General features: G+C 33.9%; 9 protein-coding genes and 3 pseudogenes across 14 annotated transcripts in view; 4 read left to right on the plus strand and 8 right to left on the minus strand.

Moving 5' to 3' along the window:
- The first annotated feature begins 2676 nt into the window (after window positions 1-2676).
- On the plus strand, window positions 2677-23468 carry LOC115994714 (annotated as a pseudogene).
- Window positions 23469-31886: 8418 nt separating this feature from the next.
- On the plus strand, window positions 31887-40346 carry LOC115994502 (glucose-1-phosphate adenylyltransferase large subunit 3, chloroplastic/amyloplastic). The gene is made up of 15 exons (XM_031118673.1): window positions 31887-32249; window positions 33258-33371; window positions 33625-33798; window positions 34114-34206; window positions 36363-36446; window positions 36553-36608; window positions 36891-36984; window positions 37092-37204; window positions 37367-37439; window positions 37627-37707; window positions 38376-38462; window positions 38765-38869; window positions 39141-39247; window positions 39361-39421; window positions 39992-40346. Exons 1-15 carry the CDS (start codon window positions 32022-32024, stop codon window positions 40091-40093), a joined length of 1572 nt encoding a protein of 523 aa, XP_030974533.1. The 5' UTR covers window positions 31887-32021; the 3' UTR covers window positions 40094-40346.
- On the minus strand, window positions 34215-36352 carry LOC115994503 (annotated as a pseudogene). Its single transcript, XR_004093228.1, has one exon. The product of XR_004093228.1 is annotated as an aldose 1-epimerase pseudogene (transcript).
- Window positions 40347-44410: 4064 nt separating the features above from the next.
- LOC115950998 (DEAD-box ATP-dependent RNA helicase 58, chloroplastic) lies at window positions 44411-50398 on the minus strand. 2 transcript variants are annotated; one of them, XM_031068297.1, is made up of 10 exons: window positions 50083-50398; window positions 49900-49993; window positions 49051-49164; window positions 48660-48782; window positions 48116-48220; window positions 47672-47830; window positions 47503-47571; window positions 47336-47425; window positions 46526-46666; window positions 44411-44960 (listed from the first exon to the last, which is right to left on the minus strand). In XM_031068297.1, the coding sequence occupies exons 1-10, from the start codon at window positions 50322-50324 to the stop codon at window positions 44697-44699; spliced, it is 1401 nt and encodes a 466-aa protein (XP_030924157.1). In that variant the 5' UTR covers window positions 50325-50398; the 3' UTR covers window positions 44411-44696. The 2 variants fall into 2 exon arrangements, with proteins under 2 accessions (XP_030924157.1, XP_030924158.1); XM_031068298.1 differs by having other exon boundaries at window positions 49051-49160; window positions 50083-50370.
- Window positions 50399-55572: 5174 nt separating this feature from the next.
- On the plus strand, window positions 55573-59914 carry LOC115949601 (E3 ubiquitin-protein ligase RHF1A). Of its 2 annotated transcripts, none has more exons than XM_031066882.1 (8): window positions 55573-55948; window positions 57292-57338; window positions 57442-57504; window positions 57595-57706; window positions 57866-58137; window positions 58491-58598; window positions 58687-59044; window positions 59615-59914. In XM_031066882.1, the coding sequence occupies exons 1-8, from the start codon at window positions 55808-55810 to the stop codon at window positions 59618-59620; spliced, it is 1107 nt and encodes a 368-aa protein (XP_030922742.1). In that variant the 5' UTR covers window positions 55573-55807; the 3' UTR covers window positions 59621-59914. The 2 variants fall into 2 exon arrangements, with proteins under 2 accessions (XP_030922742.1, XP_030922741.1); XM_031066881.1 differs by having other exon boundaries at window positions 55574-55948; window positions 57818-58137.
- Window positions 59915-62009: 2095 nt separating this feature from the next.
- LOC115949602 lies at window positions 62010-63170 on the plus strand (annotated as a pseudogene).
- A 2380-nt stretch (window positions 63171-65550) lies between these two features.
- On the minus strand, window positions 65551-68423 carry LOC115993653 (peroxiredoxin-2F, mitochondrial). Its single transcript, XM_031117599.1, has 5 exons — window positions 68085-68423; window positions 67949-67978; window positions 66878-67036; window positions 66166-66260; window positions 65551-65884 (listed from the first exon to the last, which is right to left on the minus strand). The coding sequence occupies exons 1-5, from the start codon at window positions 68295-68297 to the stop codon at window positions 65779-65781; spliced, it is 603 nt and encodes a 200-aa protein (XP_030973459.1). The 5' UTR covers window positions 68298-68423; the 3' UTR covers window positions 65551-65778.
- Window positions 68424-71193: 2770 nt separating this feature from the next.
- Window positions 71194-77207, minus strand: LOC115950553 (3-dehydrosphinganine reductase TSC10A-like). 2 transcript variants are annotated; one of them, XM_031067743.1, is made up of 4 exons: window positions 76469-77207; window positions 76219-76366; window positions 74149-74439; window positions 71194-71685 (listed from the first exon to the last, which is right to left on the minus strand). In XM_031067743.1, exons 1-4 carry the CDS (start codon window positions 77009-77011, stop codon window positions 71675-71677), a joined length of 993 nt encoding a protein of 330 aa, XP_030923603.1. In that variant the 5' UTR covers window positions 77012-77207; the 3' UTR covers window positions 71194-71674. The 2 variants fall into 2 exon arrangements, with proteins under 2 accessions (XP_030923603.1, XP_030923604.1); XM_031067744.1 differs by having other exon boundaries at window positions 71194-71731; window positions 76469-77206.
- Window positions 77208-108384: 31177 nt separating this feature from the next.
- On the minus strand, window positions 108385-109488 carry LOC115994035. The gene is made up of 2 exons (XM_031118046.1): window positions 109071-109488; window positions 108385-108939 (listed from the first exon to the last, which is right to left on the minus strand). Exons 1-2 carry the CDS (start codon window positions 109194-109196, stop codon window positions 108700-108702), a joined length of 366 nt encoding a protein of 121 aa, XP_030973906.1. The 5' UTR covers window positions 109197-109488; the 3' UTR covers window positions 108385-108699.
- Window positions 109489-112727: 3239 nt separating this feature from the next.
- Window positions 112728-118655, minus strand: LOC115995194 (NEDD8-activating enzyme E1 catalytic subunit). 2 transcript variants are annotated; one of them, XM_031119654.1, is made up of 9 exons: window positions 118423-118655; window positions 118125-118288; window positions 117197-117399; window positions 116458-116690; window positions 116301-116363; window positions 116126-116182; window positions 115698-115819; window positions 114846-114963; window positions 112728-113111 (listed from the first exon to the last, which is right to left on the minus strand). In XM_031119654.1, the coding sequence occupies exons 1-9, from the start codon at window positions 118522-118524 to the stop codon at window positions 112824-112826; spliced, it is 1350 nt and encodes a 449-aa protein (XP_030975514.1). In that variant the 5' UTR covers window positions 118525-118655; the 3' UTR covers window positions 112728-112823. The 2 variants fall into 2 exon arrangements, with proteins under 2 accessions (XP_030975514.1, XP_030975516.1); XM_031119656.1 differs by lacking the exon at window positions 118423-118655 and adding an exon at window positions 117927-117995 and having other exon boundaries at window positions 118125-118198.
- Window positions 118656-120904: 2249 nt separating this feature from the next.
- Window positions 120905-127369, minus strand: LOC115950960 (protein trichome birefringence-like 10). Its single transcript, XM_031068248.1, has 4 exons — window positions 126423-127369; window positions 124668-125057; window positions 122111-122269; window positions 120905-121627 (listed from the first exon to the last, which is right to left on the minus strand). The coding sequence occupies exons 1-4, from the start codon at window positions 126857-126859 to the stop codon at window positions 121264-121266; spliced, it is 1350 nt and encodes a 449-aa protein (XP_030924108.1). The 5' UTR covers window positions 126860-127369; the 3' UTR covers window positions 120905-121263.
- Window positions 127370-143821: 16452 nt separating this feature from the next.
- LOC115994717 (cytochrome P450 94A2-like) overlaps window positions 143822-144179 on the minus strand; it is a 1664-nt gene continuing 1306 nt past the window's right edge. Inside the window, exon 1 of the mRNA XM_031118947.1 lies at window positions 143822-144179. This exon is cut by the window's right edge and continues 1306 nt beyond it. Within this exon, the coding sequence (XP_030974807.1) occupies window positions 143822-144179 (358 nt within the window).

Raw genomic sequence — 144179 nt, forward strand, 5'->3', positions numbered from 1 at the left:
GGTTTCTTTTGGTAAAGCTTTGAAATTTATGGCTGTGTTTGTTTTGGGTGAAAATCATTTTCGAAAATGTTTTTTCGTAAATATGGATGTTTGGTTGTGCATGAAAAATAAATTTTTTGGAAATAGTTTTCAGTTGACCGTGTGTTGGGGTGTAAAATGATTTCCGTTTTTATTTTACCTTCAAATACCATTTTTCGGAAAAGAGAGAGAGAGCTGAGTGAGAGTGAGATAGAGGAAGAAGAGAGAGGGAGAGAGCACACCCCTCTGGCCAGCCAAGCTCCGACCAAAGAGATCGCACTCAGAGAGAGATCGAACCCAGAGCCCAGAGCCCTTCGACTTTGACTTTGAATCACACCTTTCTATTTCGCCGTTCGACTTCGACTTCAACTTCGAATCGCACCTAGATCGCAACCTTCGACTTCGCCGGCGAACCCAAAGCCCTTCAACTTCGCACCCTTCGACTTCGACTTCGAATCGCACCCAGATCGCACCCTTCGACTTCGCCGGCGAACCCAGAGCCCAGATCACGCATTCGACTTCGCCGAGATCGCACCCCAGGATCGCACCGAGACGGCACCGATCGCACTGAGATCGCAATTGAGAAATGGTTGGGTTTTGATGAATTTGACCGGATTTGATGAATTTTTTTTTGGTTGGGTTTTGTTTCTGTGTTTATCTATTGAGAAATGGGATTATATATTTGTTTGGAAGCTGAGAAAATGTGAAAAAATATGAGGAAGAAGAAGAAAATGTGTTTTCTATATTATTTTCAGCAACACAACCAACACTAGAAAATATTTTCCAAAGCATTTTTCCAGAATGCAACCAAACACTTGAAAATATTTTCCTTTCCTGAAAATAGCATTTTCGAAAAATACTTATTTTCCGGAAAATATTTTACATAAACCAAACACAGCCTATATTTCTTTTGGTCCATGTGTATTTGTATTTGTAATGCAAATAATGAGATTACTAATAATTATTATTATTATCATACTTTACTTGTTTAACACTTCAACCTTTAACCTACGTTCAAGGGTATAAGATAGTGTAAGCTATAAGGACAAGTTTAGGTCTAATGTTTTAATACAGTTAATCGGATATGTTTCATTATCTTGATCGGTCCAATGCACCCAAGCAAAGTCCTCTACGATATATATAGGACAAGAATTTACCAATTTTGGCTTAAATTTTTTTTTTTAGGGATTAAACTTATATGATTTTTCTTATAAGTGAATATTGCTTAACTAAAACTAAATTATCCAAAAATTTGGCGCGAAATTGATACCAAAAAAAAAAAATTTGCATTAAATAGTCAGCACCGGTGTTCCATATAAGTTCACAATGCCTAAACTACCCTCTAATAAGTTTTTGCTTTACCAAATTACTAGCCTTTGAGCACGCACTTACGCGCATACTTAGAGGCTCTTTTATTTTTTTTGATAAAGGTTAATAATTTGAATCTACTATAATTTGAGATTATTACATTTTTCAATCACAAAATATCTAGGGGTATGATGAGTGTTATGCATTTGTGGATGAAATATTTTTATCATCACACCCCTAGATATTTTGTGATTGAAAAATATAGTAATCTCAAATTATAATGGATTCAAATTATTAATTTTTACCAAAAAAAATAAAAGACGCATATGCTCAAAGGCTAGTATTTTTTATTATTAAAATTTTAGAGCAAAATACGGTGCTTGAGTTTAGGAGAAGTTTGTTGCGGTTAGTAACCACTGTTACTGGGTTGTTAGTTATATTTAGTAGGAAGTTATTGCAATTGATTGTGTAAGTAGGGAGGATGGTTTTGGTTTTGCACAAGGAGTGAGAGTTTTCCTTAGAGCATTAGCATTCGCATTGGAGAATGCTAATGCTACTCTATTTTACCATTTTAAAACACCACTTTATCATTATACCATACCATTTTACCATTTCTCCTACATCCCAAAACTCTATTTTTATTAAAATATTATTTTTTTAATCATTCTTTATTATTTATTTCCAACCGCTACATTTTTTCAGACTTGCTGGAATTTCATCCTTTTTTTTTCACTTTCTCTCTCATGCTCTCTGTCACTTTCTCTCTGCCCCTCCATTTCCCTTTCTCTATGCCTGACTGCCTCTCGAGTTTGTGGGTCTCTCTGGTGCTAGGTGTGGCTAGGCGGTGGATCGTGGGTCGTGAGTCTCTGCAGTGGATCATGGATCGTTTTTCGGTGAGTTTTAATTTTGTTGGGTTTTGATTGATTTTGGTGGGATTTGATTTTTGTGGTTGGGTTTGTGGGTTGATCGGAGCGACTTTAGGTGCTGGTTGTGGATGGGTATGGGTTATGGTGTTGGTGGCGAATTGATTTTGGGTTGGGGTTTTATTTTTGTGGTTGGGTTCGTGGGTTGATTGGAGTGGCTTTGGGTGCTGGTTGTGGATGGGTATGGGTTACGGTGTTGGTGGTGGATTGATTTTGGGTTGGGGTTCACGGTGATGGAAGGTAGGTGGGTGAGTGGGTTTTGGTTGATGGTGGGTATGGTTTGTGGTGGTGGTGGCTAGTGGTGGGTTGATTTTGGGTTGGGGTTTACGGTGGTGGCAGGTGGGTGGGTGAATGGGTTTTGGTTTATGTTGGTTGATGGTGGTTGGGGTTGAGGTTGTGGGAGGTGGTGGTGGTGGTTGTGGCGGCTATGGCTTTGGTCGTGGCTGTGGCTATGGTGACAGTGGGTGTGGGTAGTGATGCTTCAGCGATGGAGATGGGTGAGAGGCTTGGTGAAGCTTCAGCGATGGAGGATGGTGTGTGATGTTGATGTTGATGTTGGGAGGAGGATGGTGTTTGGGTCTGAAGAGAGGAGAGAGCAAACAGAGAAACAAAGAAGGAAGAGAGAGAAGATTTCGTGGGAAAAAACATAATAAAATATTATTATTTTTTTACAATACTGTGAACAGTGCAATTCTATGTTTAGAATTGTACTGTAGCAGTATTGCAAAAAAATTTGCAATACTTCCGTTTACAATTCCCTGATGCAAGAGTTTTTGAGGCTTAAAATGCCAAATTTCCCTTAGATTTGGCATTAGCATTCCCCAATGCTAATGCTCTGGATTTTTTTTTTTTTTTTTGGAAAAGGAAAAAAAAAAGTAAGGGTTTTCTTTTTAAAACCAACTTAACGTGAAGGAGAGGGGAAAAAAAAAGAAAAAAAAATTAATGGTAGGAAATAACTGGATAAGGATAATAATTAAAAATAAATAAAAAAAAAAGAGGGATAAGAATAAGGGTTTTTTCCCCATAATTAATTAAAAAAAAAAAAAAAAAAAAAAAAAAAGTTAAGGGTTTTTAAAAAAACCCAACTTAATGTGAAGAAGAGGGGGGGAAAAGTAGATCTTGTAAAAAAGTTTTTTTTTTTTTTTTTAAGAAGAAGAAGATGAGAGTTGGTTGCTATATTTTAATAGGAGTGATTGTAGAAAATTTGAATTAGTAGTGGTTTAGTGGATGTGAAGTTATTCTGTAGTGGGTTGTTTAAAAGTTAGAAGTATAATTTTACTTGATTGTCCTCCAATTTTGTTAAGGTGTAGGGGTATTTTGGAACAAAAAAAAAATGCAGTCCAAACACGGAAAACCCCTTAAATAGTAGTACAGATAAATTGTAACATAATTCAAGTAGTAAAAATATAGTCACTCAAGAGTTAGTTCTGCTTTGAGGGTTTTTTTTTTTGGTCTCTCTCATAACCCTAGCAACAATTTTGATAGCATAAAAAAGAAAATCATTTTATTTATATTTATTTATTACCAAAACACTACTCAAAGATAGTGGAGAAAAAAACATTAGGGCATGCATGACTATCTTTAGATAATGAGATATGAATTGGAGAATAAATGGATTAAAGATTGTTGTCTGGATAAAGTTAGTTTATCTTTATTCAATTTATTTTGTTTATTGTATAAAAGTGCAGTTATAAAGGTGAAGTTTTATAAAGTTGTACACCTCATTTTAAAATGCAAAAAAAATTAAGCCTAATACAAATGAGATTGTTTAATAATGTGGTTACAACTCACACAGTTGCACTGCATATACAACTTGAGTGCCTAAGAAAATATCATGGACCAGGGACAGGAACCATTCTAGGACTTCCCCCGATATTTTAATTATTTTTAATAGTATAACGGGTTGAAAGTTTGGGTCCAAAAAATTTATACTTGCTCTCTCACCTCCTCCCTCTCCTCACCCAACAAATTGAAAACCAACCTTCCAAATTGAAAAATGGCATAAAGAACCCAAAAAAAAATAAAATGATCACCTAACTCATGTTTGTGTTTGAGACCCAAAGTAAATAAATAAGTAATAAAAAATGGTTCCTTAGAATTTAGGTATTGCTAGGGTTTTTGGCTCCACCAAAACAATAAATTGGCTATATATATAATTTGTGTGTTCAGAGTTTTTTTAATTATTGCCTTGGCAACACTAACAGATTTCTTTTTTTAGTTAGAAGAATATTAGACGCGTAATGAGATAATAAATATGACTTTCAACTTTTGTGTTTTACCTTATTTCCTTCTAAACCCTCGTGCTACATATGAATCTTTTTAGAATTGATGATATTTTTTGTTGGTAAATAAATTTTATAATTTCAGATCATGAAAACTAATGTTTTATAACTTCAGATCATGGAAACTAATGTTGAAAATTAATGGTTCATAATGTAGTTTGACATTTGGGTTTTAAAAATTGTCAAATATATATGAATTTTCCTTCTAAACCCTCGAGCTACATATGAGTCTTTTTAGAATTGATGATATTTTTTTGTTGGTAAATAAATTTTATAATTTCAGATCATGAAAACTAATGTTTTATAACTTCAGATCATGGAAACTAAAGTTGAAAATTAATGGTTCATAATGTAGTTTGACATTTGGGTTTTAAAAATTGTCAAATATATATGAATTGTTCTAATGGATGGAAATGGTTATATTGTTTCCCTCACATGTCAAATTTTGTGTCAATCAGATATTATTTATTATATGATCTGTAAACTTGTATTTCATGCTGTAAGGACGCGATTCGTGGCGGACCTTAACGATGTCGGGTTCGCACGTAAAAATGCCCAAACAATATCATTTGTAGAGCGTGGGTTTGGAAGGCTAGGCCTTGATCGACAGGCGGTGGGTTTTTCGCGGTGTTCATACAAGGTTAAGTTTTCCTTCACCCCTGGAGTCTTTCTCCTGGAGGTGGGCTGGGAGGCTCTGGTTTTTGGCCATTTTTCCCCGCCCCTTCTTTAGGTTACTTATTTTTCCTTTTATATTTGCCTGCGTTCATTGTCCTTCGTCCACGTATAGGGTCAACCTTTCCAAGATTGATACTTGTCCCATCAGCCCATATTCAAAGTCGTTGGGGGTGGTTGTAAAAGCCAAAGAATGCGGCTCTGTCAGGTTCAGAGCATTGAATGGCAGTAAGGGCAGCTTTCCCTGGATATTTTAGATCTTTCTTCCAAGTTTCAGTCCTATACCGTTTTTACCCCTCTTTCAGGGGGGACTTTGGGTCTGCCGAGGACTGAGCTGTCCTCGGCGGTATCCATAGGCTATTTTGTCGAGTTTGGGCCATAGCCTTCCTCGGCTTGGGCCTTTGGATTCTCCCCGGGTAGATGCGCCTGGCCCATAAATCATTTGGGCCCCACAATAGCCCCTCAAAACACGGCTGTCCAACCTCTTGGTTGGAAAGGGGGGTTTTGGTGATGCCGAACTTTTATGATGGCTCCTTTAATTCAGCCTTTCATTAATGCTAACGGTTTTCCATCTGTCCAAGAAATATACTAATCTACGAGGCGTTTTTTGATTTTACTCCTGACGCGTTCTCGTCGTTTGATTATTCAAAACACGCTTTTAATGACTTCCCTTCACGAGACTCATTTACATTCGACGGTTCGTCTGACGAGGCGGAGAAATGGAACGGACACATCTTCGTTTTCAGATTCTTTTGGAAATTTGGACGAATTTAATGCCTTCCGTTTTGCCCTTCCTATAAGAAGACAAGTAGGAGGCTATCACTTTCGTGCGGAGACCCTTTTATCTTTCTGAAATTTGAAAACCTTTGCCTCCCTTAGCGTTTACTTAACCCAGTAGTTATACACTAAATCACAGTACATTCACCATAACAAATGATGAAGAAACCATACCCCTCCTCAAAGCGTCATGTTCTAATAAAGCTCGAAATGGCTCGGTCAGGGCAAGGATGGCGGAGGCTTAAGGTTCGTCTTATCTTCCTTTCAGCCAAAATCCGAAGCAGGGACTCGTTACGTCAAACTTTCGGCGTGACTGAGTCGAGAACACCCATCATCAATACCAACCGCGCTCTCATGAGCATACCTAATATGGCCCCAGTGTGTTGGGAGTCAGGATCAAGGTAGGGACTAAGTGCCCCTGCTTCTTCCTTTCTTCGTTCACTGGCGCCTCCTTTTGCCTCCCTTTCTTAGTCTTCCCAGCACCAGTTCCATCCTGGTGTTTTCATTTCTCCCTCTTTTGCTCCTTTTTCTTTCTTTTCATCTCTTCTCTCTTCTTCTCCTCCTTCTTTACTCATGTCCTCCATCTTCTTCATTGATTTCTTCCTTACTATTTCCTTCTCCTTCAACTTTTTCCAAAGAGGGTTCTTCTCTTAGTATGAGCAACATTGAGGCAGAGATTGGAGAGACTTTTGAAGACGAGTTTAATAGGCGCCTGACCGTTTACTTATTTGTACTGCGGATGTTAGTGTTGCTTCGGCAGCTCACCTTTTGTATAGGCTTGTTTAAGCCTCTTTTTTGTACGTTGTAATAACTTTTCATATTAATAAAAATTGTTGTTATTTTATTTCGCATGTTCTGTCTCTATGCTCTTTTTTTTTTTTAAATTTGCAAACGCTACTCGGCACAATAATATAGCATTTGAATCGATGACAAATAAGGCCAAAATACTTGCTGATAAAAAGATGTCACCATAACTTTAACAGAGTTGCTTGACATAGCAATGCGTACCTGTGAATAACGATACTTGCCCGAAACAATGCTGGGATTAGAGCTGGATGCTCTATGCGGTGTAGGAAGTAATCATTCAAAGACATATCATCCGCCAAAATGAACAGCCCCCTTAGGCTACCGAATAGCGGAGTGTCCCACCATCATCCTAACACTTTTATCGGCCTTAACATTTTACAGTATTTGAGCCAGGGACTTTCCCATCCGAGCAGTTGGTTACCCCATAGGCTTGAGTCCGAGGACCATGCAAGACCTTAGTTCTGTCCAAAACTTGTGATTTTTTCTTTTTTGTACTTGGTTTCCCCATAGGCTTGAGTCCGAGGACCATGCAAGGCCTTGGTTTTGTCCAAAACTTGTGATTTTTTCTTTTTTGTACTTGGTTTCCCCATAGGCTTGAGTCCGAGGACCATGCAAGGCCTTGGTTCTGTCCAAAACTTGTGATTTTTTCTTTTTTGTACTTGGTTCCCCATAGGCTTGAGTCCGAGGACCATGCAAGGCCTTGGTTCTGTCCAAAACTTGTGATTTTTTCTTTTTTGTACTTGGTTTCCCCATAGGCTTGAGTCCGAGGACCATGCAAGGCCTTGGTTTTGTCCAAAACTTGTGATTTTTTCTTTTTTGTACTTGGATTCCCCATAGGCTTGAGTCCGAGGACCATGCAAGGCCTTGGTTCTATCCCTGGGCCCATATGCTGAACGGGCCTGGGCCGCGAATTTACTGGGTCCACAAATTAAGAGGTATTTCCGTAGTCTTTGATCACGCGGTACTTTTTGGTGTCCCAGTGTTCGAGGTGCGCCTTCTCGAGACTCCTTTAACCTCAGGGTTGCAGACGACGTTGGAAATCGAGCCAGAGACATTTTGTCTGTAGCGTTCCTTGGGACGCTGTGTGAATTAAATGCCACCGGTTTACTTCTGGGTATAAATGGGATAGGGGATCACTTCACTTGCACATGAACTCTCCTGTTCCCTTCAGAACCATATTTCTTCCATATCCACGATCTCTCTTTCTAGTGCCACTGCCTCAAAGCAAGATATTTGAGGCGCGGATGGGGATGAAAGGTCTCCGCACGCTTCAGAGGCACCGAATCCTCAAGGTGATATGGTATGGACAAAGATGGCACAGATTCAAGCCAGTCCTCCGTCTTGACAGGAGGAAGATGGTATTCCTCATTCTTTTAGTCAAAATTTGAAGTAGGTTCTGGTCATGCCAGATTTTTGGTATGTCAGAAGAAGGAATTTCCGCCATCAGCGCCGTCTACCTTGTAGCAGGCAAATTTTTGCGAGGGCTCCCCAACTTCCGGCTCCCTGCACCTTTTCTGTAGATGGTGTTAGCCTGAGGTCAGGTTCCCTGCACCTTTTCTTCACTGGTGCAGGCCCCAAGTTGGGTTCTTTGGCTACCTGAGTTATGGGCATGTAGAAGCGTCGAGGAATAGTTTCCTTAGACGACATCTTGGAACAGTAGCCAATCTCTCATCTGCGCCTTTTTTCTTCGGCTTTTCTTCATTCTCTTGTATTTTTCTTTACTTGCGTAGTTAGCTTTAATGTAAGCTTGTTTCAGTTTTTCGTTGTACACTGTACTGTTCCTTTGTCTTAATAAAATATGTGTTTATTTCTTTTTACATACTTTCCTTCTCTGCAACAACTACTTGGTGCATGAATATTAAATGTAAGCTCGCCTTTAATGATACTCCAGGCAGAAAAATGCCTTAACACAGAGTCCTACTGGTTTAAACTCACAAATATTATCAAGTATAACAAGGTTAATCCTCAATAAATTAAACTCTTGGAACTAACCGGGATAATCGCTGAGTGCTGCGCGATGCATGCTAGACCAATGTCCGAGAACGATAAACTCTAAATAATTCGTCCGAGAGGGTAGCCGAGTAGCGAGGGACTTTGATTGTGCTTTTGGGTAATATATTACACCGTACCGCACCAACTCCTTTGGTACTGGGGATCCGAGGGTAGACCGGGGAATCCGTGCAATCGAGGGATTAACCCATCTGTTAACGAAGAGTTTTCTTCCCATGGATTTTGAGGTTTATGTGCCATAGTTTTTTTTTTTTTTAAATAGTTGGTTCCTCATCCAAGTAGTTGGTTTCCCCATAGGCTTGAGTCCGAGGACCATGCAATGCCCTGATTCTATCCAAAACTTAGCTTTCCTCATCCAGGTAGTTGGTTTCCCCATAGGCTTGAGTCCGTGGACCATGCAATGCCTTGGTTCTGTCCAAAACCTAGTTTTCCTCATCCAGGTAGTTGGTTTCCCCATAGGCTTGAGTCCGAGGACTATGCAATGCCTTGGTTCTGTCCAAAACCTAGTTTTCCTCATCCAGGTAGTTGGTTTCCCCATGGGCTTGAGTCCGTGGACCATGCAATGCCTTGGTTCTGTCCAAAACCTAGTTTTCCTCATCCAGGTAGTTGGTTTCCCCATGGGCTTGAGTCCGTGGACCATGCAATGCCTTGGTTCTGTCCAAAACCTAGTTTTCCTCATCCAGGTAGTTGGTTTCCCCATAGGCTTGAGTCCGAGGACTATGCAATGCCTTGGTTCTGTCCAAAACCTAGTTTTCCTCATCCAGGTAGTTGGTTTCCCCATAGGCTTGAGTCCGTGGACCATGCAATGCCTTGGTTCTGTCCAAAACCTAGTTTTCTCTTTGTGTGGAATCTTGGCTTTAGGGGAGTTAGCTCCTCAGCCAAGCCCCTAGAGTTTATCCATATGATTAACGCTATCAAGTGCCTAGTTTGCTCTTTACGGGGGACCTTGGGTTTAAGGGAGTTAGCTCCTCAGCCAAGCCCCTAGTCAAGAAACGTAGCCCCTAGCAGAACTTTATACTAGAACTCTATAACCAACGATTAGAAATAACGAAGAAACTTTATCGACCCACATCCTATACCAACACACAAGCCTTTCCCACAGACGGCGCCAATTGTAAGGACGCGATTCGTGGCGGACCTTAACGATGTCGGGTTCGCACGTAAAAATGCCCAAACAATATCATTTGTAGAGCGTGGGTTTGGAAGGCTAGGCCTTGATCGACAGGCGGTGGGTTTTTCGCGGTGTTCATACAAGGTTAAGTTTTCCTTCACCCCTGGAGTCTTTCTCCTGGAGGTGGGCTGGGAGGCTCTGGTTTTTGCCCATTTTTCCCCGCCCCTTCTTTAGGTTACTTATTTTTCCTTTTATATTTGCCTGCGTTCATTGTCCTTCGTCCACGTATAAGTTCAACCTTTCCAAGATTGATACTTGTCCCATCAGCCCATATTCAAAGTCGTTGGGGGTGGTTGTAAAAGCCAAAGAATGCGGCTCTGTCAGGTTCAGAGCATTGAATGGCAGTAAGGGCAGCTTTCCCTGGATATTTTAGATCTTTCTTCCAAGTTTCAGTCCTATACCGTTTTTACCCCTCTTTCAGGAGGGACTTTGGGTCTGCCGAGGACTGAGCTGTCCTCGGCGGTATCCATAAGCTATTTTGTCGAGTTTGGGCCATAGCCTTCCTCAGCTTGGGCCTTTGGATTCTCCCCGGGTAGAAGCGCCTGACCCATAAATCATTTGGGCCCCACACATGCATAATTTTAAACTACAAAAAATTGCAATTTAAACAAGTTATTGATGATATATCTATTGATCTTTAATTTTCTAGAAATTTTGCAAGTATGAAGAATATATGAAGAAGACGTCATTCAATGGTGGATTTATCAAAATTCACTTTCAATAAAAAGATATTGAGTAAGGTTGTAGTCCAAACTTACAACCAATTTTGTAACTAAATTTTGTCCTTATTTTGAAGTCATAATGAAAATTACTTTATGGTTGGCACTCAGAATTAAAGACAAAAAAAAAAAAAAAGCCACAGTAAAAGCTATGGTAGCTAGTGCTTTCCCTCATGGTGAGCAAAAAACACGTTTTAAAGAAAGAAAGAAATTGAGGTCTCTGCTTATATATACAAATATATATATATATATATATATATATATAAACAGAGACCTCATGCAGGAGTGCATGAAATCCTACCAAGTAGCGCTCTAATTTTACATTTAGCATTTTTTACCTCTTTCATTAAGTTTTTTTTACTATTACCCAAATATTTACATTAACTTATTTCACTGTTATCTCATTAATATCTCATTAATTGCCTAAGTTTACACCACACATTTATCTATTCTTCATATCTTTTAGTATACCCACTGTTTTAGTATTTTAGATCTCGTGCGAGAGTGTATGAGGTCCTATTAAGTGGCGCTCTAATTTTGCATTTAGCATTTTTTTACCTCTTTCATTAAGTTTTTTTTTTTTTTTTTACTGTTGCCAAAAAGTTTTCGTTAACTTATTTTATTGTTATCTCATTAATTACTTAAACTTACACCACACTTTTCTCTATTCTTCATGTTTTTTAGTATACCCACTGTTTTAGTATTTAAAAATAAATAAATAAAAAGTAAAGACTAATAGTAATAACTAATCACATAAATAAAAGACCTGAGACTAACAAAACATTTGAAAGAGAGAGAAAGAGGAATCTGAGGGGTCATTATCTTCGTTATACTAGCCTTCTACCACCATCAAGACACCGAAACTCATATGGGTAATTTTTTTTTTCTTTTTTCTTTTTAAATTAAGGGCTTAAATATGATTTAGTTTTAGGTAATTTGGTTAGATAGCTTTTGTTCAAGGTATATAAGTAGAGAGAATATTTCATTAATTGACTAAGCTTACACCACATATTTCTCTTCTATTCTTCATATCTTTTAGCATACCCACCGTTTTAGTATTAAAAATAATAATAATAATAATTAAGGACTAATAGTAATAACTAACTAGATAAGGCTCTGAAGAGAGATAGAGAGACGCAAAAATATTGTGGATTGTTAAATAAAACACATTGTTTCACTATATATTACCAAAATAAAAGACCTGAGACTGACAAATCATTTGAAAGAGAGAGAAAAAGGAATCTAAGGGGTCACTACCTCTGTTATACAAGCCTCCCACTACTATTAAGACACCAAAACCCCTACGGGTAATTTTTTTTTTAATAAAAAAATTAGGGTCTTAAATATGATTTAGGTGGGGATAATTTGGTTGGATAGTTTTTGTTTTGGGTATATAAGAGCATTCGCAGCCAGCCTTGTATATCCTATCTATTGATATATTTTACCATCAAACCCTTAAAATGATGCTCCAGTCGGACTGCCAAATTGTGCCAATTGTAAAAAATTTTACAATGTTGCTACAGTACCATCCTAGATTATTATTTTATTATCTGATTGATTCTTCTATCTCTTCCTTTCTCATTATTTCATTTCCCTCTCTTGTCGTCTTCTCTCTTGTTTGTTGTCTCCTTTTCAGACCCAAAACCATGGTGGACATGAATGCCATCACCAAGCCACCATGGCTAGACCCACTGTCACAGGGTCCACCACAAGCCACCGTCATAGGCCATCGCAAGCCACCTGACCAAGCCTAGTTGTTCTTCTCATCTTCTTTGTGGATCATGGCTCCATCACGATTCATGGGTCATGGCTCTCTCAAGTCCGGTGTGGGTTGTGGGTCTCTCAAGTTTGGGGTGGGTTTGATGAGTTTGTGGGTCTCTCAAGTCCATCGTGGCTCTCTCAAGTCCTGTGGCGTTGGTTGGGTTTTGAATCTTGGGCCCCCACCTGAATCTGTCCCTGAATGCACGCATATCTTGAGACCATCCTATAGTCATTATAAAATATTGGTTGGAATTCTCTATCAAAACCTTGAGTTTCTCCGTAAAAAAAATAAAAAACCTTGATTTTCAATCGGAGAAAAGACCATCATACCTTCAAATTTCATGATGAACTATTATGTTATGAATTTTAGTCATATGTTAACTATGGAATTTTCCTACCTTCTTTAGTAATAATAATAAATAAAAAATTTTAAACAAAAAACTATGGAATTTTCTAAATATGTAAAATGACAATTTTGTTCATAAATGGGAAATTTCATGGTTGTGAAATGGAGTGTCTACAAGCCTATAACACCCCAACTTGTATTAAAAAAAATTCATTTATAGTGAAGTGACTAGATTTATGTAAGCTATCAATAGGCTGTTGTAATTAACCTGTGAACTAACCTCTTTTGTGATTAAAAAATAAGTAAATAAATAAAAAACCACAAACCAAGCCAAACCCACTTCCCCGAAAGAAATCATTCCTCAAGAAATGAGTTGTCGCCTAACAGACTTTTGAAGCACCTGAATTTGACTTCCACTTTCTTTCTAACAAATTAACAATTCTAATTTGATTTCGATTCCAATCCAACTTAGTTGGTGTACCGTGTACTTGGGTCTTGAAGTTATAGGAAATATCCCAGCTTTGATACCACACTTTTCTTTTCTCTAAATTGTAAATGTTCTCTTTTTTTTTTCTTTTTTTTCCCTCTCTCTCTCAAAATAAATAAATAAATAATGTTCTTAATTTAGCCCTCGGGTACAATTTTGTTCAAGAATGAGATTTTAATTTCATGGTCATGAAATCATAATTAAATGGAGTGTCTACATTGCCCCAACTTGTATTTCTAAATAATTCTTTTATAATAATGTGACTAAATTTTATGTCATCCATTAATTTATAGCATTCCTTCTTCTTCTTCTTCTTCTTCTTTTTTGGACTTGAGACCAACAGTTTACGGATTGAAATCAAGTAAGTATTGCAGTTGATGCAATTGCTATGGATGACTAAGATTTACAAATACAAAAAGTAATTTTAAATCTCAACCATTAAATTAAAAAAAAAAAAGTAAGAATCGTAAAAAAAACTGTTATGAGAGGTGGGGTTAATTGCACTAAATCTCAATCCAAAGTATGCCAACCTTCACCTTAATGCAATAGGTCGCTAATTTGCTGTAAATAAATCTGTGAATTAATCTCTTTTATAATTTTCAAAAATAAATAAATAAATAAATTTCCTTATGAGAATTATTCATCAAGAAATGGGTTGTCGCCTACTGCACTTACAGCATCTAGAAATTTTACTTCAACTAATTAATTACTTTCTATCAATTCTAATTTGACTTTAAATTCCGTACCAACTCAGTTGGTGGAGACAACCTTACGGGAACTATAGTGCTTTGATACTATCCTCTTTCTTCTTTATAAATTGTAAGGTTGTTTAACTGATCTCCTCAACAATTCACAAGGAAGCTCTCCTAGTCATACTTACCAAACATGGCCATCGTCACTGTTGGGACTTGTAACTTCTTCAACTAGTGTATGCCAGGACTGTCTATACGGTACGTATGATCCTCTCCTTTTGCTTTATAATATATATTTACTTGAAAATGTTTGTTGCCAGTATTAAAAAATTTCACCCTTAATAGAGCTACACTCTAAAATATTACTGAACCATTTCATTTGATACTAGCTATCTTCCGATTTAATTGCTCAATGTTTCACAGCCTCTAGACTCCCCTAGAGTTACCAATCCTTTGGGTCTTTATTATCAAACTTTATTTTGGAGGATCCACTCTCACATAGTATTCGAACTTAAGGGTTCGAATATAGATACCCAGAGAGATATTGACCAACTTGCCAATTTATTTTATGTATTTATCAGCAATGATTTTCCCATTAATATAGCATAATATTCCTCACAAAACCCTAGAAATCCAAAACAAGATGTTTGAGCAGAAATCAATTTTATTAAGTTTGGCCTCTTTAAATGTTGAGTGCAAGTAAATTGAAGTGATGACAAGAGATGAAATTAAAACCATGCTATTAACACAATAAGTCGATGGAATTAACATCTTTCTCTATGGAAGGAATTCCTCAAGAAATGGATATCTGCTGCAATTAATTACACATCTAAATTTGATTTCTAATTCCTTTGAGGGCAACGTTCCAACAATCCTAATTTGACTTTCAATTCCATCCAACTCAGTTGGTGCACCTGAGTCTTGAACTAGTCAACCTTACAGAACTAGCTATCCCAGCTTTCGTACTATACTTTTTCCTCTTTATAAATCGTAGCGTTCTTTAGCTTCTCCTAGAAAATTCACAAAGGAAGCTCTCCTAGTCCTAGTTAGCAAGCATGGCCATCACCAGTCTTGGGATTTCTAACTTCTTCAACTAGTCTATGGCAATATTGTCTGTCCGATATGTATGATCCCTCCATTCATTTATGTTGGAGCATTTTAATATTATTTAATTAAATGCGTTTGCACCAACAATTTTAATAAATCTTCCTTAAAAGTTTCAGAGGACCTGTCCCTCGACTGTTCTTCTTGATTTTCTTTCCTAACTTAATAGAGCTGATCTCTTAAATATTAATGTATTTCTAGAGCATTCAATAATATTTATCTTCCAATTTAAAAGGCAATATCTAAAATATAAACGCTATGATAATTGGTTTTTATGAGAAATGCTAACGAGTGCCCTTAGGATATTGGTTAAAAATCCAGTTAAAAAAAGTTTTTATGGGAAAATGAAAAAAAAAAAATTTAATGTTTTAACAGTTTTTTTCATTTCCCATAAAAATGATGTCAAAAATTTTCTAAAATGGATTCTTAACCAATGTCCTAAGGGCACTCGTTAGCACTTCACAGTCTTTATATATTTATTTAAAGGAAATGCTAACGAATGTATAGTTAACAATCCATTTAAAGAAAGTTTTTATGGAAAAAAAAAATAATGTTTTGACAGTTTTTTTCATTTTCTATAAAAGTTGTGTCAAAATTTTTTTAAAATGAATTATTAACCATTACTCTAAAGGCACTTATTAGCATAATCCTTTAATGTTTTTCTATTCAAAGAAGGAGACGGTGAATTAAACCCGATTATTAATTGCTGGAGTCTAAGGGGAAAAAAATTAGAAAATAACTTCTATGAGAGTCAAAAGTAGGACTACGGCGTCTAGATTCTACTTTCATTTCCTTTTAACAGGTATTTTCCAACTTATCTAATAAGTCACAGTACTGGGTTTTTTCATTTTCAAAATGGTTTGTGAGCACTTACATCAATCTATATATAATATAGTAGAAGGGGTAAATTTTGCATGTTCAACTTCAAAAATCACTCACATCAATCCATGTAAACTTGTATAAATTTGGATTGTTGAGAGAGAGAGAGAGATCATTTGAGAGAGTAATAAAAAATTGATAAAAAAATAATATTTTAATAAAATGTAGTGTAAAGTAAATAATCTAATATAGGTGTTTGTAGTGGTTATGTATAATAGAAAAAGTAGATTTATATATTAAAATGGACAAACATTTCTTTAATTTTTGTTTTTGTTTTTGTTTTTTTGTTTTTTTTTTTTGTTTTTTTAGAATTCAAATGAGACAGTTTTTACACTGATGCCGTGTGATTATTTAAACACATATATCAACTATATAAGAATATTTTTTTCAATTTAAGCCATACCTCACATGACAGCTGATAGTGGGCCCAATTGGGTTTGGGTAAAAATTACCTAGATTTAAATCATGTCTCTAATGTTTAAAAACAATGTACCGTACGATACTCAATATCCGCAAATATTCACTAACCGAGTTGGTACGCATAGAGAGTTTTCTGGCTACCATTAATAAATAAGTCTGGCGTTAGTGTTCTTTTATTCTATCCATTGACCAATAAATATGTAACATCTCTTCCATTTTCTGGGTTGCCAGAGCTGATGGGTTTGGCCATAAATTAGTGAAACTTACCATTGTAACATCCAATTGAACTAAACAAGTGCGGTTAAATCCAGATGAAATCTTAACAACAATTTGGGTATGACCATAATAGTGAATTTGTCCCCAGTAATAGCTTTCTTTTTTTAAATCAAAACTTTCATTCAATCATAGGAAAAACAGCAACAGTTAATACAAGCTCTACATTGGAAAATTATCTGATCCAAAATATTTGATTTGAAGACACAGTCATTTGCATGTGAGACTCCAGCATTTAGCGAGAAATCCTTAGATATTGTTGCCTATTTCTTGAACCCGAAGTCCTCACAATTCTTATTGAACTAGGAAAGCATTTTGATCAATGACATGTTGATTTAGGAGTCTTTCTCAAGTTCACGTGGTTTACAAATACCACAACCTTCCAAACTTATCTATTGGTGCCAAGTTCTTGGATCATTTTCTTTCCATTGTCGTCTTTCTTGATTTGCTTTCCCACAGCTAATGTCTAAAATATTATTGTATACTAGTATTATTCTCGCTTAATGAAAAATTCGATGTGAATAAAAAATTATACTAATAATTAGCAAAAATATATTAATTAATGTTACAAACAAATACACAATCCAATGCACACTTTACATGAATAAGTAGAAATAAAACTGCTAATATTTAAAAATTAAAAATAAAACATTTTTAATTTTTTTAAAGGGAAAAAGGGAACAACATGAATAAATCCTACTAAAAATAAATTCATTTAGATGCATAATTTGTGTTGAAAAACGGTTTTTTATAAACTTATATAATATATAGTTTATTTGAGAAACAATAATTAGGCTTATAATTATTAAATCAACCAAGATTTAACTTGGTGTATTTAAACGATCCAAAAAAATAATAAAGCATATTATTTTGAGCCTAATCACATTTAGCAAAATAATAATAATAATTATTGGAGAGTGTCAAACACGGTGGAAAATTATCTGATCCAAAATATTTGATTTAAACCAATACTAGTTTTATACACGATGAATCAAACAAAATTGTTAACTGCTTAAGTTAAAGGGGAAAAAAAATTCTACTGTCAATTCGTTCCACAGAAATTTTCAATTGACTTATCAAAGTGACAAAGTCACATTACAGGACTTGTTTTTGCAATTAGCAAAATTAATAGTCAGTTCATTGTGAAAATGGTCATTCTTATTTACGCTCATGTGATGTGATGTTCACTCTTGTTTTGCATTTCCACAAAAACCTGTGTCCTACTAACATATATTCTATTAACTCTAATTGAATTTTTTGTATCCCACAAAAAGCAAACTTTGGCATCAGATTTTATCCTTCCCTTCAAACTTGCTACTCCAACACAACAGAATGAGTTTCGAGTGGGACTTGTAACTTCTTCAACTTGTCTAAGCCAATATTGTCTGTCTGGTAAGTGTGATCCCTCCTTTTTCTTTATAATACATATCTACTTGAAAATGTTTGTTGGCAGTACTAAAAATTTCACACTTAATAGAGCTATACTCTAAAATATTACTGATCCATTTCATTCGATTTTCGATACTATCTATCTTCCGATTTAATTTCTCGATGTTTCATGACCCCTAGACTCCCATAGAGTTACCAATCCTTTTGGTCTTGATTATCAAACTTGATTTTGGAGGATCGACACTATCTCATACTATTTGAACTTGATAGTTCGAATATAGATACCCATAGAGATATTTATAGATAACAATGAAAAGCAAAAAATAAAAATAAAAATGACTCTATCTGCTAAGAAATTAAATGCAAAGTTCTGAATCTAAGTTATCTCCATTGTCAATGATTCTGAAATTTCAAAACATACTAATAGTGTACATGGGTATCGTGTGGCACATTGATTAGTTTTAATCAAAAGCAATATCAAATTCAAATTCATAATTCATAATTAAATCTCATTAAATTTTTAATGGAAATTCCTTTTTTTTTAATAACTTAGCTGATACTTTATTTGAGTGGAAAACTTTGCAATTTCTATGGAAAAAGTACTCTTAATAGGTTATTAAATGCAAGTTGTTTTCTTAATTGGTACAGTTATTCATTGTTGGGCAAAAATTCATGATATGATATTTTGTGTTTTGTTTGCAAAACATTTTTATATATCTATATTTTGATTTGGTAGATATTTACAAACTTGTCAAGATAAACAATTTATTTAGTAAGAAATATCATTGTCATACTCATACTTTTGTATACTTCATAAGATATAGAATTATAATGTAGTAGTTTGGAATTAAAGATAACATTAAAATAGGAGTAAAGCTTGGATCCAGTATCCAGTTGCACTGACCCCATGGTCTACTTTTGGTAACATTTCATAAACTCAATGGGTCCAGTGTATTGAATCCACTAGACCTAACACAAGTCCTTAAAATAGAGGGTTACAAGTTGAAATTTTTCAATAGAAATTGAGATTTTTATTCAAAGAAGAGAAAGAATTAGGATAAAAACATCAAAGAGGTTCTATTGCTATATATATAAATATATATATATACACAAAGAGAAATGTTGTGTCCACAACACTTTCACTAGAAATCATAAGTGTCAGGTTGTTATCGATGGGGCAAAAAAGTAATTTTAGTAGATGGTTAAAATTAAAACCAATAACAAATAACCACTTATAATTTGTTGTGAAAGTATTGTGAAAATGTTAAGGACGTAACACTTCTTATATTCAAAATATAACAAGTATAGAGAGGCAAAGAAACTATAACTAACAAACTAATGTCACTAATCTAACCATTGCACGGTAATAACAGAATTACAAGTTGGTTACAACTAACTTCAACTGGCACTAATCACTAATTAACTTGTTTTTTGAGCTTTAAAAAAAAAAAAAACTATCCTAGTTGGCCGCTGGAACAGTGAGTCCGAATCTTTGATTAAAACTACTTCGTATTGATGGACATGTCTCTCGCGTGTTTTGCTTAATGACTCATAATTGAAATGACACCATTTCAAGCCTTCCTTCTCATTTGCTTGATTAAACGGCACCGTTGGAGGGTATTTACTTGTTTTTCTCTCTTAACAAGCTATACCTATGTCTCTTATCCCCCACCAAAAAAAAAAAAAGAAGTTATAGTTGTGTCCTACTAATATATTATTTTATTAACTTTAATTGAAATTTTTGTATTCCACAGAACGCTATTATCAGATAGACAAACTTGCAACCCCAACAGAATGATGCACTCTAGTCTGAGTCACGAGTGGGTTTTGTTAATATTCTTTCATGGGATTCTTCTAATGTGCATGAGCTCATGTCTGAAATCTGCAACAGTTCCAGCTATTGCAAATGAGACTGATCGCCTGGCATTACTTGACTTCAAGAATCGGATAACTCAAGACCCACTTCAGATCATGAGCTCATGGAATGACTCCATACATTTTTGCAACTGGTTAGGTGTTACATGTGGCCCCTCCAGTAAACGAGTCATGGTTTTGAATTTGACAACTAAGAAATTGTCTGGCTCCATACCACCCTCTATAGGAAATCTTACTTACCTCACAAGAATCGACCTACGAAACAATAGCTTCTACGGTGAAATTCCTCAAGAAGTGGGACGTCTACTACGCCTGCAGTATCTCAATTTGTGGTCGAATTCCTTTGGTGGTAAAGTTCCAGCTAATCTAAGTTATTGTACACAACTTAGAGTGCTTGCTGTTACTTACAACAATCTTATTGGGCAAATTCCAAACCACCTTAGCACATTGTCAAAGTTGGAGTTTCTAGGACTTGATGTGAACAACCTGATAGGACATATCCCAGCTTGGATTGGAAACTTTTCCTCTTTGTATGCTCTTGGTCTTTCCAGGAACAATTTTCAAGGAAGCATACCTAGTGAACTTGGCCGTCTAACAGGCTTGAAATATTTTCAGCTTTATGGGAATTATCTGTCTGGTACCATCCCTCCTCCGATTTACAATATATCTTCCATATACTATTTCTCTGTTGCTCAAAACCGACTACATGGAAGCCTTCCACCAGATATTGGTCTTACTCTTCCTAACCTTCAAATATTTTACTGCGGTCTTAACAATTTCACGGGACCTATTCCTGCGTCATTGTCAAATGCTTCTCAACTTCAGGATCTTTCCATTAGCGGAAATGGTCTAATTGGGACAATCCCTCATAATCTAGCAAGATTGCAAGGCTTGGTTACACTTTATTCTGGTGGCAATAGACTTGGATATGGGAAAGATGGTGACCTGAATTTTCTCAGTTTCTTGGCTAATTGTACTAGTTTGAAGACCTTGGATCTCAGTTATAATTATTTTGGAGGAGTTTTGCCCAACTCCATAGCCAACCTTTCCACCCAGCTACAATATCTTTATTTTGCTGTGAATATGATCCGAGGTGACATTCCTATTGGAATCGGGAACCTTGTTAACTTAGAATTACTAGGACTAAGTGATAACTATTTGGGAGGTACTCTTCCTGATGTTCTTGGGAAGCTTCAAAAGCTAAAGGAATTATATTTGAATGATAATAAATTTTCTGGGCCAATCCCTTCCTCTTTTGGTAACTTTACTGCAATGATAATGCTCTCTATGGCGAAGAACAGATTTGAGGGAAATATACCCCTAAGCCTAGGAAACTGCCAAAATTTGCTTTACCTAAACATTTCTAGTAACAATTTCACTGGCACCATTCCAAAACAAGTTATTGGTCTTTCTTCCCTTTCAATTTCTTTAGACATGTCTCACAATTTCTTGATAGGTGCACTGCCGTTTGAAGTAGGCAACTTAATACATCTTTCCTGGTTAGATCTCTCAAATAATAGATTATCAGGCGAAATTCCCACCACCCTTGAGACTTGTCTTAGTTTGGAGCACTTGTATTTGGAGGGTAATTCATTTCAAGGTGCAATACCTCAATCTTTGAAGATGTTAAGAGGTTTAGAACAAATAGATCTTTCACAGAATAATTTCTCTGGGAATATTCCTAAATTTCTCGGTAAGCTTGTATCACTCAGGCATCTCAATATTTCATATAATGATTTGGAGGGCGAAGTGCCAAGTGAAGGGATTTTTGCAAATACAAGCGAGATTTCAATCTTTGGAAATAATAAACTTTGTGGTGGTGTCCAAGAATTACATTTACCTACATGCACCAGGAAAAATCCTCATTCATCTAAGAAGTTTCTTGCTTGCACTCAAAATAGTAATTCCTATCACTAGCATGGTCATATTTGTACTTATTCTATTGTATTTTTTCCCTACATGTTTTACTATGAAAAAATCAAGAGAGAGAGCATTAACTACATCTTCCATTGAAGATAGGAAATTACTTGTCTCTTATGCAGAACTCCTAAAATCAACAAATGGGTTTTCTGAGAACCATTTGATTGGTTCGGGTAGCTTTGGCTCAGTATACAAAGGAGTTCTTTCCAAAAATGGAGCAATTGTTGCAGTTAAAGTATTAAACCTTCAACAAAAAGGAGCTTCTAAGAGTTTCATTAACGAATGCAATGCTTTGAGAAGTATACGTCATCGCAATCTCCTCAAGGTTATCTCTGCTTGCTCAAGCATTGATCGTGAAGGAAATGACTTTAAAAGTCTTATTTTTGAGTTCATGTGCAATGGTAGTCTGGACCAATGGTTGCATCCTAAAAATGATGTGCAACATCAGAGCAAGAGATTGAGATTTATTCAGAGACTAAACATAGCCGTAGATGTTGCTTATGCATTAGAATATCTTCATCACCATTGCGAAACACCAATTGTTCATTGTGATCTAAAGCCAAGCAATATACTCCTTGATGAAGATATGGTAGCCCATGTTGGTGATTTTGGATTGGCAAATTTCCTCTTTGAAGCATCAAACAATCCCTCCAAATCTCAAACCTTGTCAATTGGGCTTAAAGGTTCCATTGGATACATTCCTCCAGGTAATTTTTGACTAGATACAATCCATATCTAGTATAAGAATTTGCATTGATATTAAACTAAAGTGGGGATTCTTTCAAAAAGTAACTATATGCTTTTGTCACCACTTTTTAAGCGGGCAAAAATGCTTGACACCATTGGCCACTTGAAAAAAAGCAAAAAACTTTTTCTTTTTCCTAAAAAGCCACATATTCACAAAATTGTATGAAGGGCTATATGTGCTAAGAATGCATAATACATTAGTGATTAAATTTTAAGCTCATAAGAGTACTATTTGTTACTGAATATGATTGATGAATTCTAGAGTACGGGATGGGTGGCCAAGTTTCAACATTAGGAGACATTTATAGCTATGGGATACTCTTGCTGGAAATGTTCATTGGAAAAAGACCAATTGATGAAATGTTCAAAGATGGTCTAAGCATTCACAAGTTCACTACAATGACTTTGCCAGAACATGTCATGAATATAGTTGACCCATCAATGTTCTTTGTGGAGGATGAAGAAGATATCTATGATGACATAGAAGAAATAACAATAATTGAAGAAGATCCCCGTGTCAATGTTAGTAGTAGAATAAAAGAATGCTTGATATCTGTATTCCAAATTGGATTGTCATGTTCTAAAGCATCACCAGACGAGCGGATGCCTACAAATGTTGTAGTCAATGAAATGAATGCAATTAGAGACACATTTCTTAAATCTAAGAAGAAAAATGAACCAGGTATGTTAGGTCATTTTATTTGATTCATAGATTGCAATTGTTGTTTGTTCATGTTAGTCATACGCTTGTTGCGTTAATTAATTAATGTGATTGTCTGTTTTGTAGAATGACTGAATTGGATGGAAGTAATGAGTCAAATGGACCTTCTCTGTTGTTGTACTATTCCTGAGGCTATTGTTATTTGTCAATGACATTTTTCTTGAACCATGTTCCTATGTTCTTTTGATTATCGCATGTATGATCCCTCCTTTGATTTATAAAATAATATATATTCCATACACTATTCCTGTGCCATTTTCTTTTCTTGATTTGATTTTGTATTTAATGTAGCTAACCAATCACTAAAATATTACCATTTTAATAGAGGAATCCAATAGAGGTGTGCACAAAACAGAGAAATTGAAAAAACCAGCCGAAACTAGCCGAACTGTTGCCAACATTTTGGTTTAGTTTTAGTGCTGTTCGATTTCAATTTTCATTTCATAAAAACCGAAAATTTGGGTTTCGGTGGCAAATTTGTATGCACCGAACTAGCCGAAACCAAACCGAATTATATTATAATATATTATATATTACATATATAATATAAAACACGTTGGGGCTTGCAAACATTGGGCCTCTAGCTTGCAAACATCTAGCCTTTTTTGTTTTTTTAAAACCCACACGTTTGAGCCTCTTGCTATTTAAAAGCCATTGACCCATTAGATTAAGTGATTAACTAACTAAATTGAACTAATTAAGTATCTAATTAAACTTAAAGTAATTAAGTTAAACTAATTAAACTAAAAAGTAAAAACAAAAGACAAATTCTAGAAACCTTACCCTACATACCCCATGGCTCACACTTTTCACTCTCATTCTCACTCTTAGACAGCCTCCACCTCCACACTCCACTCCACAGCCCTCCACAGTCCGATTCTACCTCTGCCACTGGCCTCCACCCACCAATTTCTCCCTTTTCTTTCACTCTCACTCTCTTTTGATCATTGGCTTGAGGCTTCTCTTGATCATCGATAAGATCTTCTCTTTTTCTTCCCTTTTCTTTCTTGATTTGCTTCATTAAACACTTCAACAGCTTTGTCTCTCTCTCTCTCTCTCCCTCTCTGTGACTATCTCTATTGCTTTTGTTTTAAGTGATTAAAGTTAGGGTTTTGAAAATCTTGATATCCCTCTCTTTTTTTGTATTTTGGGTTTTGTTTAATACTGAATTGATGCTATTTTTATGAGATTAAAGCTAATAGCCTAGTAGTAACAACGTAAAGTTAGGGTTTTGTTTCTTTTTTCAATTGTTCAAAATAAAAATTGAAAACTGACCAAAATAAACCGATTGATTTTCAATTATTTTGATCGGTTTCGGTGGAGAAATTTACAAACTGAAAATTTTGGTTAGGATGGCCAAACACTAAGAAAATTGGCCAAACCTAACTGATTACACCCCTACAATCCAATAATAAATTGATTTTGTTCTGCTTTTATGGCGTTGATGTGGTCAGCTGAGGAAATTTGGGTCGTTCAATTACACTAGGCCGAAAACAACTCCTTTTTATTTTTATGTTATGAAATGGTTGGGCTATACTTAGGCTAGGCTGGGTTCACTTACAAATGAATTCAATAATGAGATAAGTAATGAGCTCCTACATAATTATGTGATAAACATGTAAGGAGTAGACTCGTAAATAGTCCATTGTCTCTTCTTTCCACATTCCTTTTCTTCATTAAATACTTTAAATCCTTCCATTAGGAATTCTCAGAATCACAATGTACCGGTTTAAATGGGAAATAATTAGATCTCTCTCTCATTGGTTGGGACTAAAGTCAATAAAATTAGTAGTTAAGTGGCCTAATCAATAGAAGTATGTGTCAATAGTCAAACTAGTCCAAACAATGCCAAGAGTCTTGTAGTTCAATTGGTTGACATCTCCTAATGTTTCTGACAAAGACATCTAAGGTTCAAATTCTCTCACCCCAAGCTATCAAATTATCACCCAAAAAAAAAAAAAAAAAAACCTAGTCCAGACAAGTTGGAGTAATAAATTCTAGACTTACCAAAATATAAGAGTAGTGAATTGTTTGAGATACTAGTTCACCATGGAGAATTTTTATTGTGGATGTAAGTTCACCCACAAATATAATGGATGTAAGTTATGTATTTTATGAGTTCAATTGATAACAATTCTAAAAAAGTTTGAGTTTACACCATGAAGAAAGCTGAAGTGGAAAGCAACTTTGGAAGATCATGCCTTAAATCTGAGAATGTCATTGAATTCAAGGATGGTGAGTTTTTGAAGTTTTATGAAAAGCATGGTACCAACTACCAAGAGGTACTTTACAGCACGAAGAACACCTCTATAGAGTAGGATGGATGAGAGAATTAATAGAACAATTAGTGAGATAGCTAAATGTATAAGACTAAATGTTGGACTTTCTAAAGTCTTCTAGAGTAAAGCAATATGTAATGCTTGTTACATTCTTAATTGATTGCCAAAAGCTGCACTTGACAGGAAAGTCGCCGAAAAAGTTCTTTTTTATTTTCTTTTAACTCTTTGACGAGGATATTCAGATACCTTGCTTATGTTCTGTAGATGCCCCATTTTACAACTTACATTTAACCAACATTCAAGCCAAAATAGTAATTTTGCACCAAGGGCATGATCGTAATTTCAACAGTTAGATCTTTAGATTTGTGATACGAAACAAATGTTGATGCTCTAACGGTTACAATGATATGTCATGGGCCTTGATCGTACCACTTGATTAAAAGTTATCATACAAACAATTTTCAATGATCGTGGCTCACCTAAACAATGGGCCCGATCACGTCTTATTTTAAACACTTAATTTTGATTGGTTCCAACAAGAACTAATTTAAAATTAATTAAGTGTGAATTTTAATTAGATTTTATTTTATTTTATTATTTTCTTAAGAAATAATAAAAAAGGTTTTCCTTTATGGCATCTTATCAGCAACTTAATAGTATTATTTTATTATTTATAGGCAACTCAATAGTATTTAATTTGAGAATTTTCTCTCAGTATTTATTGAGAGTTAATTATTAATTTAATTTGATCCTTCATTTAATAAGAACTTTCCATATAGGCCTTTTCTTTTGACGTTGTCATATGGCTTTCTTCATTAAATGTTGTCACATGGCTTGATTTCATTCCCTGATCGTCCACATCATTAATTAGAGATTAATTTAATCATAAATATTTTATCATGAACAATCACATGGTTGTGAATACATCGTAAAATTTTGATGTCTAGAAATTTCCCCATTTCAAGATTCAGCTTTGCATCTTTCTAATGCAAGGAAGATGAGGCTTGAAGTATTCTTTCATTTTTTTTTTTTTTTTTTTAATCTTTAATAATGGACTTGGTCTTACGGGTACACAAGGCTTTCATCCAAGTGCAATTTGGGCTTCTTTCATCCCAATGCTATATATTACAGCTTTGTCATCCAAGATGTCTTTTCGTTGTTTTAACCATATGGAGCACGCACCCTTCTTTTTTTTTTTTTTTGAACATTGGGGTTTCACTTTCATGGGCCTGGTCACACACAAAAGACATCCCCTCTGGAGTGCAAGCCCACCTTAGTTTTGTTAGGCAAGTTAGTGCCACAATTGTCTTGCTTGGCAAGCATTTTTTCTTTAGCCGCACTCTTTCAAATCACGAGGGTTTCTTGTGAGTGCCACCTCTATAAAAGGACTTGATGTTTTTGGGTTAGAGCAAATTGAGCGCTGTTTTTTTTTTTTTTTTTTTCTTCAGCCGTAGCAGGCATTCTCCCTCTTTTTCATTCTTTCTTGTGCTTGTCTTTGTATTTTCTTCATTATTATTTTTTTGTTGAACCACTTGATTTACTCTGTGCAAGTCATAGAAGTTGGCACTGCGTGAGCCAAGCATCAATTTCAAGCGAGTTGTAGCATCATGTCCTTATCTCAGCGTCCAATGGATTCGAGCAACAACGGTCCTCGTGGTTACAACCGCTACTAAAAATCAAGTTTTTTGTAGTGTTCACACTTTAAATAATAATTGTTATCTTAAAAATTTATAATCCACTTAATAATTTAAAAAAGAAAAAAAAAAGTGAAAAAAAAAATTTACCCAGTACTTGATTTTTTGAAAGTAAAGAATCATACAAAAAGAACAAAAGATAAAGATAAATCACTCCAAAGTCCTCACTCTAAATACTACTTACTATCTTAAATATTTATAATTCACTTAATCATATAAAATTTACAAAAGAAAAAAAAAATTACCCAGTACTTGATTTCTTGAAAGTAAAGTACCATACAAAAAGAAAAAGAAAAGAAAAAGATAAATCACTTCATAGTCCAAATTCTAAATACTAATAACTACCTTAAATATTTATTATCCACTTAATAATATAAAATTTACAAAAGAAAAAAAAAGTAAAAAAAAAAAAAATTTACCCAGTACTTGATTTTTTGAAAGTAAAGCACCATACAAAAAGAAAAAGAAAAAATAAAGATAAATCACTTCAGTATCCACACTCTAAAAACTAATTATTATCTTAAATATTTATAATCCACTTAATAATATAAAATTTTCAAAAGAAAAAAAAAAGTGAAAAAAAAAATTACCCAATACTTGATTTCTTGAAAGTAAAGTACCATACAAAAAGAAAAAGATATAAATCACTCCACAGTCCAAACTCTAAATATTAATAACTATTTTAAATATTTATTATCCATTTAATAATATAAAATTTACAAAAGAAAAAAAAAAGTGAAAAAAAATTTACCCAGTACTTGATTTCTTGAAAGAAAGTACCATACAAAAAGAAAAAAAAAGATAAAAATAAATCACTTCACAGTCCACACTCTAAATACTAATTACTATCTTAAATATTTATAATTCACTTAATAATATAAAATTTACAAAAATAAAATAAAAAAAAGATAAAGATAAATCACTCTACAGTCCACACTTTAAATACTAATTATCATCTTAAATATTTATAATCCACTTAATAATATAAAATTTACAAAAGAAAAAAAAGTGAAAAAAAAATTACCCAATACTTGATTTCTTGAAAGTAAAGTACCATACAAAAAAAAAAAAAAAAAAAAAAGATAAAGATAAATCATCCACAATCCATACTTTTTTTTTTTTTGAGAGATAATTACAATATGCTCCTATCTTAAATATTTATAGTCCACTTAATAATATAAAATTTACAAAAGAAAAAAAAAGTGAAAAAAAATTACCCAGTACTTGATTTCTTGAAAGTAAAGCACCGTACAAAAAAAAAAAAGATAAATATAAATCATTCCACAATCCATACTCTAAGTACTAAAAACTATCTTAAATATTTATAATCCACTTAATAATATAAAATTAAAAAAAAAATCCCAATACTTTGTTTCTTGAAAGTAAAGTACCACACAAAAAGGAAAAAAAGAATAAAGAAATATTACTCCACAGTCCACACTCTAAATACTAATTACTATTTTAAATATTTATAATCCACTTAATAATATAAAATTTACAAAAGAAAAAAAAAAATTTACCCAGTACTTGATTTCTTGAGAGTAAAGTACCATATAAAAAGAAAAAAAAGAAAAGATAAAGATAAATCACTCTACAGTGCACATTCTAATTCTAAATACTAATTACTATCTTAAATATTTTTAATCCACTTAATAATATAAAATTTACAAACAAAAAAAATGGAAAAAAAATTTACCTAGTACTTGATTTCTTTAAAGTAAAGTACCATACAAAAAGAAAAAGAAAAAAAAAAAGAAAAAGATAAATCACTCCATAGTCTTGAAAGTAAAGTATCATACAAAAAGAAAAAGAAAAAGAAAATAAAGATAAATCACAAAAGACCATACAAAAAGGAAAAAAAAAAAGTAGAGATAAATCACTCCATAGTCAATTGAAAAGTTTATATTTCATCCCTAAATTATTGATGTAAGGGCACGATTCCTTTGCGGCCCATTAACATTTTTGGGCTCACACACGAAAGATCCCTTACAATATGATTTGTAGAGAGTGGACTTGAAAAGCTTGGGTTTGGTCGCGGGGCGATATTCCGATCCTGATTTTGGAGGGATTCCTATAGGAAAAGGAGTTGGGCTTGAACATTTAAACCCTAAGGCGTCGCACCCTATGGGATGGGACTCCTTGGAGTTGATCCGAGGACCATTGAGGCCTTATCCCGGTTACCCAACGACGGACTTTCTTCAGTGAGGTCCGGTGTTGTTGAGAGGTTCTCCCCCATGTAGTCTTTCTTTTTCGGAGGTGGGATGGGGCTCCCTTTAGATTTACTTTCCTTCTTCTTTTATACTCGTCTGCGTTAATTGTCCTTCGTCCACGTGTAGGGTCAATCTTTACAAGACTGATATTTGTCCCATCAGTCTAATCCCGGAATTGTTGGGAATGGTTGATAAGGTTGCAGAGTACGGCTCTGTCATGTGTTGGGTCTTATCTGGAAGGGTAGTAAGGATAACTTCCCCAAGATATTTTGGATCTCCTTACAAATTCGTCCCTATACCAGTTTTACCCCTTTATTCCGGTGGGATTCAGGATCTGCAGAGGACTGAACTGTCCTCGGCTGCCTCCCAAAATTGTTTTGTGCTCTGTATTGTAGAGCTTGGGCCACAGTTCTCCTCGACCCGGGCCTTTGGACTCTCTAAGGGCAAATGGGCCTGGTCCATGAATTATTGGGCCCCACAATTGAAAATGTTTTATTTATGTTCTTAAATTTTACTAAAAGTTTGTTTTTCATCCCTAAACTATTGAAAAAGTTCTTTTTCATCATTATTTTTGTCTCTATACTATTTTAAAAACTCTTTACAAAGTTTAGGGATAAAAAAGAACTTTTTAAAGCTTAGGGACGAAAAACAAACTTTTAGTAAAGTTTAGAGACCAAAATAGTATTTTATCTTTTATTTTTTTAATTTCAATTGAATAATTATAACGGATATGTGTGTGCAATCTATAATTGTTGTTTTTTATGATGAACATATTACTAATAAAGTTCTATAACAATTATGCTATAATGCATATATAAGATATAACATTCTCAAAAACTATCTTACATAAAATATTACAATATTATTCGTGCATCGCTCAGGTAACTTACTAGTTGAGATAAATGTGATTGTGTTATTTAGTTCTGGAACACTCATAATTCAGAAAGTGCATGCCAAAATGGTAACTGCAATGCGTTGTCATTTAAATCAATGGGGGCATTTGTTACTTTATTATTTAAACCCCCAAAAAAAAGTCACTTTATTCGTACAGTGACTGATGGGTCATGCAATGGACAAGATTCACAAGTTATGACTTCTATGTGAATGTTGTTACATACAAAAATTTTATGATTCATCTACTTCTGTAGTTTTCATTCAAAAATAAGCAATAGCTTTCTATATAAGTTGAGTAGCCAAAAAAATTTCTATATAGTAAGTGAATAGTATAGCTCTCAATGATGTGTTATGATCTTTCTAGTGATGACTCTGATTCTCAATATATATATATATATATATATTTGTATTTACAAATTATTTCCGTGTATTTATTATTTTGTCGAGTTGTGTTTGCATTTGAGATAAGAGGTTCGGAAGGTGAAGTTGTAGCAGTAGTTTTCACAATTTTGCTCGAGGGAGTTGCCCTGTTAAACGAGTTTCTAGCGAAATTGAATTTTTTTTTTTTTTTTCCTAAAATCAGTTGGATAGAGAGTTTTGCCAGAAACTTGCCTAAGTTTCATTTGAGTAAGTTTCAAAACTCGAGAGTTTTCAGTTGCTTTTGTTCTTTATTGTTTCTATGCAATTATCCCTCTTTTATATCTCAAAAAACCATCAATTTTACATCCAAATTCCAAAGAGAAGAGTGAGAGAGCTACCCAAGTGCAAACTCGCTGGATTGAAAGTCCAAGCGAGTTTCAAAAGAAACTTTCTACCATAACTGATTTTTACAAGTTGTCATTTCACTCAAAATCCGCAGGATACTTTTGCTCTAGCGAAATTCTAGCTTCTGCAGCTCCAACTCTAGCTTCCAAATTCTCTCCTCCAACACAAGGAAAAATTTGCAACTTAACCCAAAAAAAAAAATAAAAATAAAAATAAAAAATTGACCCATAATAAGCCGACACTAGAAATCCTAGCACATACTATCACACTTAGAGCATTCTCATCAAAACTTCTAAAAAATTTAGCACTTACTATCTCAAAATCATACTTTATCTATTCTAACATACCACTTTACAATATACCCAATATCAAAAGTTTTATATTTTTTTACCACTTCATTAAAATATTATTTCTTTATTATTTTTCAATTCTTTTTTATTCTCAATCTATCTCTTCCTTTCTCTTCCTCTGTCCTCCGTGGCTTTTTTGCGTGTTGATGGTAAAATTTAGCATATACCACTTTTTGCGTGTTGATGGTAAAATTTAGCATATACCACTTTTAGCATCCTTAATGGGAATGCTCTCAGGACCAAAAATCTGGAGGCAGCACTTATAGAATATTCCTTGATCCGTAATTTCACACAAAGTGTGAGGACAAATATGTATCTACACAACTTGCTCTAAGGGGCCACAAGAATACAAACGAAAATTGGTGGATGCAGTTGATTTTGGATAGCGTGGCCCAATCCTCCAATAGCATGCATTCCATGTAAGCAAATCTAACTCCAACAGTAGCTTTGCCCCTCCCTTATAGCCCTTCACATGAGACCTCACCATTTAACAAAATTCCAATTCTCTCCTTGAGTCTTGGAGAAAAAATGGCAGTGGCTGCCGATGGCCGGATTTCCCTCTCAGTCGCCAGACAGTTACGTGGCGCGACAAGGCTGGCAGGGAGGAACTGGGGGCTTGTGAAGTTTTGTGATGGAGAAATGATGGGGAAGAAGCTGAAGCTGACACAACAAGTTCAGCAAGGAAGTGGTGGCAATAAGAATGTTAGGAGACATGTTTCTATGTCTCTTACTGCTGATATAGTTGGGGAGTCCAAGGTGAGCAATCTGAATACTCAGCAAAGTGTGTGCTTTAGCTCATGGTACATACAAAGTTACAAATATGCAAAGTATAACATTTTTGAGTAGCTAATTTGTTGCAATAGTAGAAATGGTATATCACACAACTTTGGTACATTTTTGTAAGTGTTTTACTTTAAATTCAACCATGTAATTACATTAACAATGGATGTTGTGGTTGAATTTATTTTTCATTGGAGAAGATACCAGTGTTTGTGCCATATTGATCAATACAATCATGTAATTGAATTGAATTGAATTGAGAAATCTAAGAAGTTTGTCAAATGTACATATAGTTCCTTTTGTATTCAATAGAGCCTGTGTAGTCCTTTTCAAAAAAAAATAATAGAGCCTGTGTAGTTTTTCAAAATTTTGAACGTTTGCATTATCTGTGAGTATATTCAACTAGTGGCTCTCAGAGTTTGAATTATGGGGGTGTTATGTGGTGATGCACCAGGCCAATGTTCATGACATATCAGCCCCAACTCTGTTCAGCTGCAGGCCTGCGCTGAAAAAGAGTTTGGGCTTGATATTTGCTTGAGTTTGACTAAACCCAAGCCCATGATCCACTATGATCCAGTTAGAATCCACAACCTGCGAACTGTTTATTTCTGAAGGAAAACGAAAAAAGAAAGAACTTTGGGCCCAGGATTGAATTTGTAATCAATAATTGCAGTTCTTTGCTATCTATAGAATCATTTTTGGAATAGATTTTCTATATGATTGTATAGCTCAGCCCAGCATTGCTGTCCAGACATTTATTTAAGGCTATGGCCCAAGACACAGAAAATACTTTATTCCATAAATGGGCCATCTTAATATGTCCAACAATGTTGTTTGGTAAGCCTTGAAAGTGTTACTGTATACTAATAAACCCAAGAGATAAATCTACATTATTAATTAACTATTGGGTCACAGTGTCACATATGATATGGTCCACTATATGATCTAAAATAACAGTCGACAATGTGGGGTCCAATATTGCAGTTGAGGGACCTAGAGATGGAAAAGCGGGACCCACGGACGGTTGTGGCAATCATACTCGGTGGAGGTGCCGGTACTCGTCTTTTCCCACTCACTAAACGCCGTGCCAAACCTGCTGTAAGTCTTTATTTTTGCACATTTTTCATGCATGTATTTCCCATCAAGGCCTTATTATTATGAAGCTACAGTAAGTGCTTGACTTGTGTTACAAGTCACTTTCATGTCAAGTCTAGTGCACTGAAATATTGTACGCAAGTGAATATATATTATACACACACTTGGTTTATGTTTCTTAAATTTCATGAGGCCTTTAAGTTCATACTTGTGGGGCACATTGGTTAGTCATTTAATTTGTTATATCCTATTGTAGGTTCCAATTGGAGGATCTTACAGGCTCATTGATGTGCCAATGAGCAACTGCATCAATAGTGGGATCAACAAAGTGTACATTCTCACTCAGTTCAACTCAGCATCACTTAACAGGCATCTTGCACGAGCTTACAATTTTGGCAGTGGAGTCACCTTTGGAGATGGTTTTGTCGAGGTATATTTGAGACTAGATAATCATGCTTACCTCTACATGTGCATACATAGTCTTAGAATAATGGTTAAATGGTTAAATTAACAATTTTGTAACACTTCAAGCTTTTGGGATAAACAATAATTTATCATGGTATTAGAACAAATGGTGCTATGTTCAAACTCAATCTCAACTTTAGAATACTAGTTAAATGGTTTCTAAAGATGGTAAATGTAAGGACACACACTAGCTCGGTGGTGTTTAGAATGAACAAGGTTACATTTGAAAAGTACTATGGTATGGAAGAAAACTCTAATAGGTTGTTTTGTTCAATTGCAGGTTCTTGCCGCAACTCAAACTCCAGGAGAGTTAGGTAAAAAGTGGTTTCAGGGCACAGCAGATGCTGTACGACAGTTCCATTGGCTTTTTGAGGTAATTGATATTAACATTTAATTAGGATGACAAGATTTTTGAAATGCTCGTCCATGTAAGATATATATTTTAAGCTATTTGGACAACTTTACTACTGCAAAATTTGCTATTGTATACTGGGTTGTCTATAGGGACGAATCAATTTTGAAGATAGACTCATTTGACATATGAGATAGTCCTCCTTATTTTGGTTCAATTTGCAGATTCAAGAAGCTCACTTCATAACTTTCTCTCTTAGCTAGAATCAATATTCGGTACATAAATATCCACAACCCAGGGACTCACTGATAACCTCTCTTCATAATGGGCATTGTTAGTCTCAGCTTTCTATTAGTATTTGGAATATAGTAAATATAATTTCTTATTCATCAAAAAGAATGTTCTGATGTCAAAGGATACACTGAAACAATTGGAAGACAGATGAAAGCTAAAAACAAATTATGTAGAAGGTTTTAGTCATCTACAATTAAGCAGATGGACTTGTAGTTGAAAACTTAATCAGCATAGAATGCGAGTAAGGCTTTCCTTTCCTCACAATCTGTGAAGGGAAATTGGGGTGATTCACTGCATCAGGGAAACCTTGAGTCTCCAAACATAGTCCTGCATGGGGTTTATAGATGTATCCACCTTTTCCCTTAAAATCCTTATTCCAGTTGCTTGTGAAGAATTGCATGCCTGGAGCAGTTGTTGACAGCTCCAATACCCTTCCTGACTTCTTATGGTGCACCACTGCTACGCGCCTCAGTTTATTGCCCTTGCCACCATTAAGCACATAGTTAATATCATAACCATTAGACAGCTTCTTGATCCTGCTTCCAATGGTGTGGGGCTTGCGGAAATCATATGGTGTTCCAGTTACTGGCATAATTTTTCTAGTGGGAATAAGCTGGCGATCAACAGGCTTGATGTGAGAGCCAAATATCTGGATTTTATGAGACAGGATATTGCCGCTGTTGTGGCCACCTAGGTTCCAGTAAGTTTGTTGTGATAGATTCACTGGTGTAGGCTTGTTTAGAGCATTGGCTTTCAATGTTACTATCATTGTATCATGTCCAATGAGCATGTAGTTCACATCACATTGACAACAAGATCACCTGGATATCCTTGCTTGCCATCAAAACTTCGATAGGAGAACTGAATGTAGGAATGACTTCCTTCTTTTTGATGCCTGACCACTCTCCAAACAACACGACTGAATCCTCTAGAGCCACCGTGAATTGTGTTGTGTCCTTCATTAGCAACTAGTTTATGCAAGTTCCCATTTAAAGTAAACTGAGCACCTTTGATTCTATTAGCAACCCGTCCAACAATTGCACCAAAAGGCGAGGAGCTATTGATGTATTCCTTAATTGAATCATATCCAAGAACAACATCAGCCATTTGTCCATTTTTGTGGGGAACAATAAGGGAGACAAGGGATGCACCCCAATTAGTGAACTTTGCAGAGATATTTCCATTCTTGAGCTCATGTACCCCAATTTTTCCTGCGCTCTATGACAATCAACAAACCCTAAAGCAAATAGGATAATGAAACAAAATAGAGCAGAGATCTTGGCCATCTTTTAATCAAGATAAGACCAAAGATATGTTCTTTTTTTCTTTTATTTTTTGTTATAAGAGACCAAAGATCTATTTTGATGAATGTCCAAGTGGAAAATGGTTCATATATAATAGTCCAGGAGATTAATAAGTGAAGATTGAAACTGACAATGAATTAAATAGGTTTTGGAGGTTATAAAAAGAGAGAGAGAGAGAGAGAAGCGTTTTGGTTAATTAAATAACTTTTGAGTTTCTTTACGTTTGTATTGTGATGGAAATTTATGTTGCATTAATACTTTTGCATTGATGCCTGGAGATTACCATTTTTTTTTTAGAATGATGCCTGGAGATCACCTGTGTGGTTGATATTGGTTGAAACCTTTTAAGTCCCATTTTATATATATATACACACACACACACATATATAGATATATAAACTAAATATAAGGCTGCATTTAAACGACCAATAGAAATTGGATGGAAACATTGGTGTCTACATTGCACTTTGAATTAAAAAATTCATTCCCCAACTTCACTGACCATACATGAAAAAAAAAACATGGATGCTGGACCGTCTAAAGGGTATGGAAATATTTAATATGGATTTTATGCAATAGGATGCAAGAAGTAAGGCGATTGAGGATGTGCTGATTCTCTCAGGGGATCACTTATATCGGATGGATTATATGGACTTCATTCAAGTAAGGCACTGAATGAAGTTAACTTGAAAAGTGTTTTTTTTTTTTTTTTTTTCACTCTTTCAGTTGATATATTCTTATACATTATGAATTATCTCTTCATTTTCAGAATCATCGGCAGAGTGGTGCAGATATCACCATCTCTTCTATACCAATGGATGACAGGTATATTATTGTTTATCAAAGTTTCCCAAGTTGGGTGACTTAGACATGTATAGCTGACCACATAACCCCATAAAACTGGTTGGTCCTTTCTGATTAATGACACTCAGCTAGTATAGATGCATAGGCAGAGGTATTGAGCTATTCAGGTTTTGCATATTTTCTCACATAAACTTTTATTGTTGCTGCCATTAATCCCAGAACTTGGCATTTTAATGTCTCTCCCAGTTCACAATAACTATGTCTTGCCTTTAATTATGATAATTTTTTCTGCTTTGTTGATAGTCGTGCCTCAGACTTTGGTCTAATGAAGATAGACAACAAAGGAAGAATCCTTTCATTCAGTGAAAAACCTAAGGGAAAGGATCTGAAGGCAATGGTAATCCCTCTTTCTGAATCATGGTAATAATTGAAATTATGATATCATGTCAACTTTAAATGGCATTAGGAACTTGAGTATTATGCTGACTCCATTATATGCTTCAGGCAGTGGATACAACAGTTTTGGGACTTTCAAAGGATGAGGCTCAAAAGAAACCATACATTGCTTCCATGGGAGTCTATGTCTTCAAGAAGGAGATTCTTCTGAATCTTTTGAGGTATTGAGCTCTATTGAATTATTAATTTATGAATTCTATATGATAGAAGTGACTCCTTAAGCTAGTTTCACCTCAATGTCCCCTCTCTCCCTCACATGCACAAAAGATTTCATGTCAAACACAAATTTAGGAACACTTATTGCCATATTATTCTGGAGTCAGGTGGAGATTTCCGACTGCAAATGACTTTGGTTCAGAGATAATTCCTGCCTCAGCCAGAGAATTCTTCATAAAGGTCTTTATATAATCTTTTTTTGAGTGCTCAAAACCTGTCTTTCCATGAACTAGCTGGCCCATGGAGTGTATCATACATACACACATACATGCAGAGAACAATTATTATCTACTAAATATTCTGAACCTCATGCAGAATGTCTACTTGATATTCCTTTTTATAATATTTAGCATTTTTTTTTTCACAGGCTTATCTTTTCAATGATTATTGGGAAGACATAGGGACCATCAGATCCTTCTTTGAAGCAAACCTTGCCCTCACTCAGCACGTAAGTACTATATCTCACTCCTATCCTAGCCTTTTAGGGCTCATCATGTAGGATGCTTAAGAAATCAAAGAGACATGCAGTCTACATGAACAAAAGTCAAATTATTTCAAATTGCTACTTCAAGCTATAATAGATATTAATTGCTCAACTCAGTAAAATATGCAACAATAACCATGTTTAATTGGGGGGGGGGGGGGATTATGTAATTCTTGTTATGTCGCTCATTTCTTTCATATTGATTGTCAAATGAGGTAAAGAACTAGGGTAAAACTTAGGTACAGTTCCTTAGATATTCTACATTAGGTTCCCTATTTAGATTCAAACACAGTTGCATTGACTAAAAAAGTACAAACAATGTTATCTTTTTCAAGGACAATTAAATTCAATGCAACTTTGCATTTGAATTTAATTGGGGAACCTTATATACTACACCTAAGGAATTCTACTAAGTTTTACCCAATGAAATATATTTGTCTAAGTAAAATTCAACACTAATTTTCAAATTGGTTGTACTATCATGACCCTCCCTAACCTATAATGACTTATTCTCTAAGAGAACTACTCTTCTGATTGTTTTCATGTTAATTGCAATTAGCCATGATTGATGGTCTCATATTTAAACAAAAATGCTTCAAGTGTCACATAGCATCTTTTTTTGTACTTTTCAGCCACCAAGGTTTAGTTTTTATGATGCAGCAAAGCCAATGTATACATCAAGAAGAAACTTACCACCAACAAAAATTGATAGTAGCAAGGTAAGTAAATTGTTGCCTTTAATTTGCTCTTAAAGCTTTCAAATTGAGAAAATTATAACTTTGAGCATTGCTCACAATGTTTTTGCTATTTTATGAGCTAAGTTTTTAAAGCTGCATTAAGACACAAATGACATTGGTAAAAAAACCAATATGTTCTTCAAAGTGAGGAATCTACAAATAATGGGCACTGTTTTGAGGCAATCAAGCATATATAACTTTTTTCTTTCAGTTTCTGTTTCTAGCTTTATCTTTCACCTGCTTCTAGTTCTTGAAGTATAACACAACTGCTAATTCTTATTCAGATAGTTGACTCAATCATATCACATGGAAGTTTCTTAACTAATTGCTTCATAGAGCATAGCGTTGTTGGTATCAGATCCCGAATAAGATCTAATGTTCACTTAAAGGTATGACAGTAGTTTCCATCATTACTTGATAGCATGTTATCAGAGAATTGTAGAATAGAATATTACACAACAAATTTTACAACTAGTGGGAAGCTATCTTTGAAATGTTCTAAAGCACTCTGAATTAATTTATTTATAAGAAGTTCTAGATTCTGTAAATTTAAAATGATTTACTGTAGCAAAAAGAATATCATTTCTATATTTTGGTAATCTCTGTCTCTGTTCCTTATGCTTCTGAGAGACATTTTTTACTATGGCCCAATGCATGCAGGATACAGTGATGCTTGGAGCTGACTTCTATGAAACTGATGCTGAAGCAGCATCACTTTTAGCTGAGGGAACTGTTCCAGTTGGAATAGGAGAAAATACAAAAATCAAGTATAAATAGCTTGAACCCCTTTACTCACACATGCACACGTGCGCACTCACATATAGTCTAATTCTTTTTCCATTTCTCTTCTTTCTAATGTCTCTTCTTATAATTTGTGCAGAGAATGCATTATCGACAAAAATGCCAGAATTGGGAAGAATGTTGTGATTGCAAACTCGGAGGTAGGATTCTTCATACCTTTAGAATAGAGTATGATGACTTCACAATGCACTAAATCTTTGATAAACTTACCTAATTTGTAGTTACTATCCAAACTGATGAATTAGAAAATAAAAAGATGGCAATGATCATAATAGAAAATAAAGTAATTGAAAATCTACAATACTGTATAATTGCTCAGAAGTTAAAAATAAGGCTAGAATTTACTTTGAAGTAAAGTTCCTCCAACTTAAAAGCCTGCATACGTGTACAGTGTACTTTAAGTCACATGACATACTAAAAATCTATGTAACTTGTTTAAATGATTTAATAATTTTGTGATTTAACATACATGGATAGTCTTCTGAACTACCACGTATATGGTTGGAGATTCTTCCAACTTGGCGCTGAAGAAAACTTTGTCCGGTGAATAATAAGGATTTTCTATAAACTATGAAACAATCATTTCAATTTTTCATCCTCTTAGCCTCATTAATAAGCACATAGATATTTTCCAGTTAAGCCTTTTACCAATGATAACTAATTTGTAGTTGTCCAACCTACACTTAGTTTACTTTTATGTGGAATTGCAGGGTATACAAGAGGCTGATAGATCTTCTGAAGGGTTTTACATCCGCTCAGGTGTTACAGTAATATTAAAAAACACAGTAATCCAAGATGGTTTTGTGATATAATAAATAAGTCTATCGTCTAAGTCAATTTTGGATTGATCAGGGTGGAAAACAAGAAAAAAAGAAAAAAGAAAATGAGACATTATGTTTACTACCATCAATGTAATGAAGGCGAATGAGATTAAAGCATGTTTATCATGTGAATGTGCTCAATCCTTAACTGTTTTAGGAGAGAGCAATTTTTATATCAATTAGAGTAAATTCTAATTTCTTGAATGTATGTTGAAGCTTAAATACTTTGAAGTTTTCCGAAACTGATGACTTGGAAATGAAACTTTTGCTAGTTAACTGGAAATTATTAAACAAAGACCTCGTGTAGGAGTGCATAAGGTCCTGCCACGTGACGCTCTAATTTTGCATTTAGCCTTTTTTTTTTTTTTTACTTCTTTTCATTAAGTTTTTTTTTTTACTGTTACCCAAAAGTTTACATTAACTTATTTTTACTATTATCTCATTAATCTATCATTAATTGTCTAAGCTTTCACCACACATTTCTCTTTTCTTCGTGTCTTTTAACATACCCACAATTTTAGTATTAAAAACAAAAGCAATATATATATATATATATTAAAGACTAATTGTAATAACTAATCAAATAAGGCCCAGGGGAGAAATAGAGAAACACAAAAATGTTGTGAATTGTTAAATGAAACACATTGTTTCACTATTATCAAAATAAAAGACCTGAGGTTGACAAAATGTTTATAAATTTGAGGGGCTGTCACCTCTGTTATATTGGCCTCCCACCACCATCAAATCACCGAAACCCCTACAAGTAATTTTTTTAAACTTTTTCTTTTTAAATTAGGGGCTTAAACATTGGTTGGATAATTATTATTTTGGGTATATAAATAGAGCGAATAATTAGTGCATAATGTAAAGTTATATTCTATCATGGTTTTAAATCATCTATAAGACACATGCATACATATAAATATTTGCCTACACCATGTCTTATTGTCACACTATCGATGAGTGGAAGACAATGAGAGAGTTGGGCACACTTTCATTTCATGGTATGTAATCTGCGAACATAACACAAATTAGTTGATTTTCATGGTTCTGTTACTCTTTTACATTTATTTTTGGTTTCATGACTTTTTTAAAAATAATCTTACCTTGAAAAGGTTACAAATGTGCAATGAAGCTATTAAACTAATTTTTAATATCTCAAAATGTATATGTTTTTTTACTCTAATTTAGTTTATGTTTTCTTTATAATATATGTGCAACATTCTCCAAAATTGTATCATATAAAATATCACAAAATTATTCGTGCATTGCATGGGCAACTTACTAATTACTAATAAAATAAGATCATCTGGGTTTCAGTTTTATATGGCATAGCATTGAGAATCAATTTATTTAAAGATCTCAACATTACTAACTTTAAGCCCACGCAAATGCATGGGAAGAATATTTTTAGAAGATTTCTTTTTGGTTATAAATTATGATTTATATATACTTGTGCGAAGAATACTATAATAAATCCATTAAAAATGTTAGAGAAAATTTCATAATTTACTAAAGGATTCCAATTGTAAAAATATTTTTTGAAATGTACATATTTTCCCTTATTATGAATTCTAAATTATCCATACCATAAATTGAAAGAGAAAAAATTATGATTTTTAGGGTGAAATATTCATTATACAAACAGGATTAGCCGATTAGGTTCATTACTATTAGTACAAGAAGCACATGATTTACATAAAAACAGATAGCTAAAGGCAAGGACTAAAAACAAACAAAAGGATAGTCAGTGTTTCTTCCTAACCAAGTTAAGAACAGCACAAGCAGGAACAAAACAAGAAATTTTTGCTTTGAGAGAACCAAAAAAAATACGGTTTAAACCGTTTTTTTTTTTTTTTTTAATGTAAGAATGAAAAAGTAAATTCAAGGCTAACTAGATGATCAAAAAGAAAATTAGTGTTCATTCCATATTAATGAAATATAAACAAAAGAAAAGATATAAAATAATTGTTTCACAATACAATTTAAATAAATCATTTATTAAAATGAATTCTATATCCTTTTAAACCTTGAAAATAGTTCATTGTTTTTATACTAATTTACAGTAATTTCCTTTTCAATGTGCAAAATTAGATAGTCCTTTAGAAAATTTTCTTCCTTTTGTTCAAAGCCTAGTTTTTAATAATATTCATGTTGTAGTTGTAGTAAAAACAAAAAGAGTTAGAACAAGTACAACCACTTTACAAACAAGTTGGTAGGTGCCTTATTGGTCTTATAATCCTTACCAACCATTTGACACAATTAAGAACGAAATGATGATGAATAATACCACCAAAAAAAAAAAAAAAGTGTTCTTCAAATCTGCTACTGTCCCAACAAAATTTTGAGAAAAAAGAAGTAATATGAAATATTTTGATAAAAAAAAAAATATGTGCACACATACACACACATAGGAGTAATAAATTATCTTAGAATAAAAATAAAATAGTGATGGGTCGTAGCCTCTTACATTTTGGTTTGCTTTTGATTTTCTAATGATTAAGAAAAACAGTTTTTTTTGGTTAAAGGATTTTAGCTTTACAAAATACCAAAAAATAATCCTTTTTTTTTTAAATGTGATTTATTTATATTTTTAGAGAAGTGTCACAAGTTATAGGTTAGTTGATCATTTGAATTTTTTTGGATGTATTAAATTTTAGGTAAACAAATCTTAAATATTTACTATAAAAATGAAATAAAGAAAACAATTTGGGGATAAAAGGGGGGAGGGGGGTTTCGTTGGTCCATCTTTGAGCACAAGCCTCTTTCCACTCAGAAGTTCACTCCTGAACTTACCATTTCTTTCCTTCCTAAATATAGTAGAGAACAGCAACCATCAGTACTAATCTACATACCAACTTAATTACAAAAGCTTTTCTACATATACTTCTTATTCATCCATTAGTGTGTTCACTAAGTTAGATTAATTATAAGCATAGATAATCTCTATAAACGGGTTTATTGGGTTTAATAACTCTCAACCAAATTTTAATAATTTGTAACTCTTAATCTTAAGGTTTTACAACAGAAATTTTTTCGTATAAATACATTTGTAACTTTCATAAGAGGCACTAATAACTTTAGGTTAAATGGGTTTAATAACTCTCAACCAAAGTTTAAAATTTTGTAGCTCTTAAGGTTTTACGACACAAAATATTTTGTATAAATACATTTATAACTTTTATAAGACGCATTTATAACTTTGGGTTAAATGGTTTCCATAACTCAATCAAAGTTTAAAAATTTGTACTAAAGATTTTACAACACAAAATATTTCGTAGAAATTAATTTGTAACTTTCATAAGAGGCATTAATAATTTTTTATCCAATGCTCATATTCAATAAATAAAAAATAAATTATAAGTCATGTTTATCATCTAAAACCCCAATATATAACACTCTCCATTGTTACCTCACCTAAACTATAACCTCCTCCTCTTTCAAGTGTTTTGTCTTAAAAACAAAGCTAATCTAAAAGTCACGCCTCTTCTTGCTCATCCATGTTTGCCCCAAGAATTTTTTTTATTACATTAATTTCCTCAAGAATTAAATTTAAGTGATGTGAAATTAAAGAAATTAGTCTGTGTTCTCATAAAATCGCTTCATGTTATGCTTAATGGTCCACCCAACTAATAAAAACTCATCATCTAATATTAATTTACATGTCAACATAATTTAAAGAAGAGTTTGTCTTCCCTCTAGTGGTTTTTGAGCACTAAAGGGACACGATATTGATACGCATCTAAAATGAACACATAACAATTTCATATCCCGTTCTATACTCCTATCCACAGGAGAAAGTCACAAAGAGAGTTTATTTACACTAAACATTGTTTAATGTTCCCATGGAAAAGTCTCAAGACACTTTTTGACTAAAAAGTTTATAAACATTCTCTCTCTCTCTCTCTTCTCTTCTTTTTTTTCTTTTCCTTAATAAAAAAATTACTTTCCAAACATACTTAGACAAGTCATACATATGATATATTATTCTTTACCATCAAAAAATTCATATATATATATATATATATATATATGGTATTCACTTAAATGAAGATTATTCGTTTCCAAATTTAATCCTTTTTTTTTAAGTGAAAAATTCAATTATAGTCTCTTATAGAAAATGATTCGGTTAACGACCGTCGAAGTACATTGCTTCTAGTCGAGTTTGTTATTGCAATCAATCAACTGTTTTTAGGGGAGTCAAGTAACTTTCAAGTTTCAATCAAAGAGGTACTTATGTGTGTGTGTCTATATATATATTATGTAAAATAGTTTTTACTACTTCCCAATGTTGTGAAGCTCGCTTGATTCCTCTTGAACGAGTGCGAGCAATTCCTCGGCACACGTTTAACAAAAGCCTTAAAAGAAATACTTGTCATTTACAAACCTTCACATCTACTATAAGACGAGAGTCTATTAAGACTGACTGTTGGTGTACTGGACATTTGAAGTATCAGTTGGGGTTTCACTTGCTGATGATACCGTGTCTCATAAAATGGACTGGAACAACGTAAAAAAAAAAAAAAAAAGGATTTCTCTGGGGGTTGGTGGGTAGGGGATGCTCTATTTGTATAAACTGAAATAGACATCAACTCTATAGAATAAGTTCTTCACAGTTAAACAACAATTCATTTTCATATCTTTGCAAAACAAACCGTTCCTCAGACATTAAAATGTTGGTAACAGTACATTTGTTGTCTGAAAAAGGTTTTCTACCTGTTCTTCCTGCTCGATGAAGATAATCTACTGCAGTTCTTGGCAGATCAAAGTTGTATATATGAGTTGTTTCTGGCAGGTCGACCCCTCTAGCCGCTATATCTGTTGCTACCAGAAGATAGCTACCTCCTTGTCTTACTTCCTGTATTTAACCAAAAAAAAAAATCTATCAGATCATTGATTTTGTGTCCTAATGGTTCTAAACAAAGTCAAAAGATAATTCAGATTCACAGTAATAATAACGATGGTAATAACTTGTTTTCTCTCTTCATATAAAAGCAAGGGCCAATGGGCATGTAACCCAATGGCCCCTACCTTCTCTCCTGTCTCCTATGTTGTAAGTTTAACCAAGCTCCCAACCATCCCTCCCCAAGAATTCAAAAAAATAATAATAATAATAAAAATAAAATAAAATAAAGCAACCAGGAATTAATGGGTATTATCCTCTTTATATTCCAAAATTGGAATGGCGGGAGATTGTAGAATCGGGTAAAAGACTGAAAGATTGAAGCCTGAAGTAGTTCTCTGCAAATTAGCTTTGAGGGCAACCATTTACCATATTTTGCTTCAGAGGAATGCAAGAATCTGTGGAGGTCACATCAAGCCAGAGGAGAGCCTTGTACAAAATGTTAACACTATGTTTGAAAGTTTGGAGAGAGGGAAGAGGAGAGAGGAGAGGATAGCAGGGGCAGGAAGAGTAGTGGAGGGTGCAGTGAGAACCTCTCCTCCTTGTTTAAAGGTTTTAAAGATTAAAGAGGAGAGGGAAGTAGATACCCCCCCCCCCCTTTTGTTTGGTAGTAGGGTGAAAAAGAGAGTAAAGAAAATTGTACAAAGAAAAGGACAAATATTCCTCTATTGAATTCTATATTTAAAAATTAAGGCAAAATAGAAAGTAAATAAAAAATCATTAAACTAGAAACCCTCCCCCCGAAATTCCTCCAATTTGGGGGAATTTAAATAACGGGTTTGGAGGGATAAGATACCCCTTCAAATCCCTTAAATTCTTTCCCCCTTCCTACAAAATAAATATCCAAACAAGGGGGAGTGGAAACCCGAACACCCTTTCACTCTCATCTCCCCAAATCCAAACATTATGTTAATGACTTAATGGGATGTAAGGACTCAAGTGGAAGCAAGCAGAGAGTTCTGTAACTCTATTCTTAACAAGTGTTGTGATGTAAATGGGGTATCCACTCTCTGTGCTAAGGACTGGCAAAAAGTCCTCTTCTAGTTTCAGTCTCGTGTGTCGGGTTTTGTTAGCTCAGGTGTTTGTGACCTGTGGGCTGTGACGTGAGTGAGAATCTGTAAGCAGACCTTGTGTTGGCAGCTTGTGAGTTCCATGCTTTGCTTTGCAAGTCTTTTTCTTCTCAAGTAACAGTATTAAATTATCCAAAAAAATATTAACTGAGATTAACCATTATGCCCCTTGGCCCTTCCTGTTTGAAGTTTGCAGCATCTGACACTCAGTACCCATGTCAGTCGTGCCACTTGTTCCCTTGGCATGCACTCAGAGATGGGTATTGCTTATCTGACAACCTAGATTAAATTGACCATTATTTCCATTGTCTTAAGACAAATAGACAATGTATCATCACATGACCATATTCCCAAAACATTACTCCAACTCATGCAACCTCCAAAATTAAACTTCTAATGTAAAATGAACCATCTCTCACATTTATCCACAGCGGAATGTATAACACTTACTGAGAGAGATGCTGCTCGTGAATTGAAATTCATGTCTTCTTCTAGAAGATGGATGTCCAAACAACCCACATATGAAGTCCTCAAGAAATCAACTAACGAAGTTGTTGGTGGAGCATTTCCAGCTTTCTTTGACTTCTCAGACTGCAGAAGCAGATAAGATATAGATATTAAATAACCAAAGAAACCCTCTCATTTATTTCAAAGAATAAAAGTACATATTGATTACATCCTATACATATTAACACAACCATGCCACAGATTCCTAGATTTAACAATCTGAACCGCACATGATCTTTTTCACACTTAAAGCACACAGATTAAGTAAACCTGCTCTAGGGGAAAATGGCTAAAAAAGATTCACAGCCCAGTCAAGGGATACAAGGCTTTGTTGTGTTGAGATGAGATGGTTTAATCCATAAGATAATAGAATTTTTTTTGGGGGGCCGCGCGGGGGTGGGGGTGTTGTTCAAAAAATGATATTTATAGCCACAGCATACTAATTATTCATGCTACAACTGCGTTAATAACACATCTATGCCAGTATATTACTTCGTGGTTGGGACATGGATCATTACCGGACTGAGGAAATGCCAAAAAAATACTATGAGATGGTCTCATTAAACGGCCAAAGAATAACCACACCAAGTACATATCCTTCATCAAATAATATTTTCAGCACACGCATTGACAATGACATAATTACATAAAACACTTGGTTAAAAAAAATTCTAACCATACTCCAAGGATAAAATTAATGATTTATATGAATTCCAAGAAATTTATACATAGAGAAGGATCTGTGATGCAGACCTGCTCACCAACAAATATAATGCCAGACTCTGGTGCATCAGACTGTAATAAGGATAGCAAGGTTTGATGCCTTTTGTTCTTGCCACATATCTGTTAGCAACACAGAATTAGCACATTTTAAATGAGAAGCACAACAGTATAAGTTCTATATTCTAAAGATCTCTTACCACAAATCTATGATGTAGGCATGACGGCATGGGTTGAATTGGATTGACATGGACATGAACCACGTCACTCTGTAATTGAAATGAAATCATAATGAAACACAGGAAACCAGTGACAGAATCATGTCAAATCCCAAAAGATAACATTGAAACAAGAATTATATCAGCAAACCTTGGTCCACTTTTGCTGTATACAGTCATGTACAAACCGATTGTGCTGGGGGATGGATGCACTGGCAAAAATGGTCTGACGGTTGTGGAGTGATGAATATGATGTCAAAATTTTTCGAAGAGAACTGACTTCTTTTGAGGAATTGAACATGAAATCAACCTAATAAATAATGAGCATAAAATGTCACTTTGTGTAAAAGAATATTACAGAAGGGCCCTTAAGAAATGACCAAATATAAGTGCAAATGAATACTGTACACACATACAATAGCCAAGTTTGTACTTTTATTACTCTACAAATACACCATTAATGTCGCATACATGCTAGGAAGACTCATCTGATGATTCGGAAGCATGATCAATTGTTTACAAATTTTTCAACTAACGAATTGCACATTCTTAATAGAGTAGACATGAAGTAAATAAATAAATGGTATTTAATTACCTCATCAACTATCAGCACTTTCATCGATTCAAGCTTTAAGATTTTCTTCTCAAGCATTTGGCACAAACTCTTTATTGTTGCCACCACGATTGTAGGGGGCTCTGCCTGAAAACTTATGTAATGAATATATCACTCCACAAATATCCACAATCTTCTTTTGGATATACTGTACTATCAGTAACTGGTCAATAAGCATATAGAAAACTAAGAATGTCTATATTGATCAAAGCAATGCTATGAAAATTCAAAACAAACCAAAATGCAACTGGTTCAGGCTTAGAAGAAATACAAAGGAAGATGCTATGAGTGCAAAATAAACTCTACACAAAGGAGGAGAAGAGGAAAACTTTATAAATTCTATGTAATTTTTTCATATTTTCCCAAACCACAAGGATTAAAATGGCGTTAAATTTCCTTCAAAAGGTTCTACACAGAACACAAAATTTACAGAACTACCCATCAGCACCATTTCAATTGCTAGCCTCTATTTGGTTAACATTAAAGTGACAAAACCTGTAAAAAAAATAACAAGAACATGCAGCACCTTTAGCCAACTCTTGTGTCTTTTCAACATTCCTCCATCTAAAAGAGCCATGACAGTGCAAGATTTCTGCTCCAATTCAAGTTCCATAGGCCTTGCAGCCAACATCCGAGCAACTCTTGTAACCTAGTTCAAGAAGAAACTACAGTATTACCTTATATAAAAAAAAATTATCAATAATAAATATACATATACTATTATAAGTATAGTATGCATAGAAAGTATAATACAAATTATCTTTGTTATTTTTCGTTCATGGAAAAATTCTAATGAACCAAACACCACCATTGGATCAGTTATAATTGAGGAAAAAATTTGCATTTTTTTTTTTCAATATTAAAATAAATCTCCACAAAAGATTAAGTAATCGAAAAATCATCATTGACATTCTTACTTGCATGCCTAGTTCCCGGGTAGGCACTACTATTACTGCTTGAACAGTAGATCTTTGAGTGTTTATGACAGAAAAGATCAAGAGCAGGTATGCCAGTGTCTTCCCAGAACCTGTCTAGAGGACCAAAACAAGGACAAACAGTACATTAGCCTAGTCATTAAGACAGTCATTCATTCATTTGTTTAGACCCATTATATTGGGAAATCACATCTTACCCACCTATGATTTTAATCGAATGATAAACTATAGATGTATTCAATACCATTATGTGGCAACATTAGAAGAAATCAACAAAAATTCAAACTCTTTCATTCTATTCTGTTTTTTTTTTTCCCTCCGGCCGCATGATGTATACACGAGATTATGTGAATTTTAATGATTCAAAACTCACCAAAAAAAATATTATAGTATGATCTAAAAAGAGTCAAAAGACTAAAATGTAGCTGCCTGTTTGGGGAGCAATGTCATGGACATTGGACACAACTTTTTAAAGGATTTTGCTAATGTGTGTCCTAAAGGCATACAATAATTAACCATTTTTGGAAAAAAATTTATCGGAAATTGAAAAAATATTAACAGTTTTTTCATTTCTCGAGAAAATTTTCTAAAAATAATATACTATTGTATACATTAGTAAAATCCAAGTTTGAAATGGTGAAATTGCGTTTTCCATTCACAATTATAACTGGCGTACACACTCCTGCTGCGTGTCCCGTACACACATTTTGTAACTATTACCACTTTTTATTGTGAAATTTAAATAAATAAAATAAAAAAAAAAAAGCATGAAAATTTGTGTATCAAATGCAAAATGAGCTTCAATGCTAAGGATTGAGATTGAGATTTGACCTGAGCATGAAGAATGCAATCTCGGCCCGAAAAGAGAAGAGGCAGTGCTTGCTTTTGTACATCAGTTGGTCTAACATATCCAACCTCCTCCACCCTGAAACAACAACAGTAGCAACAATAAGAAAAGCATTTCCAATATGTAATTGAATTGTACAGAGTTCATAGAAAGCATGGATTCATTGCCTGCGTAATACGTGTTCGGGAACGTGAGCTTGGCAGATTTCTCTGAGAGTGGAGGCGTTGAGTTCGCTGGATACAGAAGAAGAAGAAGAAGAAGAAGCGTTGGGTTTGGAGTTTGTGAAGGTGACGGAGGTGGACAGGGTTTTGGGGTTTTGTGAACGAAAGAGAAAGCGAGAAGAAATGGGTTTTCTGGGGGTTGAGATTGGTGAAAGTGGGAGAATGTGTGTGGATGAAAGAGTCGCCATTGATGAGTTTTTCTTTACTGTTGTGTCTGTCTGTTTTTTCAGAGCAGTGAGAAAATTGAGATGGGTGATGATGAAAGGAGGATATTACTGTCTGTATGTGAGGCAGTATGATGGAAACGCAACAGTGAAAGGATCTCTACCGTTGAATCCTCCAATCATGTCAAATGTATGCTCTTCACATTTATTTGATTTTTAAATACCACTTTTCTTACGTTTAAGGCTGTGTTTGGTTCCCATAAAATATTTTCCGAAAAATAAATATTTTTCGAAAATGCTATTTTTTGGAAAGAAAAATATTTTCAAGTATTTGGTTGCATTATGAAAATCATTGTAGAAAATATTTTCATGTGTTTGGTTCTATTCTGAAAATGCTATTTTTCTCCAAATTTTTCACACGGCAATTCAACCCACGGCAACAAACTCCGGCAATCAAAAGCCACAACCACCAAAACACCACCACCACACCACCACAACAACAACAAAAATCAAAATCACACAGAGAGAGAGATCAGTGGGTCGAAGATCGGTGGGTCGAAGGCGAGATCGTGCGAAGGCGAGATCAAAGGCAAGATTGAGCGGCGAGACTGGTGCGATCGGCGAGACCAATGCGATCTGGTGTGTGTGATCGTCGGACTGGAGCTCGGGGTTCGCTGACGATCGCCGGACTGGACTGGAGCTCGAGGTTCGCCGACGATTGTCGGATTGGACTGGAGCTTGGGGTTTGCCCTCTTCTCTCTCTCTCTCTCTCTCTCTCTCTCTCTCTCTCTCTCTCTCTCTCTCTCTCTCTCTCTCCGGAAACCATTTGAAGTGAAAATAGGAACGAAAATGAATTTCCGTGGTCAAAGTGTATTTTTTTGGGTCAACTGAAATTGATTAATTTTCCGGACCAACCAAACACTCGCATTTACGGAAAAGCATTTCCGGAAGTGATTTTCACCCAAAACAAACACAGCCTAAATAACTTGCTCATTTTCCTGTTAACTGAAATCTTGTTTTCGAAACACATGAAATCACAATTTTACAATTATAACTAATATACGAAAGTGTATAATAAATAATGTGTAACAAGATTTAGCCTATATGTATAAATGTGATATAAAATCCTTGTTAATAATAGAGGAATTACGTTAGCCAGGAGAAAATTAATCTTATGAGATGATTTCATGAGAATCCTCTCTCACATATGTGGGTCCCATTAAAGAGTGTTTTATGAAACCACCAATCACAGTTAGTGGGATCCATAAATGTGGAATCCACACATGTGAGAAAAAATTTTCATTATCTTTCCTAAACTGGGACTAAGCTTTATTTTTATAATTGTTGTTGTTGTAACTTTACAACATGTTTCAAAATCCAAGATAATGGAACCATGATCAGACCTTAAAATAGGTTAGTTCCGAAGAGCATAATGTGGATACGAATTTATCCATTCTATAGAGGCAAAAGCTCTATCCAATATTTCTATAAAAAAAGTTTCATCCTCTCTTCAATTCATCCATTTGTATTTTTGACATTTGGCCTTAAGTTTACAGAGTTCCAACTCAGACAAAGTTTGTTGAAACAATTCAGCTCCCAAAATTTTCCTATTGTTAAAAGAGAATTTATCCTCATGTGAGAAATAATGTAAAGAAACAATTCACTGATTGGAACAAGAAGGTTTCTAGAAAGGTGGAAAAGGAAATCAAGGAAAAACAACAAAAGCTCCAAGATCTCTAGTATTCCATTCAAACTATTGCTGATGTCAATTGTTGAGGACAAATTTTTCACACCACATAACTTCATTTCATTGGTGATCCGCACCACATCAACACTATCATAAATTTTGGGAAAATATCTTATAAAGCCCAAAAGAGCCCATATTTACATAAAAAGGTGTCAAAGCCCATGGTTCAAGCTCATAGTACGTCATCTTATTTTTCACACCACATGACTTCATTTCATTGGTGACCCGCACCACGTCAACACTATTATGGATTTTGGGAAAATATCTTCTAAAGCCCAAAAGAGCCCATATTTGCTTAAAAAGGTGTCAAAGCCCATAGTTTAAGCTCATAACACATCATCTTATTTTTTGGCTCATGATCCAAGCTCACGAGTCTCATCGAGAGAATTTTGGGAGTCGTGGTTTGGAAAATCAAGAAGTATGTTCGGTAAAACTCTAGTGGTTCAAAGTTGATAAAGGGGAGCATGTTGCTTGACATGTCTTCCCCAATTCCTTGAACTCTCACGGGTTAGTGTGCAATAGGTAACATTTGGTAAGCCTCTCATATCACATAACACTTAAAATGATAAAACTCCCAATGCTCTTTATATAAAAATTAATGTTCATCATATAATATAAGTTTAAAAATGCGTTAGCGAATTCCTTTTCGTTCAAAATTTATTGTCAAAACGGTGAACTAATGTTAATTTTTTACCTAAATCAATTTTTTATAATAGACTTTTAATTTGAATAAAATTTTTAAATGATAAAATTTTACCTAAATTAAACAATTGTTAAATATTATTCCTTAATTTAAGGAAATATATCCTAACATATAATATAAAATTAATTTACTAGCCATTTAGCGTAGCCATGACTTCGAAGTCTAACTTTTATTATATAGTATAAAATATTCTTTCTTTGATGTCTTGTCATAGTCCAAATCCAATATCGCTTGAATTTGTTGAGCAACAATAGTTGTTAAGCAAACTTTATTATAGACTAATAATGATAATGATAAGTTTGAATGTAAGTTGGATTTGTTAAAAAGATAGAGTTTCACTCATTGTTAAGTTTGAACTAAATAACAAAAATAATTTTGTTTAAAAAAAATGATAATGATAAGTTTGAGTTTAAGTTGGATTTGTTAGAGAGATAGAGTTTCACTCCTTATTAAGTTTGGATTAAAACAAAAATAATTTATTTAAATAAAATGATAATTTTATTAAATATTGTACTGACTTGGAAAATTGTGAGAGTTTTAGAGGTTTCGGTTTTATTTATTTATATATATATAGATGATATTTTTTTTTAGAACCATATGATATAATGATATGATTTATATTGTATCGGTAAATGTAACAATGCAATTAAATTTAATTGAAAAAAAAAACCTATGAAATTGTGCATCCAAATTTGACCTAAAATCAATTACCATCATTTATTTAACAATTGAATTCAAAATGATTTGTCAAGAATTTTGTAGTTAACAGTTTAATTTGTATCTCCCCATTTTTTCAATATAGAAGTTTAGTATTATCAAATTAGAAGAATTAAAAAAAAAAAAATCTACACGACATGACGTCCTATCCACATCTATAAATTTATCAAAATTACATATTTATCCTCACATAAATCATGTCCGTTAAAAAAAAAAAAAAAAAAAAAAGGAATGGAAGAAAATGCATCCACGCTTTTATAGAAGAACGGTGGATATGGAAAAGGTCAAGGGAAGGAAAACGTCATGCAGATACGTTAGTCTAAACTTGCGTGCGGTAAGAGTTGGACGGTCGATTCAATGAGTAGTTGAAATTAATTGTACTTTTTTTTTTAATCTCTGAATTTTTGGTCATGTCCTTTTTACTTTTCACCATTATTTCTCGATGCCTCTCCTTGTTGATGCTAATTCTTGAACTTTAATCATGCTAGAGTGAGGAACAACCCCACCTTTTCTAGCTAACTTTAATAAGAATCAAAAGAAACTTGATTAAGGTTACAAAAATCAATTGAGTAAAACAAGTTTAGTATACCTATTCATCTTCATGAAAGTTGTAATACTTTTGTTGCAAAATTTGTGGGGTTTTTTTTTTTTTTTTTGAAAAGTCTATAGTATTTCTAAAGCTCTAAAAAGGATGTGAAAAAAAAATTAAGAATATTCATTTTCATAATAATAGAGATGGTATCGTATTCAATTATTAATCTTTGTGTTCAATCGGTAGGAATTTAATTTGAGATCAAGAGTATGGTTCAATTACATTGTCTACTCTCCCTTATGTGAAAACCCATGATTCATATCTCCATTCTCCTGTTATTATAATTATTGAATTATATGAAAAACAAAGTGAAAATTTGATGTTATTAGGTGTTAATGAAAATATGTTTATTTGGTTAATTGCTATTACAAGAGATTGAAAATCTCATATATTTATAAAGAAAAAAAAAATTGGATATCTCAATTTTACAATTTATGCAATTTTAAAGTCTCAGTTAAAATACATTTAAAAAAAGTCTCAATTAAAAGTTATGAATATATATATATATATATTTTTTTTTGAGAAAAGAGAAGTAATGAATTTAAACCTCCTTCATCTTGCATTTAATTGGAAGTAGCTTATAATCTTTGCATATTTATAGTGAGCTAACTAAAAGTCTAAAACCCATATTTTTATACCTAACAAATGACATAGTTTACATATTTATATTGTTATAGATAAGCATAACAAATTTGAATTGAGTATTTTTTATATTTTCTAAACTTAGATATATAAAATTAGAATATAAATTGGAATGACATTTGGCATGAATTATAAATATAGAAACACTTGACAATTATAGGGCAATTAGAAGGACATTTGAAATCACAAAATTAGGTTCAATCAGAAACTAATTTGATTCTTTTGATTGAGTTTTTATTTTTTTATTTTTTTTTTCCTTTGATGGAAGAGCTTCCACTTTAATATATTGTACATGGTGGTAAAAAATCACTAAGGTCTCACCTATCATAATTGCCACCTTGTTTGCTTCAACATTTTCATAATTTTAATAATTAATTTTGTTTAGAATTTTTATCAAGACTTAACTTCTAAAAAAGTTCAAATAGACAATAATTTTATTTTAATCATCAAATAGTGAAATAGGTAGTAGTTTATACTCACAAGAATCTTACATTTTTTGAGTAAGAAAAAAAACAACCAAATCATGACCTAAATCATTACTAGCCTTTTAAGAGAAGTAGAGGAAAAAAAGGAAAAAAAAAAAAAAATCACCTATATTCACCCAAATGAAGTAAAAGTGTTTTTATTCAATTTCCTTTAATAATTATTTATGATCTTCATCATGGGTCCCTCCATTTATAGACAAACAAACAGAATAATACTTAATGCACACGGCCATTAATAGTGAAAATACATTAAAATCTTAGTAGCAATCAAGAAAAATCTAAAAACAATCCATTAATTAATTAATAATAAAAACAAAAACAAAAAATAGTTAAAGAAAAAAAAAAAAAAATTAGAGAGAGGTTACCAATCAAATATCCAAACTCCTCCGTTTGAATAGGACTTTTCATTCCTGCGTTTTCTGCGCTTTCCTCTTCTCTCCATAATTCTTTTCTTTGACCATTTACACACTCTGTCTCTCTGTCTCTCTCTCTCTCTGAGAAACTCACTCTTCTGGGGTTCCTTTCTTCTTCTTCTATCTTTCTTTCTCTGCATAAAGTTCTTAACTTTCTCATATACCCGTTCTCTGGTTCTTGCTTCAAGTCTAAACTCAAAGACCCAGAATGTCAAATCTCAGTTTTTCTTCGTCTTCTTCAGGGAATCCATTGGTTTCAACTGCATCTTCCTCTGGACTAAACGATGACGTCTTTGAAGATGCTTGCAGTATTTGCCTTGAACCCTTCAACACTGCGGACCCTGCAACTGTACGGTCCTCACATTGCCTTTTCTCTTTGTTAAAGTTACTGTCTTTTTTTCGTTTTTTAGACTCTGTTTGTGTTTTCGGTATCTGGGTTTTGTTTTGTTTTTGTTTTTGGTTGGGTTTGAAGGGCGAGAGTTGGAGATCATGGGTTCTGTTTGGCTTTTGAAGTATTTAAAATCAGAGTTTTATGTTTTTTTGTTTGTTTGTTTAGTGGTATAGATGAGAGGAAAGTGGTTTCAAATTCAGAATGTTAAGCTAGTGATTGTTATGTATAGGTTTGTATATACAATGAAACAGGAAAGAGGGGAAGTACATGAATCTAGAGACTTGGTCACATTGCTATTGAATGTTGGGAATGTTTGTTTGTTTGTTTGGGTGGGTTTGAGGTTTTGAATGCTACTTGGTAATTTTGGTTATGATGATCACTGTTTGGTTTGGTATTGTATGATAAGTGGTGCATGAATTATGATACGACTATTGTTTGTTTGGTGGGTTTGAGGTTTTGATGCTACTTGGTATTTCTGGTTACGATGATCACTGTTTGGTTTGGGATTGAATGATAATTGGTATTCAAATCACTGCTCTCATTTCTGGTAGTCCATTTTTGCTTTCTGAATTTGGTAATGATTTGTTGTAATTTGGAGGTGATGATCGAAGATTATGTATGATCTGTTTTTACTTGTTAAGTAATTTGGGTGCTAAGCTTCTATTTACACCCATGGAATAGGTTTGATGTTTTATTTGTTTAATACGAATTGGCATATCATTGTGAAGTCTGGATAAAAAAACTGAAATCATTTGAAATGCGTTTACTCTTTGTGGGGTTAATGTTCGTTGAAATCAACATATGGGAATGTGTGTATAAAGGAAAAAAATTATGTTTCCAAGACAAATATTTCAGTGGAGAGATCTATCAAAAAAAAAAATTTCAGTGGAGAGAACACAGAGTAAATAGGGCGAGAAGTTCAATATCTTTTTACTTTCCTCAAGGCAGTAGGTAAATACAGATCAGAAATAACAAAAGGTGGAAGAAGAGGATTTGGGATATTGAATAGTGATAATTAATAAAGTGTTCTCCTCTTTGCTTCGGTTAATCATGTGTTCAGTTGTGATATTAAATCACTCCATGCTGTTAACCATGTGCTTTTTTAAAAATGTAAATAGTTGCATCTGTAGAACGTTGATGCAAATCTATCAAAAGAATGTTGATGCAAAATATGTAACTTTACGCATTAAATGAAGGAAAACTACATGATTTTGCTAAAAAATTTTTGCTTAGAGAAAGTTATGATTGGCTTCTACTGTTAACTGGAAGTTTAACTCCTTGGACCTTGTTTCCCGTTTCAGATTACCAGTTGCAAACATGAATATCATCTTCATTGTATTCTTGAATGGTAATTCAATCATACAATCTATTTATTGTCTAAGGCAACACACACATGCACACACATACGAAGTCCACAAATTATTTTTAATTGAACTCGTTTATTCTCTTAGGTCTCAAAGAAGCAAAGAGTGCCCAATATGTTGTCAGCTGCTTGTCTTAAAGGACCCTGCCAGGTATAAAATTTTTGTGAAAAGATTCCACCTCCCTTTCCACCTCCCCTTATCTGTCTCTTTGATTCTCATTGATTAGTCTTGTTACTGTAGCCAAGCGCTTCTAGCTGCAGTGGACATTGAAAGGTGCTCAAGGTCGAGGAGCATTTCTTCTGTTGCTCCCACACCTCTTCATCATTTCTGTGAGGACTTCAATGTTGAGCATGTGAGTGATTTGATTTAATCTGAAACTCTATTGTCACAAACTCTTTATGCTTAATGCTTGCTTAGTGAGAAAGGGCCTCTTGTTGATAAGAAGTGAAACTGAATCTTCCAGGATTCTTCATACTCAGACGACTCTGATTTTGATGACCGTATCATGCAGCATCTGGCTGCTGCTGCTAGCAGAGCTCGTTATCTTCGTAGAAGGGAAAGACAGAGAGCTTCTGGCCTTGGACCTTCCGAACTTCTCATTTTTACTTCTTCAAGTTCTTCACAGCAAACAAATGTAACTTCACCAGAAGATTTTCAAAATTTAAGTTATGGGTCACCAGAGGGATCACCAACTTCTGGTGTCAATGTTCAACCTCAGTCATCTGTGGTTGTTAATCTGGGATCCACTACTGCTGTCAATAGAGATATTCCTTCTAGACCCAGGTACTATAAATGATTATTCCATGCTTTTGTATTTATTAACCATACTTCTTGTGGCATGTTATGGTTTTTTGTCTATCTTAAATTTCTCTTATTATCAAATTTACAGTTACAAATTAGAACATGAATTGAATATCTCAGGCAGCTATTGAACACTAACATTATTTGTCATCACCTAGACTGCATTTTCAATTTCCCTTCATATTTGTCAGATCTGTAATATTTTCTCTACTGTATCCATTCTAGATTTTTCTTTTACTGTACTACATAAAAATATCTTGCATCTTCTCCATCTGTAGAGTATTTATTTTATTTGTAATTCTCTGTATCTTATGGTTGTTTATTTCATAATCCAGTGTTGTTTATAGCCAGCCTCCACCTGATAGTCCCAAAAGACCAAGCCCATCAGAGATGTTCTCCCTTCCAGAGACATTTAAATCTAAGTGGTCTGCTGCTTCAGCCAGGTAGATATGTTGCCTAATGGTTCCCTTTGTAACTGTTGTTTCCTTGTTTTGTCTCTTTACATTGAAGTGTGTGGATGACTTGCAATAGATATAAGGAGTCGATTTCAAAAGGTACCCGGGGCCTTAAGGAGAAGCTACTTTCTCGTAATAACTCAGTAAAGGAGCTAAGCAAAGGAGTTCAGCGTGAGATGACTGCAGGAATTGCTGGTGTAGCACGAATGATTGAACGCCTAGATCTTACTTCAAAGAGAACTGGATCCACTGTTCCTGTTTCTGATAGTACTGGTGGGAGTTCAAATTTCTCCTTCAAGGGGAAGGGTGTGGAGGAAAATGTTGATGCTCAGTCTCTTGACAAAAATAGTGGGCAAATTGTGCATGATTTAAGTCTAGATGCAGCCTATATCCCTGGTGCCATTTTGAGACAACCAGAAGTTTCTCATGCACAGGTTATTTTATTTCACCTTTAACAAATCATGATACCTTTTAATGTAGCACCAGAAAATTTAGCTTGTGCACTGCATTTTTTAGATATGTTGGCTGTTATCAAAGTCTAAAACTCTATCAAAAGTATGAACCAAAGACAAGTAAGCTGCCTTACACTTTATAAACAACAAGCTGAGTTCCCCTAGGGACTTAGCTTAGGTGGAAGGCGGTGGAGTTTGGTCCAATTGCAAAAAAAAAAAGAAGAAAGGCAAACTACACCAACCTACTTAAGGTTTCGAAAAAGGAATCCTATCCCAACTACGAAAATAATGATCCTCCCCCTCTTTTCTGATGTTTGTTTAAACAAGTTTATACCTTTGAGGTTGGTGTAATTTACCTTAAAAATAAAAAGAATGAACAACATGAAGTAATCTAATAAAACAAATGCAATGGACAAATTTTGAAGGTGCAATGAGTAAATTCTGTTTAGTGCATCCAAGTGTTCCACTTGTGTGAAAGTTGAATAAAACTGTTTAGATAGATACTATTTTTGAAGCATGGCTAATCAAAATCTTCTCATCCCTCCTTTGCAGAGTTGATAAATGCTGCAGGGTGTGGTACTGGCGCTTTTACTAAATTTGTGTATTAACATCTCAAAGGAGGCATATGATGCAAGTGACGTGGTGTGATGAAGCCAATCCGCTGGTTGGTTTGCGTCCTGCATTACCTGCCTATACTTGCAAAGTGGAAACTGTAATTTGATTGGATCAGATATTGTCATGGATGACAGTGTTATCCTTTCTTCATGCATAAGTTTAAATGGACTACAGAGAATTCTGGTGTAACCCATGTTCCCATTTGTTGCTACTGTTTGCAACCTATTTTTTTTCTTCCTCGAGTGTTTTTTGCTTTGCTGTGTTAGCTGCATCCAATATTACATGTTGGGTAAAATTTAGGGGTCAGTTGTTAAAAAAGCTGGGCAATGGGTGTCTCACTGCATATGGGTCTCATAAGTGCATGTGATTCATAAACTGTCACACATTTGCAACCTACAAGGAACGGAATTGGAAAATTATAAAGGAATAAATTTGAATGGAATCAGTATAAGAATTGGAATCTAATGGATAGGAAAGGAATGAAGTGAAATAGAATAGAATAGAGCTAATTTAGCCCCCAAAAAGAAAAAAGAGAATAAAATTGAGCTATCTTGTTTTGAAAGAAATGAAAGGAATGTTAAGTAGAATTGTCTTGGAGAACAAAGTAGAAATGATTTATAGCACTATTATTATACCTTTCTTTTATAAATTGTATTTTGCTATCATTTGATATTATTATTATTATTATTATTATGAAAGTAAAATTTTAAAAGTAATAAAAGAAAATAGATTATGATGATGCCTTGAAAGTATGGTTATTTGGTGGAAGACTGACTTGAAGTGAACAATTTCCAATATGATGATGACGTAAAAGTATAATTCAAATGGATTATGATGATAGTTATAGTATAGTTTTGGTGTAAAACTATGACGTAGAAGTGAACAATTTCTAATATGATGATGACGTTAACGTATAGTTCAAATGGATTATGATGATAGTTATTGTAAATAGAGACAAATAATAAGAGGAGTATTGCAATAAAATCGTTAAATATGAGAGACATTATGACTTATGAGTTTTATTAAACTTTGTCATAATTAAAGGCAAGGCATTGTTATTAATTATTATGAACTAGGAGATAAACAATATAATGCTAAGTTCTGGGATGATTGGCAGCAACATTTCTTTCTTCCTTTTTTGCTGCATGTCAATGCAAAACCATGTGCCATTCAATAGAAAATTCCTCTCTTGCAGTATTGTAATATAGGGTTTCTTTCCATTATTGGCTTCAGACTAGAAACTAAAGATCTGGTAAAGTGTGAGTCCGACCTGTTGGGTTCTAATAATTCATGAAAGAAATTATTATATTCCCACAATTTAATTAGATGTGAAATCTAGAAAGCCCATTTTCATGGTTGAAGAAAAGGTTTTTTGTTCAAATCCTTTCATTTTAAGAAATTGGTTGGTTATACAATAACTAGTATTTTAGTATTTAGAGTCTTCAATGAAAGAAAGAGAACAAGCATTCAAAGTTAAGGTGAGAAAATAGGCAAAACCTGAACGGCTCAATACCCTCTGCCTATGCATCTACACTAGCTGAGTGTCATTATCCAGAAAGGACCAACCAGTTTTATGGGGTTATATGTGGTCAACTATAAATGTCTTAGTCACCCAACTAGGGAAACTTTGATAAACAATAATATACCTGTTATCCATTGGCAGAGAAGAGATGGTGATATTTGCACCACTCTGCCAATGATTCTGATAATGAAGAGATGGATCAAAACGTATAAGAACATATCAACTGAAAGATTGAAAAAAGAATAAGAGAAAAAGACACTTTTCGAGTGAACATCATTCAGTGCCTTATTTGAACAAAGTCCATATAGTCCCATCTGATATAAGTGATCCCCTAAGAGAATCAACACATGCTCAATCTCCTTACTTCTTGCATCCTTTGCAAAGAATTCATATTAAATATCATCATACCTTTCATCCTTTCATGTTTTCGACGGTCTAGCATCAATGTTTTTTTTTTCATGGATGGTCAGTGAAGTTGGGGAATGAATATTTTAATTCAAAATGCAGTGTAGACACAAAAGTTTCCATCCTGTTTCTATAGGAGGCTTAATTGCAGCCTTATATTTAGAGTTATGGCTTCTACCAATAGCAAACGCAGGTCATATTAATGCAACATAAATTTCCACCATAATACAAATGTAAAGAAACTTAAAAAGTTATTTAATTAACCAAAACGTTTGTCACTTTTTTATCTTTATAACCTCTAAAATCTATTTAATTCAATGTCAGTTTCAATCTTCTCTTACTAATCTGTTGGTCTATTTATATGAACCATTTTCCTCTTGGACATTCATCCGAACAGATCTTTGGTCCCTTATAACAAAAAAAGAAAAGAAAAAAGAATATATTTTTGGTCTATCTTGATTAAAAGATGGCCAAGATATCTATTCTATTTTGTTTCATTATCTTAATTGCCTTTGAATTTGTTGATTGTCATGTAGCGCATGAAAAGATTGGGATATATGAGCTCAAGAATGGAAATTTCTCTGCAAAGTTCACTAATTGGGGTGCATCCCTTGTCTCCCTTATTGTTCCTGACAAAAATGGGCAACTGTCTGATGTTGTTCTTGGATATGATTCAGTAAAGGATTACATCAATAGTTCCTCGCCTTTTGGTGCAATTGTTGGACGGGTTGCTAACAGAATCAAAGATGCTCGGTTTACTTTAAATGGGAACCTGTATAAACTAGTTGCTAATGAAGGGCACAACACAATTCATGGTGGCTCTAGAGGATTCAGTCGCGTTGCTTGGAGAGTGAGCGGGTATAAAAAAGGAGGAGCTGTTCCCTACATTCATTTCTCCTATCGAAGTTTTGATGGCGAACAAGGATTTCCAGGTGATCTTATTGTCAGTGTGACCTACGTACTCATTGGACATGACACAATGACAGTAACAATGAAAGCCAGGGCTCTAAACAAGCCTACTCCAGTGAATCTAGCACAACACACTTACTGGAACCTAGGTGGCCACAACAGCGGCGATATCCTGTCTCATAAAGTCCAGATATTTGGCTCTCACATCACGCCTGTAAATCGCGAGCTTATTCCCACTGGCAAAATTGTACCAGTAACTAGAACACCATATGATTTCCTCAAGCCCCACACCGTTGGAAGCAGGATCAAGGACCTGCCTAATGGTTATGATATTAACTATGTGCTTAATGGTGGCAAGGGCAATAAAGTGAAGCGCGCTGCAGTGGTGCACCATAAGAAGTCAGGAAGGGTATTGGAGCTGACAACAAATGCTCCAGGCCTGCAGTTCTCTACAAGTAACTGGAAAAAGAATTTTAAGGGAAAAGGTGGACACATCTATAAAGCCCATGCAGGACTATGTTTGGAGACTCAAGGTTTCCCTGATGCAGTGAATCACCCCAATTTCCCTTCACAGATTGTGAAGAAAGGAAAGCCTTACTCGCATTCTATGCAGATTAAGTTTTCAACTACAAGATCATCTGCTTAATAGTAGATGACTAAAACCTTCTACATAATTATTTTTGGCATTTTTGTGTCTTCCAATTGTTTCAGTGTTGCCTTTGACATCATTCTTTTTGATGAATAAGAAATTATATTGCTATAAACCAAATTCAAATAGAAGGTTGAGACCATCGATACCTATTATGAAGAAAGGTTATCAGTTAATCCCCAGGTAGGATATTTACGTACAGAATATTGACTCTAGCTAATAAGGGAAAGTTAATCAAACCAAAATAAGGAGGGCTATCTAATATGTCAAATGAGTCGTTCTTCAAAATCGATTGGTCCCTGTATATAACCCAGTATAATTCCAATTTTGCAATAATAAAGTTGTCCAAATAGCTTAAAATTAATATGTTACATGGAAGAGCAATTCTAAACTTTTGTCACCCTAATTAAGTGTGAATATCAATTACCTCAAAAGGCCAATGGAACTGTCGCATCTGCAGTGCCCTGAAACCACTTTTTACCTGCCTCTCCTGGAGTTTGAGTTGCTGCAAGAACCTGCCATAGAACAAGACAACCTTTTAAAGTTTTCTTCTATACCATACTATTTTTCACATGTAACCTTGTTCATTCTAAATACCACCAAGCAAGACATTTACCATATGCAGAATTCTGTTAGGAAATAATCAATTTAATCATGTAACTAATATGGTATTCTAGAATGGAGACTGAGTTTTAAGTAAACATCACTTGTTCTAATACCCTAATAAATTACTATGTATCCCAAAGTTTAAAGTGTAAAGAAATGATATATTTACTCATTTAACCATTATTCTACTAACACATAGGCAGCAGTAAGCATGATTATCATTTGAAATGCACCTTGACATAGCCGTCTCCAAAGGTGACTCCACTGTCAAAGTAGTATGCACTTGCAAGATGCTTGTTTAGAGATATTGAGTTGAGTTGAGTGAGAAAGTACACTTTGTTGATCCCAAAATATCAAATTGTAGGTTCCTATTACAAGCTCATTGATGTGTGTGTGCGCACGTGCGTTTATATATATATATATATATATATATATATTGCACATATGAGACTAACTTGTCTACAGTGTTCTAGTGCACCTAGATCAGACACAAAAATGATGGGTGGGTATAAAAGTGATGTTAGTGGTGGGCTCATATTAGAACCAATAACAATCTACCATCTAAAATTTTTGTGAAAATGTTGTGGTCATAACATTACTCTTTTTTTGATTTTTTTAAAAAAAATCTATTAAAGTGTTGTAGTTTAAAACATTAGATTATACATGTTATTTGTGTCCTGTCATTTAAACATAAAATTGTTGAATGCTTTTAGTTGTTTATAGTCCTTAATATTGATTATATATATATATATATATATATATTTTTTTTTTTGTTTGGCGTTGCTTGTGGACGTGGGATAAAGTTATTTTCAGCAAATATAATATATAATTCAAATTTTTATTAAACATATTTGTTAGAAAGTTGAAAAATTTCCAATAATAATAGGGATAAGATGCTTATTACCAATAGATAATGAGGGACATTAAAACTGCATCATAGTCAAGGGAAAGATGCAGTTAAACCTTGTATATATTTGCGATTTGGGACCCATTTTTGCCTTTTTATTCAGGTATGAAATTCTTTGCTTTATGCACAGATGAAACATGGCAAGTTAAAGGAAAGTCACTACAGCAAGCAAATGGGCTGAACGTTTGCAACTTTTAAAGAACAGCTCCTCAGATCTTACTGGAGGTGGCATTTAGTATTTACCACAACATTGCCCTCACGCTTTTGAGTAAGCATCTTAAACAGAAGCTCATTGCTTCTTTTTCTCTGTTTTTTTTTGGGTGCCAACCTGTTGAATAACCCTAAAAATGTAAACAAATTGAAGCATCAACTTAAACTTATAAAGAAACAGAAATGCACTGAGCTATCCCCAAAAAAGAAGTAAGCTAATTGCTGGTGATACAGCCAGCTGTAAATGGGTTCAGGTGGACTCGGATTAGGTAACGGTCTTTTTCGAGTTTAATATTGTCCATAAACAGAATCCTCGAGCAAGCCATCAATAGTAAGTTAAATTGAAGATGACCATCCTATTCAAAAGAATAGCAAACCAAAATCTGATAACCACAGGATATATATGGTCAAGTATACTGCATAGACCATAAATATGCATCTGTTGAGCAGTTTGCAGCAGCGCATTTCACACTGCCTAGATCGACTTGCGGAGGTAGCTTTGGTAAGAATGTGGACAAGAATCACATAGCAAGCATTGTGGTAGAATTACTGGGTCATGTCTTGAAGAAACACAACTAGAAAGACAATTAAGGGAGCAGTTCTTGCATGGAATATGACTAGAAGCACCGACATCAGTGCAACCCTTGAAACTCACTTCCCGTATGTGGTAAACTTATTCACAATGTGGGATAACCCACCTTATATCAGATGAACAGAATAAAAGAGGACGGAAAATACATAAAGGATAATTCTGGAATTAACATATGAAACATCAAAGACACTTATGTATTTATTGAACATGTCCTCCCGGGGTGTGTCGTTGGAGAACTGGATACATGATTTCACAAAAGATTTGAGTACTCATATGGATTGCATACAAAACAAAGGTAGGTTTATATCTGCTTCAAGATGACCTCCGCACCAGAAACTTTGAAGTCAGATGGATTCTCCTCTACATTAAGAACCTTAACCTTCCCGTCAACCACAAAAGCTGACCATCTACATCAAAAAAGCAGCAGCATCTTAGAATTTTGGAAAACTATAATGGAATACCCACAAACCATTCTTGGTAAAAAAATTAAGTTACCATTCTTGCCTAGGTTGAATGGTTTTTAGTAACTAATAGAGAAACGATCAATTGTACGTGTATTATTGAAACCCTTGACAGTCGATGGATTCAACTAGATCTAAGCCATTTCCCAGAAGGCAACTAGAGTGTCACCTTCGATCACTATGTCCACTGAATTTCCAACAAGAAGTAAATCATACAAGGGTTATACCTTTGAGAGCGAGGTCCAAGTAAAGCAGCAGAGAGATCTTTCTCTAGTCCCAGGTTCTTGTGGAAGCTTCCGTCAAAGTCCCCATAAAATTCAATCTATCAAATCAAATATTAAAATAAGAAAGTGATGCTACTATAAGGCATATCACTGCAGTTAATTTTTACTGCATCAAAGGAAAAGGTAAACTCAAAGTTATAAATACTGCATAGGAGGTCATTTTGGTTTGGCAAGAGGAATGAAATGTATCAGTGCAGGTGTACTGTTTTGGAATTGCTGCTATAATACTCTCTCTCTCTCTCTATATATATATATATATATATATATTTGTTGAGTCTTTGAAATCATAATGGGTCAGTGGGTCGAGAAACAAGAATATAAAAAGACCAACAGTCATGTGGGGAGTGGGTGGGCATCAAACCAAGACCAAGAAAAAAAAAGTGAAAAAAGTCGCAATGGAGAAAGAGAAAGTGGGTGATGTGGGGAATAAGAAGTGGTTGATATGGGAAAGAAAATCTGGGTAATGTGGGTGACAAGGATGAACCAGTCTGTACCAGCAAAAGCGGAGATAAGGAACTCAACTACATAAATCCATTCAAAATCAAATTTAAGGAGGGGGAAGGCAGGGCAGAAAGAAAGATAAACATACAGAGATTCAGAACATGTTAAGGTCAATATTTTGAAGACAATGAGATAAGACTCAGGGGTAACTTACAGCATCTTTTGCTTGAAGTTTCTCTGCCCAGGCATTCATGACATATGGATCATTAACAGCAACACAAATGACAGAATCAACCTTTTCAGCCCTAAATTTATCAATGTTATTCTTGTAACTAGGCACATGCTGCTGTGAACAAACTCCTGTGTATGCACCCTGTAATATAGAAAATGCCAATCATATATATTCATCTCACCAAAGCATTTCATTAAAATCAAAGGAGAGGTCAATATATTGCAGATATTGATGTGGGGTCATCTCTGTCTTGGACACAACAATAACAATAGAGTAAATTTCCCTTATTCTTTTCACACAATTCCATTTCATTAAAATTCCCTGCCTCCCAAGAAGCTCTCACGCTCAAACTCCAAGGAGCAAGTAGTTCATAAAAACTAAACACTCATTCGACCAATGAAGTAACAATTAATTGTTGTTGCAAACAATTGTTGAAACAAAGCGAAGAAAGAACTTCAATCAGTAGAACTGCTTTATCTTTACTGTTGTGTGAAGTTTTAAAGCCTCAATATAATAACATTACTTTGTGATGATTGTGAGAAATAGGTTTTCATCACTTCACCCTTTACAAATAACTTCTGCAATAAATAGCTTCCCGATTAAAGTGATAAAGCATAAACTTTGGTTGGACAAAGTTGCCGAGGTTTAATGTTAAGGCAATAAAATGGTATGAGTATATAAATGAGTCAATTACAAATCATAATTATAATGGCTATTTGAGTTATAGTGACATTAAATCCCACATCAAGAGACTTCATCATTTCTGTCTCATCAAATACAACAACAATAACAACCAATCCTTAATCCCAAATATTTGCACTATGTTGAGCTTCAACTTTCAGAATAAAATCAAGTACTCATGAAATCAAACACGCCAATCCAAAAAAAGAAACAAAGAAAGTCAACCAACACTTGTGCATCCTTTGCTTATATAAGAATCCTTTGTGATGTTCCCCATCACTTGGGTTCATTGATTTTTCAAAGCAAAATTATTAAAAATTGAATAATACCCAATTGAACAAATGTACAAACAAAGTTAAAGAAGTAACTTACAGGGAGCCCAAAGATGACAACTCTTTTGTCCTGAAATACCATATAAAAAAAAAAAAGAGAGGGAGTTAATTGCACTTATCCATAACATCACTTACACTATCTATCCTAAACTATAAAATTTAGAGTGAACATTAACCTTGAAAATGTCTTTGAGAGGTGTAGTGGAGAACTTGGAGGAAACACCTTCATCCCAGCTGCGAGCTTTTTGGAGAGAAACATTGTGTGCGGTTGCGACTATGTCAGTGCCTGCTTCAACCTTAGTCGCGAAGTACCTCAGTGACACTCCTCCGATTCGGATGCCGGAGGAGGAGGAGGAGAAGCTCGTTCGCTTCAGAATTGTGGAGGCCATTGAATTTGGAAGTGAATGACTCGGTGTTGACTCAATAAAACTCGGCTTGCTTCACTCGGTCGATATTCGGTTTAGATTTTTTGTGAAAATTAATAATGTTTCATGTTTGTTCACTTTGTTGTTTTTTTTATTGGGCTTAAAATAGTGAGGTTATGCACTACTGCTGGGCTTTTTAGTAAGGCTCGAAAATGGCTCAATCTTAAAAGATTCTAATAATCAAACTTGTGATTTGCATTGGTCTTTTGCATTTTTTTAGGACCAGACTAGTATGTTCGGTCTGTTAGAACCCTGGACCAAACCTGACTGGACAGGCCTCCGGTCCCAATCAGACCTGGTCAGAATATAAGTATGTAATCTGTATCAATATTTGAAAGTATGAACTTTTAGCAGATTCTTCAAACTAATACTCTTAAGCCTTTTTTTTTTTTTTTTAATTTTTAATTTTTTATACCAACTGAAAAACATTTATATAACTAAAGGAGCAATACAAAGTTAAGCCTTACAGGGCTAGTGCACATTACAAAACGGCCAGGACAGTTAGCAGCTATAGAGAGAGGCTGTTTTAAAAACATTTGTCATGACTAGTCTAGGAACAAGAAGGACAAATATACATAAACTTTGCTGCTTTAACTGACAAAGGTCTGATAGGAGAGCTTGATCTTGCCATGAGGGTTTGCTGGAAAAATTGCAGATCTGCACTAGCTTCTTGTGATTGCTAAGAATCAGGATTCTACCAAGTCCTAGGTCTTTAGATTTGAAAATTGCTTCCACCATAGCTTCCTGGGTTGCCATGTAGATGGACTGCCTACCACTATTAGCTGCACCTCTGAAGATAGTAACCCCATCCATAGTGGTAGCTTCAAAAGCATAGCCATATCTCCTAGTTTCTACTATTTTTGCTAGCTGCCACTTTGATAAGAAGCTGCCAGTTCTGGTGAGGGATTCTTTGCATGGTTTGCTTTGCACTTGGTCTGTTTTCCTGCATTTGGTGATGGTTGAAAGCTTTCTGATACCTGCAAATAAGAGATTGGGAGATTAAAATAACATCAATAGGATTAGGAATCAGTCCATGATGCAGAACCATATTTCTATGGTTCCAAATTGACCAAAGAGTGGTGAAGATGGTTTGCAAGTAGATCATTTTGTTCTGCTCCAAGTCTTTACTTGAAATAATGCATTGACTAAGCCACTGTTCAGCAGAGGTATACTCCAGTTCAGAAGCTCTCAAACCAAGATTCGAGCCATGCCAAATGGCTCAAATTCAAAAAGAGGTGTACAGCAGATTCTTCCATTTCGTCACACATTAAACATCTTCCTGCTACTTGGATACCTCTCTTCCTCAAATTATCAAAAGTAGGCAAGAAATTATGCAGAAATTTCCATATAAACATAAGAACTTTCAAAGGTAATTTCACTTTCCAGAAAAAATTCCAAACAAATGGGGCTAGGATTGAAGCATTCTGTGATGAAGGGTTAGACATGTTCTGAGCTTGGTGAATTAAGTTATAAGCCTGATTAACTTTGTAATCTCCAGATGAAGAGTGCTTCCAGATCAGCTTGTCATTGCTGCCCTGAGTTTTAGGTAAAGGAATCTGAAGTATCTCCTTAGCAATTGGTGGTTGATAGATTTTTCTAACTAGGTCACATTTCCATGACTTAGTTTGACTATCAACTAGGTCAGCCACTGTGCCATTATTGAGTCTGTGCTCCCTAAGGACTTGGTTGGAGCACTGAAACCAATCTGGATGGGAAAGTGGTATCTGAAATCCATTTCCAATCAGCCAATGGCCTTGATGAAGGGGAGAGTATTGATTTTCTGTGATTTTTTCCATATCCAAGAATGATGAGGTTTGGGATGGTATTCTCTTAATGAGCTTGTAGGGAAGTACTTTGTTTTGAAAGTCCTAGCCAGAAGGGAATTGGGGTTGTTTTGGACTCTCCAATATTGTTTTGCTATCATTGCTTGGTTAAAAAGACTAGAGTTTTTGAAACCAAGACCACCCAACCTCTTAGGATTGCAGACATTTCCCCAATTCACCAAGTGTAGTTTCCTATTACCAAGATCATGCCCCACCAAAAGGATCTAACAATGGCATCCAATTTATTGCACACAGTTTCAGGGACTTTGAGAAGCAGGAAAAGGTATAAGGGGCATAGATTGTAGGACTGATGAGATTAAAGTTGCTCTACCAGCTTGGAACAAGAGTTTGGCCTTCCACCCTTTAAGTTTAGATTGGACTCTTATCAACTATATCCTGAAAATATCACACTCTCCTACCTCTAAGTTTAAAATTAATGGCCAAATACTTACTAGGATGCTGGACAAGATTGATATTTTCAAGTATTATTCAGCCAAAAAAAAAAAAAAAGAAGCTATTTCCAAGTATGAATTTTATTAGCTGATTCTTAACTAGGCTTCCTTTTTTGTGTTCTAAATTTTTTTTTTTTTGGGCGCAAATACTTCAAAATAAAAATATTCACATTAGTTCGTGTATAATAAAAAAAAAGGTGTAAAATTTACATAGTTTACCTAAAAATAACCCACATCAATCCATGTATAATTGTGTAAATTTACAAATTTGCTTATTACCTATAAAAAAGAAAGAGTAAATTTACACATTTGCTATAGTAACGGTATAAATTTACACTAATATTATTTATTTTACATTTAGTTGTTTATTCTTTCTTTACATATTTCGAGAATGAAAGAAGAAAGTGAATGATAATTATGTGTGAAGAAAGAAAAACTATTAAAAAAATCAAGAATATTTGATATTTTAATTGAATGTAATATAAAATAGATAATCTGATGTAGAATATTTTGAAAAGTGAATATATAAAATAAAAAAGATAGGTTTTTAATGGTAAAATAGACAGAAATTTTTGCACGAGCAGATGCAAATGCTCAAGTTATGGGTGCTGATGACATATTTGAAGCATCTAACTACATATAACTGTAATACAGCTCCATAACTTTGGGTCATAAGCAAGAAGATGGGGGAAAGCAGAGTATTTGTAGTCTATAAGCAGTAGACAATTTAACACCTGCTTAAATTTAATAATAATTAAAAAAAAAAAAAAACCCGGAGTGAAGTAAGTTCGATCAAAACAAAATTGCAATTCCAAAAGGCTCTAATCTGCCACAAAGTGATTTCTGTTCCCCATTGTTTCTTTCTTGACATGTCAATATGAATGGGAACAAAAAGAACATGATAATCCATCTGTTCATGCAACATGCCATTGCTGCAATTCCCAACAACAGTGAAAGAGAATTCCAAAACTTCAGTTTCCAAGGCAATGATACTTTAACGATGAGAGAAATCAACTTCCAGCAACTCCAGGGAAACTCAAAGGACTTGTAGTGATCAGCATAACTGTCAGCTGTGATCTGAAGAAATTCATAACCACAGCAAGCACCACGAACTTTTAAGTCCCTAGAAAAGATCATAGAAAATTTATATAATCACATTTGCAACAATAATTCCCAACATTCAAACATAAACTAAGTGCACTTTCATTACTATTGTGACTAAGAGTAAAAGTTAAAAAGCCTAAGGTTATAATTTGAAACAGAAATTTCAACCCTACTCTGTTTCATTACTATTGTGACAAACAAGTGCACTTTCAACTTCTAGGAATGCGCAGAAAAGTATAGTAACAATTTTATTTGGTGAAACTATAACATTGGTCCCTCAAGTTTATCCTATGTGCATAATTGGTCCCTCAAGTTTGAAGTGAGCACAATTGATTCCTCAAGTTTTAAAACTGAGTTGTATTAGTCATTTTATTAACTGCCGTTAGTAGTGTTGCTTACGTGATTAACGGAACAATGATTTGTCATTTTTTTTAATGACGTGGCATTTCTTTTATTAAAAAATTATATAAAAAAAATTACACGTTGCCAACAACTTTGCCCGTGGCCATTATTCTATTAAGCATTTCACACTTGTCAATGTTTTTCATTTTTCTTTTTTTGGGCCATTTTAATTACAGCATCTAAAACAAAACAATTTCCTCCATACCAAATCTCTGAACCGTCGTTTATCCACAAAAAGAGAAGTTTCTGATCCGCCACTCTAACCCCACCGCCACCATCCTTCACATGAACCCCATTCGGCTACAAATTCGCAAGCGAATGCAAAATGAACATCCTAACTCAACTTCGCATTCTTCCCAGGTTGACCCGCCTCAGTTGGCATGGAGATTGTTGATTAGTGCTTGGACCATATCAGAAAGCTTGCCGACAACTGCACTGGCCTCCAAGGATTTCTGGTTTTTAATATCGATGGTGGAGGCACTGGTTCTGGGCTTGGCTAAAGGCAAGCCTTTTTCTAGAGAGAGAGGAAGTCCCACCGGTCAAATTTCGAGCATTTTCAGAACCTTGATCGCGGCGATTCTAGCGCAATTGGACAGAGGATCGCGGCTGATTTTTCCGGCGGCGTCGCCGGATATTTTCGTGATGGAGATCTTGCCGGGGTGGACGGATAAGTCGATGGAGAGGGAGATGAAGTCTCCGAGACCGTCAACGGCGCAGCTGAGGAAGTCGAAGCCGTGGCCAAGGTTAGCCACGGTGGCAGGAACGAAGGTTTTGACGGAGGCGAATATGGGTTCGGGTATGTGGGTGGGTCTGGAATTCGGAATAGACAGGTTGTAGCTGCAGGTGCAGCGTAATGAGTTGAGTTTGAGAGTGGGTGAGATACGATTTAATGTAGGAGGAGGAGGAGGAGTTTGATACCAAAGAGCCATTGCTTTGTTTTGCAAGCTTTTTGCTTTGCTTTAGCTTTTTCTTTGATCCAACTTTGCATTTTGGAATTTTTTAATAAAAGAAATGCCACATCAGTAAAAAAAAATAACAAATCATTGTTTATTTAGCCATGTAAGTAACACTACTAACGGTAATTAATAAAATGACTAATACAACTTAGTTTTAAAACTTGAGAAACCAATTGTGCTCACTTCAAACTTGAGGGACCAATTGTGCACATAAGGTAAACTTGAGGGACCAACATTGTAGTTTCGCCATTTTATTTCAAGAGTGAAGTTCCTCCCATTCAAAAAAAAAAGAAAAAAAGAAAAAGAAAAAAGAAGAGTTGAGTACCACGCATGTTCACTTGAGAAGTTACCAGTGCTACATCAAGCCTCATTAACATATTAAATGCTGTCTAAAATGCTTTTTTTGGAAGTTAAAATGCATACTTCCTTTGGTATGCAGTTATATTCCAGATGTATGGATCTACTTTGCTGGGAACATAAAAAAAAAGGCAAAATAATAGGCATACAGCCTTGCATAGATTCAAGGAAACAGAAAAACTTCAGACACCAACCTAGACAGTTTAAACGAAGTTTCTCAGAAGTAAAAATGATATGATAAACCAGGTCTTACTGAAATTAAAAGGGCGAGCCAATTTGGACCATTTTATGCAACAAAGGAATGGTTTAGAATCGTACCCAAACATAAATAGATAAAAGGACTAGTTTCTGACATTGACTTGAAGCAACAATAAAATAAATTTGAACCATTCACCAGCTGGAGGAGGAGTAAGAACTAAAGGAGTGATGTCATGAGAAAAATGAAATATGACCCTGATATGCATAAATTTATGATCCAAAAACTGTTCTTAGGGGCATTTCTGCATAAGAATTTCTATGGATTGTCAATATCATGTGTTGTGAACACACACAGATGTGTGCCACACACAAACACAAAAAACATGTCAGATCAGTCAGTCATTCATACTTATCCTTTTTACACCTTTAAAGCAGGCAGTTTCCGTTTCATAAAAAAAGATAAGGCAAGGTGAGGGATATCAATCCTCTTGATGTTTGATAGAGCATTTTGTAAAATACTTACTTTTATTTTGTGTGTGCCACTTTTCTATACTTCCATACCAGCTCCACTGGAAGCACAGAGCTGCAAAACGTGATATACCAGCAGCAACAATCTCAACAAATGCCATCAGGTATGATCTCTGAGGGGCTAAACCAGCAGTAGCTACAGACAGCAACAGACCCTCAAAGTTGCAAGGGATAAAAAAGCTACCAGATTTTATGCCACTTAATGCTTTCCTGGCAACTTCATCAGCTTTCATTGCACCAGAGGAGGCTGCAATGATACTGGTGAGCTGTGGCCTTAACTTGGTTTCTGCAATCAGTCCAAAAACCCTAATCAGTTACAAACAAAAATGAGAATCCAGAAGATTTGGACGTAGCATCATACTTGAACAAGCAGAGCACACAACACACATTTGTGCTTTATATGCATTTCCTATTGGAGGGTAGTAATCTTAATCATAATCTCGTTTTAACAAAGCAATAAAAGATGGTAATTTTCCAATTTTGGAGTATTCCAATGCACAGAAAGGGATTCCCTTTGAGGGGGTGAAATATGGGGAAGAAGAGGATCAGTGGTGTTCAGCTGATATTAAGGGCCCTTACACAGTGAGTGTGTGGAAGCATATTAGAACAAGAAGGGAAAAATTTTCACAATATGTGAAATTCTTAGTTGGGGATGGAAGTTGTTTTTGTTTTTGGCATGATGTGTGGTGTGGTGATTTATATTAATAGAAACTTCTAAATATACATCCCATTGTAGATGAAGGCAGGTAACCACTAGGACAGTAAGAACAGCCTCCTCAACACATCTACAATCAGAAAGCCAGTAGATATGCAAGTGCGTTGACTCCCAGAAAATGGATTATGTAGTCTTTATAATACTACTCCCCAGAAGATCATGTATTTCACCTTTTGTCTTATTGTGTACCCGGATCATTCCTTGTCAGGTTGCTAATGCAATCCCTATTACCAACCGGAGAAAAATAATATTTATTTTGTGGCTGTTTCATACATGGATATAACATATTGCAATATTGCATGAAATGAGTCCTATGATCTGCCCATATGGATGCATAATCTAATTTATCTAACCTTTTAAGTTTCAGAGCTGATTCAATGCTATTCTGTGTTTAGGGAAGTTTTCTTGAGTTTACAATTCCAGAATTCATTGTGCTCAACAAGAAAAGATTTTTTATCATTTAAAAAGGGGAAAAAATACAACAAGAAAGGCTTTTTTTAAGCATTCACACATGGTAGATTACTACTTGTATCCTCCACAAGTGCAGTTATAAAACTGAGTTTTGATAAAGTGGATTTTCCTTGGCAAGCAATCTAGAAGACTAAAGACCCCAGAAAGGTTGCTTTTTTTTCCTTGGACTTCAGCTCATGATAAATTTTTCACTATGGATTATATTCGAAAGAGAAAGATCATCATTTTTTATTGGTGTTGCAAGTGCAAAGGAAAGGGGAGACTTGTAACCACTTTCTGCTACATCGTGCTATTGCAAAGGACCTTTGGTCTAGGTTTTCTCCTTATTTGGTGCCTCTTGGGTCATCCCTTAATCTATGAAAGATCTTATAGCTTGTTGGAGAAGTGGATTTAAGGGCCATCAAAGCATGAACGTGTGGAACACTATTCCTCATGGTCTTATATGGTGCACTTGGAAAGAGTATAATTCTAGGACTCTCAAATGGATTGAAGCAATGATTATATATTAATTATCATTAACTCTTGCAGTCAATACTTATAGATTAATTATCATGCAGTAAAATACAAAACTATAGCCTCAAAGGCTCAAACTATACAGAGTGATCCTAGGAGTAGCACAAACTGATGTGTGACCTTTTAAACAATGTAATTCTTATATACAAATGTTGGTCCCTAAACATTAGTTCATGACTCTATAGATACTAAAAGCGATTACTTTTAAACTCTTTAGCGACTAAACTCGCTCCTAGGTAGATTGTCGATATGATATCAATCACATTAATTGTCGTATCAGTTTGTAAGCTTTTTCGAACTAAAAACTCAATAAATATCCTAAGCAATCAAGTTATGTGTTAGTTAAGGTTAAATGTACATACACACCTTCAACTAAGCCAGGAGTGTCAGTGTCCGGAGGAAATATAAGAGAGACATGAATGTCATCAGCAATAACCTCTTGTTGTAAAGCCTCTGCCAAACCTCTCAGCCCAAACTTACTCGCCGAATAAGCCGTGTAACCGTATATACCCACCTACACTCATTTCCAAAAAAAACAAAAGTTAGTTACACAATAACTTCAATAGATCAATGTGCGTAGCGCGTGTGATGATGCTAGTTATTATTATAAGTATACCTGACCGGCTTGAGATGACATAAGAGCGATGGAGGCGGGCCCACGGTCAGTACGGTTGTTTTTGATGGACGGTAAAGCGGCTTTGATCATGTGAAAGCTGCCCATGAGATTGACGTCTATCATGAACTTGACCTCATCCAATTCTTGCTTCTCCAGCTCTTGCGGAACGAACACGCCTTGGTTGACTATCAACACGTCGATAGGGTCGGCCTCGCTGATGGCCTTGGAAATGGCGTCGTAGTCTCTGACGTCGGCGGCGAAGACCGCCACGTCGATGCCGGTGGAGAGTTGGATCGCCTGCTTCGCCTGCTCGAGCTTGTCGAGGGATCGGGCGAGGATGGAGACGCGCGCGCCCTCCGACGCGGCCTGGTGGGCCAGGGCGAGGCCGATGCCGCTGGATCCGCCGGTGATGAACACGTGGCGGTTCTTGATTGGGATTTTGACCGGGCGGGGGCGGACTAGGAGGTAGAGGATGAGGAGGAGAGGCAGAGGGAGGAGGAGGAGGAGGAGGAAGAAGAGGTAGTAGAGGTTGGAGTTTGACATTGATGATGATGAATTCAATAGGACAACAAGATAAGGATCTAGTGAAAACCTTATTCTTTCAATCAAGCACAACAACGGTGGCTTGGCACGATGGCTGGTGGCACCGGCAACAGTGAGGACCGTAGAATGCAGAGAGAAAATCCTTGGAAAAGAGAGTTTGAAATTTTAGATGGGCTGGTGAGAGAAACAATATGCTGAGTTAACCTTGTTTAACTAGAGTTTGAATTTGTTGAGTTAAGTTTTTAACTAATTAATTTACTAATTAGTTTGGTTTAACCAGGGTTTGAATTTGTTGAGATAAGTTTTTAACTAATTAATTTACTAATTAGTTAGGGTAGTGGCTATTCTATCCAATTAGTATATTAATTTTATATTATTTGTTAGGATATGTTTCCAAAAAATTAAGGGGTAATATTTAATAATAGTTTAATTTAAGTAAAATTTTATAATCAATATATATATATATATATATATACACACGCACTGCTGATGGAAGGAGATGGAAGCAAAGGAGACGGAAGTACAGTAATATTGTAAAGAAAATAATGTACGTAACTTGAAAATAACTTGAAAGCAAGAACAATAATAAGGCGGTAGAACCAACCAAGCAGTATATATCAAAATAATTCAAAGTAAATGAGAAAATAGTTCAAAGTAAATGAAAGCAATTTAAAACCGTCCGGTATGACAGTAATCCGTCCAAGGTAGCGGTAGCAACAAGTAAAATAATGAACATAAAACTGAAAATACTTGTTATTGAAAGTAGAATAAACACTTACAGTAGTAGTAGTAAATGCAAGATCTCAACAGTTACAGGTTAACAGTTACAAAGCTTGAACTAGTCCTAATTACAAGGTTTGTAGGATTACATGGCTTGTAGTAAACAAAGGTGAACAAGGTAGTAGTAGTAGTAGAAACAAGGAATTCTCTTTCTAAGAAGGCTTCCTAAGAGGAGGAGTTCTAAAGAGAGAATTCTGAATTAAAACTTGACTTGAAAAACTTCTAAGGGACAACCCTCCTTAAATAGGCAAAGTTTTGAGTAAACAGTACTTGTGAACAGTGAAAGTTAACGGTAATAATTTGCTAAAAGCAATCTTGGTGTGACAAAAAGTCACGGGAAACATGGAGAATCATCTTTTCAGAACATTATCATCAGGAGTGGAAAATAACAGTGAAAGTCACTAGTAAGTAAATAGCGTAGCACAGTGTAGCATTTGGCCTTTATGTAGGCTAGACAAATAAGCTCAATCTTCTTGAAGATCTGGAGTGTTATCCTCATCATGTCCGAACAGCTCTTGATCATATGGGAAATAGGGGTTGTGAGCAACAGATTCTTCTAAAGAGGCTTTGGATTCTTCTTAATTAGCAATAGCTTCTTCTGCCCATTTGAGTAAAGCTAGAAGAGCATTAGGATTTTTCTTCAAATTGTCAATAGGGGAGCTTTTATTCTTTGCTGGAGACTTAACATTCTTGCCGGAAGAAGAAGAGGGAGCATCAGCAGGAGCAGGGGTTTGAACAAGGGAATGATCCTTTGCCATGGGCAAAGCAGCAGCAAATGAAGATTCTTTGGAAATAGTGGCAATAGCGGCAATAATACGTTGAGTGTGAGGGAATTTGCCCCACCATTTTACATACCAATGCCTAGAGAGAACATCACCATCTTTCTCATATTGCCATTTCAATATCCAAGGTATTTTATATTTTTTAACAAAATGAAGCAAAGCAGGAAACTTGGCTCCATAAGCATCACACCTATAACATTTCTTGAAACATTCGAAAGCATCAAGCAATGGTGCAGGAAATATTTCAGTTATAGGACCAAATTGGGTCCACCAGCGGTTGAACCAAAGAGGCAAATAATCAATGAAATTTTTGTCAAAGTTAACAAACTAGGAATGAGACATGTTTTCATTCTGGTGCAGCATGAATCTTGACCAAGCAGTGATATAATCATAATATGAATAGGGTATGGGGGAACTTGGCATTGTTCTGGTAGATGTAAGAGAAGAGCCCCATTTTTCTTCAGAAATAAAATTGACCAAGTAAACATTGTGGTAAATAATTTTGGAAGTATCATCTTTATCAGAAATGGTGTTAATAATAATAGATCTTTCATGGCGCAGAAGATCAGAATAATAATTTAAATTCTTTTCTCTGTGCTCCGGAATCCAATGAAACATCGGAGGAAAATAACTCCTAGCAAGTCTGAGAGGATCAGAAATAGAGGCTCTGTTGGGTTCAATATAAAACAAGTGTTGGAAATATTGTTTCTTGATGTATTTAGGGGAATTTTTTGGAAAAATAGTTTTAATGGGCTGGTTAACAGGGGTTATGGCATAAGGGTCATAAGATGAAGCAAGAACAGTGAGTAATTAAGCCTAGGGATGGTTCCTAGGGTGGTGAAATGGTTAGTAATGTCAAGGGGAGAAGCAGGTTCTTTTTTAACAATTTGTTTAGAAGTTTCAGCAGGATGATTATCTTTTGGTCTTCTACTTGCCATTGTGACACTGCAGAAATTCACGGGTAAGGAAATCAGGGATAGAATTTTGAGATCCTTTAATATATTCAATATCAAAATCAAAAACGCTTAAAATAGCTTGCCATCTAGCAAAAATATGTTTTGAAGCAATATTTTCAACATCTTTTTCAATAACATATTTAGCACTTTTGCAATCAATACGTAACAAAAACTTTTGGTTTAACAAATCACTTTGAAATTTTGAAATACATAGTACTATAGATAAAATTTCTTTTTTAATAGTACTATAATTTAATTGTGCATTATTCCAAATACCAGAATAGAAACGAACAATTTGTTCAGATGACTCAGGAGAAACCCTTTGTTTTAGAATGCCACCATAACCAACATCAGAGGCATCGGTTTCAACAATTTTGAAAGCACCAACAATAGGAATACCAAGACAAGGCAATGTCTTAACATGAGATTTGATTTGTTTAACAATAGAAGTATGAACATCAGACCAAGGAGGAAGATTACTTTTTAACCGATCAAACAGAGGTTTGCATTGTTTCCTCATATCTTTGTAAAAATCCGCAACATAGTTTAATGACCCAAGAAATCTTTGGAGCTGTGTTTTGTCAATGATAACATCAGGGAACTTATTAGCAAACTGGATGGCTCTATCTATAGGACGAATCTGTCCTTCAGAGATATCATAGCCAAGAAAACGAACCTTGGTTTGAAATAGTTTAACCTTCTTGGCTGAGACAACAAGACCATTTCTTTTGATAGTGTCAAGAAACGAATTCAAATGTTTCCAGTGTTCGTCAATAGAGCTAGAGTAAACAAGAACATCATCAATATAAACAATGGTGAAATGACTGAAGGAGTTGAAAATATCATTCATGATATTTTGAAACTCGCTTGGGGCATTTTTAAGGCCAAATGGCATAACATTCCACTCATAATGTTCAAAAGGAGTGGTAAAAGCAGTTTTGTACCTATCATTCTCACTAATCTGGATTTGCCAGAACCCAGATTTCATGTCAAACTTGGAGAACACAACAGCTTCACTTAGCCTATGGACAAGGTCATTCTTATTGGGAATAGGATACCGAATCCATTCTAAAACTTTATTCAAGGGTTTGTAGTTAATGACTAATCTTGGGGTTCCTCTTTCAATCTCAGCATTCTTTTGGACATAAAAAGCCGAACAGGACCAGGGGGACTTGCTACTCCTAATCAATTTTTTCTGCAACAAATCATGGATTTCTTTTTTGCAAAATTCAACAGTTTCAACATTCATTTGGATAGGACAAGCTTTAGTGGGAATATTTTTCTCATCAAAATCTTTAACATATGGCAAATCAACAATATGTTTCTTCCTATGCCAGAAAGCATTAGGAACATTGGAGCAAACATCATCAATCAATATTTTCTGAAAATTATCAATTTTAGATTGCAACAATTTATCAGAAATTTGTTTAGCAATTTTCTTGTATCTAACCTCTTGCTGAAGGAATTTAAGATGTTTAATTTTAGCATGAATCATGTTTGAAGCAGTATTAGTATCAATATCAAACTTCGAAGCAAATTTGAACTTTACTTTTTGTCCAAAAGGATCAGTAGTAATTCCATCATGTTCAACAAGAAAAGGATATAAAGCATTTATAAAAGGCAAACCAAGAACCACTTTATCAGTTATATTTTTAACAAGAACAGAAGGAATCTTGAAACAGACATTAGCATGGCATACATGAGCATTATTCAATTCATACTTAATTTTCATCTGAGAACCATTAGCAGAAACCAATCTTTCAGTAGATTTTTCAAAGTATTTTGAAGGAATCAGTCCTTCTTGGATACAATTCATATCCGCACCTGAATCTATCATAGCAGTAACAGTGAAATGATAATCAAGAGAAACAACAATTTTAACTTTTGTAAACCATTTTGGAGAAATTATTTTATTAACAAGAGCAAGTTAAGAATTGGTGAAAGCATCAGGAATACCTTTACCAGAAAGAAGAGCTTGTTGACAGGATTCATCTCCATCTTTATGCTCATGTCCTTGTTTAAGATTATTTTTATCACTTTTAATATTTTTAAAATCATGTTTTAATTCGCTTATCTCTTGTTTAACAATATTAATTTCACGTTGTAAATCATTAACAGTTAGTTCTTTAGATTTCTTTTTATTAAATTTTTCCAAAGTTTTATCCTCTTCATTCTTGGTGAGAATATTGGTTTTAATAACATTGCAACAGGAACCTCTAGTACCAATTTTAATATTAGGAGAATCATCAATATTCAGCATGTTAAGTTTGTTTTTCAAATTACCAGGTTTTTTTCTACAGTCTTTACTAAAATATCCAGATTTACCACAATTAAAACATTTACCTTTTCCTAACCTTTGTTTAACATATTTTTTAGAAACATTTTTCCTCTTAGTATAGATATCATTAGGTTTAACAAAGTTATTTCTGTACTTTTTATATTTTTTATGGTTTTTATCATGTTGTTTACCCTGTTGTCTGGAAGGAGCAATAGGAGGCAAACCATATTGTTCACAGAAATTTCTCATTTCATATTTAACTTTTCTTTTATTTTTTAATTGGTGTTTTAGCAATTTTACATCATTACACATGTTGATACCAAGTTTTTTAATAGTACTGAAAATATCACCATAGTTTAAATTATCATAATCAATAGAATCATTTTTACCCATTAATTCTTGTTTTACCTTATGGGCAAAGATAGGAGGCAGACCGTCAATAAAATTTTCTTTCCAATAAGGCTTATTACAATCTTTCCGGAGCATCACTCTAGAAGTAAAAACATCTTGATACCATCTGTAATCAGACATAGTTGGACAACTCAAATTATTTAAATAATCATGAGATGAAATATTGGATGGAGTACCAACAAAATGTTTGATAATAGTATAGATCAAGGTATTAACACCATCAGGAATATCACGACCAATACTTTCATCAAAAATAGGCAAACCTTCATCATTCTTTTTAACAGCATGTTTAATAGACTCTCTAGATTCTTCAGTGATGTATGAATCCCACCATCCACAAAGAGTACTAGAAAAACTAGTAACAAGTAGATTAACAATTTCAGGTTGATCAAAATCATGGTTATTTTGATATGCAATACCAACCATAGACATGTGACTCATTTTATTAATGATTTCCTGTTCAGACAAACCATCAATATTCCATTCATAAACCTTATCAGCAGAGACAGAAAACTGTGTTTGAAAAGATTTCTTTTCAAACTGCATATCAGGAGGAGTAGGTTTTGAATACTAGTTTTTAGTAAAAGACATGGGTTTGGAGTTCCCAACAAATCTTTTAATTTCTGGGAAATCATCATCAAAGATTCTTTTTGCAGAAACAGAAGAAACAGTATTAGAATCTGTATTTTCTTCAGAAACAATTTCTTTTTTGGAAATAGTTCGAGCAGTTGGAGTACTTATAGAAGTACCCTCAGTTTTAACTTTTAAATCAGAAAGTATTTGTTCAACAATTTCAAGAGTCTTGGACTGAGAAGTTTTAAACATAACTTTTTCTCTTTGACTGGGTAAATCAATCAAAGGTTTCTCAGTTTTAACAGGAACAAAAACAGATTTTTCAAAAACAGGTTTTTCAACAATTCTTTCTTCAATACGGTCAAGCTGTTGCCCAATAATGTGCAAAGATTGATTAGTAAAATTGTTTTGTTCAATAAGACTAACAATAGGAGTTTGATCATCAGCAATTTTGAAAGGAGAGACCTTCACTTCCTCTTTCGTCACTTCATCTTTCTTAGTAGTTATCAAAATTGAGTCGAGAGGAGGATGACTAGACCTAATAATGGTTTTATCTATCTTAACAAAATTTGATTTCTTTATCACATTTAAATGTTGTTTTGAAACCTCATCTTTTGAAACATAATGGTTTTCAAGAAAATCAAAAAACAAAATATGCTTTTTCAATTGATTCATCTTTTCCAACCATTTTCTTTTAACATGATCTTTTTCAGACTGAGCAAAATTATTTAGGAAATATTTTCTTTTGGTTCTGTTTGTTGCAAGCATAAACTCATTGTACAGAGAATCCTAATCAATTTCAAAATCATCATTTAAAACAGTCAAAACTCTTAATTGATTTTGGTAAACAGGAGGATTTTCAATAGGGGGAGAATCAAAGTCAGATGGAGTAACAGAAACAGAGTCTTCCTCATCTTCATTAGCAGTTCTACTGAATGAAGTTTCAGGTTTAGTAGAATAGTAAGCAGAGCTAACTTGAGACTTATCACTTGAAATACCTTTTAGCTTTAAATCAGAGGATGTTTCCAAATTCTTTTTCAAAAATCATTGATCTCTCGATCTCTTTTTGAAATGCTTTCAGATCCAGCAAAGGAATGTCTTCCTTCGTTGATCCTCAAAGGTGGATTGTTTTGAAAACTTATTTTAACAGTACCATCAAGATATTGTTGAATATGAGTGAGATCAAGTTCATCAAAAATGGGTTTAGTAGGAGGGGTTTCTTGTTCTAACAACCAATCATTAGGGAGTTTAACATCTTGCCATTGAATCATTTTTGGAACTTGAATTTTAGCATCAGGAGTTGAACATTGAATTAACATGGTTTTACCCGAAGGTTCTCTAGGAATCATAGCACAAAGATTCATTTGAGTACCCATTAGTTTATAATAAATGCGATAGATCAAAGCAAAAGGCTTACTACCTTCTTCCATGTGATAACCAGATGAAGCAATATTCAATGTCAATACTTTAACAATATTAGGATCATCCAAAGCAAGAGTAAGATTAGGATAACAGTTAAAATAAACAGGACCATCATACATAGAAGCAGTAATCATACCAAGAATGCTATCTTTAAAAATCTTAAATCTAGCATCTCTTAAACACATGAGAACAGAAGCATTAATACCCTTTCGGGTAAGTGGTTTAATAGCAACTTGAACCATACCAATATGCAAATAACTGAATTTTTTAGCAGCAAGGAAGTCATTAATATTCTTTTTAGTGAACAAACAGCATTTTTCATGAACTCTCGAAATAGAGAAAATTTGTTCAACAGTTCTAGCTTTGTAAGCAAAATGAAAAGCACTTTCAACAAAACTAGTTTTGTAAATAGTTTTAGTATCAACTTTAGGAATAGTCCAATTACGAAAATCAGGGATCAACTCATTATCATCAATAGTGTGATCTTCTTCATTTACAATATCAGGAGGACAACTAGTCCTGAAGCTGATAGAGGAGTTGGATCTCCACAACTTATCCATACTATCCTAGGTTCAACACTCAGTTATCATGTTTTTCTCACAACTGTTGCATTTCGTAACACATACCCTAACCAACCTTATACCTCTCATGCCCTACACGCCCTCTCTTGGCTCAAACGGGCCTTACAGTTAGGTTCTAGGAATTCACTTTACGACTAGGGTGGCGCCAAGGACGGTAAGAAGGGAACATAACAACGGAATATCAAGCGTTCGGGTAGACATGGACAAGAGATAAAGAACACAACAACACTACCACCGGCCAGAAAAGTATATATATATATAACCGAAGCCTCTGAAGCCCCATTATTTTCCACATCATCACTATTTTCTTTTTCTTTTTATTTTATATTCTTTTTATTTTAGATTCTTTTTCCACGTCAGCATTATTTAAAAAAAAAATTTCTGATTTTATATGATAGATATTAGAAGATCATATATAGATAAGTATAGTAAGATTAATGCCCCTTAGCCGGTTGCCATGAATTAAGAGTCTCATTAAGAATTGGATTTTATTGGAGTGGCGTGGAAGTCTCTAAATCATGTTTGTATGCAATGCAAACTCCTTCACAGTGAAGGAGATGCCGACTTACTCTCTTATATATGTATAAACCTATGTGTGTCGCCGCAAACTATTCTTTTGTTACAAACACTTCTTTCTCAAGGTACGAAAATTTCTCATCATAGCTTTCTCGCTTTTGTTTTTGTATTCTTTCTTTAATAGTAGTTTGTGTATGGTCTATGTTTGTGTTTGTTTTTCCTTTAATAGTCTGTGTGAATATATTTCTTGGTACTTATGCAAAATCTTTAAAGATGCTTTCATATTCTATGTTTCCTTTTTGTTTGCTATTTCTTGGCTTATATTATAGATTGTAATGTATATATTCATCAAAAAATTTAGTTAATTGGTTTTTACATCCATAAACATCACCCGTTCATGAATGAAGATTCCGTGCAATATACCACTAGGTTATTGTAGAGTGAAATTCTCTCACAACAATTTTGACATTTTGACTTTTTTTTTCCAATTTTTTTTATTCAAGGGTTTAGATTCAAAGTTACAGAAGCAACTTTCAATCCAAACCTTTCAAAAAAATTTCTATTGATGAATTAAAAAGCTAGTGACTTTATTTCATATAGTCATTTTTTTATTACTCTTAAGTAGAAGGATAAGATTAAAAAAATGCAAAACTATTTTATAAGCATGCTAATTACATGGAAACCTAATTCAATTAGGAGAGAAGTTCAATTAGAATTAGGAGAAGAAGCTACAGGTCAAATGGAAACCTAATTCAATTAGAATTAGGAGACATAAGTTACCACATAGAATAGAAACCTAAATTCAATTAAAATTAGTAGAGATAGAAGTTACCAAATAGAATAAAAATCTAATTCAATTGGAATTATATGAGATAGCTAAGAACCTTGTATAATATAAAATCTATAATAGTGTTCCGTATTATATGTTAATATATTTATATTTGGTTTTGAAATTTGCTATTATTGTTTTAAAGTGTTCCAGATTCAAAAGATACGCTTTAACCCTTTATTCCAAATGTTAATTTTATTACTTTTATAGTTTTACTTAAACTAAGTGATATTTGAATCAAATTGTGATATTTAGTTTTACTTTTCGGACTTTTTAAATCAAATTGTTTTCTTCTAAAAGCCTATGTTATTACCCTATCCATTAAATATCACTATCTTTGTTTTCATACTAAAAGTTTGTGTTATGGTAAATTTATATCTTTGTGGTGGGAAGTTTAATGAAAAGTTTTTAAAATCTCATATTCAATAGCTTTCTCGTGCATCGCACGGGTTAGCGACTAGTTTAAATTATATTCAAACTAAAAGTCTATTATAAAAAATTTTAAACTTTAATTCCAAACAACAACCCATGTTTTCTTTCAAAAAAAAAAAAAAAACTCCGTCTTTTGACTTCTACTTTAACTAAAAGTCTATTATCAATATTTTAAGAATAACTGATTAATAAATTAATTTTATATTATTTGTTATGATATAATCCCTTAAATTAATCAATAATATTTATAAATTGTTTAATTTAGATAAAACTTATCATTTAAACTTTAACAAATTTAAATTCTATTTAAACTAAAAGTTTGTTATAAAAAATTCTAAACTAAATCCCAGATAACAATCCACCTTTTATTTTTATATTAAAAAAAAACTACATTTTAACATCTATTCCAACTAAAAGTCTATATATTATCAAAATTTTAAGAACAACTAATTAATTAATAAATTAATTTATATTATTTGTTATGACATATTTCCTTAGATTAAGGGAGAAAATTTAACAATTGTTTTATTTAAATAAAACTAGAAGTGTATCATCAAAATTTTTTAAACTTAAATACCACACAACTCACATTTTTTTTTGTTTGTTTTTTTTTTCCCTCAAGTTGCATCTTATTAAATTAATATTTTATCTATACTACTATTTAAGAGGTTTCCCCTGTTTGGATTTCTCAATTTCAATACCCAAAATACCCTCAAATTTACCTGTTTGTAAATCTTAAATAATAGGCTTAGACATGTAAAATTACTAATTTAAAAACTCCTAAATTTTAGATAAATTTGAAAAAATATTTCCTACAAAATAGGAACACTCCCACTAACCCACTTATTCTAAACAACTTTGCCATTTTTTTTTCTTTAAAACAAAATTAGAAAAACAAGTTAAATAACACACATTTCCTCTCTTCTCTCCCACTAATCCATTTTTCTTATATATATATATATATATATATATATATATTTTTTTTTTTTTTCCTTTTCATCCTGTTATCAGCACATGTCTCACCATTCTCAAATTGAAATTTAAAATTTAAAATGAACCAAAACTACTCAAGGATAACTTCCACAATTTGAAGATTTATCCCATAAAAAAGTCACCAGCCCCACACATATTGATCTATTTCTTTTTTTGTTTTATATGGACATCTATTTCTCTTCCTCTACAAAGAACCACTTAAAAATATACTTATGGGGCTTACATCTCCAATCCAAGTTGATAACTTTCAAAAAAAAATTTTAATTTAATTATTCACTTTCTCCTCTAATATGAAGTTGGTGTTTATTTGATTCTCTTTCAGTGGTTTTCAATGATGAATTTCATTTGGTTTGGTGGAAAGGTTGTGATCAAAGACAGCAATTTGTAACCAGTATCACATCTCTTTCTTTCTCTCTCTCACACACTCTTTCTATTACTTTTTCGTTCCTGTACAAGATAAAATTCTCACTCCCAATATCTTTGGGATTATATTTGTATTTTGTGGTTAGAACTTAGAAATTTTAAAAAGTTACAACTTTTTGTGTTTAATTGTTGCTTTTGTTCATTGATGGCATTATACAAAGGTATGAAAAATTGTCTAAACATTAATGTAAAAAACTAACTTCAGTTGCTCTTGCTTCCGATTGGTCCATTAGGTCATTACATTTTCACTTGATTTTTGTAGTAAATTTGAGTGTTTGAAAGATAATGCTTTACATATCTGATTTGCTCACTATATTTGGTTGGAAATCAACCCAAACTTTTACTATTATGTTTTTCAATGTGCATTACGGCAGAATATTGGTAATATCATTCCAATTGATATTTATAGTTAACAAAAATTAACTCACTTGGATAAATGATTTATTGGTTATGCACGTGCTTAGAGGCTCCTTTTTTTTTTTTTTTTGCTTTTGGTAAGGGTTAATTTAGAGTATCTATTATAATTTTGGATCACTACATTTCTAATAACAAAAAAAACCTAGGGGTGTGATGAGTATTATGTGGTGAAATAATTTTTCATCACACCCCTAGGTATTTTTGTAATTGAAAAATGTATTGATCCAAAATTATAATGGATACTCTAAATTAGTCCTTACCCAAAAAAAAAAAAGAAGAGCCTCTGAGAACGCGTGTGATCGCGTGCTTAGAGTCTAGTTAAGATATTAAGCTACAAAACTTTTGACTAATGGATAAGATTTAACAATAATTTAATTTAGATAAAAAAATTATCATCTAAGTTTTAGAAATTTAAATTCTACTCCAACTAATAGTTTATTATCAGATTCTTAAAAAAAAAAAAGTTTATTTTCAAAAATTTCGGAACTTATATATATATATATATATATATATAGATGGGTTCAAGTTACACCAGGTGTAACTTGACAAGAGTTATACCATTTTTAAACCACAGATTTCTAATTGATCTAATGGTTAAAAATATAGCATTAAATGTGAATTAATTTACACCTTATTCACTTAATTAATAGCGATTTTTTTTTCTCTCTCCTTATTTATTATTTAAAACCTTTTTTTAGAGAATTATTATTTAGGAAAATTATTAGGTACTCCCGGAGTACCATAAATGCGTACTCTTTCCTCTCACATGAATGGTGGGTCCCACCATGAATTTAATTAGTGAGACCCACCATTCATGTGAGAGGAGGGAGTACGCATTTATGGTACTCCGGGAGAATACAATAATTTCCCTATTATTTAAGGCTTCATTAAACAGCACCCAACAATTTATTTATTTATTTTATTTTATAAGAAGGCAAAGAAAATATTCACAATTACTAGGGTATTACCAGCTTAAAGAAGAAAAGAAAATGACATAAGTATTACAGTTTACAGACTCAGGTACACCCAGAAAAGAAGAAGAGAGAATTGCAAATATAATTGTAAAGTCATTCAACAAAAAGAAAGTATTTGTGTTATTTATTATTTGAGAAACTTATTATTTAAAACCTAATTAAAAAACACTTAGCCATTTATTTATTTTTAAGGAGATAGAGTATATATTCACAATTGATAAGACTATAAGAGTATGACTGGCTCAAAAGAAGAAAAAAAAAAAAAAAGAGTAATACAAACTCAAAAAAAAAAAAAAAAAATCTCAAAAAAAGAAAAAAAAAAGTATTACAAATATATTTGTAAAGTCATTGGCAAAAAAGGGAAATATATGTAGAAAATTTTAAATAATAAATAAGGAGAGAGAAGCAAAATGGCTATTAATTAAGTGAATGAGGTGTAAATCAATTAGCATTTAATACTATTTTTTTAACTATTAGATCAATTACAAATCTACGGTCTACAAATGATGTAACTCTTGTCAAATTACACCAGGTGTAACTTGAACTAATCTCTCTCTCTCACACACACACACACACACACACACACACACACACACACATATATTTTAAGCAACGACTTTTTTGATATAATCATTCTTAACCAAAAAATCATTCCTATAATTAAATCCCACACCATACACCCCACATTATAGTAATTTTTTTCACTTTTTTTTTTCCTAAGATGCAACTTAAGCTTATATTTTAATCTAATAAATTCATATTATTTGTTGTCCTTTGCTTATGAATTTGCATGAAGGATATTATGTCAAAGGAAATTTACTATAAAGAAGCAAAACAATGGACACTCATTTAAGTTCTTGTTTTCTTATGTAATTTTTTTAATATATTCTCAAATTTTGAACTCTTTTGTGTATGATTTGATTATGTATTTAATTTGCGAGTGTGTTGATTTTTTATTTATTTTTTTAATTAGACTATCACTAGGAAAAAATCTATATTGAAGAACTATTTTGTTTATTATTGTTTGTGTTGGTTAAGGCATAAATTAAACATAATCCTAATAAGAATGATCAAACTCATTCCGTATCTCATATTAAGAAGTTAACACAAAGCACAAAGAAGATTTTAAAATGTAAAAATAAATAAACATTGATAAAGTCCAAACTCTAAAAAATCAGAGCTTAAGATAAATTTTTTATTAAAATTACTTACATATTTTAGAATTTATTATTACTATTTAATTAATAAATTTGTTTTAATTATTTTTTAAAAAATTTAGCTTATATATGAATCTTCATTAAGCCATGCATCGCACGGGAATATACTAGTATATATATAAATTTCAAAATGAAACTTAGCACTGCTATTAGATTTTTGTTGAGCCACATCAACATAACATTTTGGTCTATTTTGGTCCATTCGGTCCAAACGGTTCACTTAGGTCTACATTAGTCTTTTTGGTTCAAAAAATCCACTTTGGTCCATCCATTTAGTCTCCTTTGGTCCGTTCGGTCTAATTTGGTCCATTGCGGTCCGTTTGCTTCACTTTGATTTTTTTTTTGGTCTTTCTGAATCTTTTTTCTATGAAAACCAATAGTCTAGGAATAATTGAAGGTGATTAGTGGTACCATTCAGCTTGAGTGTATCTATTTGAATGATATATTTATTTTTGAAGCATTGAAGAAAATATAAAAGTAACCTTTAGTAATATATAACTAATTGGGTAGAAATTTTAATATGCATATATATATATATATATATATATTATAAATAATAATATGCATATAAGAAATCCAGAGGTGCTTTTAGTTTATTTAAGCAAAGGAGATGACGTATATATAATATATTTGATATATATATATTCTCACTTTCTAGAAAGGTTTCATTGTTTTTGTCAAAAACAATGAAACCTTTTGATAAGTTAAAAATTAAAAAGGAGTTTCATGGTACGTATACATTTGTCTTAATATGGTTTATAGAAAGGATTACAGTAATGTGAATTGATGATGCTAAAATCGTCAGTTGGGTCCCTCGTTCAATCCGGAACATTAGATGACCTTATAGAACCTGCAAGATAAAGGAGAGATAGATCGAAAAGACCATCGGGTTGTGCCCGGTGGGGGAGCCTCCGATGCTTAAATTAGTACCAACCCATATATTTCATATATAGATAGTGTTTTGTAGTAGTTTTTTGATGTACCTTAGCAAATGGACAGATTGTCCCTTTTATAGATGACTTAGGTAGCTGTTGGACATAAATGAGGATGATTATTACTCTAATTGTAACGTTCTTTGTCTTGATGAGAGGGTTTAAGGCCTTTGATGATCGGTATTGAATATGTTGGGCGGTTACTCATAAATCTTTGATGGCCTACTAATGACGCAATGACCATCCATTAAGATGGACAACCTTAATAGTTTTTATGGACTCATCAGTTGTCCCCCATTCGCAAGTTTGATTTTGCTTTGTGCTAATCAGGCTTTGGGAATATTCTTGACTTGTTTAGATTCAAACTTCTTTACCTTCAACTACTTTTTTCTTCAAGAATGGTAGTATTTTTGTGAAGACTTCTTAGTATTTGCCTTTTGAAAGTCTTTTTTGGTGTTCAAGGGATCATAACTTGATCTTGAAAATGAGCTAATTTCTTTGGACGATCATTTTTTTTTTTCGCTAAAAAATTTCTTTGGACGACCATTTTTTATCACTGCTGAGGAGCGAGGTGATTTATTTGGACTACCATTTTTTATCACTTCGATACTTCTTCTTTCCTTCATTTTCTGGTTGTCATGTTTGATATTCTTGATTTGTGTGTGACTTTTGTTTGTGTGAGAATCTTTGTCTGCTTACACTCGTCGAAGGATATTTAGTCACTTAGCCACTTTTAGGTGACTTATATCCAGTTATAGAGCTTCGTCATTTAGACTTCGTCAGTGATTTACATCAGTCTAGCGGAATCTTGTCCATTTTTTTTTTTGGGTGACTTACATCCATTTAAGGAATCTTATCGCTTAGCCATTTTTTGGTGACTTACATCCATTTAAGGAATCTTATCACTTGGGCTTCGTCAGTGATTTACATCCGTCTTGGCGGAATCTTATCACTTAACCGTTTTTGGGTGACTTACGTCCATTTAAGGAATCTTGTCACTTAGGCTTCGTCATTTAGACTTCGTCAGTGATTTACATCAGTCTAGCGGAATCTTGTCCATTTTTTTTTTTGGGTGACTTACATCCATTTAAGGAATCTTATCGCTTAGCCATTTTTTGGTGACTTACATCCATTTAAGGAATCTTATCACTTGGGCTTCGTCAGTGATTTACATCCGTCTTGGCGGAATCTTATCACTTAACCGTTTTTGGGTGACTTACGTCCATTTAAGGAATCTTGTCACTTAGGCTTCGTCAGTGATTTACATCCATCTTGGCGGAATCTTATCACTTAACTCCTTTTTTTGGTGACTTACATCCATTTAAGGAATCTTGTCACTTAGGCTTCGTCAGTGATTCACATCCGTCTTGGCGGAATCTTATCACTTAGCCATTTTTTGGTGACTTACATCCATTTAAGGAATCTTGTCACTTAGGCTTCATCAGTGATTCACATCCGTCTTGGCGGAATCTTATCACTTAGCCATTTTTTGGTGACTTACATCCATTTAAGGAATTTTGTCACTTGTTGCTAGAAAGATTCTAGACACTATTCCTTGACACTATGTTGTTTTGGACCTTCTTAGGGCCATGTTGATATCTCGATCTTTTTTATTGTTGGGATCTTCTTGACAAACTCTTCTCTTTTTAAGATGACGAGCTCCTCTCTTTTCAAGATTTTTTAAGCTTAATGTGATACTTCATGTATAAGGCCTAGGTCTCTTTTTCGAAGGCGTAAAAACTAGGCCATGTTGTTGCCTCCATTCAAACATGAAGAATGTATTGACGACTAGAGGAATGCTCTATCATGATTAGATTTTTTTTTTTTTTTGGCATGCTTTGACGACTATGGTCATTGCTATTCGTAATAGCAATTCCCTCTTCCTTCTTCTTTAGTTGTACGCTTAAGTCACTTCAATAGTGCTAGCTGCATTTTGTTAGGAATGACAATGTACAAATATGCAACTACATGCTATACAATTATGGATGTCATTTGATGAAGTGCATTCTATATGAATCATAGAGAAGCATTCTATGATATATAAAAAGTAAAGCTTCTTGACTCTATGCTTCTTTAAACTGATCTTTGTTAGGTGCTTGCACAGTAAATAATTTTAAAAGCAATTTAAAAAGATTTTGGTGAGTTGATGAAGATATTGGAAATTTATTGAGACTTAAACTCATGACTATATTGTGAAGACGATCATCTTATCATTTTAAGTCTAGGAGACTTAATAGATCTTCTCAGATTCGTGACGATGAAACATATGCTACTAATAATATAGTCATACTAATTGTGATAATTGTAACAATTTCATAGCAATATTTTCAACATGTTCCACATACACATTTGTAATAATCATGCAAGCTTGATATGCACTTAGTTCTAACAAGATCATATCTAGCATGGTTAATTAGAAAGAAATAAATAAATGAGTTACCTTAACAAGAGACCCTAAATCATTGTTGTATTCTTCTTGACAAGTTCCCCTGCCTTTAAGATCTCTTTTGTTAAGCTTAACATGATATTCCATGTTTAAGGCTTAGATCTCTTTTGCTTCATTCTTTTGAAGGTGCATGGACTAGGGCATGTTGACCATTCAAGGTTATATTTCCTTCCTTTAGGGACGAAAACAATCCTATGGGCTTCTATTATTACTTCCTTTATCGTTTGATCACGACCAATGAAATGACCCTTCGCTTTTTGTCTCTTTGTTGAGACAGTGGCCTAGTTGGCCAAATTCTTCTTGGGCTATTCACTTGACTATTATGATCGATTTTCTAAAGTCCTGTCATTCTGCAATTTATACACGTACTTGCAAAGTGTTTCATTAAACACATGTTATATGAATAAAGAGATCACTGGTAAGATTTTATAGGATGTTTAGCCTTTGTTCCAGTTTGTTTTAAGGAGTGATCCCATTAAGGTCAAGATTGGCATGTGCATAGGATAAGATTCTTCCGAACACATGCCTAATTGGTTACGCATATAATACAAAAAAAAGAGTACTTATACTTGATACATGACCTATCATCATACTTTCACATTCAATATATATTCAAGCTAAGGTTTTAACACCATGTCTCTTACATATCATTGTGTGAGCCATTATGTATTAGACATATAGTGTACTGATATAGCATTTTTTTTTTTTTTTTAAAGAAAGAAATATTCATGATGCTATGGAAAGACTCTAGGCTTTTCCATGATTTTTGGCCTTGGTACAAAATTACCTTATAGCAGTGTCAATCAATTATATATAGACAGAGATATGGGGTGATATGATGCTATCATGTCAACTACCTTTGATCTCCTTCTTAGTAGGCTCTTCTTGATAGATTCTCATTCTTGATCCAGTGGACTTGAGAGTATATGTACAGTCGAGATAGTCTAGTTAGACTAGCTTGGTGGTTGTACTATCTATATTCTTGCTGCGTAAAACATTAGGCTTGGAGCAACATTGCCAAGCAAGAAATCATAAATAACATTAAGACATGTGCATAAAATTTGTTGTGGCTTGAGCCTAGAGGCATTATGACTTTTCAAATGGAGTCATCTAAGCAGTAAAAATATCTCTTAGAAAAAGAGAAATCGCAATTTCCTATTAAGATTCAGATTTGATATTGCCCAAATATCACAATTTTTTGTTTCTAATACATCGTGATGTAAATTTTGCTTTTTTACATAAACGTATAATTCTACTGATCTCTTTAGTGTCTAAACTCTAAAATCATGATATAATATTGGAAAGACAAAAACACTTTGGCAAGGCAGTAATACTAGGTTTCACCTTTCCTATTTTAGCATGACATATTAGGAAAGAAGAGCGGTGATAAAGCATCTCTGTATTTTTCTTTACTACCCAATATGAAGGTGTTGACTTTGTCTGATATCTACTGTAGTACTCTTGAGAATAACTAACATAGTTGACTGATTGCTCTAAGGAACATTTATAGAATTAACTTTCATTAGGAAAGTAATTGTAGAAAGTAGAAACTTATATTTACTAACTTTCTTTATCCAAAAATTCTTTGAAATTCTTAAACTTAATTTCAAAATTCTAAAATGGCAACCCAATAACTTCTGGTTTTAATGCTTTCTAAATCTTGAAAGACATTAAGGTTTGACTTCACATATATAATTTTGGTAAGATGGTATATTTTTGGCTTCATTTTTCTTTAATATTCAAAATTAGTTTCTTTAAATTTGGTAGAGCCTTTACCTTAAGTGGTCCTTAATTGCAAAACTTAAGCACCATAAACGTATTCACCGTGTAAGGAAGATAATCCAGGGGTTTTAATTCATAACCGAAATAATATCCCCTAATTATTTCTTTGTTTGGTTTCAGCCTATAATTAGTTATTCAAAGGCTTGTTTAATGATTCATTTCAAATGACATAAGAAACAATAACATGAAATTGGTGAATATGATAAACATGAAAGGCACATGACGACACATGCTGCTAGTGGATAACAAAAGGCTTGGCCTCGTGGGTAGACAGTTAAGCTGAATAAAAGGTGGTTTACACCTAACCCATCTTATTACCTATCTAGCCTCATGACTTATAACTTATGAGTCATGAATCATGACACACAGGCTTTAGGGTTCCCTATCTTCTAGCAGATGGATGGCCTAGACTTGTTAATCATAAACAATATATTGAGTTGAAATTATCAGATAACATACCAGGCATCATGTTGGTTTGATCTTTGAATAGAAAATTCCCATCTTTCATAGAAAATAGATATAACCACGAAAGTTGATCTCTTTTGCCTCCTCTTGTATTTGGCCCTTAACATAGAAATTATCTGCTAGGAAAACATCTGCAGTATTCTCAACAATTATTGCAGGTCCATGTCCATGACCTTTTTTTGCTGGATGATTTATTTCATGTCAAGGCTTTTTTTTTTTTTTTTTTGAGCTTTACTAGCTTCATTTTGCTCCAAAAAAATATTAACAAATTAATAATCTTGATTGCTTTCAAATAATGACTTTAATAAGTGTATACCTTTCAAGTCATACGTTTGAGTACTGATTGCTTTAAACATGGTCCATCATTAATTTCCCTTGAGAAACTAGAGGTGTAAAAAGATGTACATACTTATTGTCTTTTATTTTTTTTAAAACATCTTTGAAGTCCTTAAAAATAATTCTAAATTCTAAAAAGACAATAGAATGAATTCCGGTTTTAATGCTTGAAATGGGTTTTTATTTTTATAACTGGAAACGACAATAAAGTTTGACCTTGCCATTTAATGTCCAAAATTATAATTTTGGTAAGATAATAAATATTTTCTAATATTCAAGCATTGAGTTTTATTACCTATTGCAAGGCAATAACATGTTTACTCCATCTTTCCTATTTAAGCTAGATACGTTTAGGAAAGAAAAGGGGTGATAAACTGGTAAGTGGTACCATACGTGCCATTACCAACATTGGTGAATTATGTGCCAAACAAGTATGTCTAACATCAAACATGCAAATGAACAGTACATGTGAAATTTTGAATGATCAAAATGAGATTTGCTACACATTGGGTTGACTGTATTTATCTTAAAAAGCATGTATTGATGTATATATTCATATATATATATATATGCACAATAAGTCTCATCAATTGTAACTTAATTTTTTTTTTCTTGTTCCTCCATTTCAATACCCCCACTATTTGACAAAATTCAAACGAAAAACATGGCACATAAAATTCTCAATTATTTAAAGGCACATGAACTCTTCTCAATATAAGGTTCTTCAAAATAGAAACACCATAATTTATGGGGTTCATAAAAATTCATGATATATTTTTTTTAAATACTCATAAATCCCATCAAATTTTTTTCTTGTATGAAACATGAGCATTTTCGATTATTCCAAATTTCACATGGAATTCAAGACATAGCTGTAGAAACTAGAAACGTATAACTATTTATACATGTATATCGACACATTTGTCAATAAGAGTTAGTAAGGAAAACGTTTTTTTACAGCAAGCCTCATAATGCAGCAATTGATTAATAGTTTTTAAGATTCCATTAATCTTATGTTTATATTCAACCAAATACTAGGCATTAAAGAAAATTCCAAATTTAGCCAACACTACGAACTGAAATTGGTAAGAAACTACTGACATTAAAACAAAAGTTTTTAGTGGGAAATTCGGACATTACAAAAGGTTTAAAATTTTCCATTAAACCACATAGCAAACTGTGATGGAAATTGCAAGTATATAGCTGACCAATTACTTCCCATTTTTTTTTTAACACCAGATTAGGAATTTCACAAATGCATATTCATTGTATTTCCAAATCTCACGTAGATGTTAAATTATATACCGCCTTTTTTTATTTATTTTATTGTTATTTTATAAAGCCTTTAGCCGAAGCTATGATTCCCATTCCTTTCATTTATATATCACCATATATAGCAACTTCGGTATGATTAAATTGAGATCTAAAACAAATATAGAAAGACAAAGCTATATTTGGGACTACCATTATTATGGTTGACTTATTTTGAGTAATCTAGGAATTTAAGATCTTATGCAAAACGTAACAGTATCATGTAGAAAAAATAACTTTTGGGAAAATAAACCCATGGACATACCTGAGCAATGATACTCATTGAATGGCTTAGTGGGGTAGGCTATGTATCTTTGCTCTTGCTTTTTTCTTTTTTTTTTGAATAAAGGCATAAGAGTTACCTTGGGTTCTTGATGCGAACCATCTCGTTTGTGCCTAGGATCATCGACCCACAGTAACACGATGACATTTTTTGCGAAATCACATTGAGGGGATTTGATTTGGCCTCCAAATTTTGTGCGCTCGACCCTTTGGGTTGGAAGACTACAAGACTGCTTTGTCATGGGTAGATTTGCTTCTATCAGAGGATCTTTACACCACATTCCATCTAGCTGATCGAGACTGACTACGGTATCATGGTGTTCATATCTTTCGAATGAACTAAGTGACCCTTTGTCATGGGAAGAGAACAATGACTTGTCTTTTCCCACAGACGGCGCCAAACTGATGATGCCAAAATCGTCAGTTGGGTCCCTCGTTCAATCCGGAACATTAGATGACCTTATAGAACCTGCAAGATAAAGGAGAGATAGATCGAAAAGACCATCGGGTTGTGCCCGGTGGGAGAGCCTCCGATACTTAAATTAGTACCAACCCATATATTTCATATATAGATAGTGTTTTGTAGTAGTTTTTTGACGTACCTTAGCAAATGGACAGATTGTCCCTTTTATAAGTGACTTAGGTAGCTGTTGGACATAAATGAGGATGATTATTACTCTAATTGTAATGTTCTTTATCTTGATGAGAGGGTTTAAGGCCTTTGATGATCGGTATTGAATGTGTTGGGCAGTTACTCATAAATCTTTGATGGCCTACTAATGACGCAATGACCGTCCATTAAGATGGACAACCTTAATAGTTTTTATGGACTCATCATGAATGATAATTTGGAATTAGTTCCTTGGTGGTTCATTGTCAAGAATTGAAGTGGTAATTGTTATTACTTTAAAAGTAATGCAGTATAAGACTTTGTGGCTGAAGCTGATTCAAATTAACGGTTATTTCCAGAATTCTGGGAAAAGAAAAATTAGAGCCAAACATTATTAGAACCAAATGTTTTTTTTTTTTTTTTTGAGAAACAAATGTAATGCAAATGTTATTTATTTCCACGTAATTTGATATTGCATGATATGGAATAAGTTTTTCTATGGGAACTTTGTAGATGATCATGGGCTGAGCATCAAGCCATCAACTTGAAGTTATTGTAGACGATTTCAAATACCAATCACTCATCAATCTTGAAGGTTCCAGCCATTTCAAGTTTGTATCAGCCATCAGGCCCATCACCCACTTAAGCCATCAACAACAGGCAACAATCAACCATCAAAATGTGTGTATATATATGTACACACATTTTGATGGTTGATTAATGCTTGTTGTTGATGGCTATATATATATTTGGTGGCAATTGCACTTTTCCCAATCTTTAAAAATCAGTTGAAATGTCTCTTTGAATTTCAAAATTGAGCGATATCTCACTTGATTCATTGATAATAAGCTCTTTGTCCCCTCCTATTAAGATTTTATCAAATTTAAGGAAAAATACAAATTTCTGAGATACCCCTGCTTTCAAAAAAAAAAAAATTAACTCTTTTCTTTTAATATGATGAGAATTATAATTGTATGAGAAAATGTGTTTATCACTCATAAATTAATTATGATATATTATTTAGTTTCAGAGTTTAGCGGAGATACACACAATTTATTAGACCTAAAACATACCAAGATGATGTGTGGCACTAGGTTGTATTCAATAGAAATATATATATATATATATATATATATAGATATATATTTTTGAGCAAAAGACGATAATTCAATAGAAATATATATATATATATATATATATTTTTTTTTGATAAGAATAGAAATATATTAAATAGTATAATATTGCTTAAAATTATATTAGATATAACTTAATTTAGCCCTTATTTTATATATAATTTTTTTTGGGTAGTGTTAGTGTATAGCTTAGTCTAGTTTAGTCCATTGGGCTTAGCCCAATATACTGTACTTGTAATTTACTTATTTTACTTGTACTGCACACATACCTAGCCTATATAAAGGCTCTCTATTGTACATTATTTTACACATCAAATATACAGACTATTCAGTCTTTCTCTCTCACTTTACATTGTTAACATGGTATCAGAGCCATTCCTCTGATTTTCTGGTTCCTGTGGACATCTCCGGCGTTTTTCCGCTGCCCTCGTCTTCGTCCAGTGGTCACTGCAGAAGCGAGTCACCGCCGTCACGCCCACAGTACCTGCAACTCTCGGATATCATCGTTCTGCTCATCCAACTGCCAAAGCAAAGGCATAAAGTGACAGAACAGCCAATTCCGAGCAAAACCCAACAAAGAAAGGTCAGAATTTACATCACACGCGCCCCCACGCGCCGTCAGAAGTTTTCGGCCTCACGAGCACGCGCTCCACGCGCCTCCACGCGCCGCCACGCGCCGTCAGTGATTCTCACGCGCTAGTTCCACGCGCTTCTCACGCGCCACACGCGCCTGATCCGCTTCACGTGCTGCCACGTCAGCCCTAGAGTGACGTCACACTGCCACGTCAGCACACGTCAGCACACGTCAGCCGTTGACTTTGACCGTTGACCGTTGACTTTGACCGTTGACCGTTGACTGAAGTCAAAATTTTTCAACAGCACCTGTCTTGCTCAGTTTTTCGCGTAGATTCCGATTTTGAGCTCCGTTTCTGCATTTGAGGTCTCTAAATCCTATTTTTGGTCATTTTCTTCATTATGGCTCAACAAAATGATCGAGATATCATACGTCCTATCACTGTTATGTTGGATGGTCCTGCTAGTTATCATGCGTGGGCTCAGAATATGACTATCTTTCTCAAGGGTCGTAAACTGTGGAGGTATGTGACTAGTTCAATTCCTAAGCCAGTACCAAACCCTAAGTCCAAAGCCACAGCTGCTGAAGAGTCTTCCAAGACTGCTGTTCCAACAGATGATTATGAGGAACGTCTAGAGGAATGGGAGAGTATTCAGAGTAAGATCTTGTCTTGGTTTATCAATACCTCTGTTCCCTCCATTCATAATCTTCTTCCTCGTCTTGAAACTGCTGAGGCTGCTTGGAAATTTTTGGCGGATCGCTATAATTGCACTAATGATTCAAGCTTGGAGTTCCACATTGAATCAAAACTCTATCAAATGCGCCAAGAGACAGGTCAGTCCATTTCTGATTTTTATTCTCAGACTTCTACTATGTGGGAACAACTCTCTGCTGCAGATCCTCCACTGGTGTGCTCTAAGGACATTGAGCTGTTTGTCAAATATCGGGATCGTCGTAGATTTATGCACTTCATGATGGGTTTACGTGAGGATTTTGAGCCTACTAGGGCTTCTCTGCTTAGCCGGTCTCCTACTCCTTCTCTTGATGCTGCAGTCAAGGAGCTCATTTCTAAGGAGAACCGTCAACCTACTTATCACATGTCATCATCTGATCATGTATTGGCTACACCCTCTCCTCAGCCTCCCATTGCTGCATTCACTGCTCCTCCACGAATAAACTCTGGGCATCCCAATTCTCAGTCTTCCAAAGGCACTCGCTGCAAGTTTTGCCGTGCCAAAGGCCATGACATCTCTGTTTGTCACAAGCTGCAGAAATTTGTGCAAGAGCATAATAAAGCTTCTCTTCCTCGGGCAGCTGCTGTATGTCCTTCAGATCCATCGGTTCCTACAGGTCCATCTTTGACTTCCTCACTTACTACGGTTGATATTGAGGCAGTTGTTCAACAGGTTTTATCCCGTACTTCCACTGCCCTTTCTGTCACCTCAGGTAAACAACCTTGGTTTTTTGATACTGCATGTTGTAACCATATGACTCCTGATGAATCCCAATTTTCTGATAAGACACCCTTAGAACATCCAATCAACATTTACACTGTTGATGGAACTCCTATGTCTGTTAGTCATAAAGGAACAATATCTTCTCCTAATTTATCCCTTAGTGACACCTTTCATATTCCAAAGTTATCCCTCAATTTGCTTTCTGTTGGTCAACTTTGTGAATTAGGATTAGATCTTCTGTTTACTAATCATGGTGTGGACGTGCAGGATCCTCGGACGGGTCAAGTGCTTGGGACAGGCCTTAAAGTTGGTCGCATGTTTGAGGTTCATGACTTGAAGATTCCTTCACAAGTCGTTTCTGCAGTTGCAACCACTGCCATCTCCTCCCCTGATCTATGGCATGCTCGTCTTGGTCATCCATCCTTATCTCGTCTTCAGTTGTTAGCTTCTCAAGGTCATTTAGGTTCTGTTTAGTTTCAAAAATTTGATTGTACTTCCTGTCATTTTGGCAAACAAACAAAATTTCCCTTTAATAAAAGTGACTCCTTTTCTTCTGCCCCTTTTGATCTTGTACATTCTGATATTTGGGGCCCTGCAACTGTTCCCACTGAGGGGGGATCTAAATATTTTGTCATATTTGTGGATGATTTTTCTCGATATACTTGGATTTATCTGCTTCACCATAGGTCTGAACTTGTGTCTATTTATCAAACATTTCATAAAATGATTGAAACACAGTTCAATCGCACTGTCAAAGTCTTTCGATTAGATAATGCCCAAGAATATAATGATAAATCTTTCTTATCCTTTTTAGACAATCATGGTACTCTTCCTCAGTGGTCTTGTCCCTACACCTCTCAACAAAATGGTCGTGCAGAACGAAAACATCGTCACATCCTTGATGTTGTCCGCACCCTTCTCATTTCTGCCTCTCTTCCTGAGCGCTTTTGGGGTGAGGCTGCACTCACTGCTGTGTACACCATTAATCGTATTCCTTCACCAACTACACACAACAAATCACCGTTTGAGCTTCTTTATGGTCAAATTCCTGACTACTCCTCTCTTCGGGTTTTTGGTTGTGCTTGTTTTGTCTCTCTTCCTCCTCATGAACGAACAAAGCTCCAACCTCGTACTCGTCTCTGTTGTTTCCTTGTTTATGGTGTGTCTCAAAAGGGGTTTCGCTGCTATGATCCCATTTCTCGTCGCCTTCGTGTCTCCCGTCATGTTGAGTTTTGGGAACATCGTCCTTTCACGAGTCTTCAGCAGTTTCTTGCATCTTCTTCCTCAGAATCTCCTATTTTTACTGATCTTTTCCTTCCTCTCTATCCTGAACTTGTGGAGGATTCTTCAACATCGGCTGCCTCTCCAGATGACTCATCTCCGGTTCTGTCTCCGGCATATGACCCGCCTGTCTTGGATCCTGTGGCACCACCCTCTCCTGAGTCTCCTGTTAGTCCTGAACTTCGTCGTTCCACTCAGGTAAGCATTCCTCCCTCTTATCTCACTGATTATCACTGCTCTTTTGCTCTTGCCACCCTCTATGAACCTCACACCTATCGTGAGGCCCATACTGACCCTCTTTGGCAGCAAGCTATGAACGAAGAACTAGATGCCCTTCATAAGAATCACACTTGGGATATGGTTGATTTGCCTCCTGGTCAGTCTGTAGTAGGTTGTAGGTGGGTTTACAAGATCAAGACCAAGGCTGATGGATCTGTTGAACGATACAAGGCTCGCCTTGTTGCTAAGGGCTTTACTCAGGAGTATGGTATTGACTATGAGGAAACATTTGCTCCTGTTGCTCGCCTTACATCTGTCAGATGTCTCATTGCTGTGGCTGCTGTTCGCCGTTGGCCTCTTTATCAAATGGATGTGAAGAATGCTTTCCTCAATGGAGACCTCCATGAAGAAGTGTACATGCAACCACCCCCTGGCTATCCACACTCAGGCAGTCAAGTTTGCCGCCTTCGCCGTGCTCTTTATGGCCTCAAGCAGGCTCCTCGAGCTTGGTTTGAAAAGTTTAGCTCAGTTGTTGCTCAGCAGGGTTTCACTTCGAGTCCTCATGACACTGCTTTGTTTGTCTGAAGATCCTCTGCTGGTATCACTCTTATTCTTCTTTATGTTGATGATATGATTATTACTGGAGATGATTCTGCAGGTATCCGCTCTCTTCAGCACTTTCTTAGTCAGCATTTTGAGATGAAAGATCTGGGCACTCTCAGCTATTTTCTTGGGCTCGAGGTTACCTCATCCTCTGATGGATACTATCTTTCCCAGGCTAAATACGCTTCTGATCTTCTCTCTAAAGCCGGTATCACTGACAACAAGACTGTTTCCACTCCTTTGGAATACAATGCGAAGCTCACACCTTTGGATGGTGAACCTATATCCGATGCTACTCGCTATCGTCAGTTGGTTGGCAGTTTGATCTATCTCACTGTTACTCGTCCGGATATTTCACATGCTGTGGGTATGGTTAGTAAGTTCATGGATGCACCTCGTTCTGTCCACTATGCTGCTGTTCTTCGGATTCTCCGATATGTCAAAGGCATACTTTATCATGGTCTGCATTACTCTTCTCGATCTTCTCTCGAGCTTTATGCTTATTCAGATGCTGACTGGGCAGGTGATCCGACTGATCAATGTTCTATCACAGGTTTCTGTTTCCTGTTAGGTACTTCTCTTGTCTCGTGGCGCAGCAAGAAGCAGGATGTGGTTTCCCGTTCCAGTACTGAGGCTGAGTATCGTGCCCCTGCCGACACCACTTGTGAGCTTGTTTGGCTTCGCTGGCTCTTGGCTGACATGGATGCTCCACAGCCTACTGCCACTCCTCTTTATTGTGACAATCGTAGTGCTATCTACATTGCTCATAATGATGTCTTCCACGAACGCACCAAGCATATTGAGATCGACTGCCACATCACTCGCCAGCATCTCAAGAAAGGAAATCTCAAGTTGTTTTCCATCTCCTCTGCTGACCAGCCTGCTGATATCTTTATTAAGACTCATCCGCCTGGTCGTCTTCGAGATCTTATATCCAAACTCCAGTTGGCTTCCTCCTTGCCACCTTGAGTTTGAGGGAGGATGTTAGTGTATAGCTTAGTCTAGTTTAGTCCATTGGGCTTAGCCCAATATACTGTACTTGTAATTTACTTATTTTACTTGTACTGCACACATACCTAGCCTATATAAAGTTTCTATTGTACATTATTTTACACATCAAATATACAGACTATTCAGTCTTTCTCTCTCACTTTACATTGTTAACAGGTAGAAAAACGACTTTAATTAACTAAACAGAACTATAAAAGAATTTTGAGGACAAATCGTCTCACAGTATAATCTGACATTGTCATAAAATAGAAGCATACAAATGTCTGTAGGCAAACTATCGAAAATAACAAAATCTTAGTTTAGCTTTTAGTCTCTTCTAGCTAACGGATTAGCGCATTTATTTACTTCACAGTAATGGTGATTCATTTTCATCTCAAAAAAAAATGGTGATTCATTTCCACCCAAGGAATCTGGCCTACGAGTCTACAATCCATTATAGATAATTGGGTCACTCAATCAATTATATATAATTGGATCCATTGAATTCACCATTTTACGTACTGCCCCTCAGTGTGACCTTACAATGAGTAGCAGATTTTTTTGCTTCAACGTGACCCATCACATCCCATCCCTAACACATGATATGACATTATTGGGACAGCTACATTCTCTGGGCTTACTAGATAATTCAATGTTAGTTGTGGCCTCAAATCAATTCTCTCCTCAATGTGATTAGACATGATGACACGAAGTTGGAGGTTATTAAAGGCCAAGATATATGGCTTTGCTCTTTCGAAATGAGTTCAAATGCTGCATCATTTTGGTATGTTTTAAGTCTGTGGTGCATACTTCTTTTCACTTTCTGAATCAGCCTCGTACCAATTGCCTATGTGTAAAGCTATGAAGATAAATTAAAAAAAAAAGGTGTGGACACCCACTAGATTCATTTTATCCTTCAAAATGATTTTGCAATTGTTTGAAGTACGTATTATATGGCCTGTATAAGTGGGTGCTAGCTAGTATAGCCTGGTACTAGATTTCAAAACCAATCAAAGCAAATATTCCATTAGGAATATCTTTATCTTTTGCTTTATTTATTTATTTATTTTTCCTTTACTCTTCTCTGTAATGATAAAGAATCCTTTGACAAATTATGACTTCAATAATTTAGTTTGGGAAAAAAAAAAAATCATTTCTGGTAAAACAAGTACAAATAGTAGGCATCTAAGTTTGGGGTCCAGTTCTTCACACACTGGTTCCCACCATAAATATATGTCATGTGATATGAGGGATTGACAATTGGGTGACTGAAATTGAAAACTATGTGAGAAATGGAAATGAGAAAGATGGCCTAAAGAAAATGGAAAACATGATGTTAGGGGGGAAAAGAACTTGAATATGACAGCAAAATTGAAATGACTTGATGAGATGCAATGCTGGAAAGAAAGATATCTTCAAGGAAAAGAATGAAGTTTTTCCCTTAGAACACATCAATTGAAAGTGTCATATATTTTATTTACACCCAGTCTTGAGTTTAGAAGGAGGATTATGGTAGGTTTAATAGCCTAAGTAAAATTCAATTACTTTTTTATGAATGAATCTACTATCATTAATAGAAATATTAAATGATGTTATGTTTTCAAAACGCGATTTTAAATATAATAACTCGATTAATTAACGAGTTTGGTTAAAGGGTGTCTTTAAGGTATTTATTAATAAATTATTTTTGAAAATTTTTTATACCATATTTATAGAAAATATAAAAAATTGTCAAAAAAAATTAATTATCTTTTTCAATTTCTCATAGTAAATTTCTGAAAGTATTTTTTTAAACCAATTCCTTAAAGCATCTTATTATTATTATTTTTTTCCACTAACTAATTAAGTACTACCAGATCTTGCTAGCTATAACTTTGTACTATAGCTCTAGCAACAGCACTTTACTTGGGTCCACCCAATTTGCGAGTTCTAAATAAAATTTGAAGTGTACTATGTTTTGTTGGTAAAGAGTGTACTATGTTTTCAAAAAAACATTCAAGTAGGAGTCCTCAATTAACTAATTGATTAAGTACTACTAGATCTTGCTATCTCTAGCTTTGGACCCTAGCTATAGCTTCAGCACTTCTTAGGTCCACCACCCAATTTGTTTTTTTTTTTTTTTTTTTTTTTTTTTTTTTTTTTTTTTTTTTTTTTTTTTGAGTTCTAAAGATTTAATTGTGATGATTGATCTAAAGTACCATACTTGTCTTAATAGTTTAATATCTGTTTTATTTATTTATTTATTATTATTTTTATTTAACAAAAGCCTAATAGAGTAGCTTATGTTAATGCGTCTTTCATAAATCATAACCCCCCCCCCTTTTTTTTTTTTCTATTATTGCTAATCATTTAGTGTAATTAAACCAAATAAACAAATGTGGGAGGATTTCAAGCTTATGTTTTGTGATGTACACCTTCAACTTATGTGAGATTTCACATATATTTAAAAGGAATACAATTTTATAAAAAAAGTTAAACAAATATATGACAAATTATGATGGATGGAATATGAAGTGAAATAAAAAAGTGTGACATAAGATTTGTATATGATTTGGTAGTTAATTCGTTATAAATAGTACTATTTTTCTTATTAACTTTTAAATGATTAGAACAGGTAAAAAAAAAAAACAGGGAGTCACTTATAAAAGATTTTAGTTGTACAAAACATTTTGAGAAATTTTTTGCTATTAGTGGAAAATAAACAGAGGACGAGAGGAATGCAATAAATGGTTAAAAGATGAGAGAGTATGGTAATGATAGGTCAAACCACCTAATCATTTCACACTAGAGTTTCAAAAAAAAGTTCAAAAGGAGAGAACAAACTAATAATGTCATGATTAAAGGTAAATTTCAAAGTTGATGCCTTCAATTGTGCAGCTTGTTGATGGCCCTAATGGAATCCAATAATGAACAGAAGCTTATGTTGACAATCATGGCATCTTTGTATTCTTTTAGGTTGTATTACAATAACCAGCAAATTGCTCAAAAGGATGTTAAAGCATCTTTGTTTTATTTTTTCCTAGTGAATACATAAAATCTTCTCTTAATTAGCTTCATGTTGGAGATTCAACATGCCAATGTAGTTAACCTCATCCAAATCTTTACATGAAGGAGAATGATTCCATATTTGCCAACCGAAATCAAGAAAATGATTAAGAAAGAAAAAGACTGAAAGTTTAGGCTCAACAGCTAGTTTCTTTAACAAATTGCTCATTGTTGAAAAGGTGGCCATTCTCACAAGATCCACAATTTAGTGCTACCAATAGTTAATATGTTCAGCTCTATTCTAATTAAGATGTTCCCATTAAATTTCTGATAGCTAGAAATTTGTATTTACAAGTAGCAACCAAAGGTATTAGCCAAAAATGTAATACACGAACACTAAATAAATTAAATTGATCAATAGTCTTAAATGAGCAATACAGAAGCTTATTCTCTATCAAGCTCAATAATTAACCACCATACATGTCCATTGTCCACAGTTGGGAGTGGTGAGCCTCTGTATGACACACTAAGGAACAAAGTATATATACATATATAGCTTTTCCATGTACATGATCACCATATATATATAAACCTTAAAAATCACAAGATCCTTGCCTTAGCACATTTTAGGCAAAGAATAATTCATTAGTAGAGATTATTGAATCTAAATCCTACACTTCATGATGGTCTGTCTGTCCTCAAACTTTTTTTGGCTTAAAAGAATACTTTGAAGACACTTGGGAAACCATCCTAGTATTATCAGGCTGTCTCTGGGATTTTGTGTTGTAAGAAGCAAGTCTTCCTTGCCTGTGCTTCCTTCTGGGCTGTGACAATTGGGGGATGAAAACTCCAGTTCCTTTGCTCTCTCTTTTGCAAGTTTGTTCATGATAAAGAAATTGAGGTAATTGTGTAGGTGGTTGGATTGCTGGAGAAAAATTCTGAAAAAATTCAACCACACTCATTTAGTAACCAAATAAGTAAAAAAATTTAGAAGTAAAAAAAGGTTACTTATAGCACAAGAAAATACAAAGTGTATATATATATATATACAAAATGAAGAACTAAGAACCTGGAGAGAAACTGAAGGACAATTTGCAACCGGGTCTTCCTCGTCGTCATCCATGATTAAAAGAGAGATTTGCTTGCTTAAGTCTGCAAAAAATGAATCATCTTCTACATCCATGGCCACTTCCATTATTTCTACTCAAACTAGACCCTGTTTGTGTGTTTTGGTGTTCTATTGTTCTTCACTTTTGTGGTATCTTTTTTTTTTTTTCTTTTCTCCAAACTCAATGGGGATAAAGAGGTTTAAATAGGGAAAGGAAGGTAGGGATAGGTAAGTTGAAGTATATGGTCTAGTAGGGATGTACATGTGCAATGGTGGGGTCATGGTCTAGTTGGCCAATCTGGACAAGTCCTACGAACCCACAAAGCTCATGGAAGTGTGTTATGATATTATCCAGTAGAAGAAAGAGATGAGGACCAGCCGGCAACAACCCACACCCAGATATCTAATTTAGGATAGACTCAATCTCTACCACTCTTGGTTGTAAATGAGTGCTCTCTCTCATCCTTAGCTAATATCCTAATAAGGGTAATGGCAAATAATTAAGATGTTTGGCTATGTGGAATCTATTTGTATTTAATCTGGATTATGATTCAACCCAATAAAAAAGCGCTATGGTTTTTAATTACAGGTTTTTTGAGGCTTAGTTCACAAAGTGATAGACTCTAGGGTTTGACTTTAACACCATGGATGTAAATAAATTGCCAAATCATGTAAATATTGTCTGATATAATTATTTTTTTAGGACATATCTTTTTTATTTTATTTTTGTATTTCATAGATTTGGAAATTTTGTGAATATTCTCTGTATAGAAAAGCCTTAACCTTCTTATGAACAACTTAAATAAGACACAAATGATAGTGACATATGGAAGAATAGGATTAACAGGACCGCATGCTTTTATTTAAATTGAAAGGTGGAAATTAAAAGACGTATGCATGTAATACCAATGGATTAATAATCAGTTAAAACAATTGGTCAATCAGATTCATTTGCTACAGTGCATCTTTGTTTGAATAGTGAAAACCTTGTTGTGTGGGCCAATAGTCATAATTAAGAAGAATGAAACTGTTGGTACAGCTCTGCATGAGTTTGGAGGACCATCAACCTATGGTTGTGAGCATATATACTACTTTCTTTTTTTCATTTTTCATCTTTTGTGACACAGAGAAGAGGTGTCAATGAAGCAGTAGAAAGTGACTACTCTAGAATACTAGTACTGGAACAAATACATGCATTAATTAACTTGTTTCATCCAACTCATTTTCCATTTCTTCTTTAAACTCATCATACCTCATCTGCTAGTACTTTACACTTCTCCGGAAAGCAAATTCTGAATTATGGGTGTCAAATGTCAATGTATGGTCCACATTCCACACTGTTTGCTGGCTGGCTAAGGGACCCTTTCGTTTTCAATATTATGGTGCATGGATATCTCTTTTGTTATTAATTGTATCATGGAATAAGCACTGTCTATTTTGACTTTCATTATATCTTGGAGTGCAATTGCTAGATGGTAGTTAGCAGTTTGCCGGTGCTTTATTCCTCTTCCAATTCTTCCTTATTTGTTGATGTTGGATCCTAGTTGCAATTGGCAATTTGATGACAGAAGGTAATGATATATCTGCAAAGATGTATGTTCAATGTCTAACCAGTCCTTTATTAGGAAACTAGTATAATAATTGTGGAGTTGGGAGATTTTAGATGTTAAATGAAATGGTGAATTAATTATTATTTTAGCTATGAACATGTCTCTATGCAATTTTTGTTTTTCATTTTTGTTGTTGCTCAGAACTTAAATGATTCCAATAGCTAAGGTTTGGCCTGCTTTTATTAATCCCAATGAAAATCTTCCTTTGGTACTTTTGGATGTGGATAGATGGGGAAATGAAATATACCAAAATTAGCATATTTTAATTTTTAACTACTATTTTGGTCTTCTTTTCTTTTTTTTTTCCCTTGAGTCCAAACGTAATCTAAAAGCTTTGAAGCTAGATACTAAATAGAGGCAAAAGTATTAGGACCCAACACAAAAGTGCCTCATCCTCTTCCTTCAGCAAGAAAGATTTACTACATAACTTAAGAGTTAGTACTAAAAGTGAGTGGCTGTGAACATTCAAAAGGGCTTGGCAGTCTGCTCCCCATGTGAGTCCTGTCTTCTACCCTTGGAGAAATTCTGCAATCTTGGGACTTTTCAGCCCTTGTCAAGCTCATTTTTTCAAATTATTTTGAACCCTTTTAGTTAAGGCTTGCTCAATCGGTGAAATTTTTTGTGGTCAAATAAAAAATTAAGAATCGAATCCCGTCTACACGAAATAAATACCTATTGATACCAACGAATTTGACCTAAAGAGCAATCAAATTATCAAGTACCCTACTTGTGAGTAATTTTTGTTCAACATAATTGTTTAGCGGCCTTGGATTCTTTGCTATTTTTATCACTTAAATTTGACATCTCTTCCCTTTTTCATAATTATGCTCTTTACTCTTCTGTCTTCATTACAGCTATCATCATCAACCCCCCTCACGTGATATGGGGATTCGATTAGAATCATTAGATCCACAGTGTGGCCCACCGGATTGTGCACAAAGCAGTGCACAACTTTTGCAATTTAGAGTCAAAAGTATTTTGGAGAGGAACTTTAATATATAAACCATAAAGTGCGCATCATGTTCTTAATTATTAATATACTAAACTTTCGAGACTATGGTGTGTAGAGGCTGGAGCTGATACTTCGCAAAACAGGAGGTGCCTGCTGGGGTTAAAGATGGGCATAGAGCTGTGGAAGTTGGCAAATTCTGGTTTTGATACATTGGAGTACTGAGGAACAGTTGATTGAAAGGCATTCCTTTTACCTGTAAGAGTAGGAACGGCAAAAGGGATTTTTCTTGGTCAATTAAGAGGTGTCTAGCAATTGTTTTGACCATCCAAGACTGAGAGGCCCTTTATGCAATCTGGAGAAAATAATTCAGGGGACTCGTTTTGTTATTGCTGGATCAGAGACAAGAAATGGGTTGAGAAAGTTCTGTGGTCTTCAAAATTCTGGAGGTCTTGCATGGGCTGTTTTACATAGTACAATATATACAAGACATATTTACATAGTGTTTAGTTCGCCGTGGTGTTATATTATACCGTAATATTACATTATTGTAATCTTACATTAATGTAATCTCAATACAAGAATACAACATTACATTGTTTATAAAGGTAATAAAATTAGGATGATGCAATATTTTTTGTAATTTTAAATCATAGTAATGTTAGAAAAAATAATATAAATAAAAAATCTTAATGTCACATCATCGTAATGTGCATCACATTAAGGGCATATCACATTGAACCATACGCTCTTTAAAGTGTAACAAGAATCCAAATATCCATCATGGGAATCATAAATTGGGCATGTAACATGTTTGATCTACTCCGGTTTCTCCAAAAAAAAAAAGTTTGATCTACTCCGATTTAGACAATAAATGAAACTTACCTGTGTAAATTAATTTTTTGGTTCAAATTCACTACTTCAAATCATTTTCAATAAAAAAAAAAAAAAAAAAAAAATTTCACTACTTCAAATGTTCTATAGAACAGTCATCTATGGAAAAATTTTACAGAATCAAATGGAATTCAACCTAGCCTCATCAGTTTTTACCTTCGACTGCTCTAAATTTCAAGGTACCGGAGAGAGATGGAGAGGATGTTTTAAAAGCTTTAACAACTTCTGGCTTCAAAAGTAAATTGAGAAGCATTACATAAGTTATGCCCCGCCAGCCATTTCCATGTCTGTAACCCCATCAACTCCCTTAAAAAAAACACGTAATTTTCTCAGTACAGAGGTCTTCGTGTCGTTCTTGCTGGTTGTACCGGTCACATGGATTGTACCCCTTGAAGTTTTACCCATTAGGTCAAAAAGTGGAAGATTTAGGTTTGATCGGGTCATCTCTTCCAGTACCGGAGGTGCCTGCATATACAGACTGCTCCCTTGGTGTGTGACACTAGCTTTTGATAATAGCAGATCAGGATGCTTTTCGAGTAGTTCAATGAACTGTGCCAAGAAAAAAAAAAAAGAAAAAAAAAAAGTAAATTAGGGCAAGCATAAAATAGCAAAGACAGCTGAAAATCAAAATGTAATTATCTTGCTCATGCACTTACTACCATTCATTTTGTTTTGATAGACATGAAGAAAAGTAGAGCACTAATTTTGATGATTGTGAATTTGAGATTGTACACCATTTACTATATCAACTTCTGTGTAATGACTTTGACGAATGGAAATTTGAGATGTACCATTTATGTAGCGATACAATACAACTATTGTTCAACACTAAAATGTATAACATGAAATAAACAAGAGATGCATGGCCGGTGAAAAGAAGTTAATATAATTAAGAAAACAAACATATATCACTCGGAGGTTAAAAGACTTGTGGTTTTTACAATGCATTTGAAATTCCAGCTAAAAAAGAACGACAGAAGGGTAATCTAAAGTTTAGCATGTTGTTAAGAGTCTTGTAGTTCAGTGACATTTTCTAGTTATCCCATAGATGAGAATTTGAGTTCAAATCACCGATCCTGTCATCTCCACTTATTGTAAGCAAAAAAATAAAAAAGTTAATCTACGTTTCTCGTAACAAAGCTTTAGATTTAAAAAACAAATTCCAGCTATAACACTTGTCGAACTTGGAAAGTGGGTCTATCCCTAGATTTGGAATAATGCCTTGCTACTAGCATTCAAAAGAGATGATTCAGAGTTCAAATTATTTCAAATATATCTGGCTCCTAGAAAGAGCTAAGGCAAAGAAAAGAAATTGCTAAGAAAAGCATATCTTTTCTACCCACCCTGCCAAACGTGAGGAAAGAATCATCTTTCTTTCTTTCTTAACTTTTCTCTTTACCTCACCTTTCTCTGAAGGAAGCATAAAGGCACACATCAATCCCATGAACAGAAAGATTCACGTGCAATACCTAGAGTCTCAAAAAGCATATCCACTGTATCCCCACTGTATCTAACGATGAAGAATAAAATTCACCTAACATAGAAAATGAAAGGAGCACTCTCCATCTAGTGCATTCCTACTAATTACACTTAATATTAACTTTTGGACAATTTTTTATCAATAAAATAATTAGTATAACTTTTGTTAATGTTCCAATATCTTTTTATTGACAAAGTATTTCCTCAAACTCATTGTTGAATTATATGTTTCCTTCCATATTTATCATGCTCATCAAACTATCTCATCTATAAATGATTCAACAAAACCATCTCCTCCCCCCCCCCCCCCCCCAAAAAAAAATCTTGAAGCATGAAATATTCAGGCAAAGTTATTTTTCCCTGAGCTGAAATCATTTTTAATAGGAATCCAAGGTCACAGCTAGAAATAAACTTGCAGAGGATCCAAATCAGCATCAATAGAAGAGGAAAAATCAAGGTCTACAAAGAGTCAAACAGGTAGACCTTAGTTTAATTCAGGTTGGCTATTGCTTTCGGACTCTAACAGGTTCAAGTGGGAATTTCATTTTATTAATGGCTAGCTTCTAGGATCAAGCAACTTCACTAAAGGTATCAACTGCAAACTAAATAAATCACCAACTTGGTTCTTCTTCTCAAACTAATGCATAAAGAAGGAATGTACAACCAAACCAAACAGGTTCAATGATTCTCAGACTGTACCAGATAAAACAGCATCCAAATATCAAATATGGAAAAGCAAGAACAATAAATTAAGAACAGAGAACATTGTTGCGTCCATAATTTAACAGTGTAAACTAAAATCACCTTTTGCAGAGTAACCGAAGTTTCCAGCTCAATAAGAACACCTGGGCCACATACGAGACAGTCCTTGTCTCTTACAAATTCAGTTACTTTAGTGTGAAGCCCTTCTGCCCCATTATACCTACAAAGGTTTAAATCAGTTTATAAGTTTTCCAAATAATTGATTAGAAAAATAAAAATAAGTTTCCCAAATTAGATTAATATTTTAGAAAAGAAAAAACACACTCTCACACACACACACACACACACACACACACACTCACAAATTTAGGCGTGTTTTAACAAAATTAGAATAACCAATTAACAAGGGGTTTTAATGATTTGTTTGGTATAGGTTATTTCTATTGGTTTATCTGACTTAAAAAATATGTTAGGAAAAAGTATACCCAGAAAGAACAAAGTCTTGAAAAGTTGTATATAACCCAAATATGCCCAAAAAAAGCTATACCAAACAGGCTTCTAGGAGACACAAAACTGACCAATATGATTATCTTGAATCAATAACCCACAGGGTAGGATCCAAGAGTGACACAAATTGTAGGGAAAATAGATGAAGTTTTGAATAGTTTAAAAATTGTTATGCAATAGGAAAATACCAATTAAGTAGAATAAACATATCAAATGAGACAATTTCAGGGACATCCACCCTTAATGGTACTATGTTCAGTCTCCAAAGTCTAAACACATGCAATTTAAGACACATGACCTTTCAAGTATCAAAAAGCCCTAATCTTGGTATGATAATTATGAATGTTCCTATACATATATCTATCATCAAAGGGTATCACCATAATCAAGGACAAGATTATAAGGCATTTTTTGCTAAGAAAAAATAATAGGAAAATTATGACCCACGTTAAATAGTTTGATAGAGTTTTGCTGCATCCTGTCGTAATCTTCAAAGCTTCAAGTGCACATGCAGCTGATACAATTGCATTAGTGGAAGCAATAGCTGGAATAATGTTCTTCACAACACCCTGTAAACAGTAAGGTGAATCCACTTAAATAACAATTTAGATATCTGAAACTTTGACTCTTGACTTTATTTTTACAATGAATTCTTTAAAATATTTAGAAAAAATATTAATCAAAAGCTAAATACTATTTTCACAAGCATTCTCACAATGATAAAGAGATGAAAGCCATTTTTTTTAAAAATGATTTTTTTAAATATATGATAACCAAAGAACATCTTAGACAAACCACACAGTACTTGGGCATAAAATAGAGTGAAAGTTAAGCTTTTGGGGAATTGACATCCCGGGCTATTCAATTACAAATACCTGAGTAAGAGAATATGTGACTCCTGGAATGCCGAAAAGCTCAGCTCTCTTGACAGCCTACAGGATATGGGTAACAACAGTGAGATGGCCACAAACAGAAATCAATATAAAGAAAGAAGTTGGTAAATAACTTTAAAGAAAAAAAAATGTCGGCAAATAACTGCATTCTATTAACCTCATTATAGATCCACTTCATATGCTCTGGGTCATCTGGATCAAAAGTCTTTCCACTATGAACCTACAAATACAATGCATGTTTAGATGATAACAAAGAATTAACATAAAATACACACTTTGGAAAAGGGAGAACAAGATGGTGAGTAATTTATTACCTCATCCCACTTGATTAGGTGGGCATATTCAATACAATGAGCAGCAGTTCTAGGAGTTTCAGCAAGGGTGCATAAGGGGAACTTTACTTGAGGGGGGAAAAGCCAGATGGTGCACTCAAAGCATGGCGTGACCCCTGGTATAATAACCCTAGCATGGCCCTTGAAACCTTCAGTCCCACCATCTACTAAAGGTTTCATTGTTTCATCTCGGGGTTTATCATCAGAGTCATACTCTAAATTTCCAAACAACAATGAGACAAAGCAAATCAGCTCAAGCAGAGTTTATTAACAACTAGTCACTTCTGGAATGATACCTTATGAACCCAGCAGGAAATTTAAGGAGGCTGTCTGCCAATGCCAAGGCTAATGTAAGTCTTTTGGCATTTGCTTTTACATATGAGTTTATAAGAAAAGTAAAAAACCAATAAAATAATGTGGCAATTGAGATGGCCAAAATTTAGTTGTACCTGATTACCGAAACTTATAATTTTTTTTTTTTTTTTTTGATAGGTAAGCAGAAAACTTTTTTAAATGATAGAAAAAAGAGAAATACAAGAAGTTCATGATGATGAACAACAAGGGTAATCAGGAAACTAAGCTAAGGGAGGAAAAAAACTCAAAGAGAGACGAACAATTAGTAAAACCCCAACAACGAGACCACTCCAAAAGACTACGATGGCATAAAAGCTTTAACTCATCCACCTAAACTTATAAAATTGGATAGGTTATGGCTACATACCTAGAAAACTACAAGCTACAGCATTGATGTAGCTCCGAGCTTCAATTGAATCAAGACCAAGAACAATTATACTAAAATCACTATAAAAATCAATGTCTTTTTCTTCAATCCGGCAATAATGTGGCTTGATATTCACGCCACTAATTCTTTCCATGACACGCTTTGCAGCAACTTCAGCTTTTGGCTTACCAACATCTTCAAATCTTAAAAAGAATTAGCCAATGTTAGAAATTAGTTCCGAACTAGATATTGAAAAGCAAATGTGAAATATAATATAGCACACATTAACCAAGAAAAATTGTTGGAGCTATTTGCGTAGGGCACTAAATGTAGTAAACATCAAATGAAATGATGTCAGAGCAAATGCAATGATTGCAGATTACTTTGGCTTACCGCTTATAATCATTTATAGGCCCTAACCTAAACAATGGCAAATCAAGTATACTCACCTCTAGATGCATATCAATATAAATATTTTGCTAATCCCAAATTAACTACCCCTTCTCAAATAGGCAAATAGGAGGGTTTGTCTTGTTTTATTTTTCCTAATAGGCAAAACTCATTGGACAACTGTGTTACATACCAATCAATACATACACGTTTGCATACATACATATATACATATAACACACACACAAATATACAGATACAGATAACCATCAATCAAATAATACGAAAACTCCAACAGGCAAAGAGACCCATAACAGTAACATAAACAAAAAAAAATTACCTACTTAGCCCAAGTGCTCCACCATCTTCTAAATAACCCATGACAAAGGGTGTCATCCATATACTCTATCTTAAAGAGTAAAAATAAAAACGTTGGGGAGTAATAATAATAAGCTTCGATTGAGACAAAATAAACCACAAAATAATAACAATAACAAAGAAACAAAAATTCATGGAACTTAAAAGAACAATAATTTACCTAAAGAGAAATTGGCGATTGAGATTGGTGACCTCGATCGTGTCCATGTCTATAACCTCGAGATTTTTGAAACCAGATAAAGCTAAGTCCTTTAACAACTCACATCCCAATCCACCAGCTCCTACCACTAACACTTTTACATATTCTGCAAGGTCATCTCTCAACTACCACCAACCAACAAAAAAACCCAGAAAGCAAATTTCAAAAAGATGATAAACAGCCATAGTTATAATAGCAAAAGAAATTGCACACCAAGTGTTTGACAAAATGTCACAGAGAAAAGAAAAAGAGGGTTTACTTCTTGGCCAGGATCGAAGTTATTGCCGATAATATTGCCGGGGCGGAGTAAGAGCTTGTCGAGGTCCCTCGATCGGCTTGGTTGCACCACGGTCTCCGCCATTTTTGTGCGTGGGTGTGTCTCTGAGACTGGGTTTCTGCGCTTTTTGTAGTTATAAATAAAAGAAGCCTCTGAATTCTGAGAGCTCTAGCAGTGAAGCCTAGAGAGCACTAATATTTTTTTTTTTTTTTTTTTTTACAGACAAAAAAAAAAAAAAACCCGATTAACCGGCAGTGCTGTGTTGTGTTGTGTTGTGTTGTGCGTAGCTTGGATTTTACGCTTCGGCGTGGTTAAAATATCATGAACTTTTAGTTTTAGGACTCCATTTTATGATGCATTCAAGTCACCGTGACATATAGCATCATACAAACTTTTGGTTACAAATTAGTCAAAAAAATAAAAAAAAAAACTTTTTGTTACATATAAATTTCACCTTGGTAAATTCTAAAATTACTACCAATTTTGTAATATAAATTGGTGTGACCTTCTTCTCAAAAAAAAAAAAAAAAAAAAATTGGTGTGACCATAAATATAATTAGTGTCACCTTAACAACATAATAAATGTTCCTCAAAAGAAAAAAAGAAAAAAAGAAAAGAAAAAAAACCAACATAATAAACAAATGTTGGATTTAAATTAGTGACACATCAAATTGTAAGGTAAATAACTAAAATTTGTGGTATTCTTAACATGGCTCTTTCAAGCCTCTTAAATCAACTTTTATTATTTTCAAAACAAACCCATTGAAATTTCGAATTTATATTGAAACAATTAAAGATGCAGGAAGGAAAACCAAAAGGCTCATGCCAAATGCAAATGACCATTAATTGTAATAACACATAGAAGAAACTGTTAGAGAATTAAAAACTACCCTCTCATGGTCTTTCCATAATTCCACCAATGCTCCAGTGTTTAAGACCAGCACATCCACATCTTCTCCACTTCTCAGAGCTCTAAACATCACAACAAATATGATTAAAACATTTATAGCTCCCATGTAAATGGTTATCGGTTCAAGGACGCAAGGTGGCCCTGCCTTTTCAATTTAAGCCATTTGATCCAATTTCAAGGTTGTCTTCACTTTTTGTGGAGCTCCTAAATGAGACTTGTAATGCTCCACCGTGCATTTATAGTCCTTATACTTGAAGACTAAATCATATATATATATATATATATATATGCACGGTTACTGTAACAAATTTGGATATTTATAAAGGTTTGCAAATATTAATGTGGGTGTTTTTCTTGGGTAAAATGTGTAAAACTAACCTCATTTTTATTTCCCAAGTTCTGATGCGGTTACTTTAAGAACAACTTATGCTTTTTAATTGGGCAGGGCTGCCATTCACTTCATGGATTGAATCTTTGTTGGGAACTGCAGAGGAGAGCATGCAAAAGAGGGACTCCCATTGGTTTCTCCCAATTGAGTCACTAGCAAAAACTAACCGTTTGTTTCTCAGATTTTTTTTTTTTTTCAACATCAGTTTTACATTAAATCAGTTTTGATTACACTCAAATTAGTTTTTACATTTTTTTTCCTTTGCCTGATGTCCTTTAAATGAAAACTGAAAAATAAAAGACTATAAATGGAAGAGTATAGGTATCATACATATACCTATGTAATGTCACAACTTATTAAGTAATTTTGAAAATTTTGAGTCTAATTTTTCGTGATAGACAAAAATTATATGCTATTTTAGAGTAATATTACAAATCATATAATAGTTTATGATAGGTAGTTGAATTACTCTTATATTTTTATGGAAGGAAGATTTGAAACTTGGTTCTTCAGATAAAAGAGGTACATATCATGAGATACAAATTAAAGAATCAAACACAATACTTCAATTCCATAGTTGCTGAGACTGTGAGTTCCTTATTCTCTCTTTGACTTTAGTTCTAGGCTTGGAAACCTCATTGAAGAAGTCCTAAAATTGTGAGTTAATAGTTTGTTTCACCAAAATAATAATAATAATAATAATATAGATGTTGGATAAAAGTTCAAATTATAATTTTCTGTGCATAAAAATTAAAAAGTGGTGTACTGTGCAGTGCAACTATAGAAACGCAACTTGTCTCTACTTTTAACAAGAACCATAGAATAGGATGATAGGAAAGGTAGCCAGATTTATTTGCTAGTGGGAAAATTTTCCATTAGTTTTGAGATCAAAATAGGGTACGAACAAAACAATTAGATAAACACTCCTCCCAACTTGCAGGGCCAAAATTACCAAGTTAAATTACAATATTACATATTATGCGGACCATTCTTAAGTGAGCAAACATGATCCTACGGTCCTACCTTCATACCATTATTTTATATAGAATTTTTTTTTTCCTTACTACTATTCTCTCAACTGGCAAAGTAGGAATTTTAAGATTCATAACTTTTTAATTTTTTTTAAAAAAGGAACAAAATGTTTGGTCCTTGATACAAGTTATGAAATACATAACTTTGTTAATTAAATTATTTTCCCCCAAAGAATTGTACACCATCTTTAGTAATTACAATAAAATGCCCCCATGTGTGAGTGTTTCTCTATAATGTCGTGTCTTTATTCCAAAAATTCTTGAACTGTGCTTCTTTATTTAAAATCCAATATTCTCATTGTCTGATCTCTCTATCAATATCAAGAACTAAGACTGGCTTTCAAATTAACCTTGCTGCAAAACTCTTCCAACTGTCAAAGTATCTTTTCTTTCCTTTAATAGTTTTTCAGGAATTTGAATACCCTATGCATAAATGTCCACTTCATCTTGTTGGCATATAAATAAGAGGCTTTCTTCATCAATCATACTTGCACCTAAAACCTTGATGAGTTACAGGAGCTAGTCATCACATGCTTAAGGAATAACGCATAGAGGAGTTCATTCCATGTATCCGGAACTCCAGGCAGACACCAATGACTGCAATCCTGGCGATGGAGAGGTGCAGGGCCTTTCTTAGGATCTTGATAATATATAGATGAATGTCCATCTCTCCTCTGTGCAGTCATATGGGTTATATTCAATACCTCAACTTTCAGTGCTTCTGACGTGTTCAAGTGAGCTGATAATACAGAATTGGCTATTTTGACTATATCCCAAGAATCAGAAGGTGACAATGAGGATCCCAGTTCTGGGAGTGTCTCCAAGTGACATTTTCCACCAGTCATCCAATCCCCTCCTCTGTATAATACAAAACATTGCAATTTAATTAGCTTCCCAAATAGGAGGCATATAAGACTACTTCACAAGTACTAAGGTCCAATCCTAGTCAAGGCTCAAGTACATTGTTCATACTCCTTGTTTCTAATTCTATTTTGAATGTAAGCAAAATAAACTTAATCTTACTTGGAAGTTGGAATACAAGAAAATTAATCATAATCCTAAACATAAGGCTTAATAATAAAGATGCAGCTATATATTAAGGACTTTATGTTGTGGACATAGACTGTCAGGCCAAATCATTTTAATTCCTTGCATTCTCTTTCTTTCTCTTGTTTTAGCTTTGTCTCTTTGCTTTATTTTATTTCCTTTATTCTATTTCTACATGGTATCATAGTTCTGGTTTTTTTTTTTTTTTTAAAACAAGAAAGGGTAAAGGAAAAGGAATACACGAAGGTTGTAGAGTACTGGAAAGATTATGTTGTTTAAGAAAGAAAAACAAACCTGAAATGTAATGGTGAGTATGTGCGAAAGAAAATTTGGGTCTTGCTAGAATTTAGTTCGGTTTGTATCCAGTTTGCCACAGTCTCTATTGATCTCTGATATGCATGTTCTACTTTCATATCCATTTTCACCTCTGTACCTTCCTGAAAGTAACAACCCCTGAACCAGAAAAAAAAGAAAAAAAAAAAGGAATAAATGGCATCTATTACAATCAAAACTAAAGCATGACTAAAGGCATGTCTTGCATAAGTAACTTGTACGTAGTGACTCTGCCACACTACCTACAATTAGCATTATCCTTCATGCCATCTTTTCACTTCACAATTGTTAGGGCAAAAGTATGGACAAGACTTGTTGATTGAACTCATATACAGAAAAATCTCATTTCAATTGTAATCTAAAGAATAAAGATGAGAGGATGTAAAGTCCATTTCCTATTGAAATATAAGTCAAGGAGACCCAAGATACTCAACCATTAATAGGTTCAAGGAGGAAAAAAAAAAGAGGCTTATCTGACAAACTGCTGTTATTAGCATATATGTCACTCATCACTTTAATATCCAGAAACTACTTATCAAAAAAAAAAAAAAAAATCTATCCAGAAACTATCTACATTGATATGACATCTACCAGATAAAGTAGAACCAGTTCAAAATATTTCAAAGATTCCATTTTATCGTGCTGTCACAAGTCGCCATGTCATATATCAAACTAACTTTTGGTTACATATGAATTTCACCTTTAGAAATTACAAATTGAAATGATAATAAATGTAATTGGTGAACTTTAACAACATAATAAATAAATGTTAGAATTAAATTTGTGACATCATTTTGTAAGGTTTTTTCCCCCCCTAAAATTTGTAGCATCCCTAACACGACTCTTACATGTCTTATTTAAAAAGAAAATTCAAAAGAAATTGTCATGCACTCCAATTCAACCTTTTGAAATTGCCTTTTGGCTAGTTGGATCCTTAAATCAATTTTTATTATTTTCAAAACCAACTCCCCAAGGGCCTTGTAGTTGAATTGACATCTTTTTATGCATAAAGTGTTTGGGGGTTTAGGGGGGAAAGGGTTTGAACTGCGGAATTAGTAGTATGTTATAATTATCTCTCAAAAAAAAAAAAAAAATCAACCCATACCACTGTATGCACTTACATTTTGTTTGTTTCGATGGAAAATTTTGTGTAAAAATAGAAAAAAAAAAATCAACCCATACCACCGTATACACTTACGCTTCATTTGTTTCAATGGAAAACCTTGTGTAAAGATAGATGCTCATGTTTTTTGATGTTTGGTAGTATAAAAATAGATGAGTCAAAGGAAAACTATCTTCGGTCAATATAAAAAGTATGACTTATTTTTAAAGATTGTTTTCCACTAAATTTTTTTTGGAAAACAACCATATTTCACACCAAGCTAAATAAGAGAAGTTAAGAGATTGTTTTTCAACTCATTTAAAGTTGCTACCAAACATTGGAAAATGAGATAGTTTTATAAAAAATGCTTCTTGAAAAATGACTAAATTTTCAAGAAAACATCTGATGCAATTCATTTTAAAATCTATCTGTTACTAGCTTCTGTTGTATAATAAGTAATTTCTTGTTTTACTTTTAATAGCCTTTATAACTTGTAATAGAAAGTTAGTTAGCTGATAAGTTGTTAGTGGTAAATGCAATAGCTTATTAGTTATTTACAGAAGTTCGTTAGGTTTTAGCCAAATCACATGGCGGCCACATGGTGGGTTCTTGCAACTAACTCAGTAGCTTGCTTATGTAACTATAAATAAGCAAGATTGCCTTCATTGTAACTAGTTGAATTTGAATCCAAGAAATCTACCTATGGGGTATTATTCCAAGAGTGTGTCTCTTGAAGAGCTAGTTCATTCATTCTTTTTTCTAAGCAACTTAGGGTATGTTTGGTAACTTTTTTTTTTTTCATTATTTTCTGTTTCAAAAAACAATTTTCTATTTTTGAGACTAAAAAACTTGTTTGGCAACTCAAAATGAACAGAAAACAAAAATTGTTCTCAAAACTCAATTTGTGAAGGAAACTAAAAACACACATTTAATTTGATGAATCTATCTCATTTAATAAGTTAGCATTAGAGTTCAAATCCTAATAACAACATATTTTAGTATTTTCTATTTTTTCTTCAAAAAACTATTTTTTTTTTTTTAATTTCAACTTACCAAACATGTTTTTGATTTCAAAAATACAAGAAAAATATTTTTTCTTTATATTCCCAAAAAACAAGTTTTTGAAAATAGAAAACAAAAACTATTACCAAAAATAACCTTAGCTTTCTAAAACATCTTTCCTTTTCACCATTTTTTCCTCCATCAACATCATCTCTAAAACAAACAGAGCGTTAGATTATTCTAAAGAGAATTTTATCTTTTTTAAAAAAAAAAAAAAACCAATCCATTGAAATTTCGAAATTATATTTCAAAAAAATTAAAGATGAATGAAAACCAAAAGGCTCATGCCAAATGCAAATGACCATTAATTGTAATAACACATAGAAGAAACGGCAAGATCTAGGAAAAAATTACCGTCTTATGGTCTTCCCATAACTCCACCAATGCCCAGTGTTTAAGACCAGCACATCTGCATCTCTCCACTTCTTAGAGCTCCAATCCATTTGATCCAATTTCAAGGTTGTCCTCACTTTTTGTGGAGCTCCTGAAAGGGCCCGGCTTTGCAATACAAGAAATGGAGACCAGTAGTACTCCACTGTGCAGTTGTAGTCCTCAAACTTGAAGACTAAGAACAACATGTGCTTTGTAATTGGGTTGCCATTCACTTCATAGATTGAATCTTTGTTGGGAATTGCAGAGGAGAGCATGCAAAGAAGGGACTCCCATTGGTTTCTCCCAATTGAGTCACCAGCAAAAACTAACCGTTTGTTTCTCAGTTTTTCCAACATCAATTTTGCATCAAATCTGTTTTGATTAGTGACAAGAAAATTATACTCAAATTAGTTTTTACATTTTTTTTTCCTTTGCCTTTTGTCCTTTTTAAATAAAAATGGAAAAATACAAGGCTAGAAATGGAAGAGTATAGGTGTCATACACTTTTTTTTTTTTTTTTTTTTTTTGAGGAAAGGTATATCATACACTTATCCATGTAATGTTAACTTTTTAAGTAATTTTGAAAAATTTTAGACTAATTTTCGTGATAGAAAAATATTATATATTAATTTAGAATAATATTACAAGTCACATCATAATTTATGATCTCTCTCTTTAAAAACTTTAAAGTTGTGAAATAATAGAAATCCAATCCAACTGAAACTCTAAGTTGTTTAGCGAAAAAAGAAAGAAGGAATGATATATGTGAGTGCACCAAATCATCATTGACTATCAATTTCCCATAACGGCTTGAGACTTCAACTTTTATATGTCAATCTCTCACAAAAATTAATCATCAACATTTCCAACTTAATCTACAATACAGACACACACCAAACAAACTTCTATATCTAACACCAAAATCAAAATTGAAAATCAAATTTTATTTTTCATTCACCATTCATTACCTTAAGCAAGGTAAATTAAAATTCATTTAAAAAGAAGAAAATAAATTTCCACATCTTTCTATTAACTATTATGCATGCATTCTTTATATGAAATTAATTTTGATTTGATTAGTATTAGTTCTGCAAGGTATATCTTAAATCCGTCCTAGCTTGGACATAGTGTGGTTGTTGGACGATTCTCTTGTTAAGCAAAAATGAAAATAAAATATTAATAAAACCTAAATATATTTTAAATATAAAATTATAATATGGAAAATCAATTAAATATTATTTAATTAAATCATTAAATATAAAAAGAACTCAATTAAGGGCAACGCTATATCGATCTTGTCTCTCCATTTGAAATGGATCTAACCTCAAATGGACTATCCTCATTTCTCATGGCCTTAATATTGAAAAACTTTCACACCACATATTCTTTCTAGCTTCCCTAATTTGCTTGCTCAGCAGCCAAACAGTAAAGCAATGAAAAGTAGTAGGCCAAAATGGCCAAATACCACTGTTTTTTAAAATATTTTGCAATCTACCACTAATTGAGGAGTCTTACTTTATAAACATCCAATCCTAAATTGAATACATCCTCCAAATATGAAAAATTGTTTTTTAACAATACTGAATAAACATCATTTGCAACTTCAAAGTTAAATTAAGAATTGAATACAAGGTACTCGAGTTTCAAGATTTTGAGTTCAACGTTCCATTTTTATGTTCATAGTGATATTTGGCCATTTTGGCATGAAAAAGTAACATAAAACATCTTAATAAGAACCTGGGCATGTTGCAATTTTTGGGTTGCCATCTCCACTTGGCGTATGACAAGTCTGGTCTCCCATTCTCAGAACACCGAAATCCATTCTCTAAAAGACTGCAATCTTTGGACTGATACAATGGATAATTCTCATCCCACACCCAATTCCCTTCAAATAAATCACACTCTCCACCCTTTTCTCCAAAAAATTCAACCCCTTTGTCCTTATTGGCCCCCTTAGACATGAACCTCTCTGAATGGCCCGGAAATAAAAACCTTTCAGCTGCAGCTCTGCTATAATCCAAGTAGAAAAATCCACAAATCACACAGACACTAACATAAAAGAACACCAGAAAACCCACAGACTGCTCACAGTGTCTCAAGCATTTAAATTTATTAAAAACTTCAAAGATAGGCTTGGCTTCGGGGTCTGGTTCAGATGGGGTACTCTTAGACATATTTGAGGCTCAAGAACAAATTTTGAAACCTGTGTATTGTTTCTCTAGTGGGAAAGATCAAAATGTTGAGTTAAAATATTCAAAAAGGCAAAGAGTGTGAAAGAAATGAAGCAAAGGTCTTGCATGTAAGGAATATAAAAGTCAAGGATAATGCGCAGTTGACTTGAACCATGTTCTCAACTGCTTTCCTTGCTAGTTGCTAATGCTAGGTCAGTTTCGTTAAGCGAGACAGACTGGTTTATAGAACAAAGATCAAATACGATTGGTTTTCAAATCCTATAGATTGAATTTATTCATCAGAGAGAGAGAGGGGGAGAGATACAGAGAGATTTCAGAATGAAATGCTGTGCTGAGACACTGAGAAATAAAGAGAGATTGGAGTAGACAAACGTGGGTCTTTCTCTGATTTCTGAGAATTATTAATAGGTTTGTTTGAGTGTTGGAAGTGGCTTAATTGGCGAAAGAAAAAGTGTGCAATAGGTAGGAGATCATATCCCACTTTTTCTCTTAAGAAACGTAGGCCTTACACACTTCCATATGCGTATATATATATAATATACAGCGAGCGAAATTGTTTCACTAACGGTAACCTCGGTTCCCGCCAATTACCCTTGGCTGTATACTTATCTTCTGGGGATGGGGATCATAATTCATGAGATGGTTTATTCAGACCCATTGAAAACATGTATAAACATACTAATAAAAGAAAGGTAAATGCTAACGAGTGCCTTTAAGACACTGGTTAAGAATCCAGTTAAAGAAAGTTTTTACGGAAAAAGAAAAAAAAATTAATATTTTGCCAGCTTTTTTTCATTTTCTATAAAAGTGATTTCAAAACTATTCTAAAATGGATTATTAACGAGTGCCCTAAGAGCACTCGTTAGCATGAGCCTAAAAGAAAAAAAAGAAAAAAACAACAACAGTAAGCCCATTCCCCAAAAACACAACTTGTGTAAAGTGCTTGAGATGGTGTATTCAAAGACTTATCTAGCCATAGACGTGATGTGGCTGTTGCTAGTAAAGACCAAATTGAGTTGACTACAAATTAAAAATAATAAGGACTAAATTGTTTCTGTCAAAAAGTAAAGACCAAATTGACAATAATTCCAAAATATAAGGGCCAAAATTATATTTTTGCTTATTATAAAATATAAATTTAGGGTTTTACCTATAAAACAAATCTTGTTCTTTTTTTTTAAAATAATGCATAGTACTATTTAACTGTACACACTACCATTGAATTAATTTGTTTGTTAATTTTTCCTTGAATGATTACAAAATACAACTATAATTTATGGTATATTGGTACTCGAATGTAAAATAATAACAATAAAATTGTACTGCAAACAATCTACAGCGTGTGTGGACTAGATTTAAATTAAGGAAAATTAGTTTTTTTTGTTTGTTTGTTAGAAATAGCCTTGAAAACGTTTTAAAGTGCTTGCTCTAACACAAGCAACCTTTCAAAGGTGTATTTTCATTGACAATTCTTTGTAAATTATATATAATCATCCATTTTTAGCTATTTATCGATTTGATAATGGTTTTATAAGTTGTACATATTTTGGCACACCATACATAAATTCACAAGATTCTCCAAGATTTAGGGCTTGTTTGACAGCCCTGCTCAAACACAAAACTACACATTTTAAACAACATGACACACATTTTCATACACTTTTTCACTCACATGTATATCAAAAACACTCAAATAACATTACTCAAACTAACTCACCAAACAGGCCCTTATACTTGTACAATCCAAGCTTATTTGTATCATGAAGACGGTTTTTCTGCAACCAGTGGCAGCTATACAGCCAGCCCAGGGGGTTCAAATGAACCCCCTAGCATAGCCAAAAAAACAAAAACTATATATAAAATTTTTTATTTTTTATTTGTTTTGACTCCTAAACTAAAACTTTGAACACCCTAATCTTAAATTTTGTTTAATCCCAATTGAAATAAACTTGAATATGATTTTCTTGATTCTACTTTCACAATTTTATTTTCACAATAATTTTAAAATAAAAGTTAAATCGCAAGTTTTAATTGATTTTTATCTAGATCCCACAAATGACGTCACTTTTTTTTTTACATATTTTTAACAACTTGCCACCAAGATGAATTTGTTGTGAAAGTGTTGTATTAGTAGCTCTATTTTTAAAATTGCTACTTCGCTTTTAAAAATAAATAAATAAATAAATAAACCTTCCCTCCAACTCTAGCTTACTTTGCCATTGGCCGCGGAATGAAATTGTTTTTCCTTGCACTTTTCTTCTTTATTAGCAAAAAATTACACCACTTTTAGCATACAAAAATTATAATGCTATTGACCCCCCTAGAAAAAAATCCTGGAGCTGCCACTATCTGCAACCTATTAGCAAACTCATTCAAGTGGGGGTATATATCATCTAAGGAAAATGATTGATTCACAGCTCTGAATCTACTTCAATTCTTATTGAATTTCCATTGTGTTAGGACTTTTAATGTTGGCTAATTCTATGAAAAATTTATTCATAAATTTTTGGACTATGTTCCATTGTAATTGTAAGGGTGAAGTAAAGGTTGAAGTTGAAGATTGCTATTCATTATGCATATTTGGATATTTCGGTTGAATGAGAAGACAAGATTGGTCAACTGAAATTGGATGCTTGGAAAAAATCTTATGGCAAAAATTCACGAGATGGTTTGGTCAAGAATTCAACAAACCTAATTACCTATAGATCAAGAAAATCACACAAAAAAAAAAAAAAAAAAAAAAACAACAACAACAACACACCATATAAAGAGCTTCCTTTATCTTCCCATCTATCCCATTGATTCATCATTGAGAGGTTGAGTTTTCCAAGCACAAAGATCACCATACTTGTGTTGGACATTTTGTTGAAACCACATAGGTAACAACAAATCTTCAAGGATTTTGAAATAGCAAAGTGATTGGTTTTCAGTTGGTGTATCGACTTGCAATCATGAGTAACTTTGAAGTTACAAGGCTTTGTACCTTCGCCCTCAAAAAAAAAAAAAAAAAAAAAAAAAAAGGCTTTGTACCTAGGTCAGAGTGTACAATTGCTAATAGAAACTTGGAGGGCTTAGGAACTTAGTTTGATTACATGTATATGAAAACTTGTGTGAGCATCAAATGTACCAAATCAAATTTCTATTGTGGACTTGTTGGGTTGGGCTTGACCCCAAAGTGTTTTTATTGGGTTTTCACTCCATGAACATATACTTTTCCTTGTGTGTATATGTTCATGGTTCACTGAGTGATAAGGCTCTTAGCATTGATTGTAGCAATTTGAATCTTAACTAATTAACTATAGGGTTAATAATTAAATTAATCTATTAAAATTGGTAGTTAAGCCATTGTAGTGATCCTAACTAGGCATGATGTTACTTACCCAAAAAAAGAAAAAAGAAAAAAGAAAAAGGAAGCAAACAAAAAGCACAAAATAGATTAGGATGTGATGTACGTGTGTGGGGATTGGGGATAATGTACTCTTGACATGTGAAAATTTTAGTTATCTCTTGCTATATGTGATGTGCCAATATGCTGTTGTGAAAATTGCTGTGTTTTAATTCAGCCAGGACTAAAGGCACAGTTTTCTTGAGAAAATGCAGCTTTTTAAGGAATGATTTGGACGTGATGATACATATTCCCCTTTATGTTTAAAAAAGATTAGGACATGATGCACATATATATCAACATGTATATGGGAATAGTTGTATAGGATTAAAATTCATAAAATGATTGACATTACATTGTCTAATCGGAGATTGTCACTGATTGTGGCTCACCAAGAATAATTATAATGATATGGATTTTGGGTGAAGTCCGAAAAAGACCAAAAGGGTTCAAAACTTCAAATTGAATATGATAGAGTAATCTATATGGAGATTGTAGACAAGAGCATGGTATGAGATATAATAATTAAGGATTGGTAATTAATTTTCTTCTCCCATTTATTTCATGTTCTGATAATGACAAAAAAAAGTGATTACTCTCTCTCTACCTCTCCATTTTTTTTCTTTTTGTTGATAGATTTTTTTCTTGCTTCTACCATCTTTGCCATGAATTAGGTAATATTTATTCATTATTTAAAATTTTAATTATAAACTGAAAGTGGAATGAATACCTTAATTGAGCTTGAGGAAGAAAAGGATCTGTGCTACTTCAAGTTATTGATATATTTCTTCTCAAAAAAAGAAAAAAAAAAGTTATTGATATGTATAAATTTAGTTATCTTTTGCTATCTGTGATGTGCCAAAATTTTCTTGAGAAAATGCCCTTTAAGGAATGATTAGGATGTGATAGTACATGTCACTTCTATTTTATGTAGAAAAAAGATTAGGACCATGATGTACATTTATATCCACATGTATAGGAATAGTTGTATACGATTAAAAATTGTTAAATGATTTCAAGCAAAAAAAAAAAAATCATAAATATTGTAAATTGATTGTGATTGACATTATATTGTCTAAATGGGGACTGCCACTGTTTTTGGCCCACCAAGAACATTTATAATGATATAGATTGTAGAGAATGGTATGGTAGGGTTGAGTTTGGTGTCATACTAGGGTTCAAATTTTCTCTTAATTTATACATGGGGTAACTTTAAATAATACCTCTGGACTTGGTAAAACTAGACCCATATTCATTAACTCGCTCAAATCTAAAGAATAAAAATTGGTATAAATGAGGCTATTTTCGAACTCATGAAAAACATGTTAACCCAAATATGACTCACTCGAATCTAGAAGATAGAAATGGTATGGGTTCTTCATCTCTCTTCTAAACTGATGCAAATAGGTCAAATCAAACCCAATGAAACCGAAAGTTGGACCGGGTTGATTTGAGTCAACAGGTTGACTCTTTTTTTTGGGGGTTTGGGAGAGGGGTTTAATTTCTTTTCTATTTAATCGTTCAAATCTTTCTATTACTGATTCTCTCTCTCTCTTTTATTTTTTATTTTTAAGTTTCTTATCTTTACTCATTTCAATGTTTCTCTTTCTCAGAGTTCGTTGAATGCCAATCTCCCTTTGCTAGCATTACATCTTCCATCTTCCCTTTGCCAAGCCGGTCTCGCACTTTTGCTTAGCAATTGTTCTTTTAGACTTGAGTACTTCTATTGTAATATTTATTCATAACATAGTAATTATAAATATGGTAATGATAATATAATTAAAGTTTGTAACCAAATAAGTCGTTTAATTTTGGCATTTTTTTTTCTAGTCAAATTCTTCATCTTATACGGTTTTTAACATTAAAGATGTGGCCATTCTTTTCCTTTTCAAGATTTTTTTTTCCTTAAAAAAATTTATTTATTATTAAGTCTGATAATTATTAAATATTTTCACACATGTCATTATTATAGGCTTTGATAAAGGGGCACGTGTCACCGTTTTGTGTATCCATCAGTTTTATATATAGAGGACATTGGCCACATAATGGTGTATATGCTATTAAGAGCTAGCTCAACATTGTCTCGTATATGAGACTACCTTATTTTACAAAAAATAAAGGAAACTATGGGCTTATATCGGAATAAGATAGCACAACTACTTGAATGAAGCCTATTGATCCAGTTTCTCAAAAAGAGAAGAAGAAGAAGAAAAGAAAAAAAAGCATATTGATCGTGAAACCTCTAAGCTCTTTTTTCATTTTGATTTTGATAATGAAAATATATACATACATGCATGCATATAGTTCGAAAAGAGAGACAGACTGGTTTATAGAACAAAGATCAAATACGATTGGTTTTCAAATCCTATAGATTGAATTTATTCATCAGAGAGAGAGAGGGGGAGAGATACAGAGAGATTTCAGAATGAAATGCTGTGCTGAGACACTGAGAAATAAAGAGAGATTGGAGTAGACAAACGTGGGTCTTTCTCTGATTTCTGAGAATTATTAATAGGTTTGTTTGAGTGTTGGAAGTGGCTTAATTGGCGAAAGAAAAAGTGTGCAATAGGTAGGAGATAATATCCCACTATTTCTCTTAAGAAACGTAGGCCTTACACACTTCCATATGCGAAATTGTTTCACTAACGGTAAACTCGGTTCCCGCCAATTACCCATGGCTTTATACTTATCTTCTGGGGATGGGGATCACGATTCATGGGATGGTTTATTCAGACCCATTGAAAAAATGTATAAACATAATAATAAAAGAAAAAAGAAAAAAAAAACAGCAGCTATAAACCCATTCCCCAACAACACAACTTGTGTAAAGTGCTTGAGATGGTGTATTCAAAGACTTATCTAGCCATAGATGCGATGTGACTGTTGCTAGGAAAGACCAAATTGAGTTGATTACAAATTAAAAATAATAGGGACTAAACTGTTTCTGTCAAAAAGTAAAGACTAAATTGACAAAATTTTAAAATATAAGGGTTAAAATTATATTTTTGCTTATTATAAAATATAAATTTAGGGTTTTACCTATAAAACAAATCTTGTTCTTTTTTTTTTTTTTTAAAATAAAGCATAGTACTATTTAACTGTACACACTACCATTTGTTAATTAGTTTGTTAATTTTTCCTTGAATGATTACAAAATACAACTATAATTTATGGTATATTGGTACTCGAATGTAAAATAATAATAATAAAATTGTACTGCAAACAATCTACAGCGTGTGTGGACTAGATTTAAATTATGGAAAATTAGTTTTTATTTATTTATTTATTTTTTTTCTTTGATTGTTAGAAATAGCCTTGAAAACGTTTTAAAGTGCTTGCTCTAACACAAGCAACCTTTCAAAGGTGTATTTTCATTGGCAATTCTTTGTAAATTATATATAATCATCCATTTTTAGGTATTTATCAATTTGATAAAGGTTTTATAAGTTGTACATATTTTGGCACACCATACATAAATTCACAAGATTCTCCAAGATTTATACTTGTACAATCCAAGTTTAGTTGCATCATGAAGACAGTTTTTCTGAAACCCGTTAGCAAACTCATTCAAGTGGGGGCAAATATCGTCTAAGGAAAATGATTGATTCACGGCTCTAAATCTACTTCAATTCTTATTGTATTTCCATTGTGTTAGGACTTTTAATGTTGGCTAATTATATGAAAAATTTATTCATAAATTGTTGGACTATGTTCCAGTGTAATTGTAAGGGTGAAGTAAAGGTTAAAGTTGAAGATTGCTATTCATTGTGCATATTTGGATATTTCGGTTGAGTGAGACGACAAGATTGGTCAACTGAAATTGGGTGCTTGGAAAAAATCTTATGGCAAAAATTCACGAGATGGTTTGGTCAAGCAAACCTAATTTGGAAACCCACTAACTTTGTTTCCACAGTTTTCTTTAGCCACTCAACCCAGAATCCCTATGCCTAGTTAAACAAGAATTCAACAACCCTAATTACCTATAGATCAAGAAAATCACATAAAATAGGAAAAAAAAAAAAACCATACAAAGAGCTTCCTTTATCTTCCCACCTATCCCATTGATTCATCATTGAGAGGTAGAGTTTTCCAAATACAAAGATCACGATACTTGTGTTGGGCATTTTGTTGAAACCACATACGTAATGATGATGCTAAAAATCGTTAGTAAGTCACACAGTCCTCGCGTGTTCAAGACAACACTTGCACAACACAAAACAAGAAGACCTTAGGAGAGTACCGGCATGGTACCGGCCAAAGATCCTCCGAAAGTTAAGTTAAAAAACTTTTTCACAACTCTAGAGTGCCAGAGCTGGGATAAATTATGCATACCTTAATTTATGAGGGTTTTGGGGTTTTTATAGTAGTGTAGAACTGACTTTCTTTCTTTCCATCTTGGGGAATGAGATTTTTCCTTATAAGGAAGATCCTTATAAAAGCCCTTATTTTTTGGGATCTTTTCCATTTAACGATTTTGTTGATCAAGGTTAATCGTGAGGCACAAGGTATTTCCTTTTGAAGTTTATTGAGGACTATTCAAACTATGTGGATGTTACGTGACCTTACTGCCGTCCACATTGTATTCGTCACCTTGAGGACAACTTACACCATGTGGATGTCACGTGACCCTGTGTTGAGAGCCATTTGTGAGAAAGAAAGCCTAATAGCAAGGGCAACAAAGAATTGACAAAGTAAGCAGCAAAACCATTAGGCCCAAGTGGCAGGAATAATGGAGCACAGGCCTAAGAAATAAACAAATGGGTCTTAAAGAGGCAAATGGGCTCAAAGAAGCCCAGAAAGAAAGAAATAGCATCCCATGGGCAGTGTATGAGGTAAAAAAGCGAGAAAGGGCTGCCGCAGGCCCAAGGTAATGCAAACTAAGAAAGTAAGGGGTTTATGGCAGGCTCATAAACCCCAAGGATGAGAATAAGGTTATTGGGTCAGGGAAGTCCAATAAAGTTAGTAAAAAACCCATGAGAGTGTGGAATTAGCAAATGGGCCGAGGAAGCCCAAAGAAAGAAAACGGGCCAAGGATGTCTAAAGAAAAGCCCAAAGGGACATAGGAGCCCATAAGTAAAAGCAAAACAGCAGCCACGCCAAGCCACTAAGAGAAGGAATAAATGGCTGACCCAAAAGAGGCCCAACAGGATTAAGTTATTACGGCAGGAATAACATTACAACATTGCAAGAAATAAAGAAAACAAAGGAGTGAGCCAAAAAAATGTAAGGCCCATCATCAGACAAAGTCCAGCTCTTGAATGGAGTGGGAAAACAAAGAAAAGCCCACATAAGAGGTCAAAAAACACGAACGGCGAGCCTCCAGACCACGGCAAACGCATGAGCAGCAGGCAGATTTTTGGACATATCTGAAAGGAAAGCACGTGCAAGGCCCAAGCACCACCAGCTTGTACCCAGCCAATATAGAACGTGGTGGGGTCATGGGTCAGAGGTAAGAGGTAAAGGGGGTATGGTTTGGTGGTGGGGAGAGGAGAAAAGACCTATTTTGCGACTCTTGCCCAAACCCTTTTGGGAGGTACATCCTGCTGGGATGACAGACCACCCAAAAGAGGCAAGATTGAGGGGGGAACCGTTAGGTGCATGCCTTGAGGGAAAGAAAGAGAAAGCATTTACATCGTGGCAGGTAAGAGTGCTACGGTGGAGTAACAAACGAAACAAACCTGCCTTTGTCTGGTAAGGGTGAGTGGCACACAGACGAACTCTTTGGTGGTTGGCAAGTACGACCAGACCAAACAAAAGCGATTAAGGGACAAAGTGGTAAAATCTGGTCACGGCAGGCACTATAAAAGGACCCTTGCCGTGCCCTGAACCGAGGATCGAAAAACAGAGAGTATGATAGAGTAAAAAAGAAAAGAATACAAAGAAAACAAAAGAAAGAAAAAAGATAAGAGAGAAAACAGAAGAAAAAAGAGGGATAATACAATGGGCATGCACCAGTAGGTCGATTTCCCTTTCTCCCCTTTTAAATCTTGCTCTCTTCCAAAACATAACAAGGATTCCTTTTAGGCATTAACCATTCAGGTCCGACTCCCTCAAATCCATTAATCCCCACGGCAGAATCTTTTCCTGGGAGATTATTTGCATTGAGAGGAGGCGTTCTCCCCTCTTTGGTTTTGCTTTTGCGAACCAAACTTAAACTTGACTTTATGCCCATTCTTGATTAGTTCATATTACTTTCTTTCTCCTTTACTTTCTTTGTAAATGACATTGTTACGACTGTAATTATGTTTTATAAGTAGGGATTACTTGGCCATTTTTCATTAAATAGTCAGAGTATTCTGTTTTGTTATTATTATATTTCTACCTGCCGTAACTCATTTGAAACAGTTCTACTTGCCATTAGCATACTCCTGGCAGACGAGGCATAGTTTGTGCGCAAGCCGGCCCAAGTTGAGTTATAGTTGGACCGGTCTCAACTCCCTTACTCAAAAACATTCGAACCCATTACCATGGGAGGCAGCCCAGCCCAACGCACAACACAAAAAGGCCCCTACACCCTGTCACCGTCTGCGTTGTATCCGTCTACTTTCTTGTCCATCATTCACAGAGAATCTGTCCTCTTTAATGAGCGCTCCCCGTCCTCTTCCATCATCTTGATCATAAGCAAAAGGTATAATCGCTCGTGACTAATTCAGTAGAATGAGACCATCCATGTTCATTTCACCCTCTTCACGTAACAACAAATCTTCAAGGATTTTGAAGTAGCAAAGTAATTGGTTTGCGGTTGGTGTATCAACTTGCAATAACGAGTAACTTAGAAGGTACAAGGCCTTGTACCTAGGTTAGAGTGTACAATTGCTAATAAAAGCTTGGAGGGCTTGAATACTTAGTTTGATTACATGTATATGATAACTTGTTTGAGTATCAAATGTACCAAAACAAATTTCTATAGTAGACTTGTTGAGTTGGGCTTGACTCCAAAGTGTTTTTATTAGGTTTTCACTCCATGAACATATACTTGTCTTTGTGTGAATATGTTTATGGTTCATGGAGTGATAAGGCTCTTGGTATTGATTGTAGCGATTTTAATCTTAACTAATTAACTACAGGGTTAATAATTAAATTAATCTATTAAAATTGGTAGTTAAGCCATTGTAGTGGACTAACTGGGCATGATGTTACTTACCCAACAGAAAAAAAAAAAAAAAAAAAATAGCAAACAAAAACACAAAATAGATTAGGATGTGATGTATGTGTGTGGGAATTGGGGATAGTGTACTATTGACATGTGAAAATTTTAGTCATCTCTTGCTATCTGTGATGTGCCAATATGCTGTTGTGAAAATTGCTGAGTTTTAATTCAGCCAGGATTAAAGGCAAAGTTTTCTTGAGAAAATGCAGCTTTTTAAGGAATGATTTGGACATGATAGTACATATTCCCCTTTATGTTGGAAAAAGATTAGGACATGATGCACATATATATCCACATGTATATGGGAATAGTTGTATACAATTAAAATTCATAAAATGATTGACATTACATTGTCTAATCGGAGATTGTCACTGTTTGTGGCTCACCAAGAATAATTATAATGATATAGATTTTGGGTGGAGACCGAAAAAGACAAAAAGGGTTCAAAACTTCAAATTGAATATGCTAGAGTAATCTATATGGAGATTGTAGAGAAGAGCATGGTATAAGAGATATAATAATTAAGGATTGGTAATTAATTTTCCTCTACAATTTTTTTCATGTTCTGATGATGAAAAAAAAAAAAAAAAAAAAAAAAAGAAGGTGATTACTCTCTCTTTACCTCTCTATTTTTTTTCTTTTTGTTGATAGATTTTTTTCTTGCTTCTACCATCTTTGCCATGAATTAGGTCATATTTATTCATTATTTAAAATTTTGCTTATAAATTGAAAGGGGAATAAATACCTTAATTGAGCTTGAGGAAGAAAAGGATCTGTGCTACTTCAAGTTATTGATATGTCTCTTCTCAAAAAAAGAAAAAAAAAGTTATTGATATGTATAAATTTAGTTATCTTTTGCTATCTATGATGTGCCAAAATTTTCTTGAGAAAATGCCTTTTATGGAATGATTAGGACGTGATAGTACATGTCACTTCTATTTTATGTAGAAAAAAGATTATGACCATGATGTACATTTATATCCACATGTATAGGAATAGTTGTATACGATTAAAAATCATTAAATGATTTCAAGCAAAAAAAAAAAATCATAAATATCGTAAATTGATTGTGATTGACATTATATTGTATAAATGGGGACTGCCACTATTTTTGGCCCACCAAGAACATTTATAATGATATAGATTGTAGAGAATGGTATGGTAGGGTTAAGTTTAGTGTCACACTAGGGTTCAAATTTTCTCTTAATTTACACATGGGGTAACTTTAAATAATACCTCTAAACTTGGTAAAACTAGACCCATATTCATTAACTCGCGCAAATCTAAAGAATAAAAATTGGTATAAATGAGGCTATTTTCGGACTCATGAAAAACATGTTAACCCAAATATGACTCACTTGAATCTAGAAGATAGAAATGGTATGGGTTCTTTATCTCTCTCTTCTTCTTCTTCTTCTTCTTCTTTTTTTTTTTTTTTTTTTTTTTTTTTTGAACTGATGAAAATAGGTCAAATCATACCCAATGAAACCGAAAGTTGGACCAGGTTGATTTAAGTTAGCAGGTTGACTCTTTTTTTTTTGGGGGGTTTGGGAGAGGGGTTTAATTTCTTTTCTATGTAATCGTTCAAATCTTTCTATTACTGATTCTCTCTCTCTTTTTTTTTTTTTTTTTTTAAATTTTCTTATCTTTACTCATTTCAATGTTTCTCTTTCTCAGAGTTTGTTGAATGCCAATCTCCCTTTGCTAGCATTACATCTTCCCTTTGCCAAGCCGGTCTCACTCTTTTGCTTAGCAATTGTGCTTTTAGACTTGAGTACTTCTATTGTAATATTTATTTATAACATAATAATTATAAATATGGTAATGATAATATAATTAAAGTTTGTAACCAAATAAGTCATTTAATTTTGGCAATTTTTTCTGGTCAAATTCTTCATCTCATATGGTTTTTAACATTAAAGGTGTGGCCATTCTTTTCTTTTTCAAGTTTTTTTTTTTCTTAAAAAATTTATTTATTATTAAGTCTGATAATTATTAAATATTTTCACACATGTCATTATTATAGGCTTTGATAAAAGGGCACGTGTCACCGTTTTGTGTATCCATCAGTTTTATATATATAGGACATTGGCCACATAATGGTGTATATGTTATTAAAAGCTAGCTCAACATTGTTTCGTATATGAGACTACCTTATTTAACAAAAAATAAAGGAAACTATGGGCTTATATCGGCATAAGATAGCGCAACTACTTGAATGAAGCCTATTGATCTAGTTTCAAAAAAAAAAAAAAAAGCCTATTGATCGTGAAACCTCTAAGCTCTTTTTTCATTTTGATTTTGATAATGAAAATGCGTACATATATACATACATACATATTATGATGCTTATATATGTACCACCATATTTGCGAAGTAATATTTTGTTGTGCGTCATGCGAGTTAATGATGAGTAATTTTTATTAAAATTGTACCCTTTGACCTAGTTCTTTAGTGATGGTGATAGCTTTTTGATTTTATTGTCTAAATTTGTTACTTTATATACATTTTCTTAGTCGCCCCTTATTTTGGCCCCATTAATCCTTAATCTTGGTAGAAGATAAGCCAAGGTCAATAGACCAATTTTGATGTATAGGCATCATTCTCATTTCTCTAACAACAACTTAACAACGGTAACAAATTAGGAAAAATCAAAATAAAAAATTTAAAAGATTATTATGAACATAGATTATTAAGTATGATAACATAAAATCAAACTCCAAGATGATACATAATAAAACGCGATAAAAAAAAAAATCACATCATAAATTAAATCCTTACATGACATTTGAGAAGCTAAAAAAGCAAGAGGCCCTTAATTTTGTAACGCAATTGTACCACGCCATCCAACCCAATAGTTTTTTTATTTTTATTTTTTAGTATTGTAAACCTTGTAAATGAACTAAATTATTGAGGACATTTAAACTAGACATTTGTAGTAATTAGGATTTGCGAGATTGAGGGAATGGTTCACAATGTTGGTTTTGGTAGAGTTGGAATAGTGGGGATAGATGGAAATGTGGGCAATGGTGGTAGCATTGGCTTTGGCAATGTTGGCAATGGAGGAAGTAAAAGTGGCAGCATCAGTTTTGGCAACGTTGGTAATGGAGGCAACAAAGGTGGCAGTGTCGACTTTGGCAACGTTGGCAATGTTGGCAACATAGGTGGTAGTGTTGGCAACTTTGACAATGTTGGTAGCAAAGGTGGTAGTGTTGGCAACTTTGGTAATGGAGATAGCAAAGGTGGTAGTGTTGGTTTCGGCAATATTGGCAATGGAGGCAACAAAGGTGATAGTGTTGGCTTTAGCAACTTTGGCAATGGTGGTAGCAAAGGTGATAGCGTTGGCTTTGGCAACGTCGTCAATGAAGGTAAAGGTGGTAGTGTTGGATTTGGCAACGTTGGCAATGAAGGCAAAGGTGGCAGTGTTGGGTTAGGCAATGTAGGTATGATTGGCAAGCATGGTACACTGGGTTGAGAAGATTGTAAAAGATGACGAGTTGCAAGGGTAACATCAATACTAAAAATGAATATTGCAATGAATAAAGATAAGATGAAGCATTTAAAAGATGCCATCTCTATCGGAGTACTTCTTCGTGTTACAAGACTATAACAAAGAAATGTATGTATTGTAACAACAAAGTAGGAGGAGGTTGTATTTTAGGTGGGATCACAGTGGTGAGTGTTATATAATGGGATTTTGATGATAAATAACTTAAAATTTATTTTCATTTATGGATTATGAATATTAGATGGAAAGTTACTAATTCCTCTTAATTATAGTTATAAATGTATTTATAATTAATAAATATTTTTTGTTCTAAACCTTTAAGAGTTGCAAAATTCATTAACTTTTTTTTTCTTGTATCGTATGCAATTTATATAACAATTGTTATTAATAAAGAAAAAAAAAAACCTTTAGTATAACCTGTTTTTCACAAACTAAAAATCTAAAACTAATGGAAGTCAAACTTAACAGAAAAAATCTAACATTCTTAATTTATACCGTTATATAATTAACGAGTTTGTTCCAAAGAGAATCGTCAATTAGGATATTTAATATTGATATGTTACCAATATTAAATGTTAGCCATGTCACTAATGTAGGCTATTTATTAAAAAACAACAGTTATGGTAATATTTATTTACTTTGTGTTATACTTAATCAATCAGTTAACCAAGAAGAAACCAGTGCATGGGTTGGGAGTCTTGTGACTACCGGGGGCTGGTGTTGTTTTTAGTAAAACTTCCTCGTAAACTTGAACTTAATCTTTAAGAGTTAGACTATTTTGAATATACACCACTGTAAGTTTATTTAAAAAACCTTCTTCCCTTTCCTCGTGTGTGTGCTAAATACTTAGTATTCTAAAAAAAAAAAAAAATCTTTAAGTTTATTTATTTATTTATTGTGGGCTACTCCAATTAACGAGTTTGTTCCAAAGAGAATCGTGTAATATTCCACCATATGATAACGATAAGATAAACAAAATAGCTCAAATTTAATGCTTTGGGCTTGAGCAGACAGACAAGGGTTTGGGCATATAGAGGTTCGATTAACCCCAACCCAATAAACTTATGCACTTAAGGAAAGACAATAATTGCTGCCATTCCTAGTAAAGCTAAATCCTATAAAATTCTCTTTTTTTTTTTTTTCTTTTTTTTTTGGGGGGAAGGGGGTGTGGGGGAGTGGAAACGTTAGTAAGTGAATCTTCAGTTTATAAGCCTCACTAGTACTTATAAAGATTGGCCAAAATGGGCATTTTCCCTTTTCGCCAAAACTTTCCAGCAAAATGCCTCCTGTCTGAAACTATTTAGGAAAATGTCCCTATTGAGTTATAGCGAATTGAAAATTAAAAAAAAAAAAAAAAATTGTGGAACTCGAGTTTCATGAACTTGAGTTCCATTCAAAGAACTCAAATTCATGGAACTCAAGTTCCTTGAATATATTCAAGTGGAACTCGAGTTCTAGAAATTTTTTTTTTCTAAGTTCAATTTTGCTATAACTTGATTGTCCAAAAATCGAGTTTTACATTTGTAACTCGATTTTCCAAAAATCGAGTTTCAAAACAGGAACATATTCCTAAATAATTTCAGACATGGGGCATTTTGCTAGAGAGATTTTGAGAAAGGGGTAAAACCCCATTTTGGCCTATAAAGATTAGGTCCTTTCGTAAGTGATAGTGTTGTAAGTCTCATAAAATTCTCATTTTATATACACTTAATACAACTCTTCATTTATTGTAGATTTGTGCAACAAAGTTGCCAGACTTTTTACTTTTTAGTTTATTGCGGCCTAAGTATACACAGACCCTCCTAGTACCATGGTAATTAATTCTGGACAAATATTTTTGTTAAATAGTATGTAGTTTCTTTATTCAATCAGTAGTAGAACATAACATCAGTCCAAATTATTTGGACTAATGTTATGTTAATACCCAACAAATTTTACCTATTTATCTTCAATTTACCAAGCATGAAAAAAGGAGAGGAAATACAACAAAAAAAAATATAATATGCCTCTAGCATTCCAAATGACCCTTTGATTTACTTGAAAATAATGATTATTTGATTTTGTTTTGATACAAATGTCACTATATTTAATGTTGCAGCCTCTATAAGGAATATCAGAAGAAGATTGCGGAGTTGTTGAAACTTATAATTATGAGATAAAGTGATTTTTGTAACCCATTTTGTGTATTGGCCCATTAGTTTGAGAAAGATCCCTAGTTAATCCTTGTATTTTATAGAAAGAAAAGGCGTGTGAATTCTTTACTTGCTATGATTCACTAATCCACAATTCTATTTTTTTTTTTTACTCTATGATCCACCAATCATGGTATGTCATGCAGTTATTTTTTTATTTTATTTTTTATTTACATTATAAAGTTCGGTTATTTTATAAGGAATTAGTGTGTAGCACTATATATATGCACGGGTACAAGTGTAAAAACCATAATTATACAATTCAAATTATATATAATATTAACTTACACTTTTTTTAAACCATATATTTTAAAAATATGTAATGACATTATTTATATATATATATATATATATCATTTAGAATTTAATTGGTTTGCACCCAAAAATTCACTTGCCACAAAAATATAAAACTTAGATAAACACATGGCGGAATATTAGATTCCAATTGAAATCTAATTTAGAATTTAATTAGATTTAAACTCTTCAATTTTTATACTTAATAATTCACTTGGCACAAAATTCTAAATTAAATAGGACACTTGGCTCAAAATTGAGAATCCAATTAAAATCTAATTCGATTTTCTCTAAGCTTTACCTATCAATATATATATATATGTGTGTGTGTGTGTCAAATAAATAAATGACAATTTATGATTAGTGGAATATAAAGTTGAAAACAAAAATTGGACAAGGATATAAGGATCTTAATTCATGATTCACACCAATTAATCTCATCGATACATCTTTTCCTCACCCTTAGAGGTAATCCACCTTTCATCCTCAGCGTAAAGGCCAACAAGTACTCAGGTACCTTGCCCTTACTCTTTACCTCCATCTCAAACCTCTCCAACACAGACGCAGCAATGGACTTCATCTGAATATAAGCCATATCTTTACCAAGACAGATTCTTGGCCCGGCTTGAAATACTGCAAACCGAAACGGGCTCTCATGCTTAAACACTCCATTCTCAATCCATCTTTCAGGCAAAAACTCAAAACAATTCTTCCCCCAAATGCTTTCCATCCTCCCCATTCCATACATGTGATAAGTCACCTGCCAACCCTTC

Source organism: Quercus lobata, chromosome 6, assembly GCF_001633185.2.
Source record: "Quercus lobata isolate SW786 chromosome 6, ValleyOak3.0 Primary Assembly, whole genome shotgun sequence".
Lineage (NCBI taxonomy): Eukaryota > Viridiplantae > Streptophyta > Magnoliopsida > Fagales > Fagaceae > Quercus > Quercus lobata.

Coding starts and splice junctions, on each gene's coding strand:
- LOC115994502 (XM_031118673.1), top strand. CDS start 32,022: ATGGCAGTGGCTGCCGATGGCCGGATTTCCCTCTCAGTCGCCAGACAG. Junction 38,463..38,764: donor CAAAAATTGATAGTAGCAAG/GTAAGTAAATTG, acceptor ATTCTTATTCAG/ATAGTTGACTCAATCATATC. Junction 38,870..39,140: donor GATCTAATGTTCACTTAAAG/GTATGACAGTAG, acceptor CAATGCATGCAG/GATACAGTGATGCTTGGAGC.
- LOC115950998 (XM_031068297.1), bottom strand. CDS start 50,324: ATGGCGACTCTTTCATCCACACACATTCTCCCACTTTCACCAATCTCA. Junction 48,221..48,659: donor GACACAAGAGTTGGCTAAAG/GTGCTGCATGTT, acceptor ATAAGTTTTCAG/GCAGAGCCCCCTACAATCGT. Junction 47,426..47,502: donor GCCTACATCATAGATTTGTG/GTAAGAGATCTT, acceptor TGTTGCTAACAG/ATATGTGGCAAGAACAAAAG.
- LOC115949601 (XM_031066881.1), top strand. CDS start 55,808: ATGTCAAATCTCAGTTTTTCTTCGTCTTCTTCAGGGAATCCATTGGTT. Junction 57,339..57,441: donor CTTCATTGTATTCTTGAATG/GTAATTCAATCA, acceptor TTATTCTCTTAG/GTCTCAAAGAAGCAAAGAGT. Junction 57,707..57,817: donor AGGACTTCAATGTTGAGCAT/GTGAGTGATTTG, acceptor TGAATCTTCCAG/GATTCTTCATACTCAGACGA.
- LOC115993653 (XM_031117599.1), bottom strand. CDS start 68,297: ATGGCCTCCACAATTCTGAAGCGAACGAGCTTCTCCTCCTCCTCCTCC. Junction 67,979..68,084: donor CTCTCAAAGACATTTTCAAG/GTTAATGTTCAC, acceptor ATGGTATTTCAG/GACAAAAGAGTTGTCATCTT. Junction 67,037..67,948: donor TTGTCATCTTTGGGCTCCCT/GTAAGTTACTTC, acceptor TCTATATTACAG/GGTGCATACACAGGAGTTTG.
- LOC115950553 (XM_031067743.1), bottom strand. CDS start 77,011: ATGTCAAACTCCAACCTCTACTACCTCTTCTTCCTCCTCCTCCTCCTC. Junction 76,367..76,468: donor TGTCATCTCAAGCCGGTCAG/GTATACTTATAA, acceptor AAATGAGTGTAG/GTGGGTATATACGGTTACAC. Junction 74,440..76,218: donor CACTCCTGGCTTAGTTGAAG/GTGTGTATGTAC, acceptor GACTGATTGCAG/AAACCAAGTTAAGGCCACAG.
- LOC115994035 (XM_031118046.1), bottom strand. CDS start 109,196: ATGGAAGTGGCCATGGATGTAGAAGATGATTCATTTTTTGCAGACTTA. Junction 108,940..109,070: donor GTCCTTCAGTTTCTCTCCAG/GTTCTTAGTTCT, acceptor GAATTTTTTCAG/AATTTTTCTCCAGCAATCCA.
- LOC115995194 (XM_031119654.1), bottom strand. CDS start 118,524: ATGGCGGAGACCGTGGTGCAACCAAGCCGATCGAGGGACCTCGACAAG. Junction 117,400..118,124: donor AATCGCCAATTTCTCTTTAG/GTAAATTATTGT, acceptor ATTCTTTTTAAG/ATTTGAAGATGTTGGTAAGC. Junction 116,364..116,457: donor ACCTAATCAAGTGGGATGAG/GTAATAAATTAC, acceptor TTGTATTTGTAG/GTTCATAGTGGAAAGACTTT.
- LOC115950960 (XM_031068248.1), bottom strand. CDS start 126,859: ATGTCTAAGAGTACCCCATCTGAACCAGACCCCGAAGCCAAGCCTATC. Junction 125,058..126,422: donor AAAAATTGCAACATGCCCAG/GTTCTTATTAAG, acceptor TAATCAAAACAG/ATTTGATGCAAAATTGATGT. Junction 122,270..124,667: donor TATGGGAAGACCATAAGACG/GTAATTTTTTCC, acceptor TTTCTGGTTCAG/GGGTTGTTACTTTCAGGAAG.